The following is a 121896-nucleotide window of genomic DNA, read 5'->3' on the forward strand; positions in this document are numbered from 1 at the left end:
AATCTTTTTGGTCGGGTTCTGGTGCTTGGGAGGCTCGCAGCTCACACAAGGTAAGGGGAGAAAGGAGAAGGGAGGCGGGGTGTAAAGCTGAGAAGGGGTCGGCTGGATGGGGTGAAGAGGCTGGACGGTGCGGGGGGGGTCCTCTCCTCCGGGTTGCAGAGATAAAAGCAGGGCAAAGCTCCCTGCCTGGGAATTTCCCATCTCTGTAAATGGATTAAGCTGGAGGGGAAGGTGTGCTTGGGGAGGGGGAAAGCAGACTAGGATTTATTTGTTCTCTTATTGCAAAAAGCGAAAAAAAAAAAAAAAAAGCTGCTGGTTGTGACTTTTGAAGCAGGAGGTCAGAAAGCACGGGGTTCCCCTGATAACGCACACACCCTGTAAACTTTTAAGCAGCTCCATGGAAACTTGTTATTAATGCTGCAGTCATTAAAAGGCGCAGACCACGGCAGATTTATTAGCCTTGTAAACCACAACACGTGCCAGCTCTCTGGAAACAAAAGGGTCCCTCAACTTTACTCCTCTGCTTGGGATTTGGGAAGGCTGGGAGGAGAGCGGCGAGGAGGATGGAGCTGGCGGCTTGTGTCGGAGGGAAGTGGCATCGCCGCCGTTAACCGCCGCTCTCCATCGCGGTTAGCTAACGTAATTCAGTGGCAACGAAGGCACTCGTGTAACAAGAGCACGGCGAGCCGTGCCGAGCTGATGGTGTTCGTCGCGGCAGCCGGGCGAGGAGCCTCCAGCCTCCCGAGTTGAAATCTGCCGTGATAAACCAGCTGCCGTTAGCCTGAATAACCGCATTCACTGAAGTTACAGTAGGAAACTTGTCTGGGTGGACAGTGGGCCATTGCTCTGCAGAGAGCAGCCGGCGCTGATCGCTGGCGTTGCGCTGAAATATTGCATTGATCGCCGCTCCAAAGCTCGCCCGGCAGCGCACGGGGCTTTATTGCAGCGGTACAAAGCGGAGCGAACACCGGGAGAAGAGGCGCTGGGGAAAAGCAGGGTTAGACCAACGCCTCACCGATCTCTCTGGGAATAAGGAGCACGCTGGATGTCTTAGATGCTGAAAGGACCGGAGGGAGCCTGGTATGTCCCTGGGAGAATTTGCAGTCTAAACTTGGCTGGCTGCTCGCCGTCGGCGGCCAGGCGCTGCGAAAGCAAAGTGGGTTAGTGTCTGCCGTCGCACTGGCACGGGGCACGGCTCGTGTCCCTTCGTGACCCACAAGGAGCCAGTTGCCATCCCGGAGAGGACACGGGAGGGGTTTGCTCACCTGTGGGTTATAAATGACCCGGTGAGGCCCTGACCCGTGCTCAGCTATTGCCCGTCCCCGCTCCGACGCGGGGTCCCTCTCCGTGGAGGTGGTAGGTGCAGGGGGCAGAGCGATGCTCTGGACCGGGGTAGGCAGGAGGTTGGGTGGCAGCACCCAGATGGGTTTTCCCTCGTGGCATCCTGGAGCGGGCGTGCTGCGGGGAGACGCTGCTGGTTTGTGAATGAATTTGAGAAGCTGCTGGCGGTTGGGGAGGAATTACAAAATGCCCAGAGGGAGCGAGGACGTGAGGGACACCCCAGGGGACATTCATTTCGAGCAGTGAGGTGGACTGGAAAGGAAGGCTGCGGGGTTGGGGAGAGGGTCTCCTGCACCCCTGTCCTTTAAGGTTGAGTGCAAGGCATAAACGAGTATTGAATGGGTGGGAGGAAACTGGGAGAAAAGAGCTGTAAAACAAAAAACAGGCAAAAGTTTGTTTTGTTTTGTTTTTTTTTTTTCTTTTGGATATAGGGAAAGGCATCCTGTGCTCCCCCAGCCCCGTGGTGAACAGCGGCGTGTGCCACCTCAGCGCAAGACAGAGCTGGGAAAATAAGGTAAGCCACCGTCTTCCGGAGGTTTAGAGTTTTCCCTCCATCCCTAACTGCTTTTTTCCTCCCCTTTCAGTCTCTTCTCCTTCCTCCTCCTCACTTGTCTGCTGGTGGGTGGGGAGAAGCTGAGGCTGGAGGGTGGGATAAGACAAGGCATCCATGTCGGGCAACCCCCCTGACCCCCTGCACCCCGGGCTGTGCGCGGTAGCCGCAGCGCTGGCCGCCTGGCAAGCTATCAAAAGAAACTTCCGAAGGCCGTGATGATGTTGAGGGCTGGGAAGAGATAAAGACTGGCTTGAGCAAGCTGTTTCTTGTCTTAAAACTTGGCACCTGGACCTATCAAGGGGAATGTATGAACGGCTCAGTCATTCATTACAAGCAAGCCTGGAAATTGTCATTTATATTGCAATTTATTTTTGTTTTTTATTTCCTGGGAGTTTCCATCATTCTCTCTTGGAGTATTTAAGATGTGGAGTGGGGGGGGAGGGGGAGGAGGGGAAGGAAATAGGTGCTCTGAGAATCTCCCTGGCCTCCCCCCTGCTTGCAGACGCTGCATGAGATTAAACCAACCTGGCTGCCTTAGCATGGGACATTCCAGTGTTGCATTAACCAGGTTGGAAATCTGTCTGTTGGAGCAGTGGCAAACTGGAAAAAAGCACTTTATCTTTGCCGTAGCTGAGTGGAGCACCATGTGCTGCACGTAATATCTGTGTGCCGATATGTGTGGATTTTCTTTTCCTTCCCCTTTCCCCTGTTCTGCTTCTTTTTTCCTGTCCATGTATCTGTGATGCTGACTCCTCTCCTTTCCCCTGGTTCGTGCCCAGCAGCTCAAACCCAGGGGTGGGGAGAGAAACAAGGACCGTTTTTTTGTTGTTTTTTTTTTTTTTTTACTTTGAATAAGATAACCCTGCCAGGAAAAACTGAGACTTAAAGAGAAAGCCCTGCTGTGGGAGTTGGGTCAAACCAAATGTGATTCCTCACCCCCATCACGTCTGAAGTGACAAATGTACGCAGAGCTCTCCAAGTAGGGCAGGACAAGTCCCTGACCCCAAAATCACCCATCTAAGAATTAAATGTCTGTAGCAGGGGGCATGGTGAGGCTCTTTCACACAGCGGGATGGAGGAGCCCCTCCCTCCAAAGCCCTTTAATCCTGTTTTTAAGGCTCAGTTCCCACCCAAGGTGCAGCCCCTGTATCTATGCAGGACTAGAGCGTTGCAACCTCTTGTAAGAGATCTCCAACTCAAAGGATTACAGGATCATAGGGTAACTGAATCTGGCCAGTATCATGCACTGGTGAGGGGAGCATTCTTCTTCTGGACTGTCCCCAAATGTCCCACAGTGATGTCCCTATCTCCTGTGTTCACAGCATGGTGCATGGTGACCCCCGCTGGCTTTGGGGAAGGGAACAGGGTGCAAGGGGCCACCACCATGTAGCCCACACAGAGGACACATATGAGGATGCTGTAATTTGGGAAGTCTTACTCTGCTGGTCAGCAAAATCAGGTCAAATTGGGTTAGGAGGTGGCTTAAAAAGGGGTTCAAGAGTAAAGGATGGTTGTGTGCATCCTGGGTGACTTGTGGCATCTTCTGTGGCATGGAAGAAGTGCTACAGAGCTGTGCCAGAAACAGGGGGGATAGAGATGGGGACGGGTTGGAGCCAGGGGAGGTGGGCAGCATGCGTGGGCAGAGGTCCCTGGAGATGTAGGCTTACTGTTGGCAGCTTCAGAGTCCACAAACACTGATTTGAGAGGCACGTAGGTACTTCTTTACCACAACCACCTCCCCAGACATCCCGTTCCCTGTCCCCAGCCTGGCCGTCCATTTTGCAAAGGGCAAAGCAGGGCTGGGGTCCCCAGAGTGTCCAGGCAAGGCAGGAGCTGGACGTGATGCATGGGGAGAGTGGTGGCATTTTCCTGGACCAGTTGTAGCAGCGATGGTGTTGTCAGGGGGCTTCTCCGTGGGGTGAGACTGGGGTGTCTTGGCTTGTGCTCTGTTCCCAGTTAAACCGGTGGGATTTGAACCTGAGGATGGTACTGCCATCCCCACTCAGGAATGAACACCTCTCAGCCCTGGGGTTAGTCAACCTTAAGGCATCAGGAGGGAAACTGAGGCACGTGACTGGGGGACTTGTGGTAAAGTCAGGGGTGAGAAATGGGTCCTGCTGGGGACATGGCTCTCCCAACCTACTTTAGATCACTCTTCTCTCCAAGACCCTGCACCAGCCAAGAGGGACTGGAGGATCCTGGGCCAGGGAGGCGAGGCAAAGAGCTAAGGAGATGCCACACCACCACATCACTGGGGCAGTGAAGCATCATCTGGGCTGGGAACTGTGGCGGCGACATTGCCCTTCTGCTAAATCCTTTGTCAGCTTTACCCAGACCCCCTTCCCCTCCCCAAATTCCCCTTTCCCAAATCTTGTAGGAGACCCACTGGGCGTAGCAAATGTCTCGGGTGCTTTGTGGGTGTGGGGGCAGCTCCTGAAGTCCTGGCTGATGCTCTACTGAGCGGTTTTGCTGGCGCTGGCGTTCATTGTTCACAGCGTCACGTTGCAAGAATTATAGGGGGGGAAGAAAAGCTGGGAGGGGAACCAGACGGGAGCCTCCAGCTGTGCTGTTTGCAACAGTAACGGCCAGGATTGTATTTATTATCTCCTCAGTGGAGGGTCTGCAGCTGCACGCTGAGAGCCACAGGCAGCAAAGAGACCTGGAGATTACTGTGCTTGAAAAAAAAAGCAAAAAACAAAAACAACAAAAAAAAAACCAAACCACAAAAATAAATAAAAAGCCCACAAAGAAGCCCTGGGGCAGCGCTGAGGGGCACCCAGCTTAATGTTGCCTTCTCAATTTGACCTCCCTTATTGAAGTCAGCAGCCCCGCAGGGCTCTTAGGAGAAGGGAGGTTGGGAGCTGCTGCCTTTCAGAGAACTAAACCCGCATGGATTCTCTTAAAATCCTTCTGCCAGGGCTGGAGGCGTTGCCCAGCCAGAGTCCCACTGGGGCGAATTTCTTTTCCCTCTGCTTTTCACATGATTTTGGCTGGTGCCAGCTGCCTCTGCTTGCTGATGCCGGGCAGAGCACCGTGACCAAAGCACGCTGTCGGAGGCAGAGTTTGGACAGCTGATTTGTGGTCACCTCTTTTTCAAGGAGAAAGACCTGGAAAGCCCTTTGAGATGCAGGGTGGGGTGATGGGACTGCTATGAGCTATTCACTCCTGGCGGGTCGCGTCTCACCTGGAAGGGCAGAAGCATCACCCTGGGGTGTATCAGCTTCCCCCAGCACCATCCCTCCTCTCCATCCCTCCTTCCCCCTGCCCAGCTCATCCTCTCCAGGGGAACCCACCCATGTCCATCCGTGCAGCACAGTCCTCCTGCAGCTCAGGCCAGCCCACGGGGGTGGTTGAAAGCGAACTACATTGGAGTTGTGGGGTACGTCCACAGACATTGTGCTTTTCCCCCGTGGACCAGACAGCTGCTGGTGAGTCCTTGCATCCTGCGCTCTCCTGGGGTGGGGTGTGGCATGTGCCAACCCAGGGACATGCATGGCACGTGGCATCTCCCAGCTGGCCACGATGATACAGCCGAGCGGCTCTATTGATAGTTAAAACCAAGACGCATCTATTGTGGGTAGGAGGTTTCCTCTCCCCGTGCTGCACCTCTTAACGTTTCTCCCTGGTCTGGCGTATGGTGTTCGTCCCCAAGTGCATTCCTCTTGAGTTATATCACGTCTCTGGGAGCCAGAGTGCTACAAAAAAGTATCGTCATAGCGAGAGCTGGCACAGGAACTGGCTGGGGTTGGGGGTCAGGTGTGGGAGAACATCGTCAAGGGCTGAGGCTATAGGAGAAGCATGCTAGGATTGTTTTATCTTTCAATAATTGACCAGCTAAGAAACAAGGCCATGCTTCAGTTGTTTTATGCTTTAAAAATTCACCTCAGCTTGTTGACTTTCTTATTCTGACATCAGGAATGGTCAGAGAGGAGGGGGAAGCGTGTGCAACCCCGACATTGCAGATTAAGCTGTGATGCATCATTTTTAATTCAATCTTTTGCAAAGGGGGATGCAGCCCTGAAGAAGGAAGGTTTAATCCTCCCGAGGTTACTGCTGTGATTTGGGTAAAGCCTGAGTACTCACAACCTCCCTCTGTGCATCATAGCAGACCCTTGGGTGCTGGAGATGATGGAGCAGGGGGATCTGTTGGTAGCTTCAGCAGGTCTCTCTACAGCAAAACGCTGGCGTAAAACTCAGTGTAAACCTCTCTTTTTGCTATGAAGTTCCAGGCCAACGGGCAGGTCTGTCCTTCCATTTGTGCCAAAATAACTCCTCTGCAATGAAGACCTTCCGTTCTGGGATGTGTTTCTGGGTTTATGATAAAGGTCCTATTCGGGCTGAGTTTGAGGTGGTTAAGAAAATATTTGTGTTCCCATCTGAGATGAGGTCTCTGTTACGCTCAGCGAGTGCCGGGATAGCGAGATGTCCTGTTCCTGTAAATGCTCACGGTTAAAAAGCAGAGGGGGGAGGATGAGAAGCAGGGGTAGTTGAGGGTAAAAGGATTTGGAGTTGTCACCCCTGGGGTCATGCTGGAGCAGGAGAAAGCCCTGAGCTCCTGCATCCTCTTGCAGGCACCTTGTTTGATCCTGTGCGTCCTGGGCTGCTGGGACCCGGTGTGTGGCTGCCAATGCTCCCAGTTTAATCAGTCCTGCTGCTGGTGAACAAAACTGCTTTCAAAAGCCACAGGAGACTATTTCTCCCACCCTAAATAATACTGCTATTAACCTGAAAGCTTTCTGGGCTAAGCGGGGAAGGGGAATTTTTGTGCAAAACCGTGGTGCCATGGTGATTTAATTCCTAATTTGCCCATGCTGGATGTAGCACCAATTTTTTCCCACTCGAGGCAAAATTCCCAGGAGTTGGGCTGCTGTTTGCTTCCAAGATGTGGCTTTTTGAGGCATGCAGCTCTTGGGGAGGCAGAAATTGTCCATATTTCAGCCATGGATGTAAATCATATGGAACTCTGGCAGACCTGCCCGCACAGGTTTCCTTTGTCAGAGCCCACAATGCACCACATCGTACCTTGATTTCCTCCTGGAGGGGGATGAGGGATGCTGGAGGGGGGAGATTGCACAAGTAGAATAAACTATTAGCTGTTTAAACACTAGGATGATAAATTACCCGTGGCCTCTTGCAAAACAGATGGGATTTGTGACATTAACAGTTGGAGCGAAGATTGTTTTAATAGGTCTCTCTGTTTCTTTTATAAAAAAGGATATTTTTTTTTTCCTTTAAAGAAAAAAATAGAGCAGAGGTTTTTTCAGCTGAACAAGGGATGTCACATGTTTGAAAACAAGCCCATAGTGTGAAGCTGTAGGGTTTGGAGGTGCTGGGTTCCCTCCAGATCAATCCCATATGTCTTTTCTGCAGCCCACGTGGTGGGTTGAGGGGCTGCTTGATTTTGGCTCTGGGGCTGTGAAAGGCTTCTAATGCTTAACAATCTGGCTTTTCTATTGCAAATCTTATCTATCCCATCCCCTGTTTGTCTACAAAAATCTCTCTGAAGGATGGAGAGCACGGGTGGGATGCTGGTTCATCACTCTGGTTTTGGCTCAGCGGTTTCTCTATGTCCAGAGCTGAGAAAAGCAAATGGAGATAACTGAGATCTGGGGAAAATGAGGAATGATGTCTTGGTTTTTCCTTCCTTGTCCCTTCCGGCTGTCCACATCCCAAATCCCATGTTTTTTGGTGAGATTCAAGTCTTGCAAAGACAGACTAGATGCAAAGCAATGGGGTTCTTGTCCAGATCTGGGAGCAGCATCTCATCTCTGTTTATGGCAGTTTTGTCCACTCTTGAAATCACTTGAATGGGGACAAAGGACCCCACAGAGCAAATAAACCACTGGTTTAAGGTCTGCTTGTCTGGGCTACCTCCTGTGGTTCCTGGGGAGCCACAGGTCAGAGAGAATAACTCCTGGCCTGAGCCCACCTGTCCCCATCGCACCGCCCATCCTGGTCTGACTTAAATACAACCACATTTCTGCATTGAGGGAAGAGATATGACTTTTTCTTTCCATCCCCAGTTTAGTGCCTAGTATATTTTATTCTTCTTGGTAACATAGATTCCTGATACCACTGGGTTAATTACTAACAACTCCCCCTTTGGTGGTGGGGCTCTTGACTGAATGCAAAGGAGGTGCTTTTACATCCCTTACTAGAAATCATGAAAGCATAAAGGAATTCATAATGAAAATATTTCTTTTTTGGTTTTTTTTTTTTTTTTTTTGTCATTCCCATGCTCATTTTCCTCATTCTGATTTTCCTCAGTGGGTAGGAAGATGGAGCAAAAAGTGTTCAGGTACCTGCAGGATGATTTGAGCTCCTGTTCAGGCCCCTGGTGTTTCTTTACATTGAGCCATAAGGGCTAAAGCCACCATCCCCGTGGCTGAGTTCTCCCCGATCCCAATGCTTGCGTGCACTGGTGGGGAAAGAGGAGAAGAAGAGTGGGTTGCACATCCCCTTCTTTATATCCTGATGGGTAACTGGGGATGGCTCTGCTGTCAGAGCAGCTTTGCACTTCTCACGGATAAAACCATCAGTGTGAAGTGAAGGGTGATAATTTACCACCCAAAACTGACTTGTGCGATGGCTCCTGGTGGAGACCTCCATGAAATCAAGCTGAATTTAGAAGAGCCAAGGGGCTAGTTTGCATCCTGCTGTCAGTGACACCTTTAACGCACTGAACTCCGCCAAACCCATCCAAGCAAATGCAGGATCAAACCAAAACGGCAGATACTTCTTGGAGTCTCATTAGCTCTCCTCTTCCTAAATCCAAGAAGTCACAAACACTGAGTATGAAACCAGGACCAGTATTTGCAAAGCATACCCCAAACCATCAAGTAACAAAATATAACAAGTGGCTCAGAAAGCCCTGTTCCCATTTACACCAAAACTCCTTTGTGAGGAAGCACTAATTGGTTTAATAAGCTTTATCAAGGGAGTAAACAGATCTCTTTGTTGCATGCATGTGGGGAAGAGCCAGTCTGAAGCAGGCAGAGCAAAAGCCTGGATGACCTTTACTTTCAATGGATTCACACACACACACACACACACACACACACACACACACGCACACACAAAGAAAAAAAGAGTAACCTTGTCAACAGCAGTTTCTTTATCATGTGGGGGCTGTGTGCCTGTGAGTTAAGGGATTAATAGTCTGGCTGTAGGCTGGTTTGAACCAGCTTTGCTGTCTGCTCACATTGGCACGTGGGATCTGGAGACCGGGCTGCGATCGCATCTGTGGCGTCATTTGGACTCAGCCCGGGAGAGTCCACACTGGAAGAGTGTAGCTGTTGCTAGTGCTGCACTTTACTTGATAATTATTCTTACTTTACAGAATAATTAATGGGAGCAGAGGGGGCGAGAGGTCTCTGAAGTAATTTTGTTGTTGGAGAAGCAACTCAGGAGCATCTTGGTGCTCTGGAGTTGCTGTCCCAGCTGCCTCTCAGAGCCTCCTATTTAAAGAGAGAAAGAGCCGACTACCTCTTTCTTTTTTTTTTTTTTTTTTTTATCCCAGTCTGGAGGATTTATGGCCTCTATCATAGCCTATGCAGCTTGTTTCACTTTCCAATAGCATTCCCTTTCCTCTACCCCCAGTTAGTGAATGCAGCCAAGAGGGCCTTGTGGGCCTTGCTATAAAGACAACTTTTTTTCACTTGGCTGATGCAAGAGACAGAAGACAATCCTCAAATTTTCTTCCTGATGAAATATTGTTGCTAATCCAACTCCTCCATCCTTTGCTAGAACAGCAACTCCATTTGAGATAAGCAGACTCCAGCCATTCCTTTTTGCCTCTTTCCTTTAAAGATTGCTATATCTGTTGTTAATCCAGAAGTAATGCAGCATTACATTGGCAAGAAACCTGGAAATTACCAGGATCAGTCCACTGTGTCTCAGGCCCACAGGGATTCATGGCATACCTGATCTGCTCTAATGGTGAGCTGCTGTTGAAAAGACGTTTTCCCCATTCCTGTGTCAGAGGCTGGGAAGCCCAACTTGCTGGGAAACTGACCCACCAAAGGAGAAAAAGCAAGATTAGGGTTTTTTTTTTGTTGGATGAATGAACTGAACTGATTCATCCTGGGTGCACCAGTTTTCTGGGTGGGACTTGGATTTGGAGGATGCAGCCAGGGATGGGGTGGGAAGCAGCAGCCCAAGGAGAGCAGGCGTCCTGCTCCACCATGGTCAAGGGAGAGATGAGACATCTCCAAGAATGGGTCTGGTCTTAGGTGGGTTTCATCCCCTTCTGGAGCAATTTCTTTCTCTTCACACCACTGTAGAGACAAGCTGGGGTTTCTGCACTTCTTCCTTATCTGTGTTAACCTTCACTGGGCAACTTTGGGTCTTCAGCCCCAACTCTAGCTGCATTTCAGATGATGCTTTGCTGAATGACACATTTGGAGAGGCCAAGGGATACAGCATGAACAGGGGGACCATTTCCTGACTCCATCAAACAATGAACTTTCAAACACCTCCTCTTTGTATTATTTTTTAATTAGTCCTTGATTTTTGGCTATAGGGATTTCAAGCTTGGTGGTTGCCAGGGCAACCAGAGGTAGCCTAAGTAGCATTCTCTTCATCTCTGCATTCCTGAGGGGGGGATCAGTGACGGGCTTTTGTCCAGGGCAGGATGTGTTAGCACATCTCCCTTGGGTGGGAACAAGGTGGCAAAATCTCAGCTGTGGATTGAGGAACACTAGTGAGAAAAGACTTTAAGGAAGAGGAGAGGGAGGAAATCAAGTGCAATGAGAAGAGTGAATTTGCAACAGCACCGTAACAGGACTTTCCTCTTTCCCACCTCCCCAACCATCAGCTGAGACCTAGGTTTCCTCTGCAGTCTGCTTTTAAAATCAGATTTTAACAGATTTCTTGGCAAGGAAATCTCAGTGTGAGGTTTCCACCCGGGTCCTGCCACGTGACGGTGCCAGGGATGAGCAGAGCAGGGTGGAGGCGTCTGGGAATCTGCAGGCTCAGGGAGAGATGTGGGATTTGGGAAAGAAGGCTAGCACCCTGCTGGGAGCTTGGTCCACCCCTGTCGCCATTACCCACCACTGGGTCTCCTTGGGGTTGTCTCAGGATATTTGCTGTGCAGAAAGGATGAGCAAGATGCACAGACCAGAGCCCTGCAGCCACCCCGGACACCTGAAACACAGAGGACGATGCTGCATCCCCAGCAGCTCCTGTTGAAATCAGTGGGTATAACAAGCCCTCCTCACAAGAGCTGTTATCCCCAGGATCTTTCCACACCACAACAGCCATAGAAATGAAGAGGTCATGGCTGAACCAGTCCAAGAGCAGACTGTTTTCTCCTTGTGGCTTTTCCCTCGCCATCTCAGGTGATGGGGCTTGTGGTTTCTGGCCCATGGTGTTTCCTTCAGGTGAATCTCCCCAGTGCAGCAGGAGGATAATTCATCTTCCTTTTAGGAGGGGAGACCTTGGCTTCCTGCCTTTATCAACAGAGCAGCTTGTAGGCAGCAATCCAAAGGCAATTTGATGTGGTTTCAAATGCACACGGTACACAGATGAACTGTAAATGCCTGTGGCATGTTTCTTTCCCCATTTCAAAGAGTGCTATCGATTGCTCCATGTGATGATGAAGCATGCCTGTACCTGACTGAGCTCTTGGTTGATTATCTGGCAATGCAAGAGTCTCTTTCTTGGACTGGAAGATGACCAGTACCTTTATTTCTACTATCTTTTATCAGAGCTATTGGCCAAGTGACTTGTAAGCCTATGAATGCTTCATGCTGCTTGGTAAGGAAGTTTTTAACTGGTGGTAATAGATTGCATCTCATCTGCAAAGCAATTGCAGAGCCAGTAAGGGAGAATTGGGGGCAGTGCTGTGAGGAAGGGAGAGGCAATAGATGCTGTGCAAATCCCTAAACTGAACTTTCCCTACTGCATTTCAGCTGTGTAATGTTTTGTTCTTGCTGCTGGCTGGAGCCACGGATGTTGCAGTGGGAGTCACTGTGTCTGCCCACTTCTGGCGATCATTTTTGAGGCTGATCAGGAAAACAATTCTCATGTCAAAAGAGGTTTGAGCAGCCGCATATCGAAGCCCAGCTGCTGGCTTTGATTCTCCTCTCTGTTCCTAGAATCATAGAATCAGAGAACAGTTTGGGTTGGAAGAAACCTTTAAAGGTCACATAGTCCAACCCCCCCTCAATGAGCAGGGACAACTTCCACTAGATCAAGTTCATCAGAGCCTCATCCAACCTGACTTTGAGTGTTTCCAGGGATGAGGCATCTACCACCTCTGGGCAACCTGTGCCAGTGTTTCACCACCCTCATTGCAAAAAATTTCTTCCTTATATCTAGTCAGAGTCTACTCTCTTTTACTTTAAAACCGTTACCCCTTGTCCTATCACTACAGGCCCCATTAAAAACTCTGTTCCCACTTAAACTAGGACTTTGGAGATTGCCCTACTGCTTTGCTTCAGGTGGCCCAGCAGGAGCCCATGAAGGTCTTAGCAGTGCTCAGAAAGCCAAGTCTCACACTGATGTGTCTTTGGACCTGCTGGGGTCTGATCCAGCTCCCACTGGAGCCAACAGGATGCCATGAGGAACTGAGCTGGACTTTCAAAGAAGTTAGGAGGTCCTTTCCCTGTTGAGACATCAAGTGGGAATAGCCACTGGGTAGGATTTGGGAGAAGAAATATCAGTAGACTGAGCTGACACTAATGCAGGTACTTCGCTGTATGTTAGACATTTAACATTTGTGCTTTCACTCTTTTAGTTTCCAAAGAGCTCCCCACTGTTGTAATTTCCCCTGGTAATAAAACATTTCAGTGTGTTCCAAATGCAGCTTCATGGAAAAAAAAAAAAAAAAAAAAAAAAAAAAAGCAGTAGTAGTTTAGGAGGGACTGCAGAAGGGAGCAAGCTATGGTCTGTCTGCACAGAACCAGAGGGGATCAGCCTTGATGTCATTAGCAAAGGGATATCTGGAAATGTGTCTGCAGAAAGGAGCTTTACCCCCTGCATCTTCTCTGCACACATATGTGTTTTCTCAAGTAACAGTTGAGATGGGCTGGGACTAGGGCTCATCTTACTGATTTTCTCTTGTTTCTATAGAATAATGGACCCCAGAGGATTGAGTGTTGGTCTTTGGCAATGCTTATGGTTGCAGGCACTTTGGCCAGAGTCCCAATCTCTGCTCTCTATTTGCAGGAGGTCTGGGACTTACCGCCAGACAAGTCATATCAGTGATCAGGACAATATTTTTGCAATGCTTTTTCCCATTTGCACTTCTTTTGCATGTTGGCAAGTAATCCCTGATGCTGGGGGAAAGAGCGCGGGGCCAGGAAGACCGTGTTGGAAAGGGAGAGAAACTGCTGCCAAGGGGTGGGTAAGGGAAGATGAAAGGAAGTATGAACTTCTAGGAAATGATCCTGGGAAGGTGCAAGGGCTGTGGGGAAGGTGCCTGAGCCAGATCAAAGGATGTGTGGGAAAGATGATACTGCAAGGAAGTCAATAAAGTGCTTTTAAACAGCAGTGGGAAAGGTGAGAATAGAGACCAGGGGGGCTGAGGTGAGGATGGGAACACACATTTAAAGGGGACTTTTTTCTTTTTTTTTTTTTTTTTTTTTGTGACTAATTGAGTGCTTGGCATGTGAGCCTCTGTTTATCAGCAGCAGCATAGCCAAAGAGCGGTGCTGATTGATCTGCATGCCTGGTTTGGTGGGAGTTTTTGTTGCCAGCCTCCCGGGGACTTTGTAAGGCACAAGGGGCCATCACCCATGACTGCAGTGGGGAGCAATGAGGACAGCCCTTGCTATCTCTGCTGACCTGCAGGACGCTGTCATGCTCCAGTTTACTCTCTCCAGAGATGCAGAGCTAACGCTTTTTTGGCTGGCTCTTGAAATCACGCAGCTGCTGTTGCCCACTGGTGTGCAGAGGAGCTGTTAGGATGCTGTCTAAACAGGTCCAACAAAGCTGGTGAGGTATAGATCAGGTTTCTTCCTCCCTTGGCTGCAAAGATGGAGGGACAGAATTGTCTCAGCTGGAGGAGGATCAAAACCAGAGGGGTGGAGAGAGCTCCTTGCTTGCTGGTATTAATCAGAGAGAATACTTAATGTAATTAGCAAAGACTCTCCAGAGGCTCTACATGAAACAAATTGGCTCTCTCCACCCAATGCCTGTGGAGGAGGCTCGGCCCACCACAGCAGAGTCTGGGTTAGACTGAGCAGTCCTTGGTTCCTCTGCTCCAACAGGCAAGGAGCCAAGTGGCCGTTGTCTGTCCTGCCACCAGCCCAAGGAGGGTTGGTTTTAGCCACCTTATAGAAAGCAATGATCCTACCTGCCTAAACACATCTAAATTTGCATCCGAAGTCTAAGCAAGGGAGGCGTGCTGTCCACTTGGGCTGTAGGCAGCTGGCTTTTTCAAGCTCTTCATCCTGGAGAATTTTCTGATGACACAGTTATCTCTGTCATCTACAGGAAGTTTGAACAAAGCTTTGCTTTTCCTCTTCCTGATAAGGGTTTTGACACCTAAAGTTCCCTCTGGGCACACAGCCTAAATGATTTCTCCAACCTGTCAGTGCAGGGTCTTAAACTCAGTGCTCTCAAATCTCACATGGATGCCCTGACGTGAAGACCTCCGTGTGCTTAAGTTTGCTGGGCTGTAAAACGACTGAGCTGTCATTTAGCCTCATGCATGGTCCAGTCGAAAGGATATACGTTGCATAGATCTCACTTTTAGGCAGACTACTGTTCCTACAGCTCATTTCCAGTTGTGTCTTAACTTGGTTACATCTGAAAAGACTGTTTACCCAAGATTTTTTCCTCCATTAATTTCCCAGTGGGGTTCACAACATGAGAGACAAAGTGTTTGGGACATCCATGCTACTTAAGGGTATAACTCTATTCCTCTGGAAAGACAGAGGAGAAGTCTGCCATGACTCAAACTGTTACACATCTTCAGTAAACTAATTTCTATGGCAATCAAATCTATTTTCTTATTGTCTTGTTTTCCAGGTCGACAATGCAGTTCCTAGCCTGGTTCAATTTGCTGCTCCTCCTTCCTTGTTTTGGTACCACCAAAACCTGCTTTCCCGGCTGCCACTGTGAAGTGGAAAGCTTCGGTCTCTTTGACAGCTTTAGCTTGACCAAGGTGGACTGCAGTGGAATAGGCTCACACATTGTTCCAGTCCCAATCCCTCTGGATACCTCCTACTTGGATCTATCATCAAACAAACTGGAAACAATCAATGAATCAATGCTTACTGGCCCTGGATACACCACCTTGGTGAGCCTTGACCTAAGCTACAATAAAATTGCCAAGATTTCCTCCACAACCTTCTCCAGGCTTCGGTACCTGGAGTCCTTGGATCTGAGTCACAACTCTCTGGAAGTCCTTCCAGAGGACTGTTTCTCCAGTTCTCCTCTGGGCGACATCGATTTGAGCAATAACAAGCTTTTGGATATAGCAATGGACATTTTTGCTTCAAAAGGTCAAGGAAAACCCCTGAATGTGGATCTATCCAATAATATGCTCAGCACAATTACGAGGCACCATGAAAAGAGCATCCCAAACATCCAGAACTTAAATCTTTCTGGAAACAGGCTAACATCTGTGCCAAACCTTCAAGGGATTCCTCTCCGATACTTAAATCTTGATGGGAACCCTGTAGTCAAGATTAAGAAAGGAGACTTCATGGGGCTGAAAGATTTGATTCATTTATCCCTCAGTGGCCTGCGTGGCTTTGAAGAGTTATCTCCTTATAGCTTCAAGGAACTACCAGCCCTCCAAGTTTTGGATTTATCCAGCAATCCCGACCTGAAGTCACTGACTGCTGAAGTTATCTTTGGTCTGAACTCCTTACAAGAGCTCAACCTCTCTGGGACCAGCGTGTCATCCTTGCCAAAGACTGTGCTGAAGTACCTGCCTTCTATCAAAAGCATCACATTGGGGAAGAACATACAGTGTCTTAAGACCATCAAAGAAGGACAGTACCACCGACAAATTGGGCTGACCAAAAAAGAGGTCCTCAGTTGCCACGACAGCCACGGGTCCGTAGCAGCAGCGCCTTATGTTTCGTGATGAAAACTGGGAAGAAGGGGTGGGGAAGGGAGGGTGGGGGGCTGTGGGATTTGTACAGGTGTCGGACTGAGATGGCTTGCAGTGTGCCTTTTGTAAAACTGTCAATAATTTATATATTTGTATATGCCAATACTTGATTGTTTGTGGATTTTATAAACCCTCAAATCCTGGCCCACATCATCTGCAGGCTCCAGATTTCGCCCCGTTCATTGAGGTCCTGCATGCAGCCCGTTAGCCCAAGAGTGATGTTGGAAAATGGGGACCAAGCTGCTCTGCAGGTCCCAGGGCAGAACAGCCGGTCTGGAGCAATCCTTCATGCCCCAGACACATTTGTAGGAGCAAAGCTACATCTCTCCAGAGCACACACCAAAACGTACCAACTCCGTAGCTGCTTGCTTACAAACGCATGCATCATCCTTTTTTTAATTACTACTCCTCAAGAAGTGCCTTCTGGATATTGCCTTCATTAGCAGCACCCTGTTCTCTGTCATGCACTTTTCAGTCTTGAAGAAACATTTCCAGACAAACCTGAACACAGGGTGCTCCTAATGTGCTGCTTTTTACATGTTATTTGCATAGGTGTGCAATGAATATGGAGTAAGTCAAGAACTTTTCCCACAGTTTTCTCCCTATTTTCCCATCTTGATCCTTTTCACATCAAATTATTTCAGGTCCAACCTTGACAACCTCCTGTCTTTCTAAGTTTAGCAAGCCATTGCTCGGAGATGATGTTTAGCAGAGCAAGGGAAGCAGAGAGGTCGACTAACAGCCACATCTCACCCAGGAACCAGCCTCTGATGAAGAAAATTACCTGAGCTGCAAAGTGAAGAGATCATGTAGCCTAACTTAAAAGAAAAATAAGAAAAAATAAAATCCCTCCTCCCTTTCTGGGGAAGGTTGGAAGAAAAGCTGGACAGGGATTCTCATCTTGATGACCTTATCAAAGCAAGACGCAGACCCAGAGGATGTGAGAGTAAGCTGTTTTCATGCTGACATCCCCCGTCTGAACACAACATCTGTGACTCAGCTGGGCTCATGTGAGGCAATTTCCAGTGCTGAAACATTCTCCAGAACGTGCCAGGGAAAGAATTAACACTGACGCCTGTAACCCTGGAGTGCTTTGCTTATCAGGGGAAAGATCTTGGGTTGGTTTTTTTTTTTTTTTCCAGAATTGTGGCTTTTCTTTCTCTCACACAGCTCCTTGGCTGCCAACCGAAATCTGATAAAAAGCCTGGTCCTTGGAGATTTACTCATTTTTTCCTCCATTGCTGAAATGCTGGCAAGGCAAAGGGGAGCCCCTCTCATCCCTCTTCTTCTCCAGGCTTGGAGAAGGAGGGGGAAGGCAGCACAGCATGCTCAACGCCATGGGTGAAGCCTTCAACTCACTCTGTTGCTCCTGCAACAGAGGTGTCTGCTGAGGACTGGTCCACATCTAGCAAGCTCTGTCCTGGGGATGGGAAGGGATGTTGTGGATGAGGGTCCTGCTCAGGTTGGTCTGCAGCGTGGTCTCTAAACCCAACCTTGCGTCAGGGCAACCCTCAGTGTTTGAAGCTGGTTTAGGGAGGTCCATGAAAAGGTGTTGCAGGTATAAACCCATCACACAACTCTCCTTGGGAGTTTTGGGAGGAGCTCAGGCTTCATCCTCACACCCCCAAAGGTCTTTGCAAATGGAAACCCTATTGCCCAAAGCAGCTGTGTCCAGGGATGATTGAAACGAGCTGAGCCCATAAAAGCCAGAGTGAACACCTCACTTTGGATACTGAAATCCCTCTCACATTTTCATCCATCTCCTTTTCAATCATGGATCTTAGGGTGGAATTTTAAACCTTTCTTTCAGTGCTGGGCGTTTTCCCCCTCAACTGAGTCTTTGCAATGCTCAACCAGACTTCACAAGAAATACTGATTTTTCTTAAAAAGGCAATGGGACTGCCTACAGGCAGGGATCTGGAGGGGAACAGCAACCAACCGCAGTGCAAGACGGGGACAGCTTAGGAGGGAGGAAGTGTTTTTTAGTGGATCTTGCCTTTTTAAGAGAATTCTTTTCTGCTGGCAGAAAATGTAATTTTTTAAAAATTTGTTTAATTTTATAAATCTGTATGTAGATGAAATGTTTAGGGGATCACATGCTGTCAAATTTACTGTCTTTGCGCCACTGTGGTAAGTTTAAAACTCAATGTGACAATCCAATTGAAGACTGCAAGATTTCCTTGTGTAATCTCACACTAGCTGCTAGCTAAACAAGTCTTAGCAAAAGCTGGCAAATACCGTTGCTGTGTTAGTTTGTTTTTTTTTTTAAAAAAGAACCTCTGCACCATTGTAAGGCTTTGTGATTACTCACACTATAATAAAGTGATTTGGAGGAGAATAAACCCAGATCCCCTGGATTTATTGCCTTCGTGCTGGGAGGGTGACAGCTGTCACTGTGTCTGAAGTGCAACACAACTTCTCTCCTTGCTCCGCTCAGCCCCACCAGCCTCATGGGTGTTGCATCTCCAAACTGGGGGCAGGATTTGTCCTGCTGTGTTTGGCTCGCTAGGCTCCTCACTGGCAGAAAGGCTTGAGAGCTTCACTGGCTGACTCGGAGGAAATTATGGACATGTGGCAGTGAAGCAGCACAAGAGTATCTGGAGCAAATTTTCTGTTACAGGATCTGCTCCAAAACTTGTCAGAGATGGTGGGGATCTCTTCATGGATTTGGCCAATCTGGGACACAATCTGCTAGGGTTGAAAGGCTGGATTTGCAGAGTAGGTGACGTGGGGAGAGCCCACAAGCTGTTTCACAAGACCATGGGGGTGGGAGGAAGCAAATTGGTGCAGGAGCGATGCCACGGCACGGAAAGCTGCACGCTGCCAGACTGCAGAGCTTTCGGCAGTGAGGTCCACGTGGTCATCTCAGCATCTCTTTCTGAGGAGCGGGGGCTGCTACATGGGGGCTGCTACATGGAGGGCTGAGAGCATGCAGAGGCACTGCAAATAAAGAATAAATAAAAACCACTCAGGAGGGCTTTGCCTGCTCTTAAATAGCAAATTTAATTTTAAGCACTTCTCGGTGCTGTGCATAAAAATGGTGCAAGCAGAGCCCCAGTGAGGAAACCGCCTCCGGGCAGTGTTCCCAGTCCTCCCAAGCCTGAAGGAACAACTGCATCTTCCACCCAGACAGGCAGAGCTGCAGGCTGCCTGGAAGAGGCTTGTGGTTTTCTGTCCGCCTCCCAAAACTGCCATCTGCAGTACGGTCAGACTGTAACCTGGAGGCTGACATCTCCGGGAGAGGCCAGATCTTGCCCCCAGTGCTATTATGGACTACAGGGGAAAAGCCATCACCAGCCCTTAGATCTGACTGCCCCTCCGGTTTCCCCCCATTAGGCTGTGACCATTAGGCTACACCACCACGCTCCTGGCTGGGTTCCCTCCCGCCCTGGGATGCAGGCTCATTCGGAGCAGTGGCGAGTGTCCTGCTGGCCCGAGGAAGAACGCTGTCCTGGGAGCGATGAGTCTGAAGCTGGATTCTCCCACTTTCTTGTGAAAGCCTCACTTATATAATGCTCCAGTGCTGTGCTGGACCTTGTCTCTCCCAGTACTCCTTTGCACCCTTGCCTTAACATCTTCCTATTTTGCTAGTGATTTTTATTATTTCAATAGCCTTTCCGGAGCCCCCTGGATGGGAAGAAGCATGCAAGCCTCTGTCAGCAGCATGAGCCCCCACATTGCCCACACACAGTGTCCCTCTCCACCACAGTATGTGGACACCTGAAACACAGCATTAATGTCCCCAGAGAGGAGGAAAAGGCACACGGTGGTTTCAGGCTTGGAAAAAGCGAGGAGGCCCTCACACCAGCTTCCCAAAACTACTATCAGCTCGACAACACGGTGTGATGGACTAAACCCTGGTGTCAGCCACTACCCCAGCCACCCCTGCCAGGAAAGCCAGCCAGGCTGGTTAGCTGCAAGCTCCGGCTGTCTCCAGGACCAGCTCAGCTCTGTGGTCGGATACGTTTGCCCTGGCAAGCAAGATAGGCGTTTTAATTAGAGGCTGGATATTTTTAGAAGCAAGAAAACCTCAGCGGAGGCTGGGCAATAAGGATAGGCTGGGTTAGAGAGGGGGAAGAAGTGGCTGAGCTGGCATTTGCTTGCAGTACTCAGTCTCCTAGAGGGCTATCAGCATCTTTCCTCCCCTTTCCAGCAAGTTGGGGTCACTTCCCTGCATCTGCCTTGTGCCAGGGCAGCATAGAACAACCTTCTTCTCTTTATTTGAAAACATGCACCTCTTGGTACCCATAAGCTCCCATTTTCTTTTCACCAGTCTGCTGGAGCTGTTCCTCCTGGCTGTCAGCTGTCAGCCTACAGAAGTCCTTCACTGACTGATTATGTGACTGACTTTGCAGCAGCAGTAGGCGCTGTCCCTTTTAAAAATAGCTGCTCCTCTGTACATTTTCCATTTTACAGGAGGCTTTTATTTCCAGCACGTTTGTTCCACACACTCTGGCTTGGTCAGGCTGGAAAGCACGGATGCACTCTTGCCATGCCAGAAAATAATGTTGCATGGTTAGCCATAATCCTTCTGGCTGCCCTGGGATCTGCCTCCTGGGAAAGCTTCAGAGCAGCAAAACCCTCTGCCCCACGCACGTCTCTAGAGGCAGCACAACAAACATTAGTCCTGTCCCACCACCCCTGAGATATCCCCCTTATTTCCCTTTTTGAGTGGACAAGCAGACCTGGGAACGTGATTAAAAAGTGGAAAATTGGAGCTGAAACTAGGCCATCAGATAAATCCTTTCCTGTAATAAGCAGGGAGTTGGAGCACCGGCCCTTAATCACAGTCTTTGTCTCTTAGCATTTGTATGCCTGTGTGCACGTGTCCCTCAGCGCCAGAACAAACCCGCTCCCCTCCTGTCCCATCCCCACCCCTGTACTGACTTTCATTAATGACATTAAAATAAAAGTGGTTTATTCTGCCACAGAGGAGCACCCTGGAGAAAGCAGCAGCCTGCTGTGCCAGGCGCTGTGCATCCTCCAAAAAACCCCCTGCCAGCTGCGAGGGGTTTAGGTAGGGGGATGTGCTGCCACCCTGCCCAGTTCCATCCCCTCCAGTGGGCCATCCTCCACTCCAGGTGCAACACAGAGGGACAAATCACCCTGAAAAAAACCCCAAATTTTTGCTGCTGAAAACATTTCCACTACCGTGGTGATGTCCTTTAACCCTCACTGTTGCTTACCTGGACCTCAGTACCACATGCTCTCCTCCTCTTCCTCCTTAGCGGTGGATGCGTGTCACAGCGCTTGCTGGTAATTGACTGGGGCCGTGCTGGGAATTTGAACCTACATTTCAAAGAGACTGTTAACCTCCTTTTCCTTTTCTTTGAACTGCTTCACTTTATTGTAGGTTAAAGGAAACACACGATTTCTTCCTCCCAGAACCCCTTTTGATGGGAGCCTGGCACATTAGAGCCGGTGTTTTCTTAGCAGTGATGATGGTCGTGGTGGCACACTGCTAAGTGGTGTGTGATGATGCATTTTGGTGGGATCAAGCTGCCCCTTGATTTTGGAGGGGACTGCAGGTAAAGGAATGGTTCAGAAATGACCAGGGGACTGGCAGAGGCATGTAACATCGCTCTCGCAGCAGCATGTGGAGGGGCTCTCAGCCAACAGAGGACCAAGAAAGGGCCACAGGTTATGGGTCACTTATCCAAAAACTAGGTTCAAACCCTTCTACCATGCTGGACCTTCTGGGTGGGCTTGGGCACATGAATGACACCTTTTCTGAGATGTATTTCCACGAGTGGTTAGGCCACCCTGTGACTGCAGGGCAGCAGGGCGAGGTTGTCCTGACCTTCCTTGCCATTACATCAAGGCCAGCATTTGTGCAGCCCTTCACTGTATCAAAAAAAAAGAAAAAGAAGACCAGTTTTCAGACAGATCAATGAGCCAACCCATTGAGTGGCCATGCAGCTGCTACCAGAAATGCACAGCAAGAAGAGCATGGTGCCTGGCACAACATAATCCCTCTTGCTAATAGTATCTAGACTCTATGAGTGATGTCTACATCTATTTTAGGTTCAAAACAGGTGGACTGAGGGCTCCCAAGTACCTCTGAGTATCTTTCCTGCTTATAACCTATAACATGGCCTTAGTTAGGCTACTCTGAAGATAAATATATGTAGGACTGTGAGGTGTTGGACTATTAGGGTAGACAATATCATGAAAGGCAAGCTCTGCATCGCCAGAGCTAACACCTGCATTGGTAGGTCTCCAGTGACAATCAGGGTCATCCTTGGGCCTATGGTCCTAAAATCCTTGCATTGTTAATGATACTTTTTCAGCTCACATTAGCTATCCTCTTTGACCCCCTGGCAGATGCTCTACCAAGCATTTCTGAGGGGCTGGAGTATGTTCAATACCTGTCTTGTTCAATAAGTCTTTAAGAGGAACTATCTCAACATCTTCTTCTCTCCACCCGGGACAGGAACAGGTATCATGGGAAGGAAGAAGGTCAGTGATGGATCAGACCTCTGTTGTGTCCCCAAAACTGAATTCGGGGTCCTTCATGGGGCACACACCTCTTCGGCTCTGATGAAACCTATAAGGCCTGACGTTCTTTCCAGACAGTTCTGGTTTTCACCTCATTTTGACTTCATTTCATCTGCCCTTGAATTTGGAAGGCAAGTCTTCCATGTCCTCATGGCTCTGCTACTGTCCCTAATTCAACCACACTAGGTTAAGTCCCCTTCTGCCAATGATTGCCCTTACCTTTTTGTAGGCCTCATCCATACAATAATTATTGCAGCTCAGAAAAGCCCTAGATTTCAACTAAGCCCTGCTCATGGACCAAATCTAAGCTCTTAGCTTCAGCTATTGGAGGGAGAGCACGTCAATATAAACTTCAGTCAGACATTTACGCTAATCTGTCCCACCTCATGGTTGCAATGAACTAAGTGCATACAGTTACCGCAAGTCAGCCAGCATTCATAAAACCTCATGGCGTTGATCAAACATCTGAGAACTCTTGTTACAGCATAAATCAAACTGTGCTGCTCCATAACCTTTAGGATATTTCTGAAGAACAATATTCTGCAGTCTTTCTTTGCTTTACCAGTACTTACTGCCATCATTTCTTTTATCGCTTCAGTGATTACAAAACCTGAAATAATGGATAAATTTATTTGCTGGAAGAACTGGACATCTCTGGAGGTAATTCTCAGACCTGCTAATCTGCTGTTTCTGTCTAAGGTAAGAAACTCCTGAAGAGGGAGTAGCTTTTCCTGTGAGATATACTGAGGAAAACAGATTCCTGTTTGGTCCTTACCTGCAGTCTCTTCTGCAGGAAGACAAGGGGCAAGATTTTTCCCTATTTTGCTACTAATCCTAATCACCGGCATAAAAATTATCCATTTTCCCCAGAAGTATTCATTCATAGAATCTTTTTCATTTAATTTTTTTCTGAAGTGATTGCTTGTCTTTAAAAAAAAAAAAAAAAAAAAAAAAAACAAAAAACAACCACCCAACAAGTGTCAGTCATAGTGCCATCTGGGACCTGCATCCTAGAGACCGCAGAGGTGAAAATCCCCTTGAATAAACAGGAAAGGAAGAGGGCACAGAACATATTCCTGCAATATCCCACGGGAAATGCCTGGCTAATCATTGGTGGCAATTGTGCCACGATGCAGTTTTTACCACTGTTTCTTAAATGTTCTGTGGCAACATCCTCAACCGCACTAGACCAACTCTTTTCCCCAGCTAAACCAGGAACCATCCTGCCCCAGAGATCTTTCAACCAGAGAAGATCTGCAAAGAGGGTACTATCACAGAAATATGGGAAAATTAGGCCTGTGTTTCAGTCAGTTTTCCCAAAGCCTCATCACAAATCTGTATTTTTCCCTTGGTCACTTTAGGAACCCATATTGACTCCATCTAGTCCATATCTGCTTCCGTAAGATTGTCCTAATGGTGTGTCAAGCCTTTTGACAAGTCCAGTGGGCTTCTCCCTTTCAAGGCTATTTCACAGCTGGGTTTCAATTCACCAATTCAATTCACCAAGGAGACACCTTTTCACCCCAAAATATACCCTATAAGAATATTCTTGTCTCTACTTTTATTCTTGTCTCTACTCTTGCTCATCAGCTATTTCTACATTCACACACAAGCAAGCCAGTCTCTGTTCCACAGTAGGAATGTAGAGACTTGGTGGTGCCAGGGAAAGAGGTGCTGTTTTGGGAAAGAGCACTACCAGGCTCACAATAGGTTTGAGTTTCATTGATTTGGGGGAAAAATTGTGAGGTGGTTCAGCAAATACTGTTTGTTGGGTTCCAGCAGCCCTAAAAAAGCAGTGGTAAGTCCTTTATGCATGAAGAACATTCCCCAGTCACAGCCGACAGTCCACGGGCAAGCAGTTTAGGCAGGAAAAAGCTGTTTGGAATTGCTTCAGCTCCCCCCTTCCTGAATCTAAAATCAGAGTTATTAAAGCGTGCATTGTGCTGGCATCCCAAAGCAGAGTGGAAGCACTACATCTGGCAAGGACCTCATCCTTGAGTCACCAAGGGGATATCAAAATTATGGTAACAGCCCCAACAGCCTGATGGAAATGAGGTGGTAATTCCTTTGTTTTCTCTCTTCAAGCCACAGCAGAAGCAAAGGGCCTCAGGACAACCCTTGTGTCATGACACGTCCCCATTCCAGTGCCACAGATCCCTGCGTTATCTGCTGCAGGAAAGAAGCTGGTTTCCCTGTCTGAAGGAGCAGTTTCACAGGGCAGAGAAGAGCTATGCATTTTCCAACAGAGCTCTGGAGCCAGCCAAGCACCATTAGCCTAGTTTTTCATCCAAGCAAGGAAGTCCTGGCTCCTGGCAGGCTTATTAGCTTTGGCACAGAGCTCAGCTGACACCTGGCCAAGGCGTTCTGGCTGCAGCTGGACCTGCCTGGCTTCTGTCCCACCAGCCTGGGTCTCTCCTCATCACACTTCCCTACCCTCTTGGTTCAGCATGGGCAGAGCAAGCTTGTGTGCCTGCTCAACTGAGCAATGGGGATAGCTACAGACTTGGGAGTTAGAGGGGCTCTTCAGGCTCCAAATCTCTATGTATATCCAAAGATCCCTGAGATTCAAACACTTCCTTGCAAAGTACTTGGTTGTCCAAGAACAGAGATTTCCCATCCATCTGACAAAGGTGGTGCTGGGCAGCTGAGCACAAGCAGGGATGAGCAATTTGTTCTATTTGCTTTTATTGTTTATCTTCTCTCCTTCAAACTCAAGGTAAGTATGAAAGCCAAGAAGAAAGCTGCATGGCTCTTCGCAGGGATTGAACTAATCTCATAAGCAGCTGGAAGAGAGGACAAAATCCGAGAAGCTGGCAGGCTCTGGGGATCCCGTACATGGTAGTTCTTCCCTAATGGTTGCAAAATTCTACATTATTTCTCAACGCCCTTCATGATTGCTAGGGACAGAGGAAGACAGCCTGTACCCAGGGAAGTCCTGATGCATACTCACCTCGCTTCTCTCCTGGCCTCTTCCACAAGAGTTGTCCTGTGCAGAAGTACTCTTGGGGTGGCAGAAAAGATTGTCTCTGATCTAGGAGCCCGACAACAAGGACATCGCTATCCCTGTCACAGTGCCTGTCCCGTTGCTGTCCCCATCAGAGCCAGTACCTGTCTGGGCAGAGGCTCCTTCGAGGGCTGGTTCCACCATACAGCAGACACTGAGAGTGTCCCCTTCCCCTCACACCCTTGACCCTGTCCACATGCACACAACGTGTGAAGGCCATAGAAACACTCCCATACATGGGAATGTTTGTTTTCAGCGTGGGAGCTCTGGGCAGCAGGGATGCAAAGGGCTAACAGCATACCCCGAACTATTTTCTGCATCCATGTTGCTCTGTTATAGATAAAGCCCAGCACTTTGGCTCAAGTCCTAGAACCAGGCATCTCATCTATGGCATCATCTTGGCATCAGCCAGATTTACGTTTTCTGACAGGAGCATGTCTCCATTGCTCTAGCAGACCTGCAGCAACAATAATGACATATCCTCTCTAAAGAAGCAAATTTCAGCCTTTATTTTGCCCTTCTCATTACAGAATTATAGAATCATGGAACAATTTGGGTTGGAGAGGACCTTTTAAATTCATCTAGTCCCACCCCCCTGCCCCAGGCAGGGACCCCTTCCCCCAGCCCAGGGTGCTCCCAGCCCCATCTAACCTGGCCTTGAACCCTTCCAGGGAGGGGGCAGCCACAGCTTCTCTGGGCACCCTGGTCCAGTGCCTCACCATCCTTATTATAAAAAATTGCTTCCTCATGTCTAACCTAAACCTCTTCCCCAGCCTCTAACCCAAATCCTCCCCAGCTGCAGCCTGAGCAGGTTACTCCTTGTTCTTATCCCCACAGATGCAGTGATGAGGTCACGAAATTAATGACTGACAGGCAACGACCCTGCGTATCAGCTACGTTTGAACTGCTGAGCCCCTGCTGAGGGCTGGTTCCCTCGTTAACCACCTTCCAGCACCAGGCACAGCCTGGGACGCAGCAGATAGCATTTTTATCAGGTTTGCAAGACATTAACTGCGGGACCTGCTCTTCTCCCAGGCACCTGCTATGCACTGCAGGTTAAACAGGGAGCAGAGATCATTCACAGAACACAAATCTCCTCTGTTGGGAAAAGATAAGGAGAGAAATTGCCCCATTGCTAGATAAATAGTGCTGGCAAGAGGCAGAGCTTCTGCTAGCCCCACTCAGGATCAGTTTGGACTGGGAGAGGCAGAGTGGAGGCTCAGAAGGGACTTGGGGTCTGGTTAGGGCAGAAGCCTGTGGATCAATCCCCTTCACAGCCACTGCAGCAGAGGGGTGCCGCCAAGACACCAAACTGCCGAGGGGGATGTCAGGGTGACATGGATTATCACAGCCTGTTATGAAGTTGCATGCATTCTTGGGGAAAAGAAGTGATTGGATACCACTTCTTTCTGTAAATACTGATACCTCTTCTGTCCTTGAGATAACTGTCAGGAAGAGATGGCACTGCAGCTCCTCATGGCAGTGGGTATCAACTCTGCTGCCAGGAGGAGGGTCCAGTGTTAGCATCATCAGGGGTGCAAGTCATTGCAAAATACAAAGCACAGCAAGTTTGTGGGTATTCCCAAAACAAGAGCCTGAGGATCTAGTGTGTGTCTCTGCAGATCACTTTGTCAGGGAGTGCCTGCAGTTCTCCTGTGACACCTGTATTGGCATGAACCAGCTAGATCGCCAGAGAAGTAGCATAGCCACCAAGTTCATCCATGCAAAGAAATGGCACGTCACCAGAGAAGAACGCATCCATCAGGGCTAAAGGCAATGGCACTGGGAAATGAAGGGGACCACCCACACTCTTCCTTCCCTGATGACAGGCAAAAGCCCTTTCCTCCTGATGTATCTTGGTCAGGGGGACTGATTTTGCTGGGAACAGAGAATGAGTTGCAATTAAGATTAAGCTCTTGCCTTAGGTTAACCTCTTTCTGGCAGAAAGGTTTAGGTGAGCATGGGTGTGAATTCCTTTAAAACCAGGTTCGATGTTCAGCTCATTTGATAGATCCTGGATGGGGCATGACAGTCTGGCTTGGGCTCTGAAAACTCCAGGCCTGAGGTTCAGAGGCATTTTTTTGAAACTTTCATACATATAAAAAGAGCACAAGTTCAGGACTAGGCTGATCACTGGATGCTCTCAGCAGTATCACAGATAGTGACCCAGGAATCCCTGATAGACCTTTCTAATCCCACTTTTAAAGGAGGCACCATGATGAGGTGGATGGAGCAGAAAGCTAACCGTCTGCAGCAAGGGATAATTATCTGCTGTAATGACGTCTTTCAAATCAACAGGCCTGGATAACTCACTGCCAGGAGCCATCAAGAAATGACCCAAAGAACCATTAACATTAAATCTAACAAGTCTTGGGGAACCTCAGGGAAGAGCAATGGTCTGGCACAGGGCCTGGGTCATAGCAAGATGGGCATAGGAGAAGGGGACAACCAGGAGGGTGAGCACCATCAGTTCTTAGCAAAACAACGGAGCAGTTAATTTGGGATTTCATCAACGATCTTGTAATCTGGACAAATTCACATATGTCTATAAACACAATCAGATGGTAGAGCAGAAAACCTTCATCAGCATTCATCACGCTTCAGCCTCTGAGCCTCTGCTGATAAAGGCAGCTGTGGTAGTTTAACACACTGCTGTTCCTCCAAGGCATTCTGTTTTTTTTTTCCTTCTAAACTGCATTAGATGAGATTAACAAAACATGCATTAAGCGGTGTCAGAACTGGGCCCCTGACAGATCTTGAAATGTGGCTGCAAAGGGTTATAACCCTTTTCTTACCAGAGATGGCTTAATGTGGACAGCAGTGGAGAAGCAGATGGAAGCAAGTCCAGGCATGGAGGATTAAAAAGTTCAAAGCCCAGAGGCAGGCTCAGGAGGATGGGCTGGGGAGGAGGCACTGGAAGGCAGAAGGACTTTAAGGGGACTGGAAGCAGACAGGATTTGCAGGAGCAGTTGAAAGGTCTGTGGGATGGGAAACATCCTGGGATCATACACAAGTGTATCCACGGAAGGAGAAAGAGTCAAAAGGGTGTCAACCTGAAGGGCAAATACCCTGTCAGAGGATATTTCACCCTTAAAGGGTGAGAGACTGCCTTGAACAGCAGTGAGTTGGGGATCGGTGAGAGCCATCCAAGCTGATGTGTCAGAAGAGGCCCACAAAGGTCTTGGGCATCCAAATGAAGAAAGGACCTGAAGAAAGGACACCTTCTTGCCTTAGTAGACAGTAGGCTAGGGCTGCTAGAAGGTGATGGGTCAGTTCTGCTGGCCACACACCAGAGGCTGGGGACATAACAGAGGGCCAGGGATTAGATGCACAACCTGTCAACATAAAGATTTAGGAACTTAACCCTATTCATCAAAGAGAAGGCTGAGGGATCATTACAAATGGGTATTTACACAGCAGAAAGATGTCTGATAGTGGGGCAGAGAAGGGGAGGGTTTTCAGCCATGCTAAGGGGAATAAGAAGACATGACGGGTGGAAGATAGCACTAGATTAATTCAGCCTTTGAAGTGGACACCAACTCACTGCTATGAAGGTAATTATATATTGGAACAGCTTATCAGGGAGGCTGCCAAGTCACCAGTGTTTCTTATGTTGAAAAAAAAGATTAGGCATCTATGAAAGGAGATGCTCTAATCCAATTTCTGGGAAAAATCCATTTTCTGTATACAGAAGGTCAGATAAGATGATCCTCATGGTGCCTTTTGACTGTGCAGTCTGTGAATTTAGGAAGCATAAACTCCCTAGTGTAAGGATCCATCTTCATCTGGTACATGATGTATCAGGCGAATCAAGGGGAAATGCATAATACAGGCTGAGATTCCAGCTCAAAAGCATGTAGCCAATGCTGGGAAGAGAGCTCAGAAATTCCTGGCTCTTATCCCATTAGCCTACTGGAAGACAGATAAGCCTCCACATTTCTTTAAACCTCATATGAATCACAGAACTACTTAGAGGTTTTTGGTTTTGCCTGGTATTTATATTGCAAAAGCAATAAAAAGACACAGTCTGACTGCATGAAATTGATAGGGGATGGAAAGGTGTCCTCTGCCCCAACAAGGTTTAAAACCTTGGTGAGGACATGAAGCAAGCAAGAAAGGACTTACCCACCACTCAGCAGTGGCAGCCTGCAAACACAGTCCTCCAACAGCTCCATGAGATCATGCAACCCATTCCTCTGTGCCAGAAACAGGAGGAAGAAAAGCAGGGAAACCTTGGAAGAGCAGATAAATGAGGGAGAAAGGGGTACAAGCCCCAGCGGGATGTGGCCAAACCCAGGATCTATCCAAACAAGGCAAACTTCTGGATGGTGTCATCTCAAAGGAAAATAATGGCCAAGAACCACCAAGAATAAGGGCTGGGAGTCATCCAGCCAAACGGAGGAGTGCCAGAACTTGCCAGATGGAGCAACCCCTGAACGAGCCTGTTTCTCCCTGCTGACTTTAAAGGGAGCCAGGGGTGGTTCACCCAGAGGGAGATGTTAACATCTGAGACATTGGAAGTCAGGTAAGATGAAACCCAAAGAGCCAGAGGAGGGACGGACTGAAGTGGTCACAGAAGAGAGATATTCCTCCAAGGCAAAGGACTCTCTCTGACTCAGTTTCTCATCTGTGAAAAAGGACTTTCAACATAATCTGTCTAGAATAATCTACAACTCATCTAATGAGAAAAGAGAAATTCAGAGGAACTGAAACTGCCTGCAAAACCAGGTTGCTGTGTGGCCTCCTACACCAGCTGGCTGGGGAGGATGCTCAAAAATCCCATTCCAGCAGTATCAGAAATGAAGTGTGGTAGCTAAAAGTCCAGACTGGTGTTTTCCATTTTTTCCCTTTTTTTTTTTTTTTTTTTTTTTTTTCCCTTTCACAGTGTAACCCTGAGAGGGAAAAAAAAAAAAAAAAAAAAAAAAAAAAACACAAAAAAAAACCACAAAACGTAAAGCTCAGACATGCTAAATAATCCAGAATAAAACTAAAATGTTTCATTATGGACAGAAAGGAAACACTGAGCATTTAGCCACAATGAAGTCACTTCAGGTGGGTTTTATTATTTGGTGGGGTTTTTTTAAATCATCTCACTGAAACCCCCTTGAAAGACCCCTTTTACTTCAAATAGAACTGTTGGGGTTTTTTTTATCTTCCTGATTTTGGTCACTGAACCACAAAATCCAATTTTACTGCAGGTCTCCCAGAGAGCCCTGGATATTGGTGATACAGAGGCCACTGTTCACTGCGCATCCCTGTGCAGACGGGAGCAGAGAGAAGATGGAGCAGTCCTAGTGAACACACATGCACTTACACACCATGGGAATGTGTCTGCAAAGATTGGGGCATGTGGGGTTTCCATCTCTCCCTCTTCCTCTGTTGTCTCAGGTCCCTGCTCCCAATGGGAACAGGATCCTTTTAACCCCTTCCTGCATGATGCTGCAAGGATTCTGCCTCCCCATGGGCTGAATCTACTGCAAGGTGATCCTGCTGGGATCCCTACAGAGTCTGATCCAGCTCTGCGGGGACAGGGCAAAAGGGATCCTGCAAATGTTGAGGGGTCACCTTGCCACATTTCTGGGGATGGGTCTGGTGGGATGAAGGGACATATAAAAGCATGTGTTGGTCAAATCAAAAGTCCCTCTCTGTGTCCCACTAAATGCCTGAGAAGAAGTTGAGCACACGTGATGCTTTCCAGAGCAATTTCCTTGATTCCAGCCACATCCTTGGATGCTCAAGAAGCTCCTAAGATGGGGGTGGTTTCTTGCAGCCCTCAATGGTTTTCTCTTCATGAACCTGACTGGTGTCCCTTCCAATGTGTGTGACTTTCTCACACTGCCATGGTTCTGCAGCAAAGAATTACTCATTGCATGAAGAACCACCTTTTTATTAGAGACATAGAAAGAAAGAGTGGAAGAAATAAATAACAAAGAGAGGGAGGGGAGGGGAAGGGAGAGGAGGAAAGGGGAGGGGAGGGAAAAGGGGAGGGGTGGGGAAAAAAGGGGAGGGGAAGGGAAAGAGAAAGGGAAAGGGAAAGGGAAAGGGAAAGGGAAAGGGAAAGGGAAAGGGAAAGGGAAAGGGAAAGGGAAAGGGAAAGGGAAAGGGAAAGGGAAAGGGAAAGGGAAAGAAAATGAAAGAAGAAAAAAGAAAAAAAAAGAAAAGAAAGAAAGAAAAGAAAAGAAAGAAAAGAAAAGAAAAGGAAAAAAAAAGAAAAGAAAAGAAAAGGAAAGAAAAGAAAAGAAAAGAAAAGAAAAGAAAAGAAAAGAAAAGAAAAGAAAAGAAAAGAAAAGAAAAGAAAAGAAAAGAAAAGAAAAGAAAAGAAAAGAAAAGAAAAGAAAAGAAAAGAAAAGAAAAGAAAAGAAAAGAAAAGAAAAGAAAAGAAAAGAAAAGAAAAGAAAAGAAAAGAAAAGAAAAGAAAAGAAAAGAGAAAAGAAAAGAAAAGAGAAAAGAAAAGAAAAGAAAAGAAAAGAAAAGAAAAGAAAAGAAAAGAAAAGAAAAGAAAAGAAAAGAAAAGAAAAGAAAAGAAAAGAAAAGAAAAGAAAAGAAAAGAAAAGAAAAGAAAAGAAAAGAAAAGAAAAGAAAAGAAAAGAAAGAAAAGAAAAGAAAAGAAAAGAAAAGAAAAGAAAAGAAAAGAAAAGAAAAGAAAAGAAAAAGAAAAGAAAAGAAAAGAAAAGAAAAGAAAAGAAAAGAAAAGAAAAGAAAAGAAAAGAAAAGAAAAGAAAAGAAAAGAAAAGAAAAGAAAAGAAAAGAAAAGAAAAGAAAAGAAAAGAAAAGAAAAGAAAAGAAAAGAAAAGAAAAGAAAAGAAAAGAAAAGAAAAGAAAAGAAAAGAAAAGAAAAGAAAAGAAAAGAAAAGAAAAGAGAAAATATTAAAAAAACCCTAGCCTAAAGTACTGTCCCTGTAACTCGCTCTCCATCAAGGGCACTCTGCCACAGCAGAGATGGAATTACAGTGCTGGAGGAAACTCAATGAAATAATGATTACCCTTTGGATTTAATTAGCATAGAGCTGAGGCGGTGTTGAACAAGCATGTATGTGCATCAGAACATTCCTCGTGGCACTGGGGAGCTCAGACCCAAACCGCTCAGGCCTGCCAGAGACCTGGCCGATTGATCCCTGCCCATGGGGCCAAGTTAGGCCGGGGCACATGTTCCAGCAAGGACATTTGGTTGGGGATGGTCCTTCAACCCTCAGATGGGTCCATGGCTGGAGGACCACGGCTCGTCCTCCAGGAGAACTTGGTCATGCTGTGCGCTGCACAAACCTACCAAAGGAGACATCATCCATCCCAAATACCAGGTGGTGGTGGAGGGAAGATCACCCCATCATGGGGCTTCATGTCTCCTGCCTTACGAGGCACAGCCCTCTTTCCCCAGGGAGAGATAAATTTCCTCCCCATGCCAAAAAGCCATTAGCTGTTGACACTTCACAGTGAATTGGGGTGAAGTAGGGAGATATTTCCATGCTTAAGATGTGGAAGAACCAGTCCTAAGACATCCAACCTTCTCCAACGACCAGGAGGGGAAAGGGCAAAGAGGTTGGGCAGGTTGAAAGACATGGAGCAGGGCTGTGATAGAGAGCCAGGAGGCAATCACAAACTCCACCTCCAGTCTGAGATTCCCTCTGTTTGCAGAAAAACACTACTAGGAAAGCTGATTTCCCCCTTCTTTTGGCCACAGGCACTTTGTTTCTGGTGCAGGACAAGACCTCATGTGAAGAGTGCTCATACAGGCTGTGAACCCCAGCATGCCCAGGGTGTCCACAAAAGCAGTTATCCCCAGGTGCTTGACTCCCCATGTTCTCCAAAGCCAGTGTCATTACCTTCCTTTTACTGACAGGGAAACTGAGGCAGAAAGCACAGAGCTAGGATCAGAATGTGCCCATAACACGTCCCACAACAAAAGGCAGGAGCAGGAGTAAGTTCCTGTCTGTTCATTTCCAGTGGGCACCCTGCAAGACCAATCCTATAATTATAAAGGCCAGTAATGGAAAGATGTTGGAGGTGAGTAAATTAAGGCAGGCTTCATTTACAGGCAGAAAAAAGACACTCAGAGGAAATGGCAGGTCTTGGGTTTCTAAGCCAGGTTGCTGAGACCAAGAAGAGAGACTCAATTCTTTTAATTTTAATTAACTCTTTCAATTTTAAAAGATTTCATGCTAATAGCTATACTTACACCAAGAGCTTCTGCCTAACCGCAGTCGGGGAGCTTTTAGAAATTGCTCCTTTCATACTCATGGAACAGGAGCTCAAAACTGATGTGAGACCATAATTTGACCACTTCTATCCTGATTTTCTGTCCAGTCTTTTTATGCTTCTCTTCTTTATCCCAGTTACATTTATCCTGCATGTGTTTGACATTTATTCTGCATGTGTTTGTGATGACTTAGGGGGATGGCAGCAGTGTGTGGGCACTGTCCCTTAAATCACGAAGCTCCCTGCTCATCCTTCCATCACCTGGACATATTTGTTAACAGCTTGGCAGGGAAATTGCTGTACAAATTATGCTGCTTAGTAGCATGTGCAGCTCTTGAATCCTCACACCGTGATCACAATGCCAGACAAAATCCATATGACCCAGAAGTTGCTTCTTCATCCTTTCATGTCATTTCCTGGGATTAACGAGAAAAAGAACAAGTTGGTTCCTACAGCTGGTTAACAGTGGGCTTTCAGTAATAAGATGCACACTGTATTAGGTTTAAATATGTAATATTGTCAGCTACAGGGTCCGCTGAGTGCTGGCAGATCTCCAACGGCATATAGCTGTGGTCTTAGGAAAGAGCATTAAAACTGTTTGAACAAATTACAGCTAATTGCACTATCACGATATTAGTATTGAAGTTTCCAAATGCAACAAAACACTATTGTCACTTCCGGCATCTTCCAGCACCATCACACAGGGCTGAAATTTTCAAATTCTCCCATTTAATGGGGATCTATGGAGTGTTTTCCATAGCCTGGCCAAGCGTGACTGTTCTGCTGCCTTGAAATAACCAGTATCCAAGTGTGATTTGCTGTTTTCTGTTGCTAAGACATGCAGCCTTACAAGTGGAAAGACAGTCACGCAGCTCCAAGCAGTTTAAATGGGCCAAAATTATTGACTTTTTGATAGGTAGGAACCTAAGAGATTAAGGAATCTACTCCATCATCCTCTCACCTGCATGGCCAAGAGTTGAACCAGCATATATTAAACCCTTCTCTATACAGCTGACTTTTGTTCTGTCCCACAGTCTGTAAGGAGAGGACTTAGGGATAGAGCTGTTTCTCTAGTATCAGCCATGAGATGGATTTTATTCCTTTAAGACAAATAGCTGCCTGCTTTATTATCCATCTTGCCCTGCTCCCCCTTTTGCAATAAATAGGATTCCACCCTGGAGAATGGGGGATCTCAATGTGCCACTCCAAATTAGAAAGGTGTTCAGGAGAAGAGAGGAAGGAATAAATAACCTCCTCATAAATCATTTGCAATGAAAGGGGTGGGGAGGCTAATGATTTTAAATGGATACTTTGGCAATTCCTTTAATGAGAAGGAGCAGGTAATTACGTTGACCTTGGAGATCACATTATTCTCTTTGGGCCACAGGAGAGAAGTGATGAAGGATTGCCTAGTGCTAGCTAAACAAGGGGTGAAGTTACAGAAGACTGACACAGTCAATAGCTAACCAGGGAATAGGGCATTTGCTGTGTTGCCTCACCCACCTCCTAGGTGTTTGTTCTTCAGCCTGGTTTTCCTTATCATTTTTTTTTTTTTTTTTGCATTTATCTTTTTGGATGGGTTAGGGCCCTCACGTTTGGCTATTCATTCTTTCTTGTGGGGGGAAATGCAATGGCTTGGAGGTTGTGTTCTGAGTTGTCTTTGCATCCAGAATTTTATCCAGAAGCCAATGGGCTTCAGTGAGACCTGTGCAATGCAAAGCAACAGAAAATGTGCATTTTCCCATTGGAGCAGAAAAGTCCTCAAGGTTCACCTCTGAGCCTGATCCCAGTGTCATGGAATCCCAGACCTGCGTTATGCTGAGCAAGGGTCTTTCTGATTTAGAGACACCAAAGGACTAGCCCTTCACTATGAAACTCTGACTTCTTTGAGAAGACACCCCATTATGGCTACTGAGGGTCTCTATACCATCAGACAGCTGAGCACATTGGGTCAAAAATAGAGACAGTTCAGGAGCCAGGACATGATACAGGAGCAGATGGTGGGGATTTGTTTTATCCTGTGTAGACATTTCCATTCTATCTAGAAGCCCAGATTCAACATAGGGGAACAGGCACTGCTGTGTATGAATCAGATCTGAAGCAGGGCAGACGAATCACACCACAGAAGCACCTATTTCCCTCTGTTAATTATTACGGAATCCCATGGTAACCAGCTCCATGATGATCCAAAGAGGTGAAACAAGTCCCACTGTGGGGCTGTTCAGAGAAACAATTTCTTCATCTCTGCCCCCAGCACTCAAATTTTCAGAGCAAGCGCAAGAAGAAATTACTCCTGTTTTCCTTCTGACTCCACTTAATTTCTGGACCTTTCACAGTTCTACCCGGTTTTCCCCAGTGAAACAAAGATGCAGGCAAAGAAAGGAATGGAAATAACACTATCAACCAAGCCAATCTCTCTTCTTTGTTTCCCATTTTGTCAATAGCCACCAAAGGTGAGGTCAGAGAAAGAACAATCTAGGAACTGAAGTGAAGCCATGCAGAGTCTCACTGTATGATTGCCTCTTTCAGAGACGGATGCTTTGGGCAGACACTGTCAGCCACATGTCTTAAAGGTCAGGACTGAAATTCTCCTCCAGAAGGGCCGTTTGACAGCTTGTCACACTGAAGTTTTGCTTTCGCATATCACCTCGCAAAGGAGACAGACTTCAGCATCATCTGTCACCTCTGTTCATTAAAATATCATGCAGAAAAATGAGTTGTAATAGCTGGGCAGCAGTAAGGTGGCACAGTAAAAGGCTGAGGCTCTGATGGAAGTAGTATCTGCTACAAGAAGATAGGGCAGAGTCACGTATGAGCTTGACTGTCAGATACACTTGAGATATAAGAAAGTCTGCTGTTAAAGGTGTGTGAGAACAGGTAGATCCTTGCTCTTCTGCCATTTATTTTCCCCTCAGGTTTCCCCATTTACGCCACAGAGACTTTCCAAAGAGAAATCCAGTCTAGTCCGCTACAGCTAGATGCTATGACTATCCAGTCCAACATTTGAGCTTTGTCTAAATTTGCCACGCTGACCTCTCATATCTCCATCCAAACAAATTAATTCCTGGCCTGGCAACATCCCAGTGGGAACCACTGCTGGCTCTAAATAAAGCCCAAAGGAAGTCTGTTAAGAATTGGAAAAGGAAGGTTAAACAAAACTAAGCCATTTGAAGCTTGGGAAGGAGATTGCGGGTTTGGCTGGATAAGGAGCTGCTGTTCTGCTGCATGGGTAGAGGAGAGGACTTGGCCCACTGGGAATGCGAGCATGCCAGCTTTCTCCTTCCCTTTCACTCACACCAACCAAAGCCCAGAGGTCTTTCTCAGGGAAGATGCCACTGACAGATGTCAAAATACTGAACTGGTCAGTGAAGACTCAGTAAATCTATGCCCAAAGCTTTGTCCAAGATATGATCTCTGCTATGTCTGGGGAAGAAAGAGGGGACATAAAAAGTGTGATTAGCTAAATTGTAGGAGCCTGGAGCAGAGAGAACTGTAATCCTACCACCAGCTCATTCATATTGTAGGGTTTCCTTCCTGCTTTGGGTTGGACGTACTCTAAAGAATGGCCTTGACGAACCTGGGCCATAGTCCAAAGTAGCTTAATTGACTGTTAACACAATTGCAACTGATAGCAGAAGACATTTCTCCGTTTCCCCTGAAGGTCCTATGCCTCTCTCTGCACCTATCTTCTCCATCTACCTACTGCTGTACCTGGGTGGTCACACCAGCCCACCTCTCCATTGGTCTCCTCCAGCACAGCTTTGCACAAGGGGAATTTTCCCCATAAACCCACTTGTCTGCAAGCATTTCTGCCATCAGACTTCATCCTGAGAGAGACAAAAATAGCTCAAATGTGATGGAGATGAACTAGGGGGACATGTGAGTAACAGAATGGAGAAAGAGTGAAGAGCATGTGGTCATAAGAGACCAGCAGAAATAGTGTGCAAAGGTGTGATTGTGCATATGTAGGAGGAAAAAGTGAGAGCAAACACACGATTGTGGGAGGGAACAGCACAAAAGTGTGTGTTTGAAGGAAAGCAATCCCAAAACCCCATCTCAATTTGTTTCACACAAATTTCTTCCTGCTCTTGTTAGAATGGAGCACTTGGGAGCTGCCCTCCAGGCTCAGTGGCAACCAGCCACTTAACGTTGCATGTGTTGAGAAAGCCACCAAACAACTCTCCCAGGGAAGGCAATCACTGTAGATCTAATTAAAGCTTGTCACGCAGCTCTGCTCAGCTGACCAGCCTCCGTGTGAATGAGATGACCTCTTAATTTTATCTGACAACGATCGTTGCATCAGGGCCAAATCCCTACATGGGACACGCCAAGAGATGGACACAGCAGCCAGACATCTGAAAGTGCAGAAGACAAGGAGGACCTGGAAACCCCAGTTGTACACGTGGATGGGTCTTGCCGTCTCTTGTCCCAGTAGGCCGAGGATGCTGCCCACTGCCGCGTGAGTCAGTTGGTGAGACAGCAGGCTGGCAGAGCAGAGCAGTCAAAAACGGCTGGAAAACTGGGTCTCCTCTATGCAAAAGCATCACCAACCCTCTTCTAGAAACATGGGACAGCCCCCCACTGTCATTCAACTCCACCAGTGCAGCCTTTCAGAGAGGAGGTGGTTATTTTTAAATGATAAATCTACATAGATGTGGAACAAAATATAAAGTCATGACATACACTTTGCTAATAATCACTGTGCAGAAGTCTCTCTCTCCCTATTCACCTCTGGAAAGGATTTTGAGGCAGATATCTCCTCTCCATCCATGCTCCAGGGCTGCAAGCAGTTCAGCTGAGTTCCTGCACAAAGTTGTGTCAGGGCTCTGCACTGTGCTAACCATGTCCTGGTGGCCCCAGACAGCTTGGAGCACCAGAGAAAATAGCATAAGGCTGGTCTAAGAGAAGCTGTCCAGTGTGCCAGAGATATAAACGTCTGTGACGCTGTGATACAGCCCCCGCATTTCTGCCTGTGGTCCCTGAGGGTCAGCAGATGGGGGGACGAAATTACTGGCCTCAGCTGCCTATTGGGAATGGATCCTGCCCCATGTTATCCCTTGAAACTTGCTCAGAAATTCAGCAGAGGTCAGAGCCACGCCACAGACCAGTCTGGCAACGTAGTAAGAGATAATTGAATGAATGCCCCAGGCCCCAGAGCATGCCCTGGCACTAATTAATTGATTAATCCTGAAAAATGGGAGCAGATTTTTGATCAAATTGTCCTTCATAAGTTCCCTGAAGGAATGAGGCTTGCAGAACAGAGAGGAATCTTGTTAACCAATGTCACTTACTAGTAACATTTAAATAATCTCTCTGAAGGCACATATACTCTTTAGGAACAACAAAGGACCAGGAAACCATTGTACATGTGGCAAACACAGACCTGGGTGACCTCTGGGAATCTGATAGATGTGTAGTGCATCTGAGGCTGAATAATTGTGATGGACTTAAAACTGCCATAAATTCCCAGGTAAATAACAGGGGACTCAGAAAAGCATTGCTTTATGTGGGCAGTAAGACCAGAATTGAAAATCTCAGAGAGCGCCTGACAACACAAGGTCTCAGATTGTTATTCTCTTGTTAGAATGTAACTGTCCTTTTAATATAAAAGCTTTTAAAATAATTTTCTTGGAATTGTAATGTGGAGCCCCCATAAATCTCTCTGGATCATGTCTCATCCTCCACACCAGCACCCACAAGTCTCTCCAATCAAAAAAACAACCACATTGCCAAAATCCAACATTCTCATTAGCAAGATCTGTTAATTAGCACTCATCTCACTGCAATTAATTTAACAGGTGTCTGTTGCACGGCAAACGCTTCACTTGCTCTATTTCCTCTCTGCTTGTAAGTTCAGGTCCCATTCGTGGAGGGGCTCAGCATCTGGACCACGAGCTGAACCACTCCTGGTTCACACGCTGTGTGCAGGCAGGAGCTGTATCTCCAAGCCACCCTGCCAGGTGGGCACTCAGATGACTGGCGTGACACCCATGGTCTGGATTTTTATAGCACTGCCTTGAGTATGAGAAACTGCAGATGAAACTTGCTTAAATCTGGTAGTTTCCTCTCTGTCTCCATCTCTGTTCTCATTGGTGATGGTGACAGTTTAATGTCACTGCATATGGGGTCATTACAGATGATCTAGTCTTGGCATCCAGAATACATGGAGATAATTTTGGGGGCTTCTCCTTTTGTTTTGAGTGGGCATTCAGAGCAATCTGGTCTTGGAATCCAGGTTGCATCTGGTGAAGTGACAACTGATCTTATGAAGACACAACCATTAAACTGTGGGGGTCTCCTCCATCTAGGATGAGTGGGTGATTCCTTGAGCTCATTTAAGCCAGTACAGGAAGATGAGAGCTTTAGGAATCTCTCAGCAATGACATGAAGACAGGAATGACATGCATGACATGAAGACCTTGGAAAAACACGAAGACTGCAAGGTGTGGAGCAGCACTCAGTTGCTTAGCTCAAAGTCATTTGACTATAGCAACATTTTTCTGACTCCTGATTGTCTATCTGAGGGAAATAATGATATATTTTAAAGTCAACCATTCTCAGAGGATCCTATGCATCCATTCACATCCAGGTATTTGTGAGGCAGGGCAGAGCAATTAGTGGGTACTTTGAAGCTTCTGAAAGGGATTTTAAGAAGACATGTAAAACCTGTTATTGAAGAAGCTTTCCTGAGAAGCCAGCTTCCAAGAAGGTTAATTTGAAGCTCATTCCCTGGTGATGGTGATAGCCAAGATGGAAGACACCCAAGTTGAGTCTTTGATATGAAAATAGGGTAAACAATTAAAGGAAAGAGTTTGGGAGGGAGGAAAGGGGTTGCTTTGTTTCCTTTGGGCTGTTCACTAGGAATTGGTCTCAGTCAGGAGATTCAGGGCTGCTACATTTTTAGGATAAGGACTCTCTCTGTTCAACACCACCTTTTCTAATAAACACACTGACTTTCTATTTGTCTCCCTGAATCTCCACACCTGAGGAATTTGCTTCTTTTTCCTTGAGTTATTTCTTTCCAGTACCTTTGTATTATTTTTTTGTACTAATTGTCTCACCATGTACTGTGTCCCTAGCACCAGGCAACTTGATTCTAACACTGATACTCTGCTGCAACACCTCAAGGTAACTTTATGGAGAACAATGGTCTAGATTCTTTGTTTAATCAGAGCAATAGAGTCCCAGTTAAACCAATATCCCTAGCTTTTACCTTACTGGTAAACCAACCAGGTTACCCCATCTGAAGATCCAGCTGATGTTACTCAGGCACCAAGCCACAATACAGCAATGGAAAATCAAGGGCACTTAATACTGTTAGGGTTTATTACAGCAAAAATGTTGCTTTGAGTTGGAATTACAACAAAGACATTCCTGTTCTGATCTGACTCCTCCAGCTCAATGTGTTATCTCTGGAAGGTAAAAAGATATTAATTCTATGCATAGAGAATGTCTAGTGAAGTGCCAGGTTTCATTTTTTTCTTCTAATTACGGAAAAGGAAGATGGGGAACTGGCTCCCTACCTAAGATCTGGAGCGAAAAGCATTTCATGATGAGAAATAACTTGAGCACATATCCTTCCCTCTATCTCTCACAGCTCCTCTGGGCTCATTTTGATTTATTTTTCCTTAAGAGCAAATCCTGTGTAGTTAATAAGCAGAGTGATAAAAACAAATCAATGTTCCGTATCCAAACTGACGTATTTCTGCTCTGAGCACAATTTTGCCAGCATGCCTGTTAAGGTCTCGGTCATCTTTCTCTCTGTTTTGTCTTTTCTTTGGTGGTTGCACATCAAATAAAAAGGGAAGAAAAGAAAAACAGGCTGAAAGGTGGCATGTAAGATGCTGAGATGTAGAGAAGGAATGGTACAGGGCATGGTCCCTGAAGATGGGCTGAGGGAGAGGCAGCAATGATCTGCAATAGGCATCAGTTTGCAAGAACAAGAATTTCACAGTCACTGCACTTACACTTTATCCCAGTCCTGTCTCAGTGAATAAAGTCTCAACCTGACACAACTCTGCCCTTGGGATGAACAGGCAGTTTATACCATTATTGATGCCATTGATTGAGCCCTGTGCATTTCAGCTTTGAGTTCCTCTGTCTTTTCAGTGCTTGCATGAATTATATTTCCCCCAGGAACAGAAGGAGACTCCAGGGCATAAAGGGATGAGTTCCTATGGGGTGTGGGGGGGTGTCACCCCCAATTTGCTGCTGGATTTGGGCTTGCATCTGTCTTCCATGAAGGTTCCCCACAAAGAGGTTATTGGTCTCAGAGCACATGGTCTTGGAGCCTCTACAGGAGGCTCCTTCTTTGCTTTTGCTTTCAACCCCGAATAAACAAGCAGCCACAGATGTCATGTTCCTAATGCCTGAAGACACGAGCACAAGGTCACGTTACTCTGACTCGAGACACTGCTCATCAGCTGCCTGTGCGCGCTTTCCAGGCTGCAGATAACAAGAGGTAATCCAGTTTATACTCATCCTCTCTGCTCATGAGCCTAGCTCAGACCGATACCAGGTGCTTTTGTCTGGTGACGAGTTTACACCCAAGAAATTGCTGTGGCTCAACTGATTTGGTGTAATCTTCTCATGAAACAAGCACCAACCATTTCCAAAGCTGTTGTAACAACTTTGCTCCAAGGACAGCAGTTACAGTTTGACAGTGAGACCATTTAGCTTTAACGCATAGGCTCCTCCAGTCTCCTCGAAGAGCACTGCTGTCTTTAAAACTGGTAGTAATAGGCTCTTGACCTCCATTTGGTTCAACAGCTATTGCTGAGAAGAAATAAGACTCTAGTGCGGCACAACACCTTGGCGATGCTGCATTCAGACGGTCCCTTTGCAGCGGGGATGTTTACAGAGCAGGGGGCAATACATGGAAACATCGCCCCTTGTTTTATTCAGACTGTAAAAAGAGAGCAGTTTCCTGCCTGCATTTTCATGAGCAGGCATTCCTGACTCAAGTGAATTAATGAGTTTCATCTTGTTCTCCTGAACATTTGATATCGCCTTGTCCTAGGGCGTTTAAAGGAATTAGGTTGGGTGGTTGGTTTGGTTTTTTTTGTTTTTTTTTTTTCTCCACGAGAAAGAGACGTGTCGCCTCTCTCTTTATCTTTGATTTCACTAAAGGTTTCCATTTGTTCAGCTTATTAAAATCCAGCAAAGGGAGGCATTTGAAAACTCTGTTGTGCCTTACAGAGCTCGGTCGCAACGGATTTCACAGGCCACACTGCCCCTATAAAAGAGGAACAGGGTTTAGTCTAGCAAGACCTTGCTGAAATCCATCAGTTTAATTAGGGACTATTTCGCAAGGGTGGAAAATTATTGTGCATACAAAGTGGAAATGACCAAAAATTGCCTCATTAACATTGATTCATTGTCGCCGGCACATAATGAGTAGAGACCGGAGCCCCTTGATGAATGGCACTCCCTCAACGCCAACACACTCCGCATCCATAATGGCTGAACACAGCTCGTTTTATGGGAGCAATGGTGTGGAGAGGAGGCAGGGCCACAGGCAGGCAATGTGCATGTGGACCAACACGGTGGTGCCACCTGGCTCCTGTGTAGGAACCGAGAGGCTGGAGCTTGGGGCGTCCCTGAGGGTATGGGTCTTCCCACTCACAGACCCCTACCCCAGCCTGGGGTCTGCCCTGGGGATGGGTCAAGAGCAGAAAATTAAGGGAAGGGAAAAATTGGGGATTAAAATTGGGGTTTGTCTCCAGTGAGGTCTCGGCTGCCCTTTTATTATCACTGGCCTCAGATATAATTTTTCCCCAGGCCAGGAGTGTCTGATCACTCTACAAGTCTTGGCCCATGGCTCAGGGATGGTACATGGTCCACGGCGCCTTTCAGCATCAGGCATGGGTCACACAGAGGAGGACACACCACCACTCCACACGTGCTTCTCCCAGGTGGACAAATTGTCATGACCTGAGTATATAGCTGAAATGTCAGTAAGAACCAACACCCCTGAGTCTGAATCATGACGGAGGACAGGGTTTGCCATCATCAGCTGACTTTAACCCAGATGTCAGGACAGCCCAGAAGAAGGCATGTCCTCTGACAGTGGTTTTCAACCCAGACTGGACAAATTCCTCCATGGAGCTACAGACTCTTGCACAACATCTTGAGATGGATAAGCCTGTTGTTTCTACTTTCCATTGGCCCTTTCAGATGGTCTCATGGACTCACAAGCATCTGTAGACTGGAGGATTAAACTGCTCTCCTGGCACACTGCATGGGAGTGTGACCTTCTGAGAAAACCAAAGCACTGCCCACTACATATGGGTTAATAGTTCTGTTAAATTGATCTTTATCTACATTCTTAAATGCTTAGGGAAAAATCCTTTTGCTGATTAGACACCTGAAGCTCTGTGAAGTTTTAGTGGGGCTGTATCTCAATCCCTTACAATTGGCATAGGCAACCCAAGTCAGTGACAGGTTGTTTCATTTTACTTTAGAGGCACGATACATCATCTGACATCCTAAGGCAGGCACTTAAAATGGGTTGGGGAATTGCTTGAGCACTGGCCATTTCTCTTCTGTGACTAAAAGTGGGAGCTGAGGGTGACTCAATCAAGTGGAGACATTTGCATTTAGATATGTGAAGGAAAATGAAGTTAACCCCACCCCGTGATGGACGTGGTTTGCATATAGCAACACACGGATGCTGGGTAGGGTAAGGAAAAGGGGACTAGCCACACAAAGCAACAGTGCTCAGACTGTAGAACCACTGCTTAGCCCATCTGTCTACAGGCTCAGAAATGCTCCCCAAAAGAGTATGAGATAGCACTCAGGACTCTCTCTGTTTGCTAGACCACAGCTGACTCCTAATGCTGAGGCTTCAAAACATGATCAAATGCCTCTGCTTGGGTCTGCTGGCTCTTGCTTGCTGGATTTTGCCCTGCTGATTAACTTCTAGTGTTGTAATGACTACTGCAAACAGGAATAACAACAGACTCTTGTATGAGTCCACATCATGGAAGAAGACGGAGAATGTATCAAGAAAGCAGAGGGCAAATCAAGAAAGAAGAAAGGAGTGATGCAGCCTGCAGACCATGCTCACGGTGACCCAGTGAGCCAACTGAATTTGGAGTCCTTTGCCATTCAAATCATTGCAGCTGCAATTCAATGTTACTAACAACCATGGCACCTTTATGACCCTTAATGGGTGGTTGCCCCTTCATCCTATGAAATAATGTCACCTTCTGCTGCAGCACAGTAAGGGAAATGTCCTACTGCAAGTGGTTTACTGCATACGAGTTTTCCTCCCTTCTTTCCCCTGAAATTAATTCAGCAAAAGAGACACCCTAGATAAAGACCAGTAGTAGCCTCAAGAACAGCTGCAATAAGCAGTGAGCCACACTCTCCTCCCAGGACCAAGGTTCACCCATAAACAGTAAAAGCAGATCTAGATGAACATTTTTCCCAGGGACTGAGTGTGATCTGAAAGCCTGGATCCCTCAAAATCCCAAAGGTCAGTAAATGCCAGTCCAGCCTGATAAATAGATTTTTAGCAGTAAAATAAAAACTTCCTGTCCATCCCTTAGCAAAATGTTTCTTTACTCAAGGAGAAGACCACTAATTTTCAGGCTAGTGATACTTTTTTAAAAATTCGGGGTTGTGAGCAATGGCAAGGAAGAATAAAAATAAGGATAGTTTGCTGGCTGCACTTCTAAGTGAGCAGTTTTTGATCAACTCTCTGTCTGATGACCTCCTCAGATGGATATGCCCTTTTGGAAAAATCTACTTTTTCTCTTATCCCAAGGAATGAATCAAAACAGGAACTCCACTTTAAACAGAGTTCTTTCTAACTTTTTTCCTCTTGAGAGGAGGAAACCAGTTTCCCTGTGTAGACATAGATTTATACACACACAGGCATCCAGAGCAGCAAACGATAACCCAATTGTCTCTAGTTTTCAGGCTCCACATATCATAGTCACGTGTTCAAAAATATCCATAAAAAAGAACAATTTTAGATTGGGCCGCTTAGAAAAGAGGTCTCTTTCTGCCCCACTGGGAATTGGGTCGTGCTGGCAGGCCAGAAAGGCCCTTTTCATCTCAAACATCTATGCTTCCATCTCTTTGCACATGTAATTTTGCACCTCATTGCTCCTAATTGAGTGGTTTTGAAAACCTGTCCTGTAGAGCTATCCATTACTCTGCCACAACCACAGTGTCAAAGAAAATAAGTTCTCAGACACTTCTGTCTATAAATAATTCTGCTGTCGTGAGGTTATCCACGGGGAGTGTTGACAGCTATCTCATTACTGGTGTATTTCTCAGTTTTCTATCAAATTGCTTGTTTCTTCCCCCAGCCTCTTCTCAGAAGCAAAAGTGCAGGAGGATTGCAGGGATTCCTAAGTAGCATTTCCAGCATCTTCTTCCTCCCACGATGGACACCACAGCTGCCGTGGGAGCTGCCATCTCCAGGATGAGACTCAGGGATGAGACTCATGCTCGTCTGAAATCCTTCACAACAATTTTCTGGAGTGAAAGAATGTTAGCTCTAGTCAAACAGCCAAACTCCAGCTCTGGTAATTGTATCCTGCTAACCCAAATTCCCCCTTACAGTTTCAGCAGGACGCACCAGTCTTCTTGCTAAGCAGCTGCACAGAGTTAAACCCCTGCTGTGGTTTATCTCAGAGACAGCTGAATTTTGGTGGGGAAAAGTGATTTCTGTAGATTTGGCCATGAAAACCAGTTGCGAGTTTTGGAGCAAACACCACAGTGTTGGCTTTTCTTGGGTGAGTTTCAGCAGCTTGGTTTCCAGCCAGGAAGAGTTGTTACTGAAATGGGAGTTTGGGGGGTCCCCCACAAAATAATAAATGTATTCATAACAGCTATTGAACAGATGCACTCAGAAGCTGCAAAGGCACAAAACTTACTGTCTGACCACCCAGCCCAAATACCCAAGCAAGCATGTCCCAGGTAATGCAGGCAAACCTGCATCTCTTGCTATCACTTCCCCATGAATAGTCATAATGCAAACAGCAGTGCAGCACAAATTGGAAGTTTCTACACTGCTTTTGTGCCGAGGCATCAAGTACTTGCATGGTCTGGTCTCTACCACCGTTACATTTAGTCCATAATTAAACAAGCAAGGGACCTAAATAGTTGACAGCTTAAAAGCATTTTCTTACACTTTTCTTGCTTTGTAAACAGACTTTACTTCTCCCATAAACTACAGAGCATAGCTATAACTCACTTTCCCCAGCACTGCCCTTTTTTTGCCTGAGTCCAGGGTATACTGTCATCAGCTGAACTGATTTTTTTTGCCTTGAAATTTGTCTTTTTATCAGAAAATGTCTTTGTCTGTCCCTAAGGATTGCTGGGTACATCTCTGAGCTGGAACAGAGTCTCATCAAAGCACTCTCCATAAGTCAATGCAATACAGGATATGCCAATAAGATGTGGGCCACAGTTTTTTATGAGAAAATTAGAGAAAAGAATTAGTTGAGCTTCTCCAGAACTGATCAACTCTGATGAAAGAATTTAATATCATTTTCATCTTAGCTTGGAAATCCCCTGTCAAGGAAAAATGCTATTGGTACAAAAGGCCCGGGGGGATGGATGGAGCTACAAGATGCTATAACACACATAACTTTGAAACTTCACCTTGAGTATTTGGCCCTACAGAAGCTTCAAGGTGCAGTGCCCAGGGTGAGAAAGGCCTGAGAATAGAGGGTGCTGTGGGGTGCTTGTGCCAAGGTGCGCCTGCCCTGTGATGGGGGGCAGAAGAGCTGAATTTGGGGTCTTAGAGCACCATCTGCTGGCACCTTCCCCCAGAAGGAGCCGGGGTGGGCTCAGAGCCAGCCTTCACCACGGCCAGGTCTGTGGAGAAGGCATTGCTGAGAGCAGAGAAGGGCTGCTGGAGAAACCCCAAGGTCTCCTTTGAGCCTTCAAAGGGGAACGGAGCAAGGGAAAACAGGCAAAACCCACTCCTTTTGCCGCAATCAGGACAAGCACTGGGGTGGGGTGGGTGTCATCTACCTGTCAGAGAGGGCAAGGGATGGAGAAGGGGATGATGGCTTCTGCCACGCAGCAGGCAGAGCCAGACTAGGCTTGTCTGGGTGAGCCCATTATCCCAGCAAGGATTTTGGATCATTTCAATACAGTGTCTTTGCTGTTGGCTCGCTGGGCATCACTGGGAATAGGGTCGACTGCTTCCACCCCAGCCTGGGAACCAGCAGGCTGATGGTAGGCAGATCTCCTGGGTCTGGGTAGAAATCCTTGCTGGAACAGGAAGAAGTTGAACCTCTGGCTTTCCATGGTGTTTCTGACTTCCAGGGCAGTAGAGGGTGGAAAGAAAGCAACCATCTCCCTCCTTGCTCCACTTTAGGAAAGGACCCAGGCTCTATGTGCTATGTAAGGGAGACCTCACTGTGGCACATCTACCCTTTTGTCCTTTGCAATGTGCTGCCTTGTTCCATGGTTCCCATTTTTTACTGACTGACTGCCTTTCCACTCCACCAAGGGAGACCTGACACCTGAGCTCTCCTGTGTGTCTCTTAGCATCTGTGTTGGCATTCCTTTTCCAAGATTTTCCTGTTCCAAGATTTAGATATCTAAATTAGGTGTCCGTTAAGTCCTTCAGAGCAGCTCATTCTCCATAAAGCATTCTCAATCATTTCCTCAACCATCTTTTCTCTCCTCTGCTCCCTTTCCATGCATCTCTTCCCTCTATCCTATTTTTAAGACCACCATCCCACAGGTCATAACAGCTTTCAACAACAGCTTGGCTCTTCAGCCCTGAAATAGTCTACTGTGGGGCAGATCAAATAGGACAGGTTGATATATGGGATTCTTGGCTGCTGGATCTCATCTTGTTCTCGTCTGTTCCACCACACATCCGAGACCGAGGTCTACAAACACCTTATAGTTGAGGCGTATGATCAAAATTTGGTTCTTAGTAAAAGCTTAGATCAGTGGAAATAGAAAGGATATTCTTGTCCATGAGGACCAGTACTCTGTTTTTAGAAGCCACCCATTCTGTAACATCCTTCACAAATCCTTTTGTCGCAGCTGTAATTTAGATGGGGCCATAATGCTGGAGTATTTCTCACATTCATGCAGAAAACAGACAGCGTTCCGCTTGAAGGAGGTAAACTTTCTGCATGTAATAGCAGAGTAGAAGTGTCTGGGATGACAGTCAGAGAGGATATGTAAGTGGCATATTGATTTTTATGTGCTGCAAATAGCAAAAGGCAGTCGTGTCTTGATACCCTTGGATTAAAAAAGCACAACATTTGGCACTGGAAGCATTGCTGCCACAAATCAGAAGATGGGACCGTAGTCTCTCTGCCTTAGACACAAAGCAGGCTGAAGCAGTCAAAATACTGCAGTCCCATGTAGAGCTGGTTGTGAGGCATTCATCAAATAACAGTCACCAAATCATCATCTATTGAGCCTTTCACTGTTTTCATCTTCCTCTGTGCTACTGTGCATCCTACACCGTTGGAAGGTGAGGAGGCAGAGCTGGAAGTGGGGACAAGTCCCAGGTCCTGGGATTGTGTGAATGCAGGAGAGTCAGTCTGAATCTTTAAGTACATTTCTAACTGTCTGTAAGTACATTTCTTACTGAATATTAAAAAAAAAAAAAAAAAAAAAAAAAAAAAAAAAAAGTTGAAAAATTAGAACCTGCTGCACCTCTTATGGGGAAAAAAAGAAATAAAAGTCAAAAAGTCCTACAGAAGTTACTGGTGTTTTAATCTCATAACTGTCAAGGGGAAGCATGGCTTATGGTGGGAAGCAAAACCCCAGTTCACCCAGCTCTTCTGCAATGTGGGACATGGGTGCCAGCTCCTCTAAGACTAAGGTGGCAAGTGAGAACTGTCCCAGGACAGAGGGCTCATATGGTGATCACCAGCAGACCATCCTGAAAGCACAACTGAAGCAGCAGGATAGGAAACACGGAGAAGAACGTGTCGTTGGTTGGATGAGACTGGGCATCAGAGACAAAAGCTCTGGTCTTTTGGTCACTTGACTTGCCATGTAGTGCAGAGGTGGATAAGCTCTTCTCCATGGATGTCCTATCCTCAGAGCCTCAGCTCCACCTTAGACACACTCGTATGCATGTCCTTCCCTGGAACTGCATCCATTAGCACATGCAAGCTGGTTTGTTGATGTGGCAGCTCTCTGTAACACCAGTGTCTCAGTGGTCTTGGAAAGGCATGGTGTTTCCTGAGTATCAGGTCTTTTTAGGTGCTTCAGATTGGATAACTAACTGAAAAGTCATGCTGACCAATTCAGCCCGATATTAGGAAACTGTATGCAGGAGTAGCTGTCGCTGCCGTTCAGCAGCATTGCTATGCTTATGCTGCTTGGGGATGTCAGCTGCAGCCTACATTCGCATCCAAATTCACTTATTTAAATACAAGACCATTCTCTGGTGTTGGCTTGAGGAAACCTTGAGGAAATCTTAGCTTCCCAAATGGGACTGAACCCACTTGTCAGCTGTCTGGTCAGCTGATTCTGCATGCCCCCTCTACCCTTGCAGATACACTACGTGATCCATGGATCCTTCTAGGAAGGGTTTCCAGGATCACCTGCCTCCAGGACATCTCAGGTCTGCAGACAAAATCATGTGAAGTCACAATAGCGTGCACATCTGGGCTGGATTCACATAATTTGAAGACATCTGAAGTCTTAAACCAATTCCGTCTAAGCTAGTCAGCCTGGGTTCTGTGTATAATTAACAGAAAAAAAGGAGACAGTCTTACAGCATGATTAATCTGACCCCTTTTTAGACTTCTACTTTAAGATTAAATTACAGTCTCCACTGACAATAATGGGCATCTGTGGTAACCAGCTTGGATGGAAACATCTACTCTGTAGATACTTGTATTTAATCCAAAAAATTCAGCCTCTGAAGTATTATAATCCAAATGTTGTGCAAGGGCAAAGAGGAAGCACACCATATTATGTAGGTAAAGCCAGGAATTTATTGTTAGTATAACTGAAAACTTAACTCTGTAATTCGAGAATCATTATTAGTCTCGATCTAATTATTAGAGAAAAAGAAAGAATAATAATTCTATATAGTGTAATTCTGTACAGAAAAAGTTTCAATAATAGTAATAATAAAATTATTTAGTTTCTATCCCTTTTTCTGGTGATATGCTCACTCTTTCATTGCTCCACTGGGTCTTAATATAAGTAACTTACAATCAGTAACTTTGGAGACAGTTACACCGTAAGTCATCAGTCTCTGGTGTGCTTCACTGGGAAGAATATGCTGTTTATGTCACTGGTTTATCCTTCCTTACTCTAAAACCCACTCTGGGTTATTTTTATATGCTTGTTAGTATGCTTTTACACCTTTCTCTTTCTTCATGAGTCTACGGATCCAGGTTACATCTGACTGTACTATGCATGTTATGTATCTTAGATACTATTGATTTGTTTTCTGTTACCCCTGAAAATAGTTTTGTCCAGATCCAGGTCTTCATTTCTGTAACTACCATAGGTGAGCTGTTTATAGCCATGAGGTCTCCAGTGCCAGCCCATCTTCTCTCATACCATGTCCGCACTCGTCAGCACTGCATCCTGTATCTCCACTTCTCAAGGTCTCTGCTATCATACTAGCCCTGTATTTCTCTATAACACATCATTGTGTTAGAGCTGTGTCTTGTTCTTTATAGAATAACTGCTTGTTACTGCTACTTATGTAAACTATGGTTATATGAAAGTATAGCAAATTGGTCAATCAGGGAAATCGCTGTCACAGATAAACCAATTAAGATAAAGCTTAGGCAGGTGAAAAAAAGCTTAGACAGAAAATCTAGCAAGGCTCAGTCCTGAGGCCCTGCAAACTCAGTACAAAGCTGATGATCTGTTGCCACCAAGAGCAATACTGGATCACAGCACACCTTTACAGAAGACAAGAAACCCCAGTGGCACTACGATGCCCAGAGACGAGGAGAGCACCGGGCCCTGGTCTGCTTCATCCTACAGCATCTCAATATCAGCAAACAGAAACCCAAGGTGGATCAAGGCCCCCTGATGAGCCAGAGCATCTTCCTGGACCACTAGTTAAGTGCTCCAGAGGGTATTTCACAAATGTCCAATTAAAACACCCTTGAGATAACTCCAAGCATTTTGGAAGACAGCCTGTGTGAACGTCTCTGTATAAAATAAAGAGAAATCTCCTGTGGCAGCCTCTTGTTAGCAGCAGCCTAGTGCAGCAATGGGAGGAAATTGCAGGGTATTTTTCCTAATTTGAGACACCCACACAGGGCAGAACAGGAGCTTGTCCTAACTACACTCCCAAGAACAAAGATGAGGGCTCCAGGGAGTCACTTGTTTCAGCTCACCCACCTGGCTGAACAGGTAGCTGCAACAATTTTCATGCCTCCAAAAGAAGCTGTTCTCCTCAAGTTCCCCCAAAGACTCCCAAAAAGCATAGTCTTGCCTTTGGGGGGAGCTCAGGCTACAGCAGCTTGCAGGTTTTCCTTGGGAACCCCAGGAAAAGAAGTCTTGATGTGCATGGAAGTGCTCCCAGGGCTGACCTAGACTCAGGTGGGACATAAAGCTGTCCTACTTTCCTCCCTCACTAGCACAAGGCAGTAGGAACTAGTGCTCCTACTAAGCATCAAAAAGATAAAGAGAAATCACAGCCAAGCCCAGAACAGCTCATTCAACGCAGCAGCCTCATGTCCCTCTCCCTTACAGTGGCTGCATGCTGAAGTTATCCTGTTAACACCTAAACCAGATATTTCTGCCCTATCTTTGTGAACAAAAAGAGTTTTGCGCTCCAGCTGCAGATCTCCTTCACATCAAGACTTAAGAATACCAAAGGTCTTTGCCTCCACATGGGTTGCTCTTTTCCTGTGCATAAATAGTCCCGAAGACTGCTGGGTTTAAGCCCATTTTCAGGACCAGGCTGATTCCCATCTTCTTCATATAGTTAGGGCACATATGCCTATGTATATATAGGTTCTTCATATGCCTAAGGCACAGCTGTGAAAGAAAAGCTAAAGTCCATGTTGAGTGTAGCCATGGAGGTCCCAGCTCTTGTTCATATTACCTGGAAGAGGACATGGGAACTGGCAAGGGATCAGTTTCGTCAGCACAGTGTAAGGAACTGAAAGAATCAATGCCTCAAACATTCCTGGAGACAGAAAGCATCAAGGACAAGTTGTGGCCTTTGTGGTTAGTCTACTGAATGCTGCCCAGGGAAACGCAGAGTGTATTGAAGGATGCACAGCTCCACTTCCTTGCTGATGTAGTGCTAAACTCCTTAGATAAGCCTAAAAAAAAAAAAAAAAGACTGAGAAGCTAAAGACAATTACCCAAGAAGAAAAAAACTGAGGAAGAAGTAAAGGTGGTAGGAGGGAACAAGACCATCTCATCTCTCATGGAAATGAGTTCCCAGAATACCTGCCTCTCTTTGTCTGGTATGCTAATCAGCTGATAAGATGAACTTAAAAGGTGACAGAAAACTTTGCTGTGTGTGCACCCACCACCCAAGATTTCCAGACCTGACACAACACTGAATCCTGGGTGGTGAACTGGACTCTTTTTTTTCTCTCTCTCTTCCTCTCCTCTCCTTTCATTTCTCTTCTTCCTTATAGATTTATCAATAAAAGACCCCATTGCTTACTATCCTTTTCCAAGTTTAAGTTGTTTCTACCACAAGTAAATCATTATAACTTGTCGTTTGGTGTTGTTTCACCTTAATTTAACCTGAGGGGATCACAGAACATTTCCAACCCCCTGGGATCCCAGTCCGGGTGGTAACACAGAGCTATTCCTAAACACGGAGTGGAAGTTTTGAACTTCAGCCACAGGCAGGCTCAGAGCCAGCAAAGTGCCCACACTGTAAGCCTTATGAGCCTAAGTCCTCTTTTCAGAGAACAAGCACAACTCAGGAACTGCTTCAGCCGTGGAGCTGGACCCATTGAGCACCCCTCACCACAGCTAAACGAATGCAATTATAAAACAGGTATCATGGAAAAGGGGGGTGGCTGGGCCAGGGTGCTCTTACGCACAACGGTACTTATTTGGTTTGTGCGGTGGTGTCCCACCTTTGGAAAAGAAGTAGGACTGTTCATTTAGTGATGCACCATCTTTTTGAAAGGGGTGTTGCAAACAGTAAGCTAATCCATATTCCTATTTTACCAGAATCTCTGGAGAATCAGACATTAATCCTTCATCCCAGATTGCTGAAACTGGGGGTTTCCCGCATGTTGGCAATAATCCCTTCCTCCTATGACCAGTTTATCTGGGATAATAAGCAAGTCTCACTAAGAAAATTCCCAGACTCTGCTTCCTCGACTCCTGCTCTGACATGTAGCTGAGCTATAAGCCCCAGCCACCTCCTCCTGCTCAGCCAACAGCAAATCATACTTTCCATGCGCTAAGTCAAAAATAAAAATCAGCTTTTACACCGTGGCTCCCCCTTTCCCTTGTCTCCCTGTACCCGAGGTTCCTGTCTGTGCTTTGAATTAGGAGGTATGTCAGGCTTGTGGAACCAAGCCCAAGCTTTCCTGAGAAAATACGAGTCAAAGACATGTTTTGAAAATAAATATCAAAGCTGGCAAGTGAGGTTGATGGAAGACGGAACGGGCATTGTTAGAAGCTGGTAGAAATAAAATAAGAGGAGCACTCCATGGCAGTTTCACACAGGACTCAGCCTCTTGCCAATAGTATCTGGGGAATAGTGCTCAAAGACCAAAAGGAAGAGCATTGAGTCTCGAGCGGGGAAGAAATTAGAAGTGTCTGTCTTTGCCACTCCGATAACACAAGGAATAATAATAGAGTGGGAGAAATAAGTGTGGAGGGTGGGGTTAAAAAAAAAAAGAATGAGGAGAAACTGGGCAATAGAAAAGCATGTCAGAGTTATAAAAAGAGACAGAGAAGAGAATTTTATTCATGAGCTTTCCAAATGCATTTGCCATTATCGCAGGCATGAGAATATTATTCTGCTGCTGTCAGGGGGCATGTGACTGGGGCTCCAGCCGTCAGAAAATCACTGCCAGCTGTCAGAGGGCCAAGCCATTAAGGGCGATGGGCCAACACCAATCACACCGTAAAGAAATACACTTGCTTGTCAAGAGATTAGCAGTCTGGCCTCCAAAACCTTCGGAAAGCATTGGCTTAAAAATTGGAGATGGTCATGTGAATAGGGCAGAGTCTCTGGCAATGGAAGCAGTGGGTAGAAATGCTCCTTTTAAAAGGGGAACACAAGCACCAGCAGTCCCCTAACCTATGCCAGTCATACCTGTTCATGAACAAAGCACATGGTTTGGGTAGCAGAAGTGATGAATACAGTTCAGTCTTAGAGTAGTATAGTTCCCCAGCCTTTTTCAGTGATGGTCCTAGAGAAAATCCTAGAGATGGACCAGCAGTGCTTATTCTATGGGCCCTTTATTTTTTTTGCAGGTGATAAAATGTCATGGTTTAACCCCAGCTGGCAACTAAGCCCCATACAGCTGCTAGTTCACTCCCCACCCCATGGGTTGGGGGAGAGAATCAGAAGAGAAAAAGTGAGAAAACTCGTGGGCTGAGATAAAGACAGTTTAATAGGTAAAGCAAAAGCCACATATGCAAACAAAGCAAAACAAGGAATTCATTCACCCCATCCCACAAGTAGGCAGGGGCTCAGCCGTCCCCAGGACAGCCGGGCTCCATCACGCATAACAGTGACTTGGGAAGAGAAACGCCGTCACTCTGAATGTCTCCCCCTTCCTCCTTCTTCCCCCAGATCTGTATGCTGGCGATGTCACCATACAGGATCGGATGTCTCTGGGGTTGGTTGGGGTCAGCTGTGTCCATTCCCAATCCCTTGTGCCCCTCCAGACACTCACCAGTGGGGTGGGGTGAGGAGCAGAAAAGGCCTTGGCTCTATGTGAGCACTGCCCATCAGCAGCTAAAACATCCCTGTGTTATCAACACCTTCCAGCACAAATCCAAAACACAGCCCCATACTAGCTACTATGAAGAAAATTAACTCTATCTTGGTCAAAACCAGCACATAAATATAAACTTGGTTTTTGACGTCTAGCCCACAAGGGAGTCACTGTACCCCTTCCCTGAGACAGTCACATTCCAGGTTCTACCAGAAAGCCACAGAGCTATTAATATGGATCACAGAAATCACACAGCATTCACAGAGGGTGCTCTAGGGTTTGTGCTAAGCATATTGGATCAAGTTTAAACCATATGTTAGTGTTACCTAACTTTTTGGTCACACCTACCGTGGCATTTGAACTCAGAAAACCATTGAATGATTCAGACTGCCCACAGCTGCCATGCTCAGCACTCAGTACAGACAGAAGTTGCCTGAGACGGTAATTCAGTATTATATCACATTGGCTTACTGCTGCAGCCATAATGCCTGAACACAGACAGAATTCAGAACGTGATTCATGCACATGATGTAGCTTCATGTGTTGCAATCAGGTAATTCACATTGTAATTAAATAATTATGTCATACTTTTGGATGAAACTTTTCAGAAAAGTGTGTCGGTTTTGATATGTGTCCTGGTTTCAGCTAGGATAGAGTTAATTTTCTTCCTAGTAGCTGGTATAGTGCTGTTTGAGACTTAGTGTGAGAATAATGTTGATAACACACTGATGTTTTAGTTGTTGCTAAGTAGCGCTTATCCTAAGTTAAGGATTTTTCAGTTTCCCATGCTCTGCCAGAGAGGAGATGTACAAGAAGCTAGGGGGGGGCATGGCCAGCAGCTGACCCCGGCTAGCCAAAGGGCTATTCCATACCATACCATAGGATGTCAAGCTCAGCTGGGGGCAGTTGGTTGTGGGGCAGAACATGCTGCTCCGGCATCGGTCAGCAAGCAGTGAGCAACTGCATCGTGCACCACTTGTCTTTTCTCAGGTTTTATTTCTTTTTTCTCAATGACATTCTTTTTCTTTACAATTATTATTATTATATTTTATTATTGTTATAACTTCATTTCAGCTATTAAGCCGCTCTTATTTCAACCCACAAGTTGTACTTTTTTTCTGATTCTCCTCCCACTGTGAGCGGGAGAGTGAGCGAGCTGCTGTGTGGTGCTTAGCTGCTGGCTGGGGTTAAACCATGACAGTATGACAGATATATGAAGTTTGACATGTCAAACACCTGGATGCTACCATGCCCAGACGCCAACTCTCTTTCAAATAAATACATGAAGTGTGAGGGCCTCACCAAAGTGGCTAAAGCACTGTTTCTCTGCAATACCAGCTGAAGTGACTTGCTTCTCAGGAGCTGATGCCACCAAGAAAGTAGGGTCAGTGGTACAAAAGCTCCAGAAAACTTCTTTCTTTCCCTGTCTAGTAATGAGCTGTCCTACTGAGGCTGATCATCAAACATTTATTGTGGGAATGACCATGGGACACAAGTCACCCCAGAAGAAAGTTGCAAGTGGAAATGTATTACTGTATTGCCTTTTATTTAATTTTATCACCCTTTCAGATCATAGGTCTGAAATATCCAAGCTATGCTAATAAAGTCAATTGGAACTGTATGAGCAGTCTCCTTTATTAATGACTTGTTAAAGAAAAGAGTTTGGCTGAGAAGTAAGTTGATTAGCTCACCGGTAATTAACTGATATCCAGAAAAGTAACAAAGGATTTTTGCCAAGTAAATAATGACTCGACCTCTCTCCTCTCCTCCTCCTTCCTGCAGTAAATGAGAGAAATATAACAATGGTTTCTTTACATGAGCAGAATGTGCTTCATTTCCAGGCTAGGTAGAAAAATTTGCATATGTTTGGGGTAAATATGTCATTTTCCCAGAGATCAAGGAAGAGTACAGCAGCTGCCTTCCCCACCGTAGGTGCAGTGCAACTCAAGATATTTCAAGTGTTCAATTTTAAAAAAATTCTTTTAACATTTGACATTTTAATATATCTGTGTCTGCTTATCACTGAGACTTTCTGCTTGCTCCCAGTGGTTTTCCCATTTTGTTGCAGAGGTTTCCAAGAGCAGCAATATGAGGAAATTGCTTTCCCTATCCATGAGACCAAGTGCCAAGCAGGGCACAATTGGATGGGCAAGGGTTTTACAGAGCGCGTGGTGGGATATATTGCCTTCCAGGCTCAGACATTAATTGATTCATTATACAAGATACAGTGAACAAATGGTTTGTGGGTGCTTTCTTCCCTAAACTGAAAGTTATAAGAAAAGGGTAAGATACTGGCAATAGATAGTTCCTATAAATCCATTCCCACTGGGGTTTTGGGAAAAAAAAATCTTGAGCCCTTATCACTCACAGATTCAGGTTAGCCTGTCTTCCAGACAGTTTCTTGCTTCTTCATGATACTTTGCCTTCAAAATTTGCATTAAGTCACACATATCATTGGGGCTTCCATTCCTGCAGTAGGTGATCACTGATCAGTCTTTGCCCAGTCTCCACCTGATCATACACCCAAAATGGTATGAGTGAGGACAGATACACATCAAGAGCTGGCACTTTAAATCAGTGGTGCCAGAAACTTTAGCAGCATGAATGCAGATGGGAGGAGGCCCCAGCTTGAGGAGCTTTAGCTGGATGGGTTAGCAAACACATTCTGACACCCAAAAGTTTGTTATTTATGTCCACCTGTCTGCACAAGGTAGCTGCTATTACCAGGAGAGTCCTGCCTAATTCACCCAGTGGCTTCAGACGCTGTCAAATCACATAAAACATGGAGCCTTCCAAATTTTTACTGCAGTGTTGAAAATATGTTTGTTGTACAACAACTGTCTTTCCTCTGTGCCACAGCAATATCATGATACTACGTACAGATAATTTTAACCGCAAGCTGCCGGTGCCCTCCCTTCTCTTCCCCAAAAGGAGCCAGTTGTAAGAGAGAACTAGTGATGTGCTCTCCTCCAAACCCTTTCTTGCCTCCATTCATGGGGAGGGAGCTGGGATAGGAACAAAAAGAGAAGCACTGCTCTTGTTCTCACCATGTGAAAAGGGCTACTGCCATTTTTTGAGTCCCAAATGGACTCAGTGCTGCCTGTTCAAGCGCTGGAGAGAGACAAAGTTTTGTAGCTCTTGCCCCCTGATATATCCCTCCTCCCAGATTTCCTATAGGGAGCTCATGTCCTAAGGACAGGTGACTCCAATGAGCAATATAATATCCAGAAGTAAGGCTGCTTCCCATAAATGCCTCAATTCCGGCCAATCGAGGTCAAAGCAAGTCCAAGAGCTGATTAGGCATGTACCTTCCATGGGCGCTGTGGGTATAGAAAATGTAACAGGAACTTCACTGACCTCCAACCAGAGTGGAGTGCTTTTCAGAAGAGAGTAAGGAGTTTGGATTCATGGCCTCACCCAACCCCAGCCAATCAAAAAAGCCAGACACCTAAGCGCAATTCAGCTGCTAAAACATAAGACATTTAGAGCTCTTGGACACAAAACAGCTGAGAGCCATATGGGGGTATGACACTGGATCTAGGGAAGGCATCCTACCTGGCCTTCAGCTGCTGCTCTGAAAGAATCTCAAATGACACAAGATGCCAGTGTTTAAGGAAGTGAAGCCTTGAGCCTTTAAGGCAGGTTTCCCATTGAGATTAACACACTTAAATATTGTTACAAAGTTCATGCAAGCCTCTTCATATTGAGCTTTGCGTAAGTTAGCAGGCAGAAAAAGACTGCTTGCTCTATTTTTCCTAAAAAGCAAGCTGTTTACAAGTGTAAACAATGAATTGTTACAGCACTTGCTTTTGCTCTTTGAAAGCATGTGAAGAATTTCAAAGCACAAAGGCAGATCGATTCCCAGATTCCTTTGAAAGTCAATGAGATTGAAGCACGTGCCATTTGTGCTTTTGGAAATTCTTCCTCCCATGATAAATTTTCATTTCAACTTAAACTGGTGTACATTTACCATAGATATTTTGCAGCTGATAAGGGCTCTGATTCACATCTAAGGGTGAATTAAGCTCAGATGACTGGAAAAGTCACTAAACCGAGCTCTCCTTCCATGTTTTTCCCATCATCAACTGCTTCTCCCTCAGGAATGGCTGAGCAGTAAGTTTATCTCCTCCCGTACCAATTTCAGTCCTGCAAATTAGTGCAAACTGACACCAATTTTATTTCATACTAATACAATGGGTTGAAAGCTGCAGGTGCTTGGAGACACCTACACATGCTGTCTGCTTTCAGGGTAGTAACCACTGGGTGCAGATAAGCTTCAGCTTAATCTAGTGCTACAAGAAAGCAAACATACTGATTTTGGTAAAATGGGTCCTGCTGTGGATGGATTCACCTGCTTCAGCTTTTGATTTGAAAGGTTTTGGGACACATCTTGATAGACCCAATAGGATAAGCTTCTGCTAGGAAAAGGACATAGAAGAAAAATGCCTCCTTAAAATCTGCTTGAAGGATTGGACATAGGACTGAACCGTCCTCTGCATGAGCTAATGTCCTCTCCTTGGTATGTTGCACCTCCTTTCCTAAATACCTACACCCAGCCCCTGTTTTCATCAACCCTTTATAACACTATTCAAGTTGTTGTATTCATATCTGAGCTCTTCAGTGGATGAAGAGCTGAAATCTGTGATGCTGTCATTCATGACCACAGCAATTTGTCACAATTCATACAGTAGCCTTGAAAATATGACTAAGAACAGTCATATTACACTGGCGAGTTTATGAATATTTATATGGCTCTAGGACTTGAGTCCCTTTGATGATGCTTTACAAATGCATGACTCCATTTAATTTCAGCGCAGACAATTCTGCTTTTACCTAGCTATGAATAGGAAATCAGTTCTGCTAAAGTCTGCTGAAGTTTCTTGGATCAGATCCTTCCTCACGAAAGGAAACGACTTCTCTTTTTCATGCATTCAGGTGCCAGTAAATTTCTGTGATACTACTTCAGGCATAATTATCATCATCCCAACAACAGTACTCATAAAGAGCCCTTAAACTTCAAGGCACTTTACAAAGAGTCTGATTCAGCCTCTTATAATGCTGCTTTTAGCATCTTACTCATGCTATCTGCATATAAATCAATGGGATAAATTACATGTTACACAGGATTGGACTTGCAGGATCTAGAGGTGTTAATGACCTCTTTCTGTAACCAGTACCAAGTCGACAATTACCAGAAAGCTGCCAATAATGATATTTTGTGCTGCAGTATTTGGAAACCGACATTACCATGAGACGTGAGAGTTCCAAGCTGAGAACCCAGACTCGGGATTCCATGCCAAAGATGCTGGATAGGCTATGACACAATAAAATAAGATCTTAGGAGAGGCAGCTCCATAATTAATGTAAAATTTGAGCAGGTGATTTATAGCACAAAATTCAGCTTTATTTATGCAACTGATACCTATATTTTAACATTAGTAGAACCAAGTAGTGAAAACATCGTCTAGATTTTGTGAAAATTTTTAATCCCCCTTCTCCTGCATATGCTGATGAGAGGGAATATGTACAATCTTCTCCAACATATGTAGGCATAATGAGTTCTAATCAATGTTTGTTAGGTCCCATTTTATGCAGAAATTAAACAACCATGAGCACAAGCCATGAGAAAGTGTTTGCATAGAGCAGGGATAGAGAAAAATGTTCTTCTTTAGGTGTCATTCCCTGAGTTTTACAGATCACAAAGAGAAATAGCTGAACGTGTGCAATTTTTGAACATCAGCCCTTTCCCATTCCCAAGGGAAAAACTATTGGATCCACATACTAAATTTACAGGACCTATCCCTCTAGTGGTGTTAACTGATGTGACTCAGTTAACCAAACTGATCAGTTAAACCGTGAGGCTTCAGGGCAATGTAAAACTGTATGGAAAGAGGATCCTTTGCCACAGGCAACCAGAGGCTACAGGACTCCATTATTCCCTTGGCATGCCAAGTACATTTTCAGTAATACTGGAAATAAGCATTTTGGGAGCTCTATATTTGTTTCTCTTCTTGTTATTTCAGAAAGAAGACATTCCTTCCATAGGTTCCACAGATCAGACAAAGAAAATCCAACAGCTGGACATAGGTAGGTTTGCCTGTCTAGTCAGACAGACCACATTTAGATGCAGTTAACTCCAGGCTGTCACATTATATCCAGTGCAGTAATGTACACTAGAAAATGTAGCTCATGGTTACAGAGGAACATATTGCTTTTAATATATATCATTGTAACCCCTGAAATGGTCAAAGTTGGTTTTGTGGAAGATGAATTTACCTTTATAAAACAGTTTCAGGAAAAAAAAAAAGCTTGTATTATAATGGTTTGTGGCTGGCTCTTCAATACTATCCTTCTGAGTGCAGTGACTGAAAGGTTTGCCAGAGTTCAAAAGCAAAGAACCAAACCACAGAATAAGTCAGAAATAAATGCATATTGTGATGAAGAACACAACAGAAACATGCCAAATAAATAAAAATTCCCCAATGATATAAATTAAGGGCTAGCTATAAATTTTTTCTTATCTAGAAAAAAACCCAGAATAAATAACAACCCACATTGTTGTTATTTACCCTATGCAATCTTTGATTCACCTTGCCCGGTTTTAAAAACAGCTTCATGTTTTGTTTCTATTGCTATTACAAATCTTCTCATGTCCAGCATGTATGTGATGAGAAAAGAAATAATCATAAATATTTTTAATATTTATTTAAAGCCAACTGTAATTGAATATTACACAAATTGTTTGGGTTTTCATATTGTTTCCATTTTGTGCTCCCAGTGTGCAAACGGGATATTTAATAGTTATTTCTTTAGTTTATGACCTCCTGCAATTTCAAACTTTGAACTATTTTTCTGTTAGGAACTTTTAAGCTTGAAATGGTTAACCATGATAACAAAAGAGAAGTAAGAGCCCTACAAACTTCCTTACTATATAAATGGCACCTTCAAAAGCCCAAAAAGCTAGTGCCTCAACCAGTCTAGAATCCTCCTCATTGTTTACAACCAGTTTTGTGCTTCTGAATGAGTTTGGTTCTCTTCCAGACCTCAATCTTTAAAGTCTAAATCTGGGGAGAATAATCTAGATCTGAAAAAAATAAAAAGACAGGTCTGCATAAAAAAAATGCATAGTGATTTTGATGATGTTTTGACAATCTAAGTATTTTATCATAGACATCACTAAAATCAATTCTGAAGGCTTTGTATCACTAGGAAAAACGCGGAATACATCTCTACCCGACGCTAAATGCAATTACATACAAGCTGAACGGCAGAAGGTAGGTTATTCTTCACGACAGATGTATACATTATGAAACATCAGCATTTACACTTGGAAAGGTCTGTGCTTAGATTGGATTTTTTTAGTTTACAGAAGGGGCGGTGAGGAGAAACAAGTGTCAAAAGAAGTTTGTGTGTTTATATTGCAGGTATAATCAATTCTGCTGACCAGCACTGTGTACAGCCCTCAAGGTCTGCCGAAAGCTTCTCATCAAGTCTCTGGCACTTCTTCTGAAACATAAAAACCACACGATATTATTAGGCCTTTACTTGTGCATTTTATTATTTTCCCATGTGTTTCAAGTCTTTCCCTTTTTAGACTCTACTTGCCTTTGGATACCAATTCTGCTCGAAGAGCACTTTGCATATTATGGGTTTAAGTATAGTATGCATAGTAAGCACTGAGGAAACTAAATAAGGCATCAGATGAGAGAAAACCCCCGTGTAGTAGGCAGTGCTATAAAAAACCTCCTTCCTCCTCCCAGCCCACGAGTACGAGAAACGCTTGCCTCTTCATTTAAAAACATGAATCCAGCGCGCTGCCTCGCTCGCCCTTACAAACCCTCACCGCAGCCCACAAGGAAAACAGAGCGGGGAAACCACCTCAGTGCCCCCAAACCGGCCCGGGGCTGCGTTATTTTGCCCGAAAAGCGACTGACGAGAAAATCGAGTGAGGAGAAAAGCGGCCGCAGCGAGGCCAGGGACGGTGCTCTCTTCTCCGCAGGGACATCACGCCGGCCCTCTGAACCATACGCGCTCCCAGCCGGCCGTTCCCCCACGGATTTTCCCTAAATCCGCCTTTTTCACCTCACCATTCTTCCCTCCACCCAAGTTTCCCTCAGCCGCAGCCCAGCCCGGCCTTCCCGCAGCTCATCGCCATGGCAACCCGCCGGCCCCGCTCCCGCCGCGGCGGCTCCTCCCCCGGCCGGGCGGGCCCAGCGCCGGCCCCCGCCCGCTGCCGCCGCTCCGGGCCCCGGCGCCGCTTCTCCCTCCTCCCCCTTCCCCTTACGCTCCGTTCTGGCGTGAAACGGGCGCCGCGATGGCTCCGGCCGCCGACCGGGAAGGTTATTGGGGCCTGCCGACCTCCACCTTGGAGTGGTGCGAGGAGAACTACGCCGTCTCCTACTACATCGCCGAGTTCTGTGAGTGGCCGCCCCGGCTCCGGGGGCCGCGTCCCGGCCGTCGCCGCCTCAGTCACTCCTGTCCCAGCCCTCCGTGCCCTCACCCCACTGACTAGGCCCCACGGCAAGGGAACCCCCTCTTCCTCCATGGCCGCTTTTCCCTGAGGGAGGCAAATGGCGGGGTAACGGGGCCCCTGCCCTTCAGTCAGCCCCGGCGGGTGGAAATGCGTGTTTTCCTGTCTCCTTCCCGCCCAAATCCGTGTTTTAAGGAGAGGATGGTGTAGCCCCTTCGTTCCCCGCACCCCAGGGTGTTCTTTGCCCCCTCCCCATCCCAAGGCTGTCCCTTCAGCCTGTGTCTGAAGCAATGGTAGGGCAGGAGAAGGGTGTCTGGGGAAATGTCAAAGGGGTGGCGAAGTGAGGTGGAATTTGGGGTGCTTGACACTGGGATGGGGGGTGGTTGTGTGGCACTGTATGGGTGGCTGGAGAGGGGAGTTTTATCTGAAGTCATTCTTCGGGTGCGATGCTGTAAAGCCCCACGGCTCTGCAGCTATGCTCCCCTTCAGAGGAGATGGGAGCATCTGCCCAGGCATGGCCGGCCAAACCAAGCAGAACTGTTCAGGGAGAGCAGGGAGGGAGAAGGGATTGCTGTACAGAAGAGACATCTTCATCCAGGAGAAATACCTTCACCCAGCTGTTTTTTGCTGGGTCTTGACCATCGTCAGGTTGCTCTGCTGCAGGCGGTGTGAGTTAGAATAGTTTGAAGGATTGCTCTGTTGCAGGTGGTGGTCTTTTAGGATAGCTTGGAGCAATGGCGAGAGAGCAGGCTGTTTTGACCTCAAAACTCTCTCTGCCAGAGGCAGTCAGGAATTTGGATGTATTCAAGTGTATTTTAGGCAAAGAAGAAGTTGCTTTAACTGAGCAGGTGCTTGAGGAGGGAGTATATTGTGGTAGCTGATAAAGGATCAAGCTCTCTGTCACTGATTTGCTGAAAAACTAAATACTCTTGCATCCTGGGCAGTGACTTTGAAGGGTGTAGTAGTTGTAGTTATGTGCTGCCACCTGACAGACACCCTGCCCCACAAAAAACTTTCACGTGTATAAGGTAGGCAGTTGCTTTTGAAGTCTTAAGACCCTAGAAAAATACTACTAAAGCGAACAGGCTCACCTGCTCTGAAGTGCTTGGAGTGGGCAATCTGAGGAGGCCTTTTGCATAGCTGGGATGCTTCAGCAGCGCTTTGGAAGAGCTTGGCATGCAGGAGATGGAAGGTTCTGGGTGTCCATGCCAGGCTGTGACTCCTGGTTACGAACATTGACATGGGTGAAGGACCTAAACGAATAGTTGTGAAAGAGGTTTCAGAGTGTGGGAATGGGAAGGAGTACAGGGTCTGAATAGCAGTAGCATGGGAGGCATAGAAACTCAGAGGAAAAAGGAAGTTGGTGTGTAGATTTATGGCTGAGAAGAGGCAGGCTGGCTGAAGAGGGAAGAAAATTAAATACTCTTAAGATGGGACAAACTTAGAAGTTTTTAAATAGAATGAGACTTTTGCAGAGTATGTATTTTTGTGTTTTCCCCGTGGCAAAAAGTAATTTGTGAGATAATCGTCATAGGGAAGAGGAAGCTCTGTTAGTTCACCCATGTAAAAATAAATTTGACTAGCATGTAAATTTTTGAAATTATCCCCGCATTGTTGGCCTTGTGAACTGATACTTTTCATCTACTTCTAGATTACACAGAAGGAAGATAAGGATGAGTTTAATGGTAGGAGGTAAAAAAGCATGTGTTCTGAAGGAAAAGGGTCTAATTATAGAAGGTCTAGTCTCTCCTTACAGTTTTGATATTTGGGACCAGAGTTTGTTGGTCTGTCAGTTGTGCTGGAAAAAATGTGTATGAGCTGTGCTGTAAATTCAAGCATTTAAATGGTCCAACTTTAAAAAGCAAAACAATAAATAAGTCCACTTTGTTTTAGGGTTAGTTTAACAGTAGATAATTTCAGTAAAGATGTCAAGATGGTTTAGATTTTGTTTAGCAATAATTCTGTAATTGCACTTTATTGAACTTTCAGGGTCAGAGGAAATGATTTTTTTTTTTTTTTCTTTGGATGATACGAACCCACTGCATTTAAATCTTAGCCAGCAAAAGTTGGTAGGGAATGTATCTTTAATAAAACAACTAAGTGGTCTTCCCCAACTAAAATACTTAATGTGAAGGTAATTACTTTGGAAGATCAGAGAGACGTTACCCTGAAGTCTAGTTGCTTCATCAGAAGAACTGAGAGTATATTCGGGGGTCTGTGTGGCCCAGCAGCTTTCTGTTAGTTGCTGTGCCTTTATGGCCTCCTTACACTGTCAGAAATTCAGATTCAGAGCACAAACAAACCAGAACATACAAAAGCATTTTTTTCATCTCTCAGAGTTCTCATTGTGGTAATTTTTGATATTGCTGATACTGTTTTTAAAAGTCGGCACAGCCTGTATTATTTTAAGTGTTACCTTACAGAAGGGTAAAAATCAGTTTCTTACATCTCACAGTCTTGGTACCACTCAGTTAAGCTGATGGTATTTAAAAGTTTTGCATTAAATGTTTGTTAAAAATAATTTATAAGAAAGTGTTGGAGGCCCGAAGCTTGGAAGATACCGGCAGCTCCAAATCAAGTATTAAGTTTTCCTTAGGTTACAGGCTGAAGAGCCAAACTGAAAGCTGCTTGTGCAAATTACATCTTTGTGCCATTTAGCAATTTGTTTTAAATATGCTAATTTTAGTACAAATTGCTGCATTGTGTTCCAGAAGCCTACATGCAGTTCTTTGTCATTCACTCCTTAAAGAACTGGTATAAATGATGGCAGCTAACCAGTTGTATGTATTCAGAGATGCGAAGGTGAGGTAAGGTGTTTTTGTAGCACTTCATATTTGCATTCTCTTGATGTACCCCAAACACAATGACCTGTATTCAGAGATTCATTTTTTTATAACAAAAAATGCCTTTTCTTGCCTTTCTGACTTTGCACCTAGCCAGTTTTCCTCCCTTGTGGAGGTGGATGACTAACTGCTCTACATCTTTCTGTAGAATATTAAACCAATTGAAACAGAAAACCAATTGAAAAGAATTATTTTGTAAGCTTAATTATGTTAAGCCCTAAAATGACTCTTATATCCCTCTCTGATCAAATCTATTGTGTGATGTAGTAATTCCTTCTTCATAGTTTTTCAGGAGTTTTGATTGACTCCTATGTGCTAGAGGGCAAGTAGTAGAGATACTTTTTTTTTTTTTAACTAACCTTTTCCAGCTCCCAGTGCTTGTATGCTGAATTAGCCAAGCTTTCCTATGTCAATTTAAGCAAAATAATAATAATAAAGGAAAAAAAAAAAACAGGATTCTCCCACCAAGCAAACAAAACAAGGTTAAATATAAGTTCTGTTCTTTAACACTAAGTGCTTAAATTTTACATTTTACTCTTTATTTTAGCAAGGTTGATGTTTCAGGCCATGTAGTGTGCAGTTTTGGGGGTCTGCTTTAATGTGAGTGTCTATATGACAAATGCTGCCTTACCCTTCTTGCATTTACTGTCATCCCTGTAAGAAGGGTTTGTCTTGTGGAATATGAGGAGTGGATATATCTAATCTTCACAGATTTCCTTTGTTGAAAACATGGCGAGTAGTATCAATTTAAACAAATATTTTAAATTTAAAGGAGCCCTGTGTGGTAGCCAAAGGCTTATAATTTTAAACCAGGAGAATCATGGGGGTAAATTTGTTATCAACTCAGTGCTGTGTTTCAGTTTGGATCAAACTTGAGTGATGTTTCCAGGTATGTGAAATATTGCCTTGAGCTGTCATTGTCCATGACTAATATGCATCATCTACAACGTGGCTGCTTTTGAGATAGTATATCCTTGTGTAGGCATTTACAGCAGTAATCATCTGAAATACGGCTTCGGGCTTCTCAAAGAATTGGTGAAATAGTTTCTTTCTTGGGTTCTGGTCCTGTCTTGGTACCTTCTGCTACCTTCAGATAAGAAAATATTATTATTGCTAGCATTAGATCCATTGCTTTTTGCTTTCATTAAAGATCTAGTAAATAAATATTGGTAACTGTGCTGTCCTTATGGGACCCTTATTTAGGAAGAAAAAAAAAAAGGAAAGAGTTAATGAGTATGTTTTAGCCACTTTTGCCGCTCTTCCTTAAATAATTCCTATTTTTGCTTCAGACAAGAGATTAGAGATTGAGATGACTGTTACCTGTATTGCTAGATGTGAGATATCTCATTAACACATAGATGGCCGTCTGAGCATTCTCTGCATTGTGAAAAGTGACACAAAAATACGGTTGGGTTTTTTTTTTTTTGAAGCTTTGCTTAAAGAAGACAGCTGTCAAAGATGCACAGATCTCTGCTTTGCATGGGTATCATTACTTTAGAATTTAACAACTTGCAAAATTTACTTAAAGCTAGAATAATGTCTCTAATACTGAATTTCGACTGCCACCTATGTACTGTCACCTGTTCCTCTTGGGTGTCCTGCTGTATTTTGCTTCTTTTGCCAGAGGCTTTGGAAAGCAGCCAAACTCTGCCCGTGTGAGTTAATAAAATAAAACCAACTCTGGCTTCAAGAACTCTGTCTGTTCTTTCAATAATAAAGTGGCAGGTGAAGGAAGAATCATCAGGATTAACTGGGTGTGATCAGCCACAGCCAGGCAGTTGGGCTGAATCATTTAGAGACATCACTACACAGATCAGTTCTCAACTGTGATTTAAGAGAAGACGATGTTACAGCCTCACAGACTTTAAGACTGAAAGGGATTTGAGTATGTATCTTTAATGACCTAACTGCAGGAAGCCAAATCACAAGTTTCCTCTTTAAATTTATCAGGCTCCTTGAGGGAGCTCCCTCAATTTAGGGGGGCAATACAGACAAAAAGGTAAAGGGAACATTAAACTAATTGCTGGTAGCTGTAATGTCAAGTGCAGTGTACAGAACAGTGCTCAGCTGTGGGTTGCTTTGTAAGAAAACACTTCTAGCTTGCTTTTTGTGCTGTGGACAAAAAAGAAGTTGAAAGAGGGGTTCCTTCCTTCAAATAATAATATAGTAAATAAGTAAACTCAAATGTCAGACAGATGGTCTCTGCTGTCATGCTTTCTTATTTCTTTAATGGTTTTAAGTGATTTTGAGTCAGTGGCAAATACTGTTGCATTAATTTCTTTCCCATCCCAGACTGTAAATACATATACTTGGCTGAAGCTTGAAGATAATCTTGTGTCACTGTTTTGATGCGTTTTGCCACAATTAATGATTTATATTTTTTTTTAACTTTTTTTTTTTTTAATCTCTTGGCCACTTTCTAATCCATGGTGCAACTTTACCTTTCATCTCATGACAGTTTAATTTTCTGTTTTCCCAAGAGCTTTCATTGAAAGACAGGGTCAAAGGCTTTTGGAAAGCCCACGTTTGTCCAATCAACAGTTCTTATATATTGATCACATTGTGGATATGCTTAATATTTGACGGATGCTGTGGTAATGGACCACATGTGTGTTTATCTACTAATACTTGTGTAATTATTAAGTGACAATAAAATTCTTAAATATGGTTTAACAAAGCGTTTGATTACTCTGTAATTAGTGCTTAATATTCAGTACTTGTACAGCTGGCAGTTGGACATCTGCCACTCCAAATGGCAACAGAACAGTGACATTTGTACAATTTAATTTTGCTTATGTGCAAACTGAGGCAGAGACAGGTTTGTGAACTGCATGATATGAATCTGCAGCGTACATATTTGTAGCTAGAAATAGGAAGATTAATGTAAAATAAATTATGGTAAAGAAACACTGCTGACTTTTAAATGGCTTTAAATGAGCCTTTAGTCACAGATAAAAAAGGCTGTTGTCATAATTGAAAGACAAAAATGCCTTTAGTCTGGGGTTTGTTGTGCCTTTTTTCTGTGTGTGTGTTAACTGCTATTTGTGTAATGCATTTTCCATATTTGCTGGAGCCTTTCACAGATCAGTGGGGAAGATGTTTTTTAAACAAAAGAAACATTTAATAATCACTGCAAAAAAGTTCAAAGGAACTCTGGGAGTTGTTTCCAGTCCCAGCAGCTCAGCAGTAAATAGTCATTTTATCTTGCAACACATGCAAGTGCTCACACACTTGACTGTTTCTCTGACTATCTCAAAAGCCTAAAGAGGATCACAGAAAGGTTCATGGATTATAAAAGGTTAAGAAAATGCAAAGAGTTCTTTTAGTTCAAAATAAATACCAAAAAATGAAATTTATAATTCTAGAAGGGAACTCACAAGTGGTTATCAGGGAAAAGCTACCTGCTTTTGATTGCTTTGAGTTTTCTGGGTGTGGAGCTCTTTACACCTGCCTCATTAATTACAGCCTTTTTTCTGTCCGTTAGCAGAGAAGCTGAGCTTCTGCATGAATTAAAGGTGCTTGGTTATTCTGTGGTTGTGGGAGTAGTACTACAAAGAAGAAATTAAGGTGTCAGGAAGGGATAAATTTCTAAAGAATGTTACAACCTAAAAAAAGATCAGCACTGTTGATCTTTGAACATTAATTGATCTGAATATCCCCTGGGTAGAGGGTATACAAGCTCTGGGATATACAAGCTCTGGGTAGAGTCCCAGTGATTTTGCTGGGCACCATTTAGATTTAAGGTTTCAGGCACAGACGCTTTTGTGTGCTTGAAAATGCGACTGTAATATCCTTGGGGTTTTTGTGCTAACTCAAAAACCTGAGGTGTCTGACCAGGATTTTTTTTTTCTATCTGTTTTTACAAATTAATTTCCTTGAAGAAATGTGCTGCATATGCACTGTCATCGGTGACTGAAAAACTGCCATTTTCTAAGTGATCAGTGCAGTCAGAATATGCAGGGTCATTATTTCCTTTACAGTAAGGTCCAATGACCTCTGGCAGAGTACATACTTCAGTGTGTCTGGCGTTTGGGAGGCAGAAGTAGCCCTGTCTGTCAATCCCAGTGGGGAAGTACACTTTTTGTGGCCACCCCAGCCTCATGAGGTTCCTCTCCAGTTCTTTGCCTTTCCAGCATCTGGTGACTCAACCTGCCCTCCACGTTGCAGAGCTTTCCCGAAGGAAATTCCAAACTTTATTTCAAAACTGAGATTAGTGTCCGGTAGCACGTCTGTTTCCCAGCTGTGTCCTGGGGCTTTATTTTATTTGGTTTTGCATTATTCCTTGGTTCTTTTGGACTTCTTTTCCGAATCCGGTGCCCTTGGAATGATACGTGTGCAGTGCGTGTCTCTTAAAGGATCTTCAGCTGGCTTTGTGAGAAGAGGGGATTTTTCCCTTGCAGCCTGGTCCAGGCAAAGTTGCCCTGATTCTCCTCTCTAACCAGAGGAGCTGGAGAAGGGGACAAGAGCGTGGGCAGGTTCAGCTAGACAAGGTTCAGGACGTTAGTTTGAGACTTGACTTTCAGGTTTGAGGGGAAGGCAAGGCTCGTTCTTCTTTAGGCAGGAAAGCAGACATGCAGAATTAGAAAAAGATGTAGTGTTGGGAGGGAGATGAACATCTGCCTCTACCCGACAGCACAAGGTGAGTGAAGCCAGGTCGGTGTACCTAACTCATACAGGCTGTGCCTCTCTCTGTTTTTTCCTTCACATCTGCTTTTCTGTGAGTCATGGGTGCATGGCACAGGGCACCAGAGTATGTTTTGTATGAATTCCAACTAGTAGGATTTCAACTTTATGGTCATAAAACATGACCCTGGAAGCTCTCTGATTTACACAGTGCTTTAATGAGCTCAATATTTGCAGCGGAAGCTCAAGATGCTACTACCCCGTAGGCTGGATTTTTAGTAATTGCTAATTCCAGTTGGATAAGGATTTTCATTTGGTTAAGATCCAACATCTAGGAATCAGATGCAATATTAGATGAAAGATGATGTCTTGTGGAGCTGTCTAGTATAGTTGAGCATTAAAACCAGTCTGGACACTGACAATCTTGGGACCGAGTATTTCTGTATTAGATCTGTTATTTGTTCATCAGGTTTTCTTCATCTTCCCTGGTCAACACCATTTGTTTCTTAAGGCAGAGACCTGTTCCCCAACTGGGAAGCAGCTACTGTGATCCCTTCTAATGGGTGTTTTGACCTTATAATGAGGAAACCCAGAGATACCTGAAAAATTATTCACATGTCTTTGAGAAACAGGCTCTGCAGATCAGCATTTCTCTGAAATCAAGCAGGTCACCTATGACAGGGTGCTAAAATGACCCAATGAACTGATGTTATTGTCACAGAGTGGAATTCATGTTTATTCTAGGTAAGATGGGTGTATTTTTCCTCTACAAGTACTTAACAAGGTTTGCTGTGGAAGAAAGGGTGTGTTTGTGTGATTCTCATTATAGACTTGATTGCTCTTGGAGGGAGTTGCCAGTGCTGCGCTTCCTGCCAGTGCTGGCCAGGTCCAGCGCTGCCCCCAGACAGCAGCAGGCAAGCTGAGGAGCCTGCTCTGTGGGTTATTACACTCAGGAGGAGAGTTGCAGGTGCATTTCTACACATATTCCCTGCGTTTCTCCCACAGTATATAGATGATTTTTTTTTATTTTTTTTTTCAGTCTTGTAGCCTTAAGAAAAAAACCCCACCAAAATGTATAAACTCACAGTTGCTTCAGGTGATATTTTACTCATGAATGAAAACTGATGCCTTTATATCTATCTATCTATCTATCTATCTATCTATCTATCTATCTATCTATCTATCTATCTATCTATCTATCTATCTATCTATCTTTTTTTTTTTTTTCCCCCCTTTTGGTTTTTCTTATTTTTTCCAAGTAATTTTCACAGTAGTGGACATGAACCATATAAGCAGAGAGAACTAACTATGCAATGTGCTGACCAGTGTATGACTAAACAGCCTGGAAAATTGGAGAAGCAAAACATTTTTCTTTCTGTTACTAAATTTAAAAAAGATAAATTTAGAAAGAAGGTGGGCAGTGCACTTTTGTTCATAGTGCCCTGTACCTGCAGGTCTGGCTTCTGCAAATGGATACAGACAGGTTAATGCCACCTCCATACAGCTGCAGCTACTGGCACCAGTGTGGCAGTTCATGGCTTTCTTTACTAGCAGAGTGAAGACCAGATGAGCATTGCCAGTTCATATCACTTGTGCCACTTTCGAGCTGGTGAGTGCAGCTTCTAATAATAATCAGCTCAAGTGAATTGTGTAGATGCCTCAGCAGCAGAGAAGTGCACCGTGGTAGTGAAATCATACAGCAGATGTTGTTTTCATTCACTTAAACAAACTGCTATGGCTTTGTGATCTGTGATATCACAGTTGCTTTTCACTTGGAATTTTGGGGTTTGCTGCCTGCTAAATCTTTAAAGGCCCAAGTTTTCTCCTCCTGTGGGGCCCCTCAGAATATAGTCTTCAGTACAATGTCTAACATCAGCACAGTACTCAAATGTTAAAACTCTTGAGTCCATCCCCATTTAATTTTTCTCGTCCTTCCCTTCTTTCCCTACTCTATAGGCTACAGAGAAGTATTTTAAAGCAATTTCCTTTTCTTCAACGTGTTCCTGTCCAAGCACTTATTTTTTTTCTTGTTTTCAAACTCTTCCATGCTGATTTCCACATGGCTTTTGTATTAACTTTTTTTTTTAATTCTTTATGGTACTTTTTCCACATTTGTCTCAAATCTGTCCTCTGAAAGTCTCCTCTGCAGTCTTCGGGCCACCATTTGTGCTGGGAGTTTGGTTGATTTTATGTATGCTTTTTGACCGTTTCTTATCATTATTCAGTAAAACTGACTTCTGCCTGAATGCTTGGCACCCACCTTATGAACTGTTACTGTGTAGGTACTATATTAAGTTATATTTATAACAAAAAGACAGTGTTTAAAGCTTGAACTTTCAATGTGTTGTATATCTCTTCCTGTATTTGGTTTAGATTGTGAGATACTTAAGATTTGGGCTTTGATCTTACTGTCTTTGTGGAGAAGAAGCTTCATTTTCCCTCTAGATAAAAAGCTTTTGTCAAGGTTTGTAGGCAGATAGGCAACTACCTTTTTTTTTTTTTTTTTTCATTTTTCAAGCAAGAACAAGAAAGTTATCTTGAAATGACAATTGGACAGTGACTAGAGTTGGTGTTAGAAGTTGCAGACCAGGAGCGACAGCCATTGTGTCTTGGGTTAGTGAATTGATTGAGTACTGTTGAAAGTTCTTGTTGAAGGTTGTCATATTAGCTGGAAAAAGTTATGAAGATGTTAGAGAAAAGAAGTGCCTACATAAAAGAGATAAAGTTGGGTTTTTAGGAGTGAATAAGAAGAGTCTGAGTCACTTCTGAGATCAGGTGCCTTTCTTTTATCACATGTTCCAGGTAGCCTTAAGATTTTTCATTTAAAGCAATCCTACAAAAAAAAAGATAGGTAGTTAGAGATGGGATTTTCTATTAGTACTGCTGCTAAGGGAGGGAATGTCACCAATCAGTGTTTGAATGGTTGCTGTAGATCTGAATCGGGCTGTGATTGCTGACTAGTTTCATTATCCCCACATGCTCTGTTTTACATCTCTCATCTCGCCTTTAATTTCCTACCATCCAAGTAGGATGGTAGGAAATTGCAAATGCAAAAGGATGGCATCAGTCACTAGTAGGAGAGATTTTAATTGTTCTGGACACTCCGGGGAAATCCACACTGATAGCAGGAAAGGGAGGAAAACAAGAGGATTTGGATTTTGAAGAAAGGCTACTCAAACTAAAGCTACAAATATCTGGCGAAGAGCACCAACATGAATTATTCTCTACCAGCCACCATCCAGTGAGTGTATTGGGCTCCCTGAATGCTCAGCTCTCCTATCTCACTGCACGGGGCCTGGAAGAGTCCTGCCAGAGCCTCTGAGGTGATACCTGCAGCTTCCTGTGCTGCAAGTTGCTGTCTCTGTTTGTGGCAAGGACTGACAGATGCTGGGCTGGGTGTACTCTGGTAGCTCAAAACGGGCGGCTGCCAAAAGCTGTGGGTTCTGCTCTGGACAGACCCTTAAGCTTTGAGGAGTTGGTGAAGAGACTGGACATGAAGCTGAGATGTGGACGCCAACATAGAATAAGAAAGGTTGGAAGGAGTGAAGTATGATGAAAATTAAATGGATGATCACCGTGACATCATATTGGTCACTGCTTAGTTTTAGCAGTGACTGATGAGTAAGCTTCCCCATCTTGGTTGTCTCCTTCCAGTCTGACATCATCAACCTGTTTTAAAATAATATTTAAAATATGTTTTGTTTTGTTTTCCAGTAAAGGCTATAATAGAAGTAGATCTGCCCTTCTGCAACAAGCTTATTTAATGTAATATTCTAACTTTACATCATCTCAGCCTAATCTCTTTGATTGCATTTTCCATCTTTAAGCACTTGCTTTTAGTGAGCTTTCTAGATTGATGTTTCAAATGATCTGCCTATGCCAACTGTTCGTACTTTAAATTTACTTGCAAAATTATTCCAGGTGTACTTAAGAGTAATTGGTCTGCTTGCTGTCATCTTAGGTGCAAGTTTATCAGGGAAATGATACTTTCTTTTCCATGACCCTTCCCATACTCCAGGAAGGCAACATTAAAATATGGCAGGATGGCATTTCAGCTAATTGTAATGCAAGTTTATTCCTTGTAGTCCAGTTAATTGTGGATATCTTGACTTGGGAATACAGTGACATGTAAAGGAGCTGTGTACTATCATATTTGTCCAGGCTGCTTCCTGCAATCTCAAAAAATGGCCAAGGATAGATTCTAGCACTTTTGTTATGTCCTTAAATACTGTTATTTTTCAACATAATGGTCCCTTCAAACCCCATTTATTAATGCTTCATAATGCCCTGAATTTACGACGGGCATAGGTGTGATAGACCTCGTTAGAGCCACAGTAAGATAATTGGCAAAACGGGCTTAAAAAGTGAAGAACATGTCTCTTTGATTTAGCTGTTGATGTAGCTACCTTTATTCTGGCCTGTCACCTCAGAATATTTTCCTTGCAATTGCTTTCATAATTATTTGTTGAGCTTTACAGTTGGTCCTCCATATTTTGTCATCTGTCCTGTTAGCCCTCTTCCTGAGGAACAGCATCTCATGCAGATCTAGAACTTTACTTGTGAAAGGCTTTAAGACAGATCTCTGTAAAAAAAAAAAAAAAAAAAAAAAAAAAAAAAAAAAATTAGTCATCGTTCCTCAAAAACAACATCAATTCAAGAGATACTTTTTCTTAATCTGTGATAACCTTTAAGAATTCCAGGAGGATGATGACTCCATTATGCTAAACATAAGAATTGGTAACAAAAACATTTCTGGAAAGTACTTGGCTCTTACTCTAGGTACTTTCTACTTTGAAGCTTTGTTTATGAGAAGTGTTGTGATGAACTCATTCATTTTTATTGTGGCAGGTAAGGATGGTCTAGTGTCTAGAGGAACAGTTTGATGTTTGAAAGTCCTAGCTTCAGTTTTATGCAGGTTTCTTTGTGACTCAGGCACCCTCTTTTAGCCTGTACTTTTCTTGCAAGGATATCGAGGATAGGTTCACCGAAGACTGGGGTTGCTCAGACACTGCAGTAATAGAGACTAAATAGGTGACAAATACATTTTAGTTTTGAGAGGGAAGAGCAAAAATTTCTTAGCCCAGGAATGAATGTTTCACCAGCTAAGTTTAAATCTGCATTATGAACACAAATGTTGGATTTCTGGGATTGCAAGGGTATCAGTTTCTTCTGAAGAAGCACAGAGCTTTAAAATTTGGATTTGTATACTATTAGCTTTCACTCATCTATTTTTAGTATAATATACATAAGCAAGGTCAGGTTTGTACAGTCTCCTGTTAGGTTCTAATTTTCTAGTGTCTTTACTATGGAGTAGCAAAGCACTTCACAGAGAGGTGAGGGTAAAGAAAAGGCTGGCTTAATTGTAACCTAGGGCGATTCAGAAGCAGTTTAATAATAAGTGCTTTTGTAAGACATGCATACCAAAGAGAGGCTTGTGCATTAGAAAATACACCCACACTTTACAGGTTTGAACTGAGCTTTCTTGTGTGTGAACTTTGTTAGTCAGGAGTGTTGAGAGCTTTTTATTCTAATTACCTTTTGATTGTTTTGAAGAACACAGATGTAATGCGAAATATTGTAATCAGAGTAAAAACATCTACAAAAATACAAGCTGAACTAGTATGATGAGTGCCAAGGGAATGAATTCTGCAGCTGGAATATAAAGTGTGTAATGCCATAAATCGGAACGTATCACTTGACACAGCATGTTGGAACTGCTCATAAATGAGCACTGGGAATAAAAATCAAATTATGTCGTTAATAATTAATTTATTTTTTCTCAAATTACCTCATTAACCCTCCCCAAACCAGTAAATCATTGAAATGGTTTACCTCTTCAGAAGGGTATCGGCGTACATTTACATATCCTGGAGAAATGGAGGCCAAGCAAGGGAAAAGCAGCCTAGAAGATCTAGAAGCACTTCCCTGCATGCTGACTTGACTTTAAACACTAAAACCTCCCAGTTGGCCACTGGCTCTGCAGCAGCAGAGGTTTTAGGTGGTTTGGTTTTTTTGTTTTTTTTGGCCTTATCTCAGCACCTTGACTTACTGGAAGCAGTGCTCTGTTGCAGCTGGGGCTGAGATGTGCGCGACTGAAAGGCAGTGTGCTCACAGTAGTGGTATGCATCCGTGTTGGTGCTAGCACTGAGGAGGAGGCTGCCATCCTGCCTCCTTTGCTTCCTTTCTTTGCCCATGGTGGATTGTTTTCTTCATGTATCTTGCAGCGTCTTCATGTATCTTGCACTCTTGTTTGAAACTGTTCCAGGATTCATGGCTTCTTTTGGGAGATGTTGCTGCTGCCAAATAAACTTGATTTCAAGATGTTCTACCTAAACTTCCCTTTTCTGTTTTTCGTTGTTCAGTCTGTTAGTGTTGATCAGAATGCTCTTCTTTAGTAATACAAATAACATATTTTTTTCAGTCCTTCCCCCATGTAAATCTGCTCGATTCCATGTTACTTTCTTACAGCTGCTGCTTGGCTAAGATTTAGGTAGCTATTCTTCGTTTGTTTGTTTGTTTTGATTTTTTGTTAACATCTTTATTTTCCTTTGTAGTACTCCTCGTTGCTATATCTGACCGCTCCCTCTCATTTGTCCCTTACAGTTTTTCTCGTAATAGTATGTCAGCATCTATACTGAGCTAGATTAATGCAGAATTCCTTTGTAATGTACTTGCTTTATCACATTTTTCTATGGTGTTTTATCTACCTTTTAATTTTATGATTCCTGTGGTCTGTATGAACTTGCTCTTCAGATTTCTGATGTTATTTTAAATACCTTGGGAGATCTAATAGTCCCTCTAATAACCGATTAGCTTGAAGTGTTACTTATCTGTACCCATTTTTATAGTACTTCAGGAAGCTTTAATACGTGCTTATACAGTTCAGTAATTGCTTCACTATTTGTTTCCTTCAGTATTTTTCCCATATTTTTTTTTTATTAGAAATGTGGTGGCTAATATAAGTCATAGCTGAATTGCTGAAGTTGCAACTTCAGTTAATGTCCAGGTGCACAAAATCAAAGCTTGCTTAGTATTTGGAAAGGAGAATTAAAGGAGGTAAGAAATGGATCTTGTCTCTTAAAAATGAACACTCTAAACACTCCACGCCCCTATTTTTTATTTTTAATTCAGCATTGGTTCTGTGCTCCAGCCTGGAGTAACACTGTGTTGCGTTTCACTGAATAACAGGAAGTTTATATTGATCCTTCATGCGCATTAGCAAGTAGGGAGTTTAGTAATTACATATTGGCAAAATTCCCGTCGGGATGACTCGGTTTTCTCCCCTTGATGTCCTTCTGAAATACCAAATGGAGACAGGAGTTTTCATTTCCTGACAGTCTGAAGTGCAGTTATTGTAGACTTTGAAGTGGAAGATATTAAAAATGGCTGGTGGAAGTGAAAATCTAATTGCTATACTGCCCTCCTGGTGATAAGCCGTAAGCGAAAACAGCACAAAATTGAAGTTAGTGGCCAAAACAGCTGATTCTGTGTAGTTGGATCTTCTGAACAATCATGAAATGCCTATATTTTGAAATGTCAGCAATACAAACCTCCTCTGGGCTCTGGCTTAGTTATTATTGACTGATAATGTATAGCATATACTGGATGGAAACTTGTGGGATTTCATTCAAACTAATTCCTCTGTTGACACTTGCAATGCTGTGACAAGGTAGCTATGAAGTACTTGTGTCTTAGCAGGGACTTGCATATTAGATTTGAATGATTTTCTTATTCTTATATGAAAATACTCTAGATTCCTCTTGTCTTTCAGCTGTTAGGCTGCCTACTCCTCCGGTTCAAATCTAATTTCCAAACACCTTTTTGTCTTTCATTGTTCTACCTTATCTAATGCTGCTGGGCCACAGGACTACTCTTTTTATGCCTTTTGTTGTTATTCTCTGTGTGTATTCATCTTTGGTTTCATATCCCTAGAGAACCTTCCAAGAGAAAAATCTTTATTTAAAAGAGAGGATACCTAGTGGTAGATGGTTACACTTTCAAATGTGCCTGACTTGTGTTGCTTTGCCATTTCTTTAAATTTAGTAAACCCTCTAATAATGAACAACTTGTAGTGAACAACTACATATTTGAAGAAACTTTATGAAAGTAAGGTCCTTCAAATTTGTATACTCTCTAACTGTACCGGGCTGTTTGTATAACTGTAAGCAATATATTGTGACTATGTTTGCCTGTAAATACTATTTCCTCTTTGAGTTTGTATTTTTTGTCTTTCAGGTGGTCAGTCGTTGTACAGATCTTTGTGTATTTATGATAATATGCGTATTTTTTAGGATTTGAAGATTACTCTGAATGTACATGCATTGTAAAAAAGGCTTGTTGGATTTTGCTGTTGTATTTGTAGAACTGGGTGCAGATGTGGTTTAACGCTCATACAGCTGTCCTTCCCATAGACAGAGGCCTGTTGAAATGATGTTTTGCATAAATTGATTTTGTTCTGGTACCCATATGGTATTCTCTCAATGAATAAAACAGTATTTTGAAACAATGGTTTGCATTAAAACCGACTTGGAAGACTTTTATGAAAATTTGTAAGGTCAGTCACACAGTCTGTATTTATCATGATTAGACATTAATACAGCACTTTACCAAGTACAGTGTATAATCTTTGTGGACATAGTCTGTTTTACTACTGCAACAGGCCACCACATCATGTCATCTGGCTTTTAAGTTTACTGAGCTTTACCTTGACAGCAAGTAGGTTCATTATGCTGCCCATTCCTGTTGGGAAGCAGTTGTAAATACCTGGAAGCTTTCCTCTTAATTCTAGCTCACATTTATTTAGTATTAGTTTGTAGCTGTTTATTCTCTTGTCAGTATTATCCTTTAGATCAAAGAGCTCCCTTTTGTCCTTAGCATGTACCCATGGTGTATTTACGGAGTACAGTTTTATTCCATCCAACCATTGTTTTATTAGGCTAGGTGAGCTAAGCAATTTTTGTCCCTTCTGATTTTGTAAGCTCCTGTTCCTTGCTCCCACCTGAGTGATGTTTCTCTGTACCTGATGTGCTTTCTCTTTTCTTTTACCAATTACTAGAGAACAATGTATTCTACTGTTGGCTTGCATGAAGCATTACTGTTTTCCCTGCCTCTACAGGAAATAAATTTAGGGGGTTTGGTGCCTGCAGTGGTGACTTATGGTCAGTCACCATGCAATCTTAATTCACTCATCTGAATCTTCAGGTAGATTAATCCTACATTTGGAATAAGGATTCATATTCACATTGAAAGGCATGTTCCTGGCCATCATATTTAATCCCGTTCCTGTCATTTCAGTCCACAAGTTCATTAATTTCTTCCTCTGGTAATCTAGTCCTCCTTTCTGTTGACAGACCTGCTGAAAATAAAATGCTGAGAAGCAGTCTTTGGTCACGAAGGAAAAATTAGATCACTCTGTGAACCAGTATTCAAGGAATTCAGTATTGAAATATAAGAATACTGTGCAGAGTTAAGCTCAGATCCACCCATGTGCATTCATCTAATAATTTCTGATATACTATATTTCTTACAGGCATAACCAATAGTCTCTTTAATTATTTTGCATACTGTCTGCCTCATGCCTTAGTTGCAAATTCTCCAATCTCTGTTTTTTCCCAAGGAGGTCTGCTGCATTATTTTTTTTTTCCCCTTTTTTAAAGAATTTTAAATGAAAAAAAATTCTGGTGAAAAAGATTAGGATTCTCGACAGATTAACAGAAAAGGAAGTGAAACAGGTTTTGAAGGAAATAGATAGTGAAGTTGAAAATAGGAAAAAAGTTAATTAACTTTAGAGTTATGGGTCTGTAGTTGTGTCACCTTCTTTCTTGGTATTGTTTGCTAATCTCTTTGCATATCCCACTGCCTTTTTTTGATGGAATTAGTAAAAATCCCTTTTAATGAATTTATAAGCTGTTCTATGTGAGGATAATCCTGTAAAGACTGGCTAGACTTTTATGAAATACAGACTCTTTTGGACCTTGGGTTTGAAAGAGGCCTTGTACTTTTTGTTCTTGAAAGAAGTAATTTTGCTAGCAGCATGCCAGAAGACTTCATTGTTTCCCCACCCCCATTTCCCTTTTTAAAAAATCTGCACAACTTTCAAGAAGTATGTTTTGCAAATAGACTTGCCTAATCCATGCTATAAATGTTCTGAATAATATGGGCCAAAAAGTGCAGAGAAAGAGTGGCGGGAATTTACAGCTAGATTAGGTCTACAGTATTTCCTCTCTCAGCAAGATGGTCCTAGATTAAGCGCTCATAAATTTTCCATAATTTAACATAATTATAGCTTTACAGGAAGTGTTGAAACCTTTGCTTTCCTATAGAAGAATCTCTTTCCTCCATTCTTACATCTATCTGAAGTTTGTTATCCTACTGCAACTCTCTTCTGTAATCATGTGCCTTCCCAATTGCAGATAAGCATCATGGTATTTCTTTTGTTTGGCATTTTCATATTTGAATTTTTGCCAGGTTTTTGACAATTTCATAATGAAATGACCTTGAACAGTCATATTTATATAAAGTCTAATAACTTCGTTTGAAACTGGGCATAGTTGAGAACTGCTTTAGGAAGCAGAAGATTCGCTATCCACACTACATAGCCTTTACTCTACTTTTTGAGGCCGGATGATGTCTTTGTGTGATTTGTGGGAGGACGTGGTAATGGTCAGCGTATCACACAATACTGAATTTTAGTGGATTTCTTCCAAACCTGGTCTCCACTGAAAGTGAATCACTGCCCCTTGTAACACTGAGGAAATGTGGTAAAAGGTTAATGATTCCCCAAAGAATTTAAGCATGAAGAAGGCCTTTTGTATTGGTATAAACTTGTATGTCTCCACAGAGCTGTTTTGATTTCAGCTGAGCTTCTTTTACATGGAGGAGCTTACTACAGAGCTGACTAGAAGAGTAAGATCTCCAGCATATCTCTGTTTAGCTTGTTATAACTTGGTGAAATTAATGTTTGTGCAGGAGATTATGTTAAATCAATAAGGGAGTGATTTAAAGAAGGTCTGAAAAATTAGATGCATTTTCTTTTTCTGGTTGAGAAGAATGTCTCAAACTGTGATTTGAATCTACTTTGTGAGAATTTAGAAGAGCTAACTTGTTACAGTTGACTTAGGTACACTTCTGCTTCGTGTGTTCTGAAATAACCTTTTTTCCATTTGGGTTTGAATTTTCTGTAAACCTCTAAAGTATGGATTTTTGTTCCCAGAGGTACTGTAATACTTTGGGGTTGTATGATCATAGGTCGGTAGTTTTTACTTTGGGATGGATCTTGGGAAGTAGGACTCCTGAAGAATAAGTGCTTGAATTAGGGGAGTGATTCAGACATGCCCTGCTCACTCTTGTTTTTTGTTTTAGAAAGTGAAACTCTTCTGTGATTTTTTGCTGAATAAAGAAGCCCAAAATAAGGGTTTTTTGGCCTCTCCGTAGCCTCATATGTTGTACTTTTCATTGAGATATTTGGAAATTAGAGATTCAATTTTATGTATATTTAACTGAAAGCATGTGAAAGTGTGCAGTTTAATTGATGCAAGCAACATTCTGCCTTTTTAAATAGATTTGCTCTTTTTCCCAAATTGTATGTCATTTTATTCCCATTACATAATCTTTATTCTCAAAATTATTATATGTGGTTAGGCTAAAAAGCTGAATCTGCATCCCCTCTGCTGAGAAATGCACCATTTCATTATGGTACCTTCCCTTTAAACTTCTCAATGTTTCATTGTACTTTGCATAGGCCAGGACAGTTTGAAAAAAAAATCTAAATCAGAGTGGGAGAGCTGTCTTGAAGAAAAAAAAAAAAAAGAAAAGAAGAAGGTTCCTTCATTTTCTTCAGTGCTGGGAGAGTTGTCACGGCCCTTGGTATGAGAACTGGGCTCCTGGCTTGTTCTTGCTTTCTCTGATCTCTACAACATGTGTCATTTCTTGGCATTTCATCCTAGCTTCAGTGGAAGGGATGGAGAACAGTGGTGTCTTCCTGAAGTTCAGGTTCCTGATAAGTTTTGACAGTTGCCTATCATGCTGGTCAGTAGTGGCTCCTGACTTGTTACTGTTCCTTATTGTACCCTCTTACAGTCTTTACTTTTACGTCATGATCTGTGAGGTAGCATCCCATTGGGCTTGTCTTGTGTGTGCGTGGTGACTAGTGCACTAATAGTAAAGATTGAACTGGTTTCATTTGGGAATGAGTCACCTTAAAGTATCTGAAGGGAGTGTGGAGAAGAGAGTTCCAAGAATAGGTTGAAGAAAAAAGGCTTGAACTATTTGGGGCTTATATCTCCTTAAGGAATCTGATTTTAATTCATGAGCTGTGCAGGCAAGGTAACCCTGTTTTTCTGCTTCCTGTCAAGAAAGTAAGCACCATCTAAGTCAAACTTTTTAGTTAAATTAGTATTTTATTATTATTCATACATGTGAAAATGACAAAAGAGTTAAAAAGTTCTTAGCCTTCAAGTAGTTAACTGTGTGGTACCAAAATTTAACTTTGTATTATGTGTGAAAGCAGAAGACAACTTCCAAAAGGGTGTAACTTTCTGGATGAAAGCTACTTGAACATATCTTTAGTGAGTGAATGCAGCTTTATTTATTTAAAGTGCACAGTACCCAATTCTAAGCCCTTGATTTTTGTTTCTGTCCCACAGGGAACACAGTGAGTAACCTGATTTTCATTCTACCTCCAATCTATGGTGCGATTCAGACCTATAAAGATGGCCTTGAAAAACGGTATTTAGCTGCATATTTGTGTCTTACAGGTATGTGTAAAACTTAATTTGCTCTTTCATTCTAAAGAGAGCTCAGATGTGCAATGAACAATATCCAGATATTAATAAACCAAATAATATGTATGTGAAATGTAAACTTCAGTTTGTTATACTTGTTAATATTCACAGAAAACTGGTGTTTGTTGGAAGGACGTGAAGTTAGAATTCACTAAATAACTTTATGAGATTTTTAAAGTGATCTTTTTCTGGCTTTAAGTCCTGCTCAGTGCATTTTAGCTTACTGTGTCCTTTTGTGATGATTTACAGAAGATGTCTTCTCGTGTGTCCTACTTCCAAACAGTTTCACACTATATTAATATTTTTGTGACATTTGTGTGGAACAGTAATACAAGAAATGGCCAAGATATTGAAGGAGCTGGAAGAGCATTCTTTCATGAGTTTGAATTTGTTTTCAGTTCCTCTTTGGCATATATCACCCAACAATGTAACTGCTATCATATCTGGGAAGTTCTGCAAGGAAGGCAGAACAATGGGACATTCATACATAGGTGAACTGAAGGACAGTGTGTTTTTTCTAAAATAGCAAAATCCAGAAAAGAACAACTTCCTTTAAAACATTAATTATGCAACTAGAAGTCATGTTCCTTATGAGAAGAGGTGATGTTTGAAGATAGTTTGGATTTGGCAGTTTAGCCTCCAAGTAGATTTCACAGAATTTCTGTTTCACAGGATTTATATGTTTGCTATAGCTCCTGCCTATGTGGAGACTATCTATCGCAGTCTTCTCAGGGTATGAGATTGGTTTATTGTAAATGATACTTCTAAGATTGGTATACTTAAGTATTTAGATAAACATTGTTAAAAAACATATGTCCATATGCTAAATGTGTTTTTGAATCCAATTAAACTGTAACATATACTAGGTACAACTTCACGGTTTTTCAGTTACATCAACTTTGCTGGTATGTGTGAAAGATAAGCAGCAACAGTATACAGATTTGTATGTTGTCTGAACACTTCCCAAATAGCCATTTGTAGGCTTGTTAGGGTTTTAAGTTTAATTTTTGTCTCAGTATAACATAGTTTAGCAGAAGGAATTCTTGGAGGTCAGGATTTCCTTTTAAAAAGGGAAAGAAACGGTATATAAGCATTTGTTGAAGTTGACTCTTCGCATGTTCTTGGATCAAAATAGCCTATACTGCCATTCTTTCTAAACTTAAAAAAAAAAACAAACTAAAACTCTGTGTTTGAGACTGTCTTCACCATCACTTGTGTCTACCTCTGTCAGTGGCACTTCGTGATGGACAAAGTGTGCCACTATGACCAGAATGTCAGGCGGTGACACCAAGACTGCCCTGAGTGGGCAATGCTCATATACTCTTTAATGTTTGACCAAAAAAAAAGAAAATAAAGAATCTGTCTTTGATGACATTAAAACCACGGACTTCAGTTTTATACTTTTCTTGGTGTCCATGAAGGGGAGCTCAGCTTGCGTGTTTGACAGCAGTGCTGTAGGGCAGTCCTGAGTTCCTGCTCATCTGTGGCTGGGATGCCTCTGATTCCTGTCAGAAGTGATAAATGCTTGCATGGCTTGATTTTTAACTCACATGTTGGAACCTGACATTAAAGGTCACTCCCCAAAAGGTCTCTCTTCCGGTTTGTCTCTGCTTCATTATTCATAATGCTTGACTTATTTTACAGCAGTTGAAAGATGTGAAGGAATATAGAAGGCTTTATAGTTTCTCAGTGAAAAACAGGAATGGGATGATTTAGAATCAAAACCTCTTAGCATTTATTCTACTACAGAATAAAAGCAGCAAATGAGAAGATAAACGGAGTTTTAAGTATAGCTGAAATGTGCCAGGAACATTGGCATTCTTTCTGTGCACATGACTGAATGAGAAGCATACAGAAGTGGAGATAGAGTAAGCATACTGAAATTTCTTTTTGTAAGAAAGTACCAGAGAGAATTCTTTCCCTTACAGTAATTTTATTTATTAACAGATTTCCCTCTACTTACTTAATTTGTAACTAACAAGTATAGACTTAATCTGTAAAGGGATAGCGAATTTAGCAGAAACTTCTGGTTTCGCTTCAGGCACCATGCTTCATTGAAGACTGTATTAGCAGAGATTCTAACTAGCTAGTAGTGTCTAAGGGTTCTTTTGTAAAGTAGAAATTCTTTACCAAATTCTGCTATGAAGATAGGGGGGAAGGGAGGGCACTTTAGTTAGGTTTTAACAACTTCGAATCATTACTAAGATTTTAAAAGATGTTAAAAGACAGCTGTCAGAGCGGACATTAAATCTGTAAGCATTTGAGAACATAAGAAGTGTTGTTTCTAGACATTATTTTTGATCCAAATCAGCTGTTTCTTTTCGATGCTTCCAGACATTTAGGTGATTGTCAGTTCCTTTGTGTTTTACCACACCATGTTCAGTGCTTCACTTTATATCCCACAATTTCTTTTGTTGATGTTTATTTCCTCTTTGAACCAAGTGCATTTTGAATTAGGGAAGCACTGTTCATTTCACATACATGCTAAGATCCAAAGTTGGCAAGACAAGAAGGGGAATTTCTAAATAACTGTTCAAATAAATTTCTTATTCATTCTGGTGCTGAGACTGAGTTGTACTTTTCAGCAAGTTCTTTGAGATACAGCACACTGTTCTCAGCCCTTATTTCTGCTGCCTTTCAGCTCAAAGGGCACGTTGTCAATAAACTCAGTAGGAACCGGATACAATTTTTAAGCTTTAGAGAGCTATTTAATCAAGCTATAAATGATGAAAACCAATCTTGGGCAATTACTTTAGCATGTTGCATCTCAGGAATTAGGTGGAAAAAATCATCAGACTGTCACTACCTCAAAGAATAAGTGGTTATTTTTGGATGGCTCCTTACAATGCTGGGGTGTTTTAGCAGGTTCTAGCATATGTAATTTCTTCATGCATCCTGGGAAACTATGATTCACAAATGGTTCATATTCTAGAATTGTCTTGATTTTAACAAAATTATATAAAAAGTATATATAAAACCACTATATGTTAAAATATTAATATATAAACATACAAAATTAACTATTAACTATTAATATGTAATATTACATATTAACAATATATTAAACTATTCTATATTAATATATTGGTTTTTTTAAAAAGAGAGTATAACCATTTTGGACCTAAAAAGATAAGGAAAGGCATTCAGTGGAGTTATATACTTTATTAGATGCTTTACTTGAAATTAGGAATTTTTAGAAATTAAAATTGTTCTGTTTTGTATTTTTTTGGCCTGTTTAATATGGCTCAGTCATTCAAGCAGTGCCAAAGTGGAGGAAGAAAAAGATGCAAGAAGTTTTCTATGTTGGCTGTAGCCACAGGACCTCCAAACCAGTTTACAGAACTTAATTTCCAGTGAAACTCTGTATCTCTGAAAATAGTTTCTAGAAGCCCTTCAGTCAAAGTTAATTCCCTTATTCTTACCTAGCAGCCATAGAGAAGGTGCTCAGGCCACAGCGATGGTAGTAAATCCAGTGTTCTTGGGAACATTCCTGAGTGCTGAAGCCAAGTAGCGTGGAACAGCCCGTGTCTGTTCATCTTAGCCTCCAAAACAAGGTGACCGCATGCAAACTCCCTGCTGGGCACAGGTCCTGGACTCTCCTGGCTGCTGGGCTGTGCTGGTTGGAGCAGGCCAGACTCACACCGCAGACTCTCTTAACAATTCCCTAGTGCAGATGGTTCCATTATAGCATCTGGGAACAGTCCCAGCCATGCTCGAGTTTACTTGTCGAGCTGTACTCTTGCAGTCACCAAGGTCTCTCCTGTCTCTTACACTGTGGAGGGAAACCATTACAAAACAAAATAATAAAAATTGTTCATTTAATTCTCCTTTTTCATCTTATTTCATTCTTTGACTGTTTATGATGCAGTACGTTGTCGTTAAGTTGGGTTCTATCATTGTAAGAAACCACAGCTGGAATTCAGCTTCAGATTCAAACACTTAAGCATGTGTCTACCTGTTCAGAGGGGACTGCTTCCCACTGCAGACAGTAAAGCATAGCGAATCATTTGGCTCATCCTAAAATATCCCCTTGTATTTTGCCACCAGCATTACTCTTTATAATGCCATTCTCTTTTGTGGAAGCTTTGACACTTAGTTCATGTGTAGATACCTAATAAAGGTGTTTGCACCTGGAGCATCCTTCTTTGGGAATGTTTTCATACAGTTCCTGTACAGTTTAAATTCAAACCACATCTATGAAATCCTAATAAACTGCTTTTTCTATAAAGGCTTTAGGCTTATGATAAGAATGTTGAATGCTGATGGATAGTCTTAGATCGAAATGAATTATCACTGGCTATGTGATACTTCTGATTCTTCCTACAACTGTTGAAAAATTCATAGGGGATATTTGTGTCCCTCTAGGGTTCAAATCCTGAGAATTTATATGTTTCATATATGGAGCTGGATCTCATGTATAATGCCGGGTTATTTCTAGCATGGATATTGCCCCAAAATCTTTGACAGTGTTGAAGCACAGTGAAATAATTGCGTATGAAGTAAAGTTTGCAGATGCATTGCTTTCATGTCATCACAAACACAACTATTTTATCAACTGGTAGTATCCATACATTGTGTTTGCTGTAGGACAAAAAACCCCAAGTTACTCTATATATAGCAGCTAACCTGACTTTGTAGTTCCAGTCTTTTTTAAGTGATCTCTTAATGTTGTGACTTCATGTGTATTCTGTGCTTAAGATATAATATATCTATATGCCCTGTAAATTGAGAGGTTCGTTGATGTAAAAACTGCTGAGAGACTTGTAGTATCTATGAAAAGTGAGTTACAGTGGTTAGAGAAGAAATGGTATTGCTTCAGGTGGTGTTATTCCTAACCAATACGCAGCTTTCAGTGAGTTAAGGTCCTTTGACAAAGGAAATGCCTAAAATAAAAACTGTAACCCCTACTTACAAGATGAGGAGCAAATCTACTGCTCAGCTTGTCAGTGGCGGTATGGGAAAGTTGCTTCTGTTGGAATGGGTGTAATTGCAGTGATCGTGTTGACTTGTATTTTGAAAAGTACAAAGCTGGTACAACATCTCACTGCTGTAATGGTTTTTGCGAAGTAAATTCTGCTTAGAAATGTCTTGAACCTGAAGTTATGTGATGAAAAGTATACCTAAAGATAGTTGCATTCCTGTAGAACTGCAGGTAGAAGCTACATGTGAAGACATTTGAGCTTAAGTATTAAACCCCTTTACCACAGATGTCAAGTCCCTTGTAAATTCACAAGTTAGACTTTTAAGTGTGACAAAAAGGAAGTGTACTCTGGGAATGGCAGAGGAAATAAAGATTTTCTTGCGATCCTTGGCATGTGATAGGTGTTTTCTCTTTTTCTTTGCAATGTTTTCAGTACTGAACACTAACCCTGAATTAAGCTGTGAGACAGCAACTCTGACTACCACAGCTCTTGGCCCAGTGAGTGCAGTATTAGATATTAGTTCCCTTCTGCTGCAGTTTACCAGTTACATAGTGATGCTAGTGAAGCAGAATATGACATGCGCTTCAGCTGCTACAGTTCAGTTCATCATCTTTTAATGCAGTTTCTGTCCTTCTTTTTGAACAGATTCATAAAGCTTTTTGCACAGTTCTGTGTTAACATATAACGTATGCCAAAAGCAGCAAATGAGAAACTTGGTTCTTAGCTCATTCTACATCTAGATGTAAAACATTTTTAAGTTATCCCTCTGCAATGTAAAACATACCTTTTTTAAGTTATGCCTCTGCAATAAGCAGGTATAAATGGGATACGTAAAGAATCCTGTTTCATTCTTTAGTCTTCATTTAAACCGTCTCTTCAAAAAAGTTGCTTTTTTGCATAGTTACCACAATAGTGTTTGAGGAAATGTTGTCTGTGCAGTCTTGAGTGGGAGCATGTCATCTGCTGAATAATCTAGTCACATAATTCGAAGTCATGTAACATCCTGGGTTATCTGCTGAATGCACTTAAATACCAATCAGACCTGACCATGCTCATGAGCTCTGTCAAGATTGCAGCAAGCAGTATTACAGCCATTTCCAGTAGAGGTTTTTATTGTAGGAAGGACCATATGATGAGTTTCTGTAAACTTTTCATGTTTCGGATAACTATTCTATTGCTACACAATATAATTAAAGCATTGTTCTCCAATGCATAGTAAAATTTCATAGTCAAAAAAATGCCAAGTGTGATCATTACACAGAAGCAAGAGATTTTAAAACTATTTTTAGAAATTCATTGTAGTTATGGGTTTAATGACCTGAAACACTAATATCTGCAGCATTCTTGATTTTTGCAAAGACTGGAAAGGAAACATAATCTAGCAATAACTGCTTCTAATCATACAGGAGGAAGGGGAGGAGTTCAGTGGCTGATTGTTGATATTTATTAACCCCAGTACCATTAACAACAACAAAAACAAACAAACAAAAAACCCCACATTTTTTTAATTTAAAATCAGTTGAAATTTCTTATGCAATGATTTTGACCATATTTCAAAATTACACTCGTTACAAATTTTAATTGTTTGAGTCATGAAGATACTGAAATTGCTGTGACAGCCAGGGTAATGGATGGTACTCTTCTAATTACAATTTTAACGGGTTTTTTCTTCAGAATGAACAGTAGTTGTAATAGATTCTGTATACATAGAAAAATGGCTATGAGAATTTCTCATTAAAATCTCAAGGTGAAAAACAGCTGTTGCTTATTGTTTGGAAAGACTTTTCAGAAGCAAAACAATTTAATCAGAATTTACAGGAGTGCATATGTTTGCTTATGTTCTGGTAGACAGCCATGCTTAATTTTGCAGAGAATTAATGACATTAAAATGTTTGGCAATACGTTTTTAAATGTAGCTGCATTACAATTTTGTATTTCAGTAAAGCTCCATGCTTAGGTATTTCATTTCATTGGGTAAGTATAATAATCACAATTTTAGTCTAATAGCATCTAAAGAAACATCTCCACATGTCTGTCAACTGACTTGGGCATCCATTACAAAATGCACTTTTTTTTAGATAGAGATCTGTTTAAACATCAGTGAAATCTAACTGTTGTGTGTAGAAAAGGTTATAATCTTGCAGCAAAGCACAGCAGCAGTAGCCAGTGATCGAGGCTTGAGTGCAAATTACTTGGCTTTCTCTGAAACCAGAGTCTGATGTAAAACATAATTTCTTGAAGGAAGACAAGACATAGCATTAATGTACTTGTTCTTGCAAAATAAAAATGAGCCAGTGCTTAATGAGAGTGTTTAACAGATAACATTTCAAAGTGATGAGTGGTACATTAAATACCAGCTTTGCTCTAAACAGCGGATTCTGACTTCCAAGAAACATTCTCCTTGTCTTACTGACAAAGCTGTGTGCAGGCAAATACGTATCTCATAAATTAATTTTAGCAGGAAATTCAGAGTTTAAAAATAAAGTATTTCAAATAAATAAAAATCATTACATAGAAAGATGAGCTTCTAAGAAGGTGACTCTGAAAAGGCAATCTTGTTTCACAAAACGAATCCATACTTCATGCAGTTTGTTTACCCTGAATTTCTAGTTCTAAGTTCTAGTAGCAATTCATTGCTGCTTCTAAAGCTGACAAAAAACTCCATGTAAAATTTACTTTTTAAAACTGGACAACGAGCAGAAATATCCCAGGCTTTCAGGAGTATTAGCTATTGAATGATGCTTTGCATTACAGAAGGATTGAGACAGATAAATCTTAATGTAATTAAAAGAAAAAGAGAAATAGAATGATAATGTTCCATTCAGTCTGGGTTTCCTCCACTCCTATCCTCATTGAGATTGCACCAGTTCATAGAAGACAGTATGGAGAGGAGAGAAAGAGGACACCCACCCCCCAAAAAACAAATGCAAGGACCTCACTGGTGATTAAAGTGCAAAGTAGAAAGCTGTGGAAGATTGGGAGTTTGTCACTCAAATGGGATGCTGATGTTCTAGTTTATTTTTCCCAATAAAGTTCATGCATTTAAGATAACGTACCTGAAAGTTTTACTTGTAGGCTTCTATGTTAACCATAGTTTTGATTTGTTTACAGCTGTGGGATTGGGATCCTGGTGCTTCCACATGACCCTGAAGTATGAAATGCAGGTGAGCATTGATAAGTAGCTGTGAATCATTTTATGTGTTTATCTCTATATAGTCACATTGCCATTTCTTGACTAGATGAAATTCGTATAACATGAGTTAATCTACTCATTGTACATGACTCCTCTCAACGAGAGAGTAGCTCAGGTCTTGTTTCATTAGATATTTTCCACCAATAGATATACAGGAAAATATACTTGCACCTAAAATAAGAACTATAACCAATTGCTTATGTTGGTAGAAGACACTTTACCCTTTGGGAAGTCATACTATATTTTTACTTGAGTTGTTATTTTAAAATTCCCCCAGCTTTGGCTTAATAGCAACCAGTATAGAGTAGAGATACTGTTATTTATTGTATCCTTTTTTTCATTTAATGTTTTCTACTATGTTTTCTATTTATCTAGATGTACCTGTAGCATTAATGTGGAAATCAGTATCTGCTGAGTAGCAATAGTTGAGTCTCTCTCTCTCTCTCTTATTCTCAGGTAGAAGGCATTCTGTGATAAATCACTGGGTGTAATGATTGGTTCCTGGTATTTCCCACTTTCTAAAGGGACGCAAGGAGTCTTGTCCTGTTGTCCTGTTTTAGGTCTGAGAAGATTAAGGAGATTCATCTTTGAATTGAAGTGAGGGTAAAGTGGGATTCAGTTCAAAATTAAGAAACCTACATTTAAAAGCAGTCTGCTCCCAGTGTAGCCAGTGGAAATACAGTTAAGTCAGTGGAATTTAGAGAGCCAGTCAGCTGGGCTGAGTCGTTCTCCAGACTCAAGTGGCAGTCTTAATTTGAATAATATAAATTTGTTTCAATATAGGTGTTTAGTGTCATCTTAGACCCCATGAGTGTTTTGTCTGGCCTCCAGCTGCCATCCCACAAAGGTGCAGGTCTCTTAGAACCCCACTGTCACATCTGCCAGACTTGGGTGGGTGTATTGGAGATGACAGTGTCTCAGATGGCAATGGGTACTGATGTCCTGGCAACTGAATTGAGTCCTGGATTTCTGCTGATCATAATGGGACCTGAGATGCTGTGTATGTGGACACCAAAAGTATAGTGTCTGAAGCTTGAATCTGTAGCGATGTTTGTCTCCATAATGCTCTGTTTTTTATATCTCTGGCATGTGCCAGAGGCTGTCAGCCTCCATGGAGTGTGTTGTTGCCACCATGTAAGAATATCTGGTGCTTTTCTTGGCATGAAAAATGCAATTTCTAGATCCATTTTACCATTCCCTCCTGACTTGGTGTGATTTACTTACATTCTCTTCAGTGATGAAACTGCCTTGAATTTCAGCCTTTCCATCTCTCTTCCCTCAGCTGCTTCTTCCTAACCCTACCAGTGTTTCAAATCCTCTTTCTTATACTGATGCAGAGGTTAGCAAGGCCACTCTGAAACCTTGATCATTAAAATGATCTACACTTAAAACATTCTTAGGTGTGGTGGGGGTCTTGGGGGGTTTTCTTGTGTGTGTAGGGGCTATTTTAATCCAAATCACTTTGCTGCTACTTACCATGTGGTTTTGATGTTGCATCAGAACAACCAAGGGGCCCATGTACTGTGGGAAGTAAAGGGTGGGCAGAAGCAGATGAGGGGAGCAGGAATGCCTTGTATCATCTTTCCAACTGTGTAAAAGGCTTCATGCGAGGCAGAGAAAGTACATGTATTATTTTGGTAGCCAAGTGAAATCCGCAAGTGGCCCGTAATTACTCTTGATTGCTAGCTCATGAATCACCACAGAGGAAAAATTTCAACCAGTAAATAATCTTTTCTCATTCACTTTGTCTATTGTTACGATTAAAAGTCAGCATTGGTAGCTGTTTGAATAGATCTTTCTTTTACATTTGTTATGCAATCTTAATACTGTAAACGGTCAATTCAGATTGTTTAATTAGAAGAAATGTGAAAGCTTCTGTTTCTGAAAGTTACTTAGAATACATCTGAAGCAATCACCTCTCTTATTTTTGTGTGAATTTGCTTGATGGTACATTCCTCAAGAATCCAAAATGTGTACTTAACCAGCAAAATCAGCTCACCAAATTTCCTTCTATCCTTGTTTCTTCATTGTTCAGACGTGTTCAGACATGCTGTTTGGCAGTATTTCTGGAAGCATTAATTCCTTTGGATACAGAAGCTATTGTCTTCTGCAAGTAAATTCAGACTTGGATCTTTTGAGAGGCTCTTTGATGTTACCATTATATCCCTGAGATGCTGCTAGCATATAAACTTAAGAGTGTAATCAGCTGTCCAAATTTGAAAAATTTTGCTATATTGTATTTCTTATTCTTTTTTTCCCCCTTTTTTCTTTTTTGAGGCCCTAAATGACTCACACTCTTAAAGAGCTGCGTGAATTAGTCCTGCAGCTAATTCTTATCAGATTTGGTAAAGCATATCACTGAATTAATAAATAATAACTATTAGTATAAAGCTGAATTCAGCTATTGCTTCTTTTTTTTTCCTCTCTAAGGCATCACAGCAAATATAAACTAGCGTGATGGCAAGGTGTCACCTAACATGCCTGTTAACTTCAGATGCCATCCGTGTTCCTGATACTTCCTTTGTTCTACCTATTGCGGTCCCTGACCCTATCATGCATGGATTCAGGGGTTTAAACCTTTTTTCTGCAAGGTTAGTCATGAGATGGATCAACTGTTGGATCTGGCTCACCATGGGCCAGACGAGCATGGGTGCTTCGCTCAAGGGAAGCAGTGGGAGCGTGGGGGAAGAAGCGAGACCTGCCTTTTCAGCGGCAGCTACTCTGCAGGTCTGTTTAGCAGTATTGTGAAACATTTCCTGAAGTTTCTAAAAAGCTAATAGTTCACACTCAGGCTAAGACATCTCTCTTCTGTAAAGAACTAGATCGCTTTTTTCCCCCACTATGAAATTTCAAAACTAAAAGAGAGTTTTTGCCTGTGCAGTTAGAAAAATTCTCCCAAACCAAGCGGAATCAGGCTGACTTTACAGCTGTTCCTCTTAGTGTGTCTAATTATTCAGAAAAACATGATTGTGAACTTGCTGAGTACCCTGTACCAATAGTAGGAAAGTAATTTCTGTACAAACATGGCCATCAACAGCTTTCAAAGTGATGATGGAAAAAGATCAAAATCTTGTTTGCATCCAGTTCTTGTTTTTCTTAGGAAAGAGACAAAACTGGTGTAACAATTCTAAGATGTACAACAATTAATGTTTGCTTAACATATTAGAAATCAGAGTTAGTGAATCTTCATTGATCCCATTTGTTATGCTTTTTCATGATTTTCAGTCGTTCACAAGAGCAGGTAAGTTTAACTATATTTATGAGCAGAAATTTTTTAATATTCTTTGAGAAGTTTTAGAAGAAAATGATGCTATGAATAACATTTTTTTTCCCTGTAATGATAAATAAATTGGAATTTTGAGTGCACCTTTTCTTGAGAAATCACCTCTCTTGTGATTACCATTTTAATTCCATCTCTATTAAGGTGGCAGGTTCCTGGAGAAATAGCTCATTTAGCTGTAATATGCCAGTCTTCTCCCAAAGTATAAAAATGATTTAACACAATAAAACATTATATGGCAATCATAATTAGGGGAAAAAAAAAAAAAAAAAAAGAACAAAACCCAACAAACAGGAACCCCACAACAGACAAACAAACAAAAAGACCTGTGTCTGAATTAAAACAATGTCAGAAATTTACAAAATTAGGAGGTAAACATGTAGACATATTGCAGGGTACTTCCTAATGGGCTAAAATTCTGGTTTGTGTTACAGAAAAATTTTATTTCAGTTTCTCTGTGAATTTTGTACAGAAGAAAATGCTACTAGCTGTATTGAGCAGGCTATAAATGGGGTGGTCTTACTCAATCTGACTTTACAAAACTAACTCTTATTAATGTTTCAAGAGGTATGAACAGCAAAAATGGCATGATTCTTTGAAGGCGTGGGCTTTTTATGAGACGTAGTAGTCAAAAGATTCAGGGCAATAAGCTTATTAATTCAGCAAGCTTTCAGTAGTTGAACAGGATTTGACACTGTTGCATGCTGAAGTACAGTCAAGAACATGGATATCCAAATGACTTAAAAATTCCTGTTTTCTTAAGACTTCTCTTTTAACTCACACGCTTGTGTAAGTTAAAAGTAGTTTTCATGTTTTGTTGTCTTTGCTTTTTGTAGCTGTTGGATGAACTGCCAATGATATACAGTTGTTGTGTGTTTGTCTACTGCCTGTAAGTATTTGTTAAATATTTTTTTCTGAATATTTATGAAATATTAACTTTGGAAATGTAGAATCTATGAAACCCAATTTAATGTATAGTGAGGCTGACACTGAAGCTTCTCATGATTTCAGTGAGATTTCAGTCTTAGTTTTTGCTAATTTAGAGATGTCTTACCAGTGTTTGTTTAGCAAGGAAAAAAAATAACTTTTGTTAAAGACTTTGTGTAGTATACAACCAGAGCTCAGTGTTACTTGGTATGTAAACAGCAGACATAATAAAATCAACCTCAGTAACACCTACAAAATTATCAATGCGGTAGTTTATTTGAGCTGTATTTCTATGATGTAGTCTGACTCCAAATGCAAATTTCAGATTTCTGGTTAAACCTGCTTTCCACTCATCTGGAAAATTAAAGAAAAAAGATTTTATGAAGAGTTGAGTATATATTTTGTGGAGAGTGTCTTGAAACATGCATGACAGCTTAATGCCATGCCAGAATGTTTTCTCCCATTTAATTTCAGGAGCAATGTAGCATTTGGCAACCGTAAAGATACCGTAAGTTGACTTTTTCTTGCCTGTTGCTGCAAGGCCTGGATTTAACATGATTTGTTCTGTCACTTGGAAAATCCATATGATAAATCAACTTGTTGCAGACAGAAAGACAAAAAAGTTGTCTTTTTGCTTTTGAACATATCAAATGTTCGGCCATTGAAAATTGGAATATCTGGTAACTTGAAATGGAGATGGGATGCTATAGGACTAAACCCATATCTGTGGAAATTACCATCAGTTTGTGATTCATACATCAGTATGATTTGTGCAGACTCAGGACCAGAATCATAATGCCTCTGCTAGTGGAAGTATTTCCATTGTAGCTCCCTATCTCCTTGAAATTGCCTTTGCATTTATTTTGTCTGATTTGAATGTGATTGGGGAAGAGGCAGAGAAGTGGCTATAAAAATCTGTTGGAATAAATAATCATGCTTATTTTGTGCAATGGTTACTCTATTATCTTCAAAAGCACTGAAGTCTGTTACTGCATTTATAGCCCTAATAAGATTCTCTGTATGTGTGTTTGGTAGTAATTCAAATGTTCTGAAGACTGAATTAATGTTTAGTTTAGGAGGCCTTTAATAATTGTTTTGGTTTTCTTGAAGGTAGGTGGTGAGGTGGTTCTACATAGGACATTCCCTTATAAATCATTCATTTCTACTGACTCTCAAAGCTGTGTAATTACTTTGGCAAGCCATTTTGCAATGTAGAGCATTGTGCTGTCTTGTAGATTTTTTTTTTCCCCCCAGATACCCCTGCCTGGTTTTTTTCTTAGTTTTCTTTTACTCATCCATGATGGTGTCTGTTTCCAAAAGTTTATAAACAAATAAAGTAGGCAGATGTAACTTGGAGTTATATAGACAACTGCCTCTAGCCCTAATTAATGATTTAGTGCTGGTCAAAGTTCATTTTTGTTCATTTTTTTGGACCTTTTTTCTGATGGAGATACAGTCTGGGATGTGTGTGTGTAATTCCACCACAACTGTAACTGAAGTGTAGTGTAGAGATTGTGAAACTGATTTTAATTAGTTGTTTTACATACTGGGAGCAATTAGCTGTTTTTACCTTCCACTTCTACCAGTATCCAATCTAGCAAATTTACTTCACTGCGACTGTAGTAAAGCCATAAACAATCTGCATTTTAACAGATCTATAGAGTTCGCTGTTTTGTAAGGCAGTCCCTTTCCCACGCTGCCTTTAGTTCACAGATGTAATGTTTTTTGGCAGCTGTATTGCATTTTAAACTCATTTCTAATTTGTGATCCATTATCACCCCTTAAGCACCTTCTGAAAGTGCTTCTGCTTCCCAAACTCTTTCCACTGACTGAGTTATTTTTTGTGTATGCATGAACTTACGGGGGTTTTTTGCACTAGATTAAAAAAAAAAAAAATTATATAAAAACTCACACTTTTACCAATAAAATGACACATTTTTATTGGAGGAGCTACAGTTTCTTGAGGGCCTAAGACTCATTTGGATCAATTTTCTTACAAAATTCTGTAATAATAGATCTTGAAAAATGGATCCTTTTTGTGGTAAGTGATGAATGTTATCACTCTCCTTTATGTTCTGTTCCAGGTATGAATGTTTCAAGTACAAGAACACAGTCAATTATCCACTGCTTTTCTTGTTAATAACATACAGCTTCGTAGTCAGCATAGTAAGTAACTTTTTCTAATATGGTATTTTCCCCTGTAGGTTGACAGTTTTCCTGCCAGTGAAGGAATGTTACACAGGCAGTACTGAATCTCTCTCACTTCCAGTCAAGGACAAGTTATTCTTTTGTTGTGAAAATTATATGCTGGCCAGAGAAACCTGAAACCTTTCTATCTAAGCAACTGTACAGATTAAATGAAGAAGAAAAGCAGTAATCCAGTAGCTAGAGTAGGAACATGAGAAAAACAGTCACTGTTGAGTTGTTATGAGACTTTGGACAAGCTGCATTCCTCATCTTCCCTCACTTTAATACATCTACAGAAATGAGAATAATCCCTTTTAAGAGACTGCAAAAAGTGAACCGTGATACCAAGTCCAGGATATTGACTGGTGCTGTAAAACAACAGCCAGAATAAGAAAGGAATTTAGCTGTTAAAAAAATTAAAAGAATTTTAACTGTTGTGGCTAACTTGATTCCCTTTCTTGGTGCAGTGTGTTCCCTTTATGAATAAAATTAGCTTTGTGCTAGCTGTCAACCACAGATGGAATCTCTTTCATTATTTTTATTGATAGCCATTTCTTAAAAAAAAAAAAAATACAGGTTGACATCTGCCTTCAAAATACTTGCCTGTTCTCCTCTGTGCTTCCTAAAATTTGTTACACTTGTAGCATGTCATGCCTAATGTCTACGGCCCTTCTCTCTTCAAAGACAGAAATTAAATGAACTGCATTAATAAAAGGAAGAACTACTAGTTTTTTGTAAAATTAACTGAAATATTAAAGCATTGTCAAAAACATTAATAATAGCAAATCAAAGTAGAGTAAATTTTCTTCTTGCAATGCATATTGAGAATGTGTCTGGTAATTTCTGCATCTTAATTGTTTTTGTATGTGTTGAAACTCTATTAAATGAGGAGATTTTAGATGTTAATGTCTCCCTTTGTGCTTCTTAATTTAAAATAATTCCACATCTAAAACCTCAGGTTTTGCCAGAGGAAACTTCAGGTGTTTAATCAATTTTAATGGTGCATGGATAGGCACTCGTGTCTTGCTTCTAACAGAACAGGTCCTGGCAATATTTGGATGAATAATGTTATGATAGTTCTCTGTTGCAAATTATTTCTCTGTTTTTTTAATCTTTCCAGGTTTACTTAAATTTGAAAGAGCCTGTATTCCATCAGGTAAGTCTTGCTCTGCTGGAGAAGCTAATCTTCTTTTTAAACAATGCTGTTTTAGTGGAGTGTTTTATAGGATTTTATGGCTGGAAGAAAGAAGGAAGGGAAGCACAATTTGCCTTTTGCTTTTTCTTCAAGCAGTATTGCTGCCTGTCACGTTGCCATCCTCTTACTTGTTGACTTGAAAAACTAGAATAGTTTAATGTGCGTTGTGTTTTAGCATTTGATCTAATATTTCACGTGGTTTTCATTAGTGGCAAGTGTAAGGAGGTGACGCTTCCTGTGGGCTCAGGTGTGTGTGAGAGGGAGGGCATGATGAGTCCTCATCTGCTGCTTTCCATTAGCAGCTGCTGGGGAACTGTGACTTACATTGTAACGTGGCTTGCATGACTTAGCACTATGTTCTTCTCTCCATTTTAACATATTAGATTGTTAGGTTGGTTTGTTTGTTTTTGTTTTGTTTTTTTACTACTCAGTTTTACTTTGTGTAAGTTCAAGCCGTATTTAAACACAGAATGTCGTCTAGGGTTGTGTAGCAGAATGGTTGTTATGGTCTTACAGGCTTAATGTCCTATTTGGTACAAGCAAGTTCCTTAGGAGGTTAGAAATCACGCTTGTTTATGTATGTCATGAGTAATTTTCCCTCATTTATGATTTTTTGATTAGGGATAACAGCTGAAAAATTGCCAAGCACAAGCACTGAGCTCTTTGCAGGACAGGGCTTTAAAGCCTTAATTTCTGAAATTGATAGTGCCATCGCTTGTCAAAATGTGCCTGCTGCATCAGCAGTTGTAAAAATGATACGTGATTCCTGTTGGTGGATTAGTGAAGCACTGATGAATAAAATAAATTCCCAGCTTCTCCAAATGATCTCTTCTAGAAACATGAATTGTTATTCTACCTATAGATAAAAAGAGAAACTTGGTTTTTTTGATAATCTTAATTAAATCCTTTCTGTTTTTCCCCTACTTCCTTTTCCAGCAGGAAGATACTGGCTGGGGTGAAAGTTTTGATGCCTTTGCTGAGCTGGTTAATACTGGTTTTGAAAGAAGTGACTTAATTTTGTTAACAACAGTGGCAGAATTTACTACTGATATTGGACTTCTACTTCTTTAATCAATTATCTACTCAACCTACATTTACTGCAATAAATACATCACAGCTTCAGTATATTCCCGTTTGATGCACTGGCATAGGTATTGTCCCATGTCAGAAATACTAAGACAATAGATATTATGACTTGTTGGAAAAGAGGGAAATAGGGAAACTTCAGACTGTTGCCCCAGACCTTTAATATTTTGCATCTGGCTTCTCTTAGGTTCAGAATATGAATTCCCTGTTATAATTTATACATGAGGAATCAATGTAGAAAACATTTAGGCCCATAAAAGTGCTGGACTTTTTACAACTACTCTTTCCAAATTGATTTTTATGGAGAACATACAGTTATGGCCAAATTCCAAATGTTGAAGTACTACACTCATTTTTTCACAATCTTTGCCAAATACATTGTAAATCCAGAGGAAACATTTTTCTGACTGTACAGCTAAGCAAGGTTATTTTCTTAATACTTGTCCTTTATTTTAGAGTGCACCAAAAAAAAAAAAATCTCAATACGATTTCAGTAAGTATTTTCCAACTGAATGGGTCTCAGACTTGAAGTTAAGTTAAATATGCTCATGCAATCATAGTTTAAATCACAGTTTCGGTCCCTAACTGTATTGGAAAGCAGCATCAGGACATAAAGCAGCACTTGATTCCTCTAGGTATTTGTCTGTGATCATCATCGTTTGTCAGCCTTGCAAAAAGGGGAATAACTACATGGACAGCTTTATATGGTTCATTGTTTCAGTGTGCTTTTTCCCCAGAAAAGAGAGCAATAAGAATGGGAAAGGAACCTATTATATTTAGTAGCCAGAATCCAAGCCTTATTTTTCAGTGAATTACTTTCTACTTTTCTTCCCAACTTAAGCTCATAAATTGCTCACTGCCAGCAGGGCATGAAGGGGATTTCAGTTTGTTATTCATGGCACAGTGGCAACAGAGACCAACTTATTTTTCTCCATCCACATATTGCAGATCTTTAAGGGTCTTAATGCTTTAACAGTAGGAGGGATGAGATGCACATTTTGGTCAGTTAGAGGCTACACATCATTGGATGGAAAAAAACACTTCCCTGCCTGACAACTGGTCGGGTAGTTTCTGTCATCTGATCAGTTAAATGAAAAATAGCAGTGGCCTTTACAAGCATGTATTGTCTTGTTTATGTCAAAATCTCAGAGGCTACAGCACTATTACCTAATTTCCATGGCACTAAACAACCCTACATCCCAGTTTCCTAGTGGTTTTTAAGCCAGCATCATTGTCAAAGAAAACAGATATGGCTCTCCCATCTGGCACACAAATTTACTCTCTGATGTGAATTTGACTGGGGAACTCGACAGGTTAAAACTCTCCTTAGAATTAGTTGTAAATTGGATTAGTTGTTCATCCCTCTTTGCCACATGTATATTTGTGCTTATGCAAGGAAAGGGCTGGAAGAAGACTGGCTGCTTGTGTAGACTGATCCATAGGCACATGTAAGATGGCCCTGGAAGCAGAAGAAATTACCCTGGCAGTTAAACTTTTAGACTCAAGTCTTACAAGTAGCCTTCTTTCTAATACAGTGTGGCCTAGGAAGCTGTCACCTACAAAGCATTTTTTTCCATCCTGATTTGTTTACTTGCTACATACTGTATGCTGGCTATACACTTGTAGTGATGAAAAACCTCATTCAGCTAGTGGGCCAAGTTATGTGAATAATGATCTAAAAACTTGTTTTATTTGCATAGTCATCTGCTGCAAGAGTTTGAAGCAAATTTTGAGCAAGCAAATAATTAAAAGGTAAATAGAAAATTGGATTAAATAGCTGTTTTTTCTACATTAGGAAATGTGATTTAAAAAATGCCTTGTGTATAGACGTTCCAGAAGTGTTGTTGTGGTGTCCCATGAGAAACTAAGCAAGCTGGAGAAGTAGATCAGTATGAGAATTGCAAATAGGGTAAGGAGTGAGTGACTAGTGGAAAATGACTGAAAGAGATGATGAAAGGTAGTCTCAGTCTGGATTTTCTCAGGATCAATAGTGGGACTGGTTTTATTTAATGACCTGTAGCAGGAAAAAGTTTCATGTACTGATGATATTTGTGATGATGCGAAGTTCAGAGGCATCGCTGAGTACAGAATGGAAGAGCGTGCACTGGTGGGCAAATACCAGCTATTCTTGTTCTAAACTGCACACAGATCACCAAAGCAGGGAGGGAAGGGAGTGCCTGGATGTGTTTGCTGATCACAGCATAATAATATGACCAGTGAATTTTCTGCAGCAGTGATACTAGTGAAATAAAAGTATTGGATTTACCATTTAAGGTGACTTTTGGTAAAAGGGAGAGAGTGTGTGTGGGAGAGAAAGATACCTCATTTGCCTCAATGAAAAAATTAATAAAACTGTTCTCCACAGGTGTTTTAAATACACAAATGCAAGGAAGGAAGTGTAATCACAATGAAATGTCTATGTAGAAGTACGTATGGGAGCTTGAAACTGCATAAAGAGTGTTGTGTCAGGGCACAACCTGCTCGTACTTACAGGACTTCCCATTTTGGGGAATCTGTGTGGCCCCAGCCAGTGTCCTATGGCTCTCCAGAGTCCTTCCTGCTGCCGAGGCAACAGTTGTAGGCTTGTGGCTTAATATATTGTGCCTTTTAGTGGAACGTGTTCTTACTTTCTGCATGTTCAGGTTGCCAAACAGTCTGTTAAAAATGACATTTTCAGGGCATGTCTTCACCACAGAGCTTTTTCTACTTAGGCATTGTCCTGCTGAAGACCACGTATAGAACTAATGTGAGTGACATCTCACTCTGTTACACAGCTTATTTGGGGATGTCTTCCAGAAAGCAAATACAGCTTTCATTCTGGATAGTACTTCTATCTGCACAATATCTTAGGGAATGTGGATGTTAAGAGTCTTCGAAGGACTGGCTCTACAGGTCACCAAAGGGGAAGCTCATTTTACTGCTGCAGTGTCCCAGAAGCCAGCAGTGACTTGGGTGTTGCTTTGCCATCACGCATGCACATCTAAACAGCACCAAACGCAGTGAATCTGAATTAGTTCCTTCAGGAGCTGTCAAGGCAGCATGTAGTACTAAATAGCTGTAACTATGCTGAGTTATTCAGTGTTTCAGTGTCATCATAAGGATTGTCCTTCCTTTTTCTCTCAGCTCAGGTTTCTTTTCCAGAAATCCAAGAACATGTAGAAGTCAGTTTTCTTCATTGTAAATTGCAAATACAGTTTCCAACTTCAAGTACTTCGGCTAACTTTCTTTTGATACCTGGTTGGTATATTAATAGATAAGCAGTAGTTGCCAAGAACCCAGAATCTCTCAGTGCAGTTCCCAATGTGCATGCTAATATTTGAGGCTGATAAATTGACTTTTATTAACCAAGGATGGGCGGAAGGCCAGGAGCAGAGGAAATGGAGAAGTGGAAATAAGAGGCTATTGCTCCTTTCTGTACTAGGAGGGTAGATAAAGAACTAGTTTTGTATGCTCCCCTCAGTGTGGAGTACCAGCCTTGCCTCCAACTTGCATAAGTAGTGAATCTCTATGATTTGCTTAACTGCCTCCACATCAAAAATGCTGCCAAACACCGGGTCCTGAAATTCTTACTTCCCATTTGTGGATTAGAAGGATGTTCTTCATATTTGGCCTTCTTATCAGGTAATCCACTGTGTATTAATAAGACTTTGGGGTTTTCCCCCATTGCAATGATACAGGCTTCAAAGCTGAAATACATGGAGCTTTATTTGCGTCTTAAACAGCGGAGAGGGAACTGTCTAGTGATAACAAAAGATGATGAGATTCTGCTCTTTCCTTTTGTTTCAGTTGTAATGCAAGTGTGTTCTTTGGCTAACAATTTGAAAGCACTGTGAGACAAAATAGCACAAAACTTGCTTGGGTTTTCATCTGTCACTTAAATGATGTGCTAGTTAAAGAAGAAGAACAAAAGGAGCTAAAGGAATTGAAAAAATGGAGTGAACTTGAATAAGAGTTTTTTTTTTTTTTTTTTTTTTGTACTTTATCCTTCTTGGGGTGGATGGATAATTTCTAACAAATTTTTGGCATGATGAAAATAGTAAATCCATGGGTGGTAAAGGAGTAAAAGTAAGCACTGCTCCCTGAAGTATAAACTAAGTTGTGTAGCTCTGTTTATAGGCCTGTAGTAAGAAACAGCTGCAGGAGACGTGCAGCTACAGTCTGCATATTGCAGCAACACCTCCTCGATGTTTGCCTTCAGCATGGAGAGGAGGATGGGAGCATGCAAGGCAGAACAGTTTTGTTGTGCCAATCTTTCACAGGCTTTTAAACACGAATGTGTTTTACTGCTAACAACCTGTTTGTGTGGGGGAGCGGAAAAGGCAAGAAATTGAAGTGTCAGCTGTGGTCATATTTTTCTTCAGTCACTGCAAGGTTCTTTTTATTTTTTTCCTTCTTACCTCCGCTAAGACTGTCCTCTTCTGAAAGCCATTAAGCAAATCTCTAGGAGATACAAAGCCAGAGGCTCTAAAAAAAAATTTAGCTTTTGCTCTTTCCTGCTTTTATCAGCTGCTGCAAGAGATAACAACATTTTTAGCCTGTGTTTTACCTGGGCTTTGGGCTGCCTATTAAGTTATGTTTCTCTAGGCATAGTCTGACACTAACTCCTTGTACAAAGAACCCAAGAACAAATCAGATAAAAGCATGAAGGTGGTCACACCCCTAATGAGTATGATGGAAATTCCTCTTCATGGGTAGGTTTTTCCTGTGTGTCTGCAGAAGAGCATTTTAGCAACTGAAATTGTAGGAAGGATTTGAACAGCAAGGAAAGGGCATCAAACTGTGATTTGGGTTCCAGAGGAGCCTTTAAGTGAGTTTCTTGCTCTGTGCTATCCCTCTCTTAGAATACATTACTGGATTTGATTAGGAAAACCAAATAGGCTGTTTTAAATTAGACTGATGAAGTAAAATGGCATTTAACTTTTAAATTTAATCTGTATTTGTTATGTGATGGGGTCTTTTTAGGCAAAATGTCAGTGATGAAGAATTGTGCCAGCATGTAGCACACCTGAGCAGTTCCCTTTCTACCTTTAGCTTGGGATTGATAAACACTTGATACTCGGGCTGTGTCTAGCGGGCTTTGTTAGGGTTTTTTTCCGGATTTATGTGCTGTACCCGAGCAAAAGGACTGGAATTAGCTAACAGTTTTGTATAAAGTACAAGCCAGAACCAATTAGCCTTTCAAATAGTTTTGCTTTGTTTAGCTCTACAGAGCAGAAAACAGTAGTAGTAGCTCAGTTACTGAAGTTATTTGATCTCACTCTGAATGCAAATAAAGAGCTGCTGTGCTGAGTGACTTTACATAGTCAACGTTGGAGCTTACTTTTACTCGTTGTCAAACATAAAGGCTCTGTTGTTTGTCTTGTTCTATATATATGCACTGATAATAAGGTGTGTGCTATTAACCTCATCCTTAAAGCTAAAAGGGGTTTGAAAATTTGCCTTTACGGATTTTTGAAAGGTAAGTTTTACTTTGCATTATAGCAGTCTATTTTGTGTCAGATGACTAGACACATGCATAAGCTTGCAGGATAGTAATAGCTGAATGCCCCAGTTACAGCAGAGTAAGAGGTAGTCCTTGCCTTGAAGAAAATGTAGTCTAAAAGAAGGAAAGGTATGAGGAGGTCAGTGGAACATGGTAAGGACACTGGTTTGCAAGCACACCTCTGTGATGTTAGTGGCTTTTAAAAATAGGCAGCATTTTCCTGTTTCATGTAAAACAAGTCAGCATTAGATAGGAGTTAACTAAAAGCAAAATGAGAAAGGAAAGTCGGTGAACAAGGAAGCAAAGTATAGCGAGGGGGTTGTGGGCCACTGGAGAGAGGCAAGGAGCAAGGCACAACTGCTTCGGACAAACTGCCTTTTGGCAGGAAGAAAACAGTGCTCCGAATAAAAAGCATGAAGAGTAATTTAATGTCACCACTGTCTGAAAACCCTTCCTGCTGCAGTGGCTTCTGCGTCACTTTTCAGGCATGACTGACCGCATTTCTCTTCTTTAGTCTGTACGTCTTGGAGATTATGTTATGTGGATCCTAAGCTTGTGAATAAAAAAAGGGAGAGTGATTTAAAGATCATGAGGCAGAAAATAAAAATTACTTTGACTTTCTATGTAAGTCAGGTGATTACATTCAAATTCATCAAGCCTACAGTGAGCCAGATTTTGCTCATGGATCTTTTCAGAGCGTGCAGCCTTCCCACTGTATAATTATATTGAATCCCAACAATGTGTAATAGTTGGTTTTAAATGCTTCCTGGAAAGTTTCTTCCATGCCAATGCTCAGTGTGGGCATAGTGCATAGTCTATTCAGGTGTTTGCTTTCAGGAAAAAATACTAGTCAAGTATCAGTGGAGGAAGTATAGTTTTCAAAAATGGTTTTAGCTGATGCTTACGCAATCCTGGTCTAAAATGCACAGATACAGAAGAAATTATAGGAATCGGTTACCATTCTGATTTTAGAATGCTTACCGAGTGCCATCTAGTGTTTGCTTTCTAATTCGAAAAAGTGAAACCAGTTTTGCACAGCTGACTTCCTGTAATTGCATAAAGGGCATGGTTTATAATCATATTTTTATTTGAAACTTTTATGGAAGACTTTCTGGAGAGAAAGTTAAAGGGGATACTATTTTCCTGAGATGAAGAATGAAAATCAACAGAGTCTTCAAAAATTTTTTACTCCTGTCATGTTTTATAAAGTCTCTTTAATCCAACTGCTGAATTTTATCTCTCTTTATTTCCAGATCATGTATGGAACACTAGTTTCCATTATAGTTCTACGATCTGTTTATATAGTACTATGGTAAGTAACCATTTAGGTCAGCATTATAAGATATAACTTAGCATTTGCATCTTAGTTTGGTGGGCTTAATGTGAAAAATTGCAGTGGCAAAATTTCTTTAACTACGTGCATAATGCTAGCACCTGTGCTGTGCTTGGCTGAAAGAGAATGGCTCTTCTTCTTGCGTTTTTTTTTTTTTTAAAACTGGATTAACATTAAAACAGAGTTTTCTACGCTTATGGTCAGCGTTCACTGCCAGGTGTTCTGCTAGTGGCTTCAGCTCTTAGCCTGGACTTCAAGGGGAATGAAGTTTCTGTCTTTGTATTGCTGGGTAACATGTGAAATCTGTTGCCAGTGTCCCGACTCTAATGCTGATACTTGGAGAGAGGTGAGAGTAAGACTGCAGAGCTAAGCCATAGGTTAATATTTTCCTTTCCTCCTCCCTACTTAATTATCTAAAATTCAGATGTAAAAGATAATGACACAGAAAGCTAAATTATAGTTTTCCTTACGGTTTTGACTGGGTAAAGTTAGGTATACATTATGGAAATTGAAAGAAAAAATATTTATAACAAACAAAAGGGTATTGGAAATGTTAGGAGACATTGAGAAGCATCAGAATCATCAGAACACAGACTTGACGGGTAAAAGTGAAGAAAAGGGAATTGAGTTGGTACTGGAGTAAACATACACCTTTAGCTCTCAGGGGTTTGGTCGATTTCTCCTTCCTGTCTTTCCCCTATGAATAATTGGTGTTCTCATGTGTTTGGGGATTGCCCCTGAAAATTACTTATTTCTCTCCACTGTTTTCATTCTAAATGTGCTTTTTGTTAACCTTTGTTTCGAATTACACACTATCTGTTCAGGAACACAAGGAAGAATTTAACAAAAGGTATGAATTTAAAGTAGATTCATTGGCTCACCCTCCAGTTGCAATTTCAGTTAATTTGGTTTGCCTTTCCCCAAGAAATCCCCAAAGACCAAATGTAAATGTTCAGAGTCTTTTATTAAGGAAGAACTTAAATCTGATAGCATGTTGCTTGCAGCTTTAGAAACAATCATCAGTGTAAAGGCACTTTTCAAACCAATGAACATGGAAATTTTAATCCTAACCTAGAGATCTTAAGTGCTATTACCTTAATTCACTTCCAAGGGAAACTAAGGTGAATCAAGTTCAGGTCCTTTTAGGTTTGTTCTTATACAAGGATTTAACGCAGTTCTGGTCACTTAGATTAAATTTCTTTCTGTCTGTGTAGACAAACCCTTGGGCCTTCTATCTTTCTGGTTCTGAAGTTTCCACGCACTTGTGCATTCTCATTATTTCTGAAGCATTTAATTGTCTTCTGTCACTATCAATAACACCACCATCCTCCCTCCTAGGCTATTATTCACTGTTTTCCTCCAGAAAAGCCTCTGTCTGAAGTTCCACATACTTTTTTTTCTTCCATTTTAGAGTTTTGGAGTGTATTTTCTTAATTAGCTAGATCGCTGCGTTGTAACATGGCCCTACAAAGTACTTGCTTCCCCCTTTGGTTATATTATGCAAACTGGTTAGAAAGCTGGGATGGAGAGAGAAGTAGGTTGAAACTACTTCTAATTTTTAACTAAACTACTACTAAATTTTAAATTAGTTCTGCTAGAGAAGCTGTGCCAACCTGAAGGGACCCTTTCTTTTCTCTAAAAGTCATCCCCAGGTACACTTTTGGATTTACTTCCTCCGCGTTGCTAAAACATATTCCTGTCTTTCTATTGACATTGCTAACACTTGTTCAAGACTGTTTCAACTTACATATTGACCACAATTTCTTCTTGTTTCTTACTTACTTAATACACATTAGCTGCTTATCACTTATATTTCTTAGTGCAGGTCTTGAAGCCGCTCTGAGCTTAGAGTAAAAATCTCAAAGAACGGCATTATTCCTTCCGGGCTGCTTCCACCTCCTATCCTCACCATTTGGTGCTGTTCCTGCCTGTTTAGCCTACACTTTCAATCTCTTTTTTTGGGTGTGCTTCCTTCCCGAGATTACAACTTGGCCAATGTTGTTCTCTAATCACAAAGCATGTTCCCCATTAATAAGTGATGCCAGTCCCTCTCTCATTCCTTCACAAAACACCACCGTTTGTTCCCTGAACAATTCTAGCTATAATTACCTAATTACCAGCATGTATAACATACCATTTACTGCTCTTTCATGTCCTGGGCTTGCTTATGTCTCTAGAGCACTGAGTTGAGAATATTACAGTGTAGTCTCTGCCATGTACCGCATGGTGCTCCATGCATTTATTAGACTAAACAAATAATAATTTTGCTCGTTTATATTGGCAGTGCACTTGTTGTGAACATGTACAACTTGTATCTGGTTAGCTTGCCCTGTGGCAGAAGCTCTACCTGTTATGTTTTGCACATTTTGGTTGCCAGTGTTAACAGCTCTGAGACATGTGGTGTGTATAACACAGTGGACAAAAAGCAGCTCAGGAATGTGTTTTAACTGAGAATCTAAACTGTGCATTCATACTGCTTAAAAATAACTTGAACAGTACTTATTTCATAGCAGCCTTTTAGAGTTGGAATTAGGTTTGCTTTTGGACTTATTAGTGGGAAAGGAGCAAATGCTACCAATTTCCATGTAGGAAGTTTACAGTTCCGTGGTCCAACCTGAATGCACAATAGTGAGGGTAAATTATTAATGATGCACTTCCTTACATCTGATTCTTTATTGTGTTTCCCATATCCTAAAGAGGACTCATTTTCTCCCCAAAACAACACTGACGTTTTTCTATCCCCAATAGCACTCAAAGATAAAATACAACATGAAATTACTGTTTTCTAAAACCATTCATTTGGTTAGTTTTTGATTATGGTGGTCTACGTTCACAAAAGACTACAGTCATTTTGAAAGACCTTATTTAAACAAGTCCCCTAGTATAGGGGTACCATGTATTGGAAAAGAGCTTCTTTTAGGAGAGTCCTAATTTGTAACATGGCTATTTTCTAACTGAGAGATTATACATGTGGCTGAGGAATTAGTACCTTCTAGCCAACTTCAGTTTTCCCACTTACTTACTGCATTAGGAGAGAGCAGTATTTAGGGGAACAAATAGAAATACAGAAGTAAAACATTTAAAAGACCGGTCTCGGAGAACGTGAATTCAGGAGAGAGGGGATAAGGTAAAATACAATACTTAAATAGATGAGACTGGAAGTTGATATTTTTCCTCTTGGAGAAAGAAAAGAAAAAAAAAAAAAAAAAAAAAGGCAGTTTATTTGTATGTAATAGTACTTATGTATGTTACAAGCTGCCTTTAAAGCATCTTGAACTAAACTTTGCATTATTTTTCTCTCTCTGTCTTTCTCTCCCCAGGGTGTACCCATGGCTTAGAGGTCTAGGCTATACATCTTTAACTGTATTTTTAATGGGATTTTTTCTCTGGAATGTGGACAACATTTTCTGTGATAAATTGAGGTGAGTTTTTTCACTTTGTCCGGATAGCTCTTAATAGTCTTTTAGCATAAAGCTTTGTTTTTATTGTGGTGTATATTCAAGTCCATCTCATGGTATGTGTGGTACACTGCCTACAGAACATGCATGAGGGTATTATCCAGTTTGCTCATGACTAGATTCAGCACTCCACAGGTTTTTTTTAATGTTTGTTTTAATCCATGAATAGATTTTTTTTTTTAATAATTTATATTTCTCTTGAACCTCAATTTAAATTGAGAGAAACTAATGTCCCTAAAGTAATTTTGAGGATCTGTTGCTTACTAAAGCTTGCTATTCACAGTTGATTTCATCTGAATGAGTTTTTTATCCTGCTTATTTTTCTTTTTCGTTTCTGCTCTTGCTGTTTCCCAGCAAAATATCAAAAGCAGTAGTTCTGCAGGTTAAAGAAATATCTGTTGCAATATATCTGTCACCGACAAACAACAGCTGTTTGAGCATCTCAGAACAGTAACTCTGTAAGCCGATCCACTGGGCTTGGCTGTCATTATTAGCTTGAAATCTTCTGGCTTAGCACTTGTAGAGGAGGCCAAGAAAGACTTCCTCTCTGTTCGGTGTGTTGCCAGATGGGGTAAAAAAGGCCTCCAGACAAAGCTTATAGGAGCCCACAATCTCATTGTATGGCTAAATAACCTGTCTGTGCCAGAAAACACCACTCCAACAGGTTGTTCTCTTTGTGTGTGCTCCTCTGGAACTGGACAGCTGCATCATGGCACCTTTCTTTCATTTTGTCATGATGCTTGTGTCCCACCACAAGCTGGAGAAGATGGAAAGGTTGATGCCGGCATCCAGAAAATTCATTCTTGAGCTATCTGTTACACTGCAGTGCCGCTGAATCTGTGGTGTACAGAATTGTCCTAGTAGGTCGCTTTGTCAGGATCCGATCACAGTGTCCTGTAAAGAGGCCTAGTGTTTTCCAGCTGTCCTTTTTGGCTCTCTAGTCCCTGCACTAGATTAGGCCAACTGAAAGTTAACTCCAACAGAGTTCTCTTGAAACTTTTAAAAAAAGATACAGGTGTACTGAATATAATACACAGTGCCTTCTCCCTGGAAATGCTTGATACAGATGGACTAGAAAAGTTATTTGCCAGCACGAGTGGGTGGGTATACGGTAACTTTGTAAATATTGGCATCAGAGTTGATTTTTGCAGCTGCATCACATCATTGGTGAGATCATAACCCACAATTCACCAAGCCTGCTGAGCTGCTGCAGGTCCGTGGGGCTTTTGAAATTGTTCCTAGACTCAGAGATTACACCAAGTGTTGAAGGACTTTTTCCATCCTCATTTTGTAAGGGGAAAAAGAAGTTACATACTTCCTGTAATACTTGTTTGGTTATGGTGCTGGAAAAAAATAAATAGGCTTGTTTACTAGCTTTAATCAGATGCCTGCAGAGCCTTGAATTTCTCCAGGTGGTATTGTAACTTGAACCTATGGAGAAAATACATTCCAGTTCCTTGTAATTTTTTATTCTCTAAAGATCTAATTTGTGAATCATCCACCTACCTGCTCTTTTTGGTTTTAATGTTCAAAATTGGAGTTTGGTTCAGGTTTTGTTTTTCCATATTTCATTAAATCTGGAGCTTATGTAAAAAAAAAAATCTATAGCACTCAACTTCCCAGGTTGAATCCCTTCACTTTTGAACTTGAGCTGTCAGATTTCTTGCCATCCAAAGGCTCAGAGGCTGTGCTGGGGTGACAGTCTGTGTGCATGTTCCACTATGTCATTCCAGGGCTGACTGAATCGAAGCTCTATGTTCATATTTGTGACTGAGCAGCTCTGGAAACTAAGCAGGGATTAGTGTTTAGTCAGGGTAACTGAACATTATAACATAAAGCAGTAAATAAGTGTTACAGAAGCTGCATATTTTTATTCCTTAACACTTACAATTCATTGTTTTTCCTTTTTTGTTTTGACTGAAAGTGAAATGGAAGTCAAAAAAAGACAAGCAGATGCAAACGTTTGCTCCACCATCAGCCATAATAAGCATTTTCTGAAGAAGCCTGGTGATCAGGGGAAATCAGGGCAACACAGTTCCTTCCCTTTCTTTCTCTATCTCCACCCCTTAGCCTCTTTCCAAGTAACACACACCCCATAACCGTGCAAAATACAAAGCATGTTGGCGGAGTACTTCAGACCTTCTGCTTTCGTTGCTTCCTCGTGAGCCACCCATTTTGTCCCTGTTCTAGAGTACAACAGAGAAAGGTGAGCTAAGCTGCCATGGAGCTGAAGAATAGTTGGTGCAATTGCCAAATGTAAAGTGATGATGTCTTACGGATCCCATTTCCTCTCTCAGATCTTAAATTCAGCATTTCATCCTATGGACAGCAGTTCACAGGATTTTGGGGAGGAGAATGGTAGAACTCATTTGGAACTTTGGGATGCCATAAATGTATTCCCTGAAATTTGAGTCCAGAAGTAAAATTTGAGTCCAGATCACTCAAGATCACTGAAGAACCCTGTGCTTTCTTTAAATGTGCAAGAAAGCTAATAAGCCCGCTAATATCTTCTTATGCTTGCAGTATAAGGTGTAACTGCTGTTCCTCACCTGCTGAAAGCCTGACTGTATGAACCTCCCTTGTGAAGCACATGCCTGAGATACAGAAACAGTAATGTGTGATCTCACAATCAATCTCTGCGATTTGAGATTGCTTAGCTTGGAAAAAATAGCAAGCCATTGCATGGTGTTAATTTCTTACAGAGCACTACGAGAGAAGATGCCTCCTGTTGTGGGAGCTGTGACACAGTTTCATGCGTGGTGGCATATTCTCACAGGCCTGGGCTCCTACCTTCATATCCTGCTAAGGTAAGAAAAATTTTCTAAACTGAATGTTCATAAAGCAGTCTTAGGAATTTTCCCAGGTTCAGATTTACTTCAAAACGTTGTATCGTCCAGAAGAGCTTCTTACTAAACTGGTGGGAGTTTTTCTTTCCTCTTTGAAACTGGTCTAAAAACTCTTTAAAAGTAATTTATGTTCTTCAAATTATAGTCATTAATCTTTAAATAGTCATGGCTCTTTAGGAGAACGCAGTTGAGAAATGGGAATCCTGTAGCAGTTAAACTTCAAAATAATTTGACAGTATATTAATTTCAAAATGTAAGCTATTAATATCTTTCTGTTCTTGAGCAGCAATCCTGTAGTACTTAAGCATGTTTAATTTTAGAAGCATAACTAATCTTTTTGATGGGCACTGTCACTCCTGAAAACTAACAGACATCATGCTATAGAGCAGAAGGGTGATAGCTGAAGTGGCTAGAGCAGAGCTGTTACCAAAAGTGCAGGCTATTAGTTTTAGGAGACTTAGGTGAGAGCCTCTTAGATCTGCAGGCAGCAGATTTTTGTCTCTGTTTTTGCTCTGTACCACCATCTAGTGGAACCAGAAACAAAACCAGAGTTTAAGCTGAAATCTGAAGAATTTCTGTAGTTTGTTCGTTATGTAATGAAGTAGTGACCACTGAACCATAAGAGAATGTCTGTTTAACAGCTACATTCTATGTAGTCAAGAAAACTTGATTGCGTCAGTTTTTGTACATCTAGCAGTGTTCCCCTCTTTTGTCAGATCTTAAAATAGCTAGCAAGAGGAAAAGTAAGGAAAATAAGTACCTTGCCAGTAGCTATTCTGATAACTTTTTTATATATACTTATATGTACATATGGATATGTATCTACATGTGCCTGTATATATATATGTGTACCTATAAAATACATCATGGTATGTCAAAAACAGCTGCTCTTTTTTGGCTAACAGGTTGTCTGCTGCCCTTAACAGCTTGAGATGATCTTTTGAAGAAAATTCCTTGCAGAAAGCAAGCTGATGCAGACAGTTTGGGTAGCATAGGCAAGGTTTTTCCAGTGTGCTACACAGAGAAAATATTTTGGGTTTGCATCCGCTAGCCCTTGGTGAACATGCAGATGCCTGATTTGTCTGTCCTAGCCCAATGAACTACATGATTTCCCTGCAGTAGTTTCCCTAGTATTTTCTCAGCCACACAGTGGCACCACCCATGTCCGCTTAAAAAAGTGAGGTTATACATAGGAAAACATCTGCTGAGGGGAGAGGGTGTATATGAACAAAAATGAGATACAGAATTAAGCTATGCTGCTTCTCCACCCCTCTTATCTGCTCTGTTTTGTGGTACACTGATTTAATTTCATCCTTCCAAAATGACAGGCTGTAGTTCCTGTTTAGTCTTTTTCCATAGTGGAGAGAGAATTTGCTTCTCCGGGTTTCTCCCATTCTCCCCACAGAGGTGATGGGGTTAGATTAGTTTGTTAATCATAGTCTATGAGCAGAGAGATTTCTTGTAGGCTAATGTCTCCTATTTTGCAGAAATTTAGGCAGAATGAGTGGCTTCGCAATCACAGAAGCAATTCTTTTCTAGTTGGACAATAAAACTGGGATTAGTACATCACTATTATTTTTATATGCTGTTTTATACATGAAACCTTAAGCCCGCTTTTCTCCTTTTCCTCAGTTTATACACAAGGACACTTTTCCTGAAACACAGGCCAAAGGTGAAGGTAAGCAAGCAATATTTTGTTTCCATTAATGCACTGCAGCATTCAGATATCTTGTGCTTTCAACTTGCATTGGGCTCTCTGGTTATGCCTGCTAGGGTACTATCTTTGATTTCTACTTACATCCCAAGAAATGCAGTTGAAATTATGATTAACATAATTTTGGTTTCTATTCCAAGAAACATAATATTCCAGGAAAACCTTCCCCTCTCCCTATTTTTCTTTTAACAGTTTGTTTTTGGAATATGGCCTGTTCTTCTTGTGGAGCCGCCCAAGAAGCTTTGACTGAGACGTAAGCAGTCACACACGATCACCTAGCCTGTCTGAATAAAGCGATTCAACAGTTACTATGGCTGAAGTGTCAAAATTATGGATCAATTCAAGTACCACTGGTATAAAAGGACTTCTCTGTGTTACTAGGCCAGTTGGCCAGAACAGAGCAAAGAGTTGGCACACTAGGGAAATAATGTTTAGTACAGCTTTATTCTAAGTTGTTAAAACAAAGATTAAGACACAATATTTTTATGTATATATTGTATAGCTGATGATACTGAGCTAATATTTCGTGCTGGTCACAGAAAACTAACCATTTTTGAAGTGGATTGCATACGTTTTTCATTCAGTTGTTGTTCTTTCTGTGGTTTAAACTAATAGTAGTAACTGAATGACAAAACCAGGCCATTGATGGCCAAGCTAAGCATTTGTGTGGCCTATAGTGAACTGAATGCTTAACCTGAACTACTTTAATCTTGCACTTTTATACAATTAATGAAGTATGTAATGATTTATTTAGGGCTTTATTCTACCTTGCTTTTTCACAGTCTCCTCTGCAATTTATATTTTAAGCAAAATGGTTGGGATACCTATGCCATTTAGTTCATTTTGTACCAAGCTTCCATTTTCTCTTTAGTCCAACTGAGGTACATCGTGGAGGATGTTCCAGGGTGTGACCTACAGAAGACACTTAAGATAGTGAAGCGTTGTAGGGGTTCTTGTTTGTGTGTGGAAACTGAATTCCTACTTTGGCCGGTGATCCATCAGGAGACTGCAGGGTGACTGTATAAAACACAAAAAACACTTATTTTTTTATAATCATTATTTACATGCCTCCATTTTCTATCCCTACTTCTTACTCCCTATGTCCCATTCATACTACAGATTGACAGACACCTTAGGTGTGTTTTGTTCAGCTTTGAATTCATCTCTTTCCGTTATTTTACAAGTTTTAAATATTGGTCTGACTGTCAGAATCATCTTCTTAGAAATACTGAAGAAAGAGTAAAGAATGAGATTGTTGAGGATACCCCAAACCATAATTGGCAGCACTTTGATTGCTTCTAATCTGTTCACACGGTTGGACCGTGGAAAGTTGACAACCTTCTTCAAAACAAACTTTGGGGGTTAATGAGGGGGACAAACCCTCTGGTTTCTGCAATTGTTACCTACACAGCTGATGAAAGTAAGCATAAAGAAAACACTGAACTAACACGGTTTTTCAAAATATACCTCATATTGGAGGCTGTGGGTGTGACTCTTCAGATCTTGGGGCAACTAACAGAGTCTGTCTCTGGGCCTCCTAGCTGCCAAGCTATGCAATTTTTGTCTACTTCTGATGCTCTTGAGGGATTTATCCTTCTTGCCATGAAGGAGAAAAGGGAAATGCTCAGACTGATTGGAAATCCCATTCTGTATTGATTTAAAACATGCCCACAGCAGCAAGGCACATTAATGTAGCTATAAAGCTGTCTCCCAGATCACGAAGTCCTGGCTGTAGTGCAGTCAGCACTGACTAAAATGGTCTCCTCCCTTTTAATGTCTCTTTTTTCCTGTTTGCAGCTTAGCTGCATCTTCATTGTCCATCGTTAGCACTCCTACTGATGTGAATTGCCAAATAAAATTGCGGCTTTTGTTATGTGACTGACCCTGGACTCTTGGGATAAAATGTACCCAAACTCAGGGCTAGAAAAAAATACTTAACCTTGAGTGACTTTAGTGAGGTTTAAGCACATGCTGATAGCAGTGTGTTTCTACCTGTAAACCGCTATAAAGACTCCTGAATGATAATTTGATAATAAATTTGTTGTCAGTAGGCTCCAGTTCCATAGACAAGGTCAGTGTCAGCGTTGGGACATTTGAGTGATCATCAGACTGAAAGAGGTTGGAATAACTAGGATAGAGGTAGGGAAATGATGTCTTCGACCAAGTGTCTTTAATTATCCAGAAAGCATATTTTTTTGTAAAGAGATTTCAGAACCGTTTTAAAAATGTAGCTTACAAAGAAGTGCCTGCTTATTCACTTCCAGGCTCTCTCAAGCATGTTCTGCACACTGTATCCAATTTTCTTATTCAGTGTGTTTACATGTTTTCATAAGTTAGGGAAACAGTCCTGTAATAGGAGCAGTGCAGCAACGAGACATATCAACAGTCACTTGTGACATCTGCTAGGTATGGTATTATTTCTAAGAAAATGAACAAAACCTTTATTTCAGTGGCCTTCGTTTTGATACTGGAGGATCTGGGGGCTCTGTTTGGTTTCCCTGTAATTGCAGGAACCAGAGTGTGCTGAAAAGCTACGTTGTTATCAATAAGGCATCTCTACAGTAGTATATTCTAAAGAAATTTGTTGATTCTTCTACATGTTTCCAACTAGGGAGCGTATTGGTTTTTTAAGATCTTGTTGAATTAAACTGTTGAGAGTAAAAAAAAAAAAAAAAGTTGGAAAAGCTTTTGTTTTAATTTTATGCTGCTGTTAGCTTTTCATTCACATATCATTTGCCACTGATGTTTTTATCTTTAAAAAAAATATGCAAATTGGCGGCTTCTTTCATTCCAAATGACCAGAACATGCACACCTCTACTACCATTCCAGCAGCCTTTCTTTTAGGTTATATTAGATCCTGAAGAATGTAATTTACGTGTGTATCCTTCTGAGCGTAAATAATCTAAAATTATGTGTGCTTTGGTTTGACTGCCTTACAGATCTTGTGAGTGATACTGAAATTGGCAAGCTAGTTTTAACTGCATGTCACTGAAATTCAGACTGCCTTTTCTAGTGCCTGAAAAGACGACGTACATCTTTACTCCTGTAATGTGTTATATGTCTGTTAAATTGCTTTTTATTTATATCACTTGTAGGACATGCTGATTTTTTTTTTTTTCTACAAACCTTAGAGCAGTGTATCCCAAACTTTTCTTGCACTACATCTTATGAGGTGAGTCATCTTTGATCCTGTTTTTTGAGTAGGATTCACACAGCAGCTACTTTAAAGGGAATTAGGGAAGTAGCAGGTGTCATTTAATATGAATCCTACAGGATGTGTTGGACGACTTGATAGCAGTGAACTCTCTTATTGTTTAACATCCAAGAAAACCCAGGAAATCTGCCACCTTACAACCACCAGCTTGGCACATACAAGCAGCAAGTAGTTCTGCAGACCGTCAGCTGAAAAATTCTTCCTTGGAAATAAGAGAAAAACCTCAAAATCACTTTCTTAGTATGGATCAACACCATACCTTATGCTGGGAATCTAGATTCTCTGGATGCAGCTCAAGACATGCGTCATCCAGAACTGAAGAGAAGACGTGATAAACAGAAATCTGCCATCAGGAGGAATCTCGTCCGTGCTTTGAAGGCAGTGTTGTTGGCCAGCAGTATTGGTCATCTCCAGACTTCATTTCACTGCCTTTTCTTCCAGCCCAGGGAAGATGTGCTGCCCACAAGTGTTCAGAAGACTACCCCATAGTCAGAATTGGAATATTCGTTCTATCACTTGCCGATCTACCTCTGTCATGTATTGTACAATACCTGTGCCCTTAATTATATCTGCCGGAACATGGAGGAGTTAGAGCAGCCTGCTTTAGACCATGCAGCCCCTGAGGCCTGCAACAGTATTGTATTGATCAGTGGCTGACTCTGTTCACTCTCCGTAAACATCCTGACTTGTTCGGTGTCTGTCACGTTTAGGTGGTGCTCAGTCTGGTGTTCATCTGCATGCAGAAATCCAGCTGCTTTAGAAAGAGATCCAAATAGGAGGACTTTAATTCAGACAGGTGAAGTGAAACCTTTTGAGCAGTTAATTTACATTTAAAGTTAAAATGCAAACAGTGTAACTTGTTTTACATGATTTTGGAGCAGAAGGGATGGAAAGTAGTTTTGTAATTAGATCCAATTCTCTTTTAATCTACTATTGTGCTGTCTTGTTTGACTGAAGGGAAATTGTATGTTTTGAAACACGCTTGATCCTTTTGGCTGTAGTGCATTTGCTTCCAGCACCTGGTTTTGAAAGCTGAATGTGTTTTTCAGCCAATTCCTCCATGTGAAACAGCAACAGAAAATTCTCCCAGTACCATGAGTGTTTCTCACAGTCACTACCACCTTGTTTAGTCTGCATTCAAGAATTTCAGTAATACCATTTCTTTTAAACCTTTTTCTGTAGATACACTTCTGACATTTGATAGCAGGTGGTGTAGCAATTCAGTGTAACACTTCTCAGTTGAAGACGAGCTCTAAACAGAGCAGCACTGCTGTTTTCTTCAGAAGACCTCTGAATCCAGGAACACACCTTAATTTAGGCAGAACATGTGCCCCAAAATTTAAATTAACATATTCAGGTAAAATGGTATACTTTAAAGAAACCCCATCTGCACTGTATAAGTAGGTGGTGGGAGGCTTTAACTGTAAAGTACTGTTTAACTGTGAGACTGTAGTATCATGAGGGATAAATGATAGAGTTTTTATTACCCGTAAGAAGGGAAAGCCAGAAGGAGATTAAGAAATCTTACATGGAAAGAGAATAACAAAAGATTAAGCACAGAATCCCATAGTATTATGTCAGCCACCCTCCTGATAACTGCACTTTAGATACTTGTGTAACAAGCTTGAATGTTTTGCTATTTTTACATTTAACTTTCCATGCTGACTCTTCATTCTTTACCATAGAAGTGGTGTAGACTCTGTTACATTCAGATCATTGTAGATTATTCAGCTGTTTTTTTATGAGGATGGAACGTGACACGGATTGTTTTGTACATGAATGAATACATTTCTTATCCATCTGGAATGTCCTCTGCCGGCTTTGTTTGAGAGTCCATAACGTAACTACAGAGAACATGCTGTATAACTATTAAGATTGTTTTGGGGTTTCTTTGTTCAGTCTCGCTCATGACTGCCTATAGCTGCCAAGTGCCCGATCTCTCTGTCTCAAGCCTTTACTGAGAGCTGAGGCTGTGTTTTCTACTGGGGTCTGTAAGACAAGGTCCTTGGTAGGTGGGGGGTCAGTTTGTTTTTTGTTAAAAGTTCTACTGCAGAAGTCACAGCACCCTTTTTAGTTGCTTTCCAGAAATGTAGTTATCCAGTACGTGGCTGCTTCTGCTTGGCTCATACTTGAGCCTGACTACCCCATGACCCTGATGCTGTTGCATCTTTTCAGATTTTGAAAGCTGGTTGAGGGCTTTAGCCCCACAGCTGGTGTTTATTTTAGTGGGTGTAGTTCAGTGACGGGCAGTGTGAGGGCGCAGGAGTCAAGCAAGCACTTTATGCAGAGCCCGGTTACTGGAGCTCCCAGCCAGATGCTCCAAACAGGACTGGGGATACGGGCATTCGTATGTACAATTTTGGGGGCAGGGTTGGTGTCTGAACCTCTTAACTTTACTTCAAAACTCCCTTTTTACTTGTTGAAAGTGGTTAGATTCGATTAAGCATGTAATCGCAGATTTAAGAACCACCAAGTTCAGAATCCAGCTAATGCAAGATCCTAAACCAGTGCCTGCAAATTTTTTTTGCATATATTTTGCACAAGTTGAATCTGCCTGATGTTTAAAGTAGATTGCTGAGGTTTTAAAAATGCAAAGATAAAGGGTTGTTTGATTATTTATCGACAGGAATAGCTGTAAGCACAATCTCTGATTCATCCTTCTTTCCTCAGAGCTCTGAAATGCATATATGTCTCTGCAAGGCCAATGTTGAATAGAATGGGCTTTCACACATGCTCACAGCAAACCATGTACCAAAATGTTTGCTCAATTAAAGCCTTCGTCAGTCACTGCAGAAGAGTTTTGTTTGTGTATCCTATTGCTCCCTGGAT

General features: G+C 42.2%; 2 protein-coding genes and 1 long non-coding RNA gene across 6 annotated transcripts in view; 2 read left to right on the top strand and 1 right to left on the bottom strand.

The window, feature by feature from the left end:
- Positions 1-18304, top strand: part of TSKU (tsukushi, small leucine rich proteoglycan) — a 19285-nt gene extending 981 nt beyond the window's left edge. Inside the window, exons 1-3 of one of the 4 annotated variants that reach the window (XM_032991094.2) lie at positions 1-50; positions 1773-1855; positions 14870-18304. The exon at positions 1-50 is cut by the window's left edge and continues 54 nt beyond it. In XM_032991094.2, coding sequence (XP_032846985.1) covers positions 14877-15935 — 1059 coding nt within the window. In that variant the 5' untranslated portion in view covers positions 1-50; positions 1773-1855; positions 14870-14876 and the 3' untranslated portion in view covers positions 15936-18304. Of the gene's footprint in view, positions 51-172; positions 1081-1104; positions 1357-1772; positions 1856-14869 lie in introns of those variants that run through there. The other 3 variants (XM_032991093.2, XM_032991095.2, XM_032991092.2) reach the window with 3 other exon arrangements.
- A 43897-nt stretch (positions 18305-62201) lies between these two features.
- On the bottom strand, positions 62202-63722 carry LOC122153451. The gene is made up of 2 exons (XR_006165343.1): positions 63599-63722; positions 62202-63017 (listed from the first exon to the last, which is right to left on the bottom strand). It is a non-coding gene; the product is annotated as an uncharacterized LOC122153451 (long non-coding RNA).
- A 19-nt stretch (positions 63723-63741) lies between these two features.
- ACER3 (alkaline ceramidase 3) lies at positions 63742-116160 on the top strand. The gene is made up of 11 exons (XM_042792802.1): positions 63742-63928; positions 84092-84202; positions 92263-92315; positions 96461-96513; positions 98636-98717; positions 99859-99894; positions 107755-107813; positions 111155-111256; positions 113995-114099; positions 115771-115816; positions 116045-116160. The coding sequence occupies exons 1-11, from the start codon at positions 63826-63828 to the stop codon at positions 116096-116098; spliced, it is 804 nt and encodes a 267-aa protein (XP_042648736.1). The 5' UTR covers positions 63742-63825; the 3' UTR covers positions 116099-116160.
- Positions 116161-121896: the final 5736 nt, after the last annotated feature.

This window comes from Tyto alba, unplaced genomic scaffold (assembly GCF_018691265.1).
Source record: "Tyto alba isolate M040663 unplaced genomic scaffold, T.alba_DEE_v4.0 Super-Scaffold_2, whole genome shotgun sequence".
NCBI classification, from domain to species: domain Eukaryota; kingdom Metazoa; phylum Chordata; class Aves; order Strigiformes; family Tytonidae; genus Tyto; species Tyto alba.

Coding starts and splice junctions, on each gene's coding strand:
- ACER3 (XM_042792802.1), top strand. CDS start 63,826: ATGGCTCCGGCCGCCGACCGGGAAGGTTATTGGGGCCTGCCGACCTCC. Junction 98,718..99,858: donor ACAGCTTCGTAGTCAGCATA/GTAAGTAACTTT, acceptor TAATCTTTCCAG/GTTTACTTAAATTTGAAAGA. Junction 99,895..107,754: donor AAGAGCCTGTATTCCATCAG/GTAAGTCTTGCT, acceptor CTTTATTTCCAG/ATCATGTATGGAACACTAGT.